The sequence below is a fragment of the Microcaecilia unicolor genome, chromosome 6 (genome assembly GCF_901765095.1).
Source record: "Microcaecilia unicolor chromosome 6, aMicUni1.1, whole genome shotgun sequence".
In the NCBI taxonomy this organism is placed as follows: Eukaryota; Metazoa; Chordata; class Amphibia; order Gymnophiona; family Siphonopidae; genus Microcaecilia; species Microcaecilia unicolor.
In genome coordinates, this window is record NC_044036.1 from 20,353,366 (window position 1) to 20,475,261 (window position 121,896).

General features: G+C 45.8%; 1 protein-coding gene across 2 annotated transcripts; it reads left to right on the plus strand.

Moving 5' to 3' along the window:
- The first annotated feature begins 20,140 nt into the window (after positions 1 to 20,140).
- Positions 20,141 to 121,106, plus strand: SLC5A9 (solute carrier family 5 member 9). Of its 2 annotated transcripts, none has more exons than XM_030206705.1 (15): positions 20,141 to 20,228; positions 50,338 to 50,555; positions 54,342 to 54,413; positions 72,950 to 73,054; positions 76,069 to 76,233; positions 78,184 to 78,289; positions 81,463 to 81,543; positions 86,646 to 86,851; positions 87,314 to 87,449; positions 101,296 to 101,403; positions 103,676 to 103,826; positions 105,548 to 105,716; positions 109,915 to 110,130; positions 115,267 to 115,390; positions 120,355 to 121,106. In XM_030206705.1, exons 2-15 carry the CDS (start codon positions 50,427 to 50,429, stop codon positions 120,561 to 120,563), a joined length of 1,977 nt encoding a protein of 658 aa, XP_030062565.1. In that variant the 5' UTR covers positions 20,141 to 20,228; positions 50,338 to 50,426; the 3' UTR covers positions 120,564 to 121,106. The 2 variants fall into 2 exon arrangements, with proteins under 2 accessions (XP_030062565.1, XP_030062564.1); XM_030206704.1 differs by lacking the exon at positions 20,141 to 20,228 and adding an exon at positions 35,483 to 35,593.
- The last annotated feature ends 790 nt before the right edge of the window (positions 121,107 to 121,896 follow it).

Consider the following 121,896-nt stretch of genomic DNA (forward strand, 5'->3'; position numbering starts at 1 on the left):
GCCTCCCAAAGTGCTTTGAAAATATGCCTCAGAGTAACTTAGGCAGTCAAGTATAGAGAGTTCGGTTTTGTCCAATTCTGGTATGGGTTTTGTTGTCTGGTATTTAGGATGGATCATTGTGGTATGCCTTTTTGAACAGGTTGGTTTTTAGTAGTTTTCCACAAGATACCACTGTATCTGCTCTGACCCAGGGGACAGAGACAGACACCTTAAAAGCCTGACTGCATCCTTCAAACAGAAAGGCTACAACCCCAAAATAATCTCCAAGAATATTGCCTCCTCCCTCAAAACATCCAGGGAGAATCTGCTACAGTACAAGGAGAAAAAAATCCACAGACAGAATCCCCCTTGTAGTGACATATAATCCAGAGCTGGAAAAACTGAGGAAAATCATAAGAGATCTACAACCTATACTCCAGGAGGATGAATTACTGAAAGAGATATTCCCATCCCCACCAGTACTGGCCTTCCGACAGCCACCCAACTTAAACACAAGCTAATCAGAAGTAAACTTCCATCACAGACTGAAAAGGAACAGAAGGGCACACGTCCCTGTAATTTATCCAGTTGCAAACTATGCCAAAATATTTCACAGGACCCCAAAGTCATCCACAAAGGAAAGATATTCAACATAAAGGAATCTTTCACTTGCTCATCTTCCAATGTGGTATATATCATTCAGTGTAAAAAATGTAACGAAGGATGCTATATTGGAGAACCAGGCCAGATGCTTAAGACAAGATTCAATTTACATAGACATCACATGAACAATACAGCCAGTAGGGCCCCCACCCCGGTGGGACACTTCACAGAACCAGGACACTGTACCAGTGATTTCACAGTAAGAATACTGAAAGGTAACTTTAAAACCATACAAGAACGTAAGACCTTTTAAGTCAGAATGATTGAATATTTTAACACCCAACAGAAAGGACTTAACAAGGATCTGGGGTTCCTAGCCCATTATAAACCATAAAGCTGTATGTCTCTGTTGATCACCCTCCCCTCACCTATCCACACCCATCCTGTTAGAATATCAATGATATGCTTTGATGTCCCCATGCATACCTCCCACCCACCCCCATCCTCCCACCCTGTCAGACTGTCAAAGTAATGCTTTGATGTTTTCACTTATATACACTGTCAGCTAGCACATTTGCTTATTTCCGATCTGACGAAGAAGGGCAACCTTCAAAAGCTAATCAAGAAATGTATTAAGTTATGTCCAATAAAAAAGGTATCATCTTATTTTCTTTTCCATGTTTTATTTTGTTTGATTTCTATAGATTCTACATGGAATGTTGCTATTCCACTAGCAACATTCCATGTAGAAGTCGGCCCTTGTAGATCACCAATGTGGCCGCGCAGGCTTCTGCTTCTGTGAGTCTGACGTCCTGCACGTACGTGCAGGACGTCAGACTCACAGAAACAGAAGCCTGCGCAGCCTTCTACATGGAATGTTGCTAGTGGAATAGCAACATTCCATGTAGAATCTCCAATGGTATCTATTTTACTGTCATAGTAATGCTTGAATGTTTTCACTTATATACACTGTCAGCTAGCACATTTGCTTATTTCCGATCTGAGGAAGAAGGGCAACCTTCGAAAGCTAATCAAGAAATGTATTAAGTTATGTCCAATAAAAAAGGTATCATCTTATTTTCTTTTCCATGTTTTATTTTGTTTGATTTCTATTGATAACCTAGTAGTTTTCGGAAATTAGTTATGTCGTGTATTGTTTTTATGGCGTATGGTAGTGCGTTCCATAGTTGCGTGCTTATGTAGGAGAAGTTGGATGCATAGGTTGATTTATATTTTAGTCCTTTGCAGCTGGGGTAGTGGAGGTTCAGGAATGTGTGTTCTGATCTTTTTGTATTTCTGGTTGGTAGGTCTATGAGGTCTGACATGTAGACCGGGGCCTCCCCGTGAATGATTTTGTTAAGTTGTGTTGACCATTTAGGATTAAAACTTGATCGTAGTTGAATCAAAACAGATAAATAATAAAATGAACTTATTCCATGGAGTGTCTTAAAAAGCAAGCATAAGATGTTAAGCTCTGTTTGAGCACAATCAGGATTTTGGCCATCCTTTAACACTGAGACAGTGCTCACCAAAATTTCAGAAAAGAGTTGAGCATGGGCAGAAAAATCATAATTTTACAATTTGATATGTCTGGTGCCTTCGACATGGTTGACCATAATATATTGTTATACTTATTAGACCACTTTGATATTAGTGGAACTGTCTTGAAGTGGTTCCACAGTCTCCTTATATTAAAATCCTATCAAGTAAAACAATCTCACCCTGGGTCTCTGTATGTGGGGTTCCACAAGGCTCTCCTTTGTCACCCTTATTATTCAATATCATGATGGCACCACTGGGTTTCTTACTGGAGGATCACAAATTTAATTCATTCATCTATGCTGATAATGTCATCATTTGTATCCTCTTCAAAAGGGAATTACTAGAAATTATACATGAGATTAAAACCAGTTTAGATCTGATGGAATCTTGGGCATCCAGTTTCAAACTCAAATTAAATCGGGAAAAGACTAAATTCATTAAAAAAAACTTAATTATTGACAACACATCATATGCCTTAGATCAATCGATGAAAATTCTGGGCATCACCATCGACCAGCATTTATCATTCGAAGCTCAGGTCTCAAAGGTGGTCTCAAGCATCTTCCATACACTATGGAAGTTTAAAAAAAAAACCAATGTAGCCCGGCGGTACTTCCTGTATAGCGAGCGGTAACCGCCGCTTCGTAAAAGGAGCCCACAATATCTTACAAATAAAAATTAATAGTTTGAACTCAGTTCTTGCTTTTATTGAGAAGCAGTGAAGTCTGGACAAATATGGAGTAGAATGCTCAGTGGTTGTCCTTGAAATATCAACACATATTGGGGTTCATTTTCAAAACAAAATAAATTGGCAGGCGGACGTTTTTCTTTCAGGAACGTCCAAGTTGCAATTTTCGAAACTCTGATTTTAGACATTTGTCTCCAGAGTTTATCCAAATTTCAAGGGGGCTTGATGGAGGCGTGTTTGTGGTGGGACATGGGTGGCACCAAAAGATAGATGTTTTTCTGCAATAATGGAACAAAATGAAAACGTCTACGGTCAAAATGAAGACGTTTTTGGCTAGACCTGTTTCAATCGTGACTAAGGGGCCCTTTCACAAACCTGCTTATTTTCGAAGGAGAAGGGCGGCCACCTTCCGACACAAATTGGGAGATGGCCGGCCTTCTCCTAAAGCCGGCCAAATCGGTATAATCGAAAGCCAATTTTGGCCGGCTTCAACTGCTTTCCATCGCAGGGCCGGCCAAAGTTCAAGGGGGCGTGTCGTCAGTGTACCGAAGGCGGGACGGGGGTGTGGTTAAGAGATGGCCGGCCTCGGTCGAAAATGGAAAAAAGAAGGCTGGCCCTGACGAGAATTTGGACGGCTTTACGTGGTCCCTTTTTATTCACGGCCAAGCCTTGAAAAAGTGCCCAAACTGACCAGATGACCACTGGAGGGAATCGGGGATCATCTCCCCTTACTCTCCCAGTGGTCATCAACCCCCTCCAACGCCTAATTTACACACACAAAATAATTGAATAACGATCTAATTAGTGCCGATAACTGGCTTTTTAACAAGAAATTATTGGTACTAATTAGAGTTAATTGGAATTTACAAACGGGATTCGCATCTCTCCGTAACTGGTTTATTTTCCCGCACTTCTAAAATGTGGAAATGTACAGTATCTTAAAAATGATAAGATAATATACAGAGATCAGTGCACCACGAGACAATTATATTTACTTAAGCAATATAAAAACAAAACACACAAGAGTTGCATAATAAGATGTTTGTCCCAAAATATATTTTTCATTCTGTAGCAGAGAAGTCTATTAGACATATAGGCTCTTGAGAAAACAGATTTTTGAAGCATGTGATACCTGGGCAATATTCCAGTGTATAAAATCACAATACACAAATGTGCCCTCAAAACATATTACTACAGAGTTGGCAAGCTAGCCAGTTCCAGAAGGCAGATTTTAGGGCAGACCTGGATTTCTATTTTCTACTGTGTGACGCTTACCAGTTTAGGCTAGCTGGCCACTTACCGCCCGGTAAGTGCATGATACCTTACCGCTAAATGAATGGGTGGCAGTAAGGTCTCAGGCCGAAAATGGATGTGCCCTAGTTTTAATTTTGCCGCACGCCCTTTTTTGGCCACAAAAAATTACCGTCTTTTCAGGCGCGCTGAAAAAACTGACCTGCGCGGGTCCAAAACACGCTCCTACACCAGCGCAGGCCACTTTTCGGTGCACCTTAGCAAAATGGCACCTTGATGTGCTAACCCATAGCCACTTAAGTCCTGAATATTGACTTAACCTGCTAAGCATTAGCCAGTTCAGCATAAATCGGTTATTCAATGCCAAAGTCCGGACATGACCTGTTCTGGTCGCCCGCACCTCAAAAAACATATAAAGGAATTAGAGAAGGTGCAGAGAAGGGCAACGAAAATGATAAAGGGAATGGAACGACTTCCCTATGAGGAAAGGCTGAGAAGGTTAGGGCTCTTCAGCTTGGAGAAAAGGCGGCTGAGGGGTGATATGATAGAAGTCTACAAGATAATGAGCGGAGTAGAGCGGACAGATGTGAAGCATTTGTTTACATTTTCAAACAACAACAAAACCAGGGGACACAAGATGAAGCTAGAATATGGTAGATTTAAAACAAATAGGAGAAAGTTTTTCTTTACTCATATTCCGCCAGAACCGATATACTCATATCACCCCTCTCCTCAGGTCACTTCACTGGCTTCCGATCAGATACCGCATTCAATTCAAGCTTCTCCTTCTTACCTACAAATGCACTCAGTCTGCTGCCCCTCACTATCTTTCTACCCTCATCTCCCCTTACGTTCCCGCCCGAAACCTCCACTCACAGGACAAATCCCTCCTCTCAGTACCCTTCTCCACCACCGCCAACTCCAGGCTCCGCTCATTCTGCCTCGCCTCACCCTATGCTTGGAACAACCTTCCTGAACCCTTACGTCAAGCCCCCTCCCTGCCCATCTTCAAGTCTTTGCTTAAAGCCCACCTCTTCAATGCTGCGTTCGGCACCTAACCCTTACCGTTCAGTGAATCCAGACTGCCCCAATTTGACTGCCCCTATCGGACCGACCGTTCACTTGTCTATTAGATTGTAAGCTCTTTGAGCAGGGACTGTCTCTCTTTGTTAAATTGTACAGCGCTGCGTAACCCTAGTAGCGCTCTAGAAATGTTAAGTAGTAGTAGTAGTAGTACTCAGCGTGTAGTTGGACTCTGGAACTCGTTGCCGGAGAATGTAGTGACAGCAGCTGGCCTTATGGAATTTAAAGGGAGTTTGGACAGATTCCTGAGGGAAAAGTCCATTGAACATTATTAAGAATTAAGGGGGGGGGGGTTGCCGGGGGGGGGGGGGGTTGCCGGGTTCTTGAAGCCTGGATTGGCCACTGTCAGAGACAGGATGCTGGGCTTCATGGACCCTTGGTCTTTTCCCAATATGGCGGTGCTTATACTACTACTTAACATTTCTAGAGCGCTACTAGGGGTTACGCAGCGCTGTACAGTTTAACAAAGAAGGACAGTCCCTGCTCAAAGGAGCTTACAATCTAAATATGGAATGTTGCTAGTGGAATAGCAACATTCCATCTAGAATCTCAAATAGTAGCAACATTCCATGTAGAATCTCAAGTAATAGCAACATTCCATGTTCCACTGCACTAACCACTAGGCTACTCCTCCATTACTACTACTACTACTTAACATTTCTAGAGCGCTACTAGGGTTACGCAGCGCTGTACAGTTTAACAAAGAAGGACAGTCCCTGCTCAAAGGAGCTTACAATCTAAATATGGAATGTTGCTAGTGGAATAGCAACATTCCATCTAGAATCTCAAATAGTAGCAACATTCCATATAGAATCTCAAGTAATAGCAACATTCCATGTTCCACTGCACTAACCATTAGGCTACTCCTCCACTACTACTACTACTACTTAACATTTCTAGAGCGCTACTAGGGTTACGCAGCGCTGTACAATTTAATAAAGAAGGACAGTCCCTGCTCAAAGGAGCTTACAATCTAAAGGACGAAATGTCAAGTTGGGAATAACTAGGAAACAAACAGGCAGCTGATCTACAAAATTCAAGATAAGTAGCAGAATAGTAGATGGATGATCATAAATGTCACCACATAAAAGCATAAATACTGCTTTTTTGCTGCTTATCCTAGAATAACGCCAGTAGTGGTCAGCAAAACGCTCACCGTTGCTGGCTGAAAATCCTCGGTGTTACTTTAGACTGTAACCTGACACTAGAGAGCCAAGTGAAATCCACCACAAAGGAAATGTTCCACGCAATGTGGACACTCAAACGCGTGAAACCATTCTTCCCGAGGGAAACGTTCCGCAACCTGATACAATCAATGGTACTAAGTCAGGTAGACTGCTGCAACGGAATTTATGCGGGATGCAAAGAACAAATTATAAAGAAACTTCAGACCGCTCAAAACACAGCAGCCAGGCTTATATTTGGAAAAACGCGATTCGAACGCGCCAAACCCCTCCGAGAAAAACTGTACTGGCTCCCAATCAAAATCAAAATCTACACCCTGGTTCATAAAATCATCTACGGCGATGCCCCGGGATACATGACAGACCTTATAGACCTACCAATCAGAAACATATCCGGATCATCACGAACATATCTAAATCTCCATTACCCAAACTGCAAAGGACTCAAATACAAATCAACTTACGCATTCAGTTTTTCCTACATAAGTACACAACTGTGGAACGCATTACCAAAAACCATGAAAACAATGTACGACCACATAACCTTCCGGAAATCACTAAAAACTTACCTGTTCAAAAAGGAATACCTTGCAGATCCACCTTAAATTGCCTGAACTCTGCTACACAACGAAATCGAAGCACGTAATGGACATAATATAACTCTTCTGCTGTACGATTCCATAATGTGTTGTTACACTTGAACCTTACTCTACCCAACGTCACATTGTATTTGTTCTTACCGGAGTTGGCGATCGCCTCTCCGGTACTATGTAAGCCACATTGAGCCTGCAAATAGGTGGGGAAATGTGAGATACAAATGTAACAAATAAATATTGATCCCTGAGTGAAAAAATATTTTGTCCTATTTGTTTTAAATGCATTACTATAGACTCTTTTTACTAAGTGAGGGTTAGCTCAACGTGGGTTTACCGCTCGCTACACAAGAAGTACCGCCAGGCTACTGCACCAGCCCAGGTGTCATTTCGGGCGCTACAAAAGTTTATTTATTTTTGTAGTGCCGGAGTGTACTTGGCAGTAATCAGGCAGTGCTTTATCCGTGCTTTCCATCTAACCTTTTGGAGTGGAGAAGTAGCCTAGTGGTTAGTGCAGTGGACTTTGATCCTGGGGAACTGAGTTCAATTCTCACTGCAGCTCCTTGGGACTCAGGGCAAGTCACTTAACCCTCCGTTGCCCCTGGTACAAAATAAGTATCTGAATATATGTAAACCGCTTTGAATGTAGTTGCAAAAACCTCAGAAAGGCAGTATATCAAGTCCCATTTCCCTTTCCCTATTTGAGATTCTAGATGGAATGTTGCTACTATTGGAGATTCTAGATGGAATGTTGCTATTCCACTGGCACATTCCATGTAGAAGCCTGCCCTTGCAGATCAGCAATACGGCCGTGCAGGCTTCTGTTTCTGTGAGTCTGACGTCCTACACGTACGTGCAGGACGTCAGACTCATGTAGGACGTCAGACTCACAGAAACAGAAGCCTGCACGGCCGCATTGCTGATCTGCAAGGACAGGCTTCTACATGGACTGTTGCTAGTGGAAGAATAGCCTAGTGGTTAGTGCAGTGGACTTTGATCCTGGGGAACTGGGCTTGATTCCCACTGCAGCTCCTTGTGACTCTGGGCAAAATAAGTACCTGAATATATGTAAACAGCTTTGAATGTAGTTGTAAAAACCCCAGAAAGGCAGTATATCAAGTCCCATTTCCCTTTTCCTATTTTCTTCATTTGGTTCCTTTTTCCATTCTTTGAAAGATACTCTTTTGGCTAGAGTAGCCTCTTCTCACCTCACCTTGTAACCAGGGGCGTAGCCATACTTCGACGGGAGGGGGGTCCAGAGACTGAGGTGAGGGGGCACATTTTAGCCCTCTCCCGGCACCGCTGACCCCCCCTGCCATTGCCGACCCCCCACCACCACCAACGCCGCTGCCACCACCAACAACAACTTTGCCTCCCTGCCGACGACCCTCTCGACCCCCCCTCCCGCCACCAACCCTTCCCCGCCGCCGCCTACCTTTTCTGGCCAGCAAAGGTAGGTGACGGCGGCAGTGGGGGAGGGATGGCGGTGGGAGGGGGGGTCGAGAGGATCATCGGCAAGGGGGTCCAGGGCCAAATCTATGGGGGTCCACCTAGCTACACCAGTGCTTGTAACTATGTCTGCTGTTGTTTGGCCTTCCTTCTAAGTTGCCTGCTTTTTGGGGGGGGGGGGGAGAGGGGAGGGGGAAGGGGGCTCAGATTAGTGGTGAGGTAAGTGAACTTTCTCCCCCTCTTTCCACTTGGCATTGATTAGCTTTCTCCCCCCCCCCCCCCGCCCCCCACTGACACTCTCTCTCTCTCTCTCTCTCTCTCTCTCTGTCTGTCATTCACATGTATGTACTCATACATTCTTGTTTTACTTTTTTTTACATTTCCTCTTCTCTCTTATTTCCAGAAGGTTATTTAAATTATATGGTTCAAGATTGTTTTAACCACAACACATAGTTACATAGTAGATGACAGCAGAAAAAGACCTTCACGGTCCATCCAGTCTGTCCAACAAGATAAACTCGTATGTGCTACTTTTTGTGTATACCTTACCTTGATTTGTACCTGTCCTTTTCAGGGCACAGATCGTATAAGTCTGCCCAACACTATCCCCGCCTCCCAACCACCAGTCCCGCCTCCCACCACCGGCTCTGGCACAGACCGTATAAGTCTGCCCAGCACTATCCCCGCCTCCCAACCACCAGCCCAACCTCCCACCACCGGCTCTGCCACCCAACTTCACTGAAATCAATTGTAGATACTCAACAAAGCCCAACCAGTGAAGAGTGCGTATGATGTGCCTTAATGATATTATATGAGACGGAAAGATTTTATAATGCATGATAAAAAAAATAGAACAAAAAATATTTTTATGGGGTTTTTTGGATCCATGATTACTTTTTGCATTGTGTTCAGAAGAATCACTAAAGAGAACGTTTTGTTCAATTAATTGACTTTTCAAGGAGGAAAAAAAGATCTCGTTCAACTGTGACACTCTTCACTGGTTGGGTTTTGTTAAATTTGTTTTATACAGCTGTGGTTATTGGTTTAATCGTGAATTGATGAGTATGGCTGTTGGGCAGACTGGATGGACTGTTCAGGTCTTTATCTGCTGTCATTTATTATGTTCAGTGGCGTAGGAAGGGCGGGGCGGTGGGGACGGCCCACCCCGGGTGCACGCTGCTGGAGGATGCAGAGAACAGCCGCGCGCCTGTCGGCTCCGCTGGCTCTCTGCTCCCTCTGCCCCGGATCATGTTACTTCCTGTTCCGGGGCAGAGGGAGCAGGGAGCCAGTGGAGCCGACAGGTGCGCGGCTGCTCTCTGCACCCTCCAGCAGCCAAGAATGCACCCGGGGGGGGGGGGGGGTCGTGCTGCACCCTGGGGGGGATGGACACTGCTGAACCCGGGGGGGGGGGGTGTGCAGCGGCGATCCGCCCCGGGTGGCAGCCGACTTAGGATTGCCACTGATTATGTTACTATGGTTCTATACACCTGATCATTTAGGGCTAGCCAATATCTGAATAATGGCGCTGAATATCGCAGTTATTCAGATAATTTGTCACTTTACCTTGTCTCTGCCCCCTTCGTGCTTATCAGGGGCGTAGCTACGGGTTGGGCCTGGGTGGGCCCAGGCCCACCCAATCTCAGCTCAGGCCCACCCATTTGGTTGTCTTTCTCCAATTGATGGACTGGAAGTTCACGCACTGCACGTTTTAGTTCTGCGGACCAGTCGCGTGCATTTAGGGCAGCTGACAGCAAAAACAGCTTTAGAGTGAGCCGGCTGCCTAAATACAGTTACCTGCGGGTCCGGGTTGGGAACGGCCGCGACGCACCGCTGCTGCTGCTCTTCGACGGGCCTATTTTCATGGTTTCTGCCTTGCCCCCCACTGCCCCTGCAACGTGCACACATGCCAGCGCTGCACAGAAATGGCTCCCTCACTGTGCCACAGACTTGCTCCCTGTTCGTTCTGCCTTCCTTGGTTGAGCCCCTCAGGCGTCGGTACTCTAATACTACTACTACTTAACATTTCTAAAGCGCTACTAGGGTTACGCAGCGCTGTACAATTTAACATAGAGGGACAGTCCCTGCTCGAGGAGCTTACAATCTAAAAGACAAGTGAACAGTCAGTTCGAAAGGGGCTGTCAAATTGGGGCAGTCTGGATTTACTGAACGGTAAGAGTTAGGTGCCGAATGCAGCATTGAAGAGGTGGGCTTTAAGCACAGACTTGAAGACGGGCAGGGAGGGGGCTTGGCGTGAGGGCTCAGGAAGGTTGTTCCAAGCATAGGGTGAGGCGAGGCAGAATGAGCGGAGCCTGGAGTTGGCGGTGGTGGAGAAGGGTACTGAGAGGAGGGATTTGTCCTGTGAGTGGAGGTTTCGGGCGGGAACGTAAGGGGAGATGAGGGTAGAAAGATAGTGAGGGGCAGCAGACTGAGTGCATTTGTAGGTAAGAAGGAGAAGCTTGAATTGAATGCGGTATCTGATCGGAAGCCAGTGAAGTGACCTGAGGAGAGGGGTGATATGAGTATATCGTTTCTGGCGGAATATAAGACGTGCAGCAGAGTTCTGAATAGATTGTACTCTTCCACGGTCCCCGATAGGCACAGAGCCAGCACATGGAGCACACTGCAGTGTTCTTTGAGTCTGCAACTGCCGAGGTAAAATGTTTTTTTGGGGTTTTTTTTTAAAGTATCTACAGTATAATACATAGTAGATGACAGCAGAAAAAGACCGGCATGGTCCATCTAGTCTGCCCAAGATAAACTCATATCTTGAATTTGTACCTGTCTTTTTCAGGGCACAGACCGTATAAGTCTGCCCAGCAGTATTTCCCGCCTCCCAACCACCAGTCCCGTCTCCCATCACTGGCTCTGGTACAGACCGTATAAGTCTGCCCTCCCCTATCCTAGCCTCCCAACCACCAACCCCTCTTCTCCCCACCTGCTCCGCCACCCAATTTCAGCTAAGCTTCTGAGGATCCATTCCTGCTGCACAGGATTCCTTTATGCACATCCCACGCATGTTTGAATAATGTTGGTTCTGGGCTTCTGGGTGGGGGTGGACTCTTCAATGCCTAGGGGAAAAGGTATATTTATTTAACGATTAAATATGCCTTTTTCTTTTTTTCCTCTAGGCAGTGAAAAGCCAACCCTCACTCAGAAACCCATCAACCATAAATTTTTTTTTTTTAATTTTTAGAAGTCTTTATTGAACATTATTAATTCTGAACATAGCGTAACTAACACATTCGCAATACAAGTTTGCACATAGCTATGTGCCAGATACATAACAAAGAATACACAGTTAAGTTTGCCATGCTTAATCAAATACAGAATATACTTCAACTTTTTAATTGTGTTTTATAAGTGACCTCCCATTTCCTACCTATCGACCTCCCCTCTTCCCCCCTCCAATTCCACCCCCCCTAAACCCTCCCCCCCTCCCCCTTCCCCCAGTGCTGTCTCTGGTCCTTCACACTCGTAAACTACATTCTCTCTTTTTTTTTTTTTTTCCTAGTTAACTGCATTTACAAAGAACTGCCATGTTGAGTGCCACTGACTTGTCAGGTGTTTTGGTGCGGCTATGAGCTTTTCCATTTCACACACATACTTTAATTTGTTTTGCCATCTTGTAATTGGGGGGACTGTTTTTTGTTTCCAGTGCAACGCTATTGTCACTCTGGCTACTGCTGTCACCTGTCTCAGCAACTGCTGTTGACAAGATGTCAGTCCTCTCACCGGTGCAGAGAAAAGAAACACCTCAGGGACCCAAGGTATCAAACATCCCAGCCAGCTCTGGAGCCTATCTTGCACTGCCTTCCAGAATGCCTTAATTTTAAGGCAACGCTACCATATGTGCCCCATGGTTCCCCTTAGGCCGCATCCCCTCCAGCACAGTCCCGTAGTCATCGGGTATATTCGCTGAAGTCGATCCGGGGTAAGATACCACCTATATAAGACCTTTACTGCATTTTCTTTGAGCGGTACATGTATAGAGACACCCGCCACCCTTTTTTCTATACTCTCCCATTCTACTTCCTTTATGGTCCTACCCAACTCTTTTTCCCACGCCCGATTATGGCTACTATGTCCTGGAGCCTGTGCCGCGACACATCTATATATTTTCCCAATGAGCCCCCGGGATCCAATTAACTTTTCACATATCTCTTCGAGGGGGAGTGATTGCCGCTGGATGACCTTTCTGGTCGCTGCACTGTGTAGGAAATGTGACAACTGACAGTATGCAAACTCTTCACCCTCCACCACCGGGAACTCCACCTTCAGTGCCGCAAAAGTTAGTACAGTGTTATTATTATCATACAATTGACCCCACCGTCGCACTCCCTCCGCATACCATCGGGTGAAGACACCCGTAGTGTTCCATCAACCATAAATTTTAACGATGGGTTTATTGGTGGGGGTAGGATCAGTACCTAGTTTAAAATGAAAAAAAAGAAAGTTGTATATTTGTTCATATTGGTGGGTTTTTTGGATGGGGATGGTCTCTGCAGTGCCTAGGTTAAAATATATATATATTTTAAAACATTTAATGTAGGTGGGATGTTGGTGGAAGACTGGGATGGGCAGAGGAGATGCCAGACTGCGGGAGGATAGGTAGACAGTAGGACAGATGGTAGGGAAGCGAACGCTATAGGGATGGATGGTGAGGAAAGTTAGGGCAGGGCTGATGCCGCGCCACGGGACAATTTCTAATTTTTGGTCCTTTATTCTGTAATTGATGATGGTTGGTCTGTGTTCTGCCTGTGAACGAGCAGCTGAGAGATTCTGCTGGTATGTGGTTTGTGTGGGGATCTGTGAGTTTGACTTGTCTAGCTTTTCCAAATGGGATGCGCATTGCTGTTGTGTATGTTCACTGCCGTCTTTTTAAAGGTAAAGCTATTGGTATTCGTGTTCCGAATTGGTGTTAAGGTTTGCGATACAGGCTCTAAGAAGCTTCTTTTTAGGATTTAGTGTTACTTCACGAAGTACTGTACCTGGCATCTTGTGATGCTATTATTGAGGTGCTACATTTTCCCTATGGAAAGCTGTAAAAGGAAGCATTCTAGCTATGTTCTTTATGCTACAGATTCATACATACAGTGGGGGAAATAAGTATTTGATCCCTTGCTGATTTTGTAAGTTTGCCCACTGACAAAGACATGAGCAGCCCATAATTGAAGGGTAGGTTATTGGTAACAGTGAGAGATAGCACATCACAAATTAAATCCGGAAAATCACATTGTGGAAAGTATATGAATTTATTTGCATTCTGCAGAGGGAAATAAGTATTTGATCCCCCACCAACCAGTAAGAGATCTGGCCCCTACAGACCAGGTAGATGCTCCAAATCAACTCGTTACCTGCATGACAGACAGCTGTCGGCAATGGTCACCTGTATGAAAGACACCTGTCCACAGACTCAGTGAATCAGTCAAACTCTAACCTCTACAAAATGGCCAAGAGCAAGGAGCTGTCTAAGGATGTCAGGGACAAGATCATACACCTGCACAAGGCTGGAATGGGCTACAAAACCATCAGTAAGACGCTGGGCGAGAAGGAGACAACTGTTGGTGCCATAGTAAGAAAATGGAAGAAGTACAAAATGACTGTCAATCGACAAAGATCTGGGGCTCCACGCAAAATCTCACCTCGTGGGGTATCCTTGATCATGAGGAAGGTTAGAAATCAGCCTACAACTACAAGGGGGGAACTTGTCAATGATCTCAAGGCAGCTGGGACCACTGTCACCACGAAAACCATTGGTAACACATTACGACATAACGGATTGCAATCCTGCAGTGCCGCAAGGTCCCCCTGCTCCGGAAGGCACATGTGACGGCCCGTCTGAAGTTTGCCAGTGAACACCTGGATGATGCCGAGAGTGATTGGGAGAAGGTGCTGTGGTCAGATGAGACAAAAATTGAGCTCTTTGGCATGAACTCAACTCGCCGTGTTTGGAGGAAGAGAAATGCTGCCTATGACCCAAAGAACACTGTCCCCACTGTCAAGCATGGAGGTGGAAATGTTATGTTTTGGGGGTGTTTCTCTGCTAAGGGCACAGGACTACTTCACCGCATCAATGGGAGAATGGATGGGGCCATGTACCGTACAATTCTGAGTGACAACCTCCTTCCCTCCGCCAGGGCCTTAAAAATGGGTCGTGGCTGGGTCTTCCAGCACGACAATGACCCAAAACATACAGCCAAGGCAACAAAGGAGTGGCTCAGGAAGAAGCACATTAGGGTCATGGAGTGGCCTAGCCAGTCACCAGACCTTAATCCCATTGAAAACTTATGGAGGGAGCTGAAGCTGCGAGTTGCCAAGCGACAGCCCAGAACTCTTAATGATTTAGAGATGATCTGCAAAGAGGAGTGGACCAAAATTCCTCCTGACATGTGTGCAAACCTCATCATCAACTACAGAAGACGTCTGACCGCTGTGCTTGCCAACAAGGGTTTTGCCACCAAGTATTAGGTCTTGTTTGCCAGAGGGATTAAATACTTATTTCCCTCTGCAGAATGCAAATAAATTCATATACTTTCCACAATGTGATTTTCCGGATTTAATTTGTGATGTGCTATCTCTCACTGTTACCAATAACCTACCCTTCAATTATGGGCTGCTCATGTCTTTGTCAGTGGGCAAACTTACAAAATCAGCAAGGGATCAAATACTTATTTCCCCCACTGTAGTAACATAGTAGATGACGGCAGAAAAAGACCTGCATGGTCCATCCAGTCTGCCCAACAAGATAAACTCATATGTGTATACCTTACCTTGATTTGTACCTGCCTTTTTCAGGGCACAGACCGTACAAGTCTGCCCAGCAGTATTTCCCGCCTCCCAACCACCAGTCCCGCCTCCCATCACCGGCTCTGGCACAGACCGTATTAGTCTGCCCTCCACTATCCTCGCCTCCCAACCACCAACCTCTCTTCCCCCACCTGCTCCGCCACCCAATTTCGGCTAAGCTTCTGAGGATCCATTCCTACTGCACAAGATTCCTTTATGCATATCCCACGCATGTTTGAATTCCGTTACCGTTTTCATCTCCACCACCTCCCGCGGGAGGGCATTCCAAGCATCCACCACCCTCTCCGTGAAAAAATACTTCCTGACATCTTTCCTGAGTCTGCCCCCCTTCAATCTCATTTCATGTCCTCTCGTTCTACCGCCTTCCCATCTCCGGAAAAGATTTTTTCGCGGATTAATACCTTTCAAGTATTTGAACGTCTGTATCATATCACCCCTGTTCCTCCTTTCCTCCAGGGTATACATGTTCAGGTCAGCAAGTCTCTGCTCATACGTCTTGGAACGCAAATCCCATACCATTCTCGTAGCTTTTCTTTGCACCGCTTCCATTTTTTTAAACATCCTTCGCAAGGTACAGCCTCCAAAACTGAACACAATACTCCAGGTGGGGCCTCACAGCAGATGGAAAAATCTTGATGTTGACAGTAGGATTTTTCTTTTCATCAGTGAGAAATCTGGGGCTTTGCTTCATGTGGTTTCTTTTTGATGTGTTGAAGAATAGACAAAGATTAACATTTTTGAAAAATGTAAGGTATTTACCTGTTTTGCTTAATCAGGCGTTTACATTTGTTTTAAAGCAAAGTTTGAAGGATGTATGCCATTGCTGTAATTATATTGCAAGATCCTGTCACATGTGTTGAGATGTTTGCCATTATAGCAGACGTATATGTGGTCATACTAGATGACGGCAGAAAAAGACCTGCACGGTCCATCCAGTCTGCCCAACAAGATAACTCATATTTGCTGCTTTTTGTGTATACCCTACTTTGATTTGTACCTGTGCTCTTCAGGGCACAGACCGTATAAGTCTGCCCAGCACTATCCCCGCCTCCCAACCACCAGCCCCGCTCCCGATCTTGACTAAGCTCCTGAGGATCCATTCCTTTGGCACAGGATTCCTTTATGCTTATCCCACGCATGTTTGAATTCCGTTACCGTTTTCATTTCCACCACCTCTCGCGGGAGGGCATTCCAAGCATCCACTACTCTCTCCGTGAAAAAATACTTCCTGACATTTTTCTTGAGTCTGCCCCCCTTCAATCTCATTTCATGTCCTCTCGTTCTACCACCTTCCCATCTCCGGAAAAGGTTCGTTTGCGGATTAATACCTTTCAAATATTTGAACGTCTGTATCATATCACCCCTGTTTCTCCTTTCCTCCAGAGTATACATGTTTAGTTCAGCAAGTCTCTCCTCATACGTCTTGTAACGCAAATCCCATACCATTCTCGTAGCTTTTCTTTGCACCGCTTCAATTCTTTTTACATCCTTAACAAGATACGGCCTCCAAAACTGAACACAATACTCCAGGTGGGGCCTCAGCAACGACTTATACAGGGGCATCAACACCCCCTTTCTTCTGCTGGTCACACCTCTCTCTATACAGCCTAATAACCTTCTAGCTACGGCCACCGCCTTGTCACACTGTTTCGTCGCCTTCCAATCCTCAGATACTATCATCCCAAGATCCCGCTCTCCGCCCGTACCTATCAGACTCTCCCCGCCTAACACATACGTCTCCCGTGGATTTCTATTCCCTAAGTGCTTCACTTTGCATTTATAATGTAACAATATTTATCATTTTTTCCTTTTAAGTATGTATGTGGTTTATTTTGATGCAGGGCAGCTATTGGGTAGAGAAATATATCATCAAGTTCATTCTAAGGTATTATTTTGTAGTGTCCCACGAAACACTACTCACACCTATATATATATAGTGCCCACCCATATTAGCTCTGGGCCCACCCAAAAATTCAGATCTGGCTACGCCACTGGTGCTTATCCCAGGACTTACTAGGGGGTGGTGCGTGTTTAGTTGTCAGCTTGACTCCTATTGCTAGTACCCCAAAATTACTGTGGCATCAGCTGGTGAACAGTTTGGACTCTGCTCCCGATTGGGGAGGAATAACTTGGGATTACTCCTGCCCTGCCCACTTGAAACCATCAAAAACTCCCTCTAGGTTCAGAGGGGGGCTCTGGGAGGGTAGGGTCTATCACCTAGAAGTGGGTTCTGGGGCTTTCTCCATTGGGGAGTTCTTTACTGGGAGTCCAGAGGTTGTTTTGGGTGGTGGTTTGTTGAGGCGGGGTCCATCTGGACCCTTTAATGTGCCTCTCCCATGAGTAGTGGTCCCGAGAGTAACAAATAATGCATTTTATGAGGCTAATCACAACTTGTGTTACTCGTTTAACTTACTAATCTGGGGCGTAGCTACGGGTGGGCCTGGGTGGGCCCAGGCCCACCCAGTTTTGTCTCAGACCCATCCTCACCTTCTCCCACCCCCGCCGTAGCGCTGCCTCCTCTCCTGCACTTCACGGTCTCTGTCTCCCACCCTCACGGCAGTGCTTTCAATTTGCTATCAGCGCAGCCTGCCTGACAGCTGACAGACACGGTGCGACGTCCTCCTGCTCCGGGGCCTTCCCTCTGCCGAATTGATTCAACTTCCTGTTTACGCAGGGCGGATTGCACGCGGCAGAGGGAAGGTCCTGGAGCAGGACGTCATCGCGCCGCGTCTGTCAGCTGTCAGGCAGGCAGCGCCGATAGAGCGCTGCCGCGGGGGTGGGAGACGAAGACCATGAAGTGCAGGAGAGGAGGCAGCGCCACGGTGGGAGAAGGTGAGTGTAGGCAGCACCGATAACTTGAAATGTGCTGGACTGTGTGTGTGTGTGGGGGGGGGGGGGGGTGTAGTGCCCACCCATCCAACCCGCTGGCCCACCCAAAAATTGTCTTCTGGCTACGCCACTGGTTACCATAGGTTAGTGACTCGTGGTAAATAAAGCTGTGGTTCATCATTGGCCTGAAAACCTCCGTGATAAGATCTGATCTGTGTTATATATATTTAAAGCACTTTCATTCGCTTAACTTCAAATTCACACCTGAATGTACTTAGCTTTGTCCGGTGTGTTTGTCTGGTTTTTCTGGTGTGTTTTATCTTGCGGATACATTCGGGTGTGAATTTGAAGTTAAACAAATGAAAGTGCTTTAAATATATATAACACCGATTAGATCTATCATGGAGGTTTTCAGGCCAATGATGAAGACGTCCAGCCCCTGAAGCTAAGTTAAGCTAGGGGGCTTCTCGAGGCCTTTCCTCTGAAAATATAATATCTTTACCACAGCTTTGTAACTTCCCTCCCCCACTGTCCTTTAATTGGAAAATGTTTAATAAGGAACCTAGAAACAAAAGACACGTCCCCCTTTTTTTAAACTTTGTTTTTATTAGGGTTTTGAAAATATTACAAAGAAAACACACTTTTGTACGAGTGGCCTAGTGGTTAGGGTGGTGGACTTTGGTCCTGGGGAACTGAGCAACTGAGTTTGATTCCCACTTCAGGCACAGGCAGCTCCTTGTGACTCTGAGCAAGTCACTTAACCCTCCATTGCCCCATGTAAGCCGCATTGAGCCTGCCATGAGTGGGAAAGCGCAGGGTACAAATGTAACAAAATAAAATAGATACTATTGGAGATTCTACATGGAATGTTGCTACTATTGGAGATTCTACATGGAATGTTGCTATTCCACTAGCAACATTCCATGTAGAAGGCTGCGCAGGCTTCTGTTTCTGTGAGTCTGACTTCCTGCACATACGTGCAGGACGTCAGACTCGCAGAAGCAGAAGCCTGCGCCGCCACATTGGTGATCTGCAAGGGCCGACTTCTACATGGAATGTTGGAACATTCCATGTAGAATCTCAAATAGTAGCAACAGTGGAGGAGTGGCCTGGTGGCCTAATGGTTAGGGTGGTGGACTTTGGTCCTGGGGAACTGAGGAACTGAATTCAATTCCCACTTCAGGCACAGGCAGCTCCTTGTGACTCTGGGCAAGTCACTTAACCCTCCATTGCCCCATGTAAGCTGCATTGAGCCTGCCATGAGTGGGAAAGCGTAGGGTACAAATGTAACAAAAAAATAATAATAATAACAACAACTCATTACACAGACTGTGATCCAATTTACAATGCTAGCGAGTATTTATCCCCCACCTCCCCCACCGTAGCACAATGAAGGAAAATAATCAGAAATGCATTAACAATTTATTCATCAAAAAGCTTCCAGTTGAGAAGGATTATTATAAGCATACTTAACTTCTTGATAGGTAATAACACACCTACAAGGAAAACTGACAAAAGACTCTTTATTTCAGTTGGCAAACTTCTTCATAATAAAAGTGTAAAGATATCCCAGAACAAAGTTTTGGTTGTTAAGTAGATTTGGACAGTACCACCAGACGGGGTGGGGGAGAGTTGCAGAGGATGGACCTTATAACTATACCCTTTTTTAGTACTACCAAGACGACTGCACTTAATTATTATTTTGTTTTGAACTTTGTTGTCACGTTGCAAGGAACTTTTTGTGCCAATGATTATTTGACACCTGAGCACTGTGAGTGCCGTTGTGGGGTCTGAGGCTTTTCCTCCTTCAGCACTAATTGTGTGTCTGTAGCACTGTGTTTTCTGGAGTCTGTTTGTGTTGTTTATTGGATATGTAATTACTCCAGTCCTCGCATAATTTTGTTGATTACGGTTTGTATCTTCTCCAGATCAGGGGTTGCGGCAACACAGGCTTGTTCTAAGCTAGGCATTGCACAACTAAGCAAACCTAACACCTGTGCCCGATGAGCACAACAGTTCCTTGAGAAAACAATACGCGCTTTTGACGGCTGGGCATCGCTTGCATCATTTTGCCAACGTGCATTCCGAGAGCTGTTGCTTTGAAATGTCAGATCTCAAGTGAAAGCAAACAAGAGCGAACAGAGTAGCAGAGGGACAGAAGCCTGAATCTACAAGAGAATCATAAATATTGCAAACTCTGAAGGAAACGAAGATGAAAAGGTACAGCGGGGGTTTTATTAACAACTGTTTATGGAACAGGTAAACTAGACCTGTTTTCGTTCATTGATGTTAGAACTTCTGTGGCAGGCATATGCTGCGGCCTTGCTGTGTTCACTTCCACTGGGAGGGGAGAGGTAGGCAGCTGCCTGTTTGCATTTCCCTCCTCTCTGACAGCTCCAGAGTAGACATAAAATTAGCTTGTTAAAGTCAGGCACTCTGGAGTTGTGTGTCACCCGGAATGCTCATTAGAATACTAATGAGCTCATTGTCAGTGGCGTAGCTAGCATACATGACACCCCCCCCCCCCCCACCCACTTGAAAAAAAATATTTTTAGCAATAATCATGAGGCTGATGTTATAACAAGGTGCCTATGTGAAAAGTCCAAAAAAAGTTCCTATTTAAAATAATAGTAATCGGAAATGCAATAAAATAAAAATAAAGACAATCAAAACCAGAATTCCATTCAAAATCACCATATAACAGAGATGAAATACTAAAAATATTTTGATGAAAATATCAGTAGCACCTTCATAGATAGATTGCCTGTCTAAGAAGACATACACAGGACCTGAAATCCCCGTCCTTATTTCCTGTGCATAAACCGCAGGAATCTGTTCCTTCCCTTCCCCACTGCTCGGTGCACTGCTCCTCTCACCTGATACTGCTTCTCCCCCCACCCCCGTTCCTTCACTCACCCTGGCCGCCCGGAAAGAGTAGGGATCCTCGAACAGCGCCCAGGTCCGCAGCTGCCAAGAGCGCCAGCAGCCACGAGGCCGTTGTTCCCGCCTCCACGTTGTTCAGCGCCTCCTCGGCCTCGCGGTGCTGCTGGTAGTTCATCCAGCATCAGGGCTCTGTCCACGTCCGTCTCGTCGATGCTCCAAAGGGCCAGCTTCTCCTCCTCGAACAGCGTTGGCTCAACCCGCTGTGAGCGAGGCAGCAAACGGCAGTACGTCACTGAAGGCCGGAAGTGGAAGGTGCACGACGGCCCCACGAGTGTGGAAGGGAACTCAACGGCGACACTGCGACACCCCCCCGACCGGTTGCACCTGGGGCGGACCGCCCCCACCGCCCCGCCCTTGCTACGCCACTGCTCATTGTAATACATTTGCACAGCACATGTTAGAGCCACGGAAAACCACTTCGCGCATTACTCGGTAAATAACGTTTGCCTTAGACTGGTTACGACCAGTCTAAAGCAAATGTTCCCAGCACGGTAAGGCCCTGATATTGCGCAGAACAACAATTACTGTAGATTGTGCTTAAGTCTTCACATGCAGTAGTAGATTAGGGGTGGGGGGAAGCTGAATACTTAAAAAGGTGAACATGCTGTCTTCCTAATTTCTTCTACTCGATTAGCAGATGTCTTACCTGACTTCTGAATTAAAAGGACCATCTGATTACAAGTTGCATTGGAAGGGGACAGAGGGGGGTGGGGAATATAGGCTCTTAACAAAGAACTCGGGAAGACGTATAGTTTCAATTAAAAAATAAAGTTTATTACAAGAGGGGTGGCGGAGCGTCTTTTTGGACGTGTAACTACGAACACGCGCGCTACGTGGTGCACCGCCACCGCTCTTGTGGAAAGAGAGAATTGTGAATTCCTATGTGCATTGTTTTCTGGTGTTTTAACCATCCAAGCAGCTGCTAAACCTTTGGAAGTCTCCTGAAGAAGGCGCTACGGCGCCGAAACACGGCTGTGTTGAGTCAACCTGTTGTAATAAACTTTATTTTTTAATTGAAACTATACGTCTTCCCCATAGTCTGTTAAGAGCCCATCTTCCCCACCCCCCTATGTTCCCTTTTAATTGTTTCGTGGGGATTAAGTGTACCTCCACACTTTGTATGGTACCCCCATACCTAGTGCGATATCTTTTAGGATTACAAATTGCATTGAGCCATACGGCTAAACAACTAAACAAAAGACACAATCTTTTGTGAAGATGCAGGTAATGGCTTCCGTATGAAACTCAGAAAGACGCTTACATTGACCTGAAGAGTATTTCATTTTCTCTGATCTGATTCCTGCTTGTGTTGACTGAGTGTGTGCTCTATATAGATGTCTAAACAAGTGAAAATTCCTCTTGGAGGAAGCCAATAAAATGCAGACGTTGTATTTCATTTTACGTTTAAGTGGAAATGGTGCATCTTGGTTGAGCGAATTGATCTATATTGGCATCACAGAAACTTGGTAATTTGGGGGAATATAGACTTTTAGGGGCCCTTTTACTAAGCTGTGTAAGTGTCTACATGTGCCCAATGCGCGCCAAAATAGAGTTACCGTCTGACTATTGCATGACTCTTGCGGTAATTTCAGTTTTGGCGCTCATCCGATACGCGCATTTGAAAAATATTTTTTTATTTTTGGGCGTGCATAACGGACGTGCACCAGGTGGCATTTGACACGTGTAGGTCATTACCGCTCGGATTCTTTACTGCTTAGTCAATGGCTGCCGGTAAGGCCTCAGACTCAAAATGGATGCGTGGCAATTTTCATTTTGCCACATGGCCATTTTCGGACCAAAAAAAGGGACTTTTTTACAGGAGCGCTAAAAAATGCATCGGCACATGCACAAAACCTCTGCCTACACTACCGCAAGCCATTTTCCAGCGCAGCTTAGTAAAAGGACCCCATAGAGGGGCATAATCAAAAGGGACGCCCAAGTTTTGCTGAGGATGTCCTCGCAAAACGTCCCGACGGAGGGGTGGGGAAACCTGTATTATAGAAGCAAGATGGAGCCCATCTTTCGTTTCGATAATACAGTCGGGGATGCCCAAATCTGGAAATTTAGGTCGACCTTAGAGATGGTGGTCCTTAGGTCATTTTTGAGATGGTCGTCCCCGATTTTCAGTGATAATGGAAACCTAGGACGCCCATCTCAAAAACGACCAAATCCAAGCCATTTGGTCATGGGAGGAGCCAGCATTCATAGTGCACTGGTCCCCCAGACATGCCAGGACACCAACTGGGCACCCTAGGGGGCACTGCAGTGGAATTCAGAAATTGCTTCCAGGTGCATAGCTCCCTTACCTTCAGTGCTGAGCCCCCAAAACCCACTCCCACAACTGTACACCACTACCATAGCCCTAAGGGGTGAAGGGAGGCACCTAGATGTGGGTACAGCAGGACCGCCAAGAGCCGGAGCCAGGCCCGGGACAAGGCCGCCCCCGGGCCCCCCCTACCCGAGTTCACCGCCCACCCGAGATCGCTGGCCCCCCCAGCCCACCCACCCGAGGTCGCCGGGCCCCCCTCCACCCGCTATCGGGCTGGGCCCTCGGAACTAACCTTAAGCCTCCTTTCAGTTCACAGCAAGCAGTGGCAGGGCAGACCTCTCCTCCTTCCTTCCGTGCCCCGCCCTCGCGGACGTTACGTCAGGTGAGGGCGGGACATGGAAGGAAGGAGTGGCCTGCCCTGCTGCTGCTTGCTGCGAAGTGAAAGTAGGCTTAAGGTTAGTTCTGGGAGTGACGGAGGGCGGGCCAGTCGGCGACAGAGGGCAGGCCAGGCGGCGGCACCAGGCCCCCCTGGAGGCCCGGGCTCAGGGAATTTTGTCCCCCCTGTCCCCCCCCTCTCGGCGGCCCTGGGGTACAGTGGGTTTCGGGTGGGTTTTGAAGGGCTCACATTTACCAGCACAAGTGTAACAGGTGTGGGGGGATGGGCCTGGGTCCGCCTACCTGAAGTGCACTGCACCCACTAAAACTGCTCCAGGGACCTGTATACTGCTGTCATGGAGCTGGCTATGACATTTGAGGCTGGCATAGAGGCTGGCAAACAAATTTAATTTTTTTTTTAGGGTTGGAGGGGGTTGGTGACTACTAGGGGAGTAAAGAGAGGTCATCCCTGATTCCCTCTGGTGGTCATCTGGTCAGTGTGGGCACCTTTTTGAGGCTTGGTCGTGAAAAAAATGGACCAAGAAAAGTCGGCCAATTCTTGTCAGAGACGCCCTTCTTTTTTCTGTTATCAGCCGAGGACGCCCATCTCTTAAGCACGCCCTAGTCTTACCTTCGCTACTCCTCCGACACGCACCCGGGAACTTTGGTCATCCTCGCAACGGACTGCAGTTGGGGCCGCCCAAAATTGGGTTTCGATTATGCTGATTTGGACGACCCTGAAAGAAGGAAGCCCATCTCCTGATTTGTGTCGAAAGACGGGAGTCCTTCTCTTTTGAAAATGCCACTGAATGTTTAAAAAAAAAAAACATGGAGAAAATTTTACAACTGGGGCTGAGCCAAGTGTATCCAAAGCCCTAGATCAGTGGCTTCCAAAACTAGTCCTGGAAACGTCCCAGCTAGTCAGGTTTTCAGGATATTTATTTATTTATTTATTAAATTTGTGTCCCACATTTTCCCGCACAGCAGTAGGCTCAATGTGGCTTACAGGTTCCGGAGAGGAGAGTACCAACTCCGGGAATAATTACAGAGTGGAAAATAAAGTAACAGTAGGTGAAAGGAAGCTGATAAGGTTCCGGAAAAGAGAATACAACTCTGGGACGAATATATAGTAGCATATAGAGAAAAGTAATTCCAATGAGGCTGATAATTCTCCGGGGATGAGACTACAGCTTCTAGTGAACAATACAGAGTAGGATAAGGGTAGAAGTAAACTTAATTATAACTGGAGTGGTAAAATTCGTACAGTATGAAGTAATAGGATTATGTGGAAGGGGTATTGTTCATTTCTTAGATCGAAAGATGCGATGCCCCGATTTATGAGAGAGATTTGCATACAGTAGAGGCAGTGTATGCAAATCTGTATCATGAACATTCGTTGTGGATATCCTGAAAACCTGACAGGCTGGGGTACCTCAGGCTTCTAAAATTACCCCAGAGAAGGAAGGATTCAAAATGCCATTTCTCTTTAAGTAGTAGTTAGAACATTCAGGAACTGCAGCCACAATTTAGGAGTCACCACAGCCAGAAATGAACAATTTAAATCAGCAAAGAGCATGGGGTAAAGCAAACAGAGCATGAGCCTTGGGTTTTTTTCAGGCAAATTATAGCCCCAGGGCAAGCAGTCAAGATGACTTCTTATTCTCACAATAAATCTCTGCAGGGATATATGCAAACAACCAGGAACTTAGTGCGTAACAAGTTAGCTCTGAGTAACCACAACAATCAATGACTGTAAATAGTAACATATAGTAACATAGTAGATGACGGCAGAAAAAGACCTGCATGGTCCATCCAGTCTGCCCACGATAAACTCATATGTGTATACCTTACCTTGATTTGTACCTGTCTTTTTCAGGGCACAGACCGTATAAGTCTGTCCAGCAGTATTCCCCGCCTCCCAACCACCAGTCCCGTCTCCCATCACCGGCTCTGGCACAGACCGTATAAGTCTGCCCTCCCCTATCCTCGCCTCCCAACCACCAACCCCTCTTCCCCCCACCTGCTCTGCCACCCAATTGTAGCTAAGGTTCTGAGGATCCATTCCTACTGCACAGGATTCCTTTATGCATATCCCACGCATGTTTGAATTCCGTTACCGTTTTCATCTCCACATCGCCATTTTACTTATACTGGGAACTGTTCTCTTCTCATACGTATGCTTGTTCTATGCTATCATGTCTTCCATATTCTCTATGTAATCACCAAGTATTATTTTCCAAACTGGAATGGCGAATGCCACAACGGTACAATGTAAGCCACATTGAGCCTGCAAAGAGGTGGGAAAATGTGGGATACAAATGTAACAAATAAATAAATAAATAACTAAGGAGGCATGACTGACTTCACTGAAGTTGCTTGTAATTCCTGGGAAAACTGAGGCGCTACTTGTCATACCGTCTGGAGTACTGCCAGCCATTGTAGAGCTGTAGAGTAGAAGTCATTACGGTCAAAGGCTGGTTTAAAAAAAAAAAAAGAGGTGCAGAATATTCTTATAAAAGAAAATAATTTGGGGTCTGCTAATTTTAACCTCTTTACAGTCCCTTCGCCAATCAAGATTTGACTGGAGGCTACACGTAAAAGTGCCTTCAGCTATCAGGTGCTGGTTTGGAGAAGGCCTCTTCCTGATGACTTATAAACCACTGAGATGCCAAGTTACCCAGTTCCAGGCTGGATTTCCGACCACCACATCCTGGTGCATTATGGCACTGTCAGCACTAAAGGATCAGGTACTACAAATCCCACACTGCTTTGGTATTTAAGTTCAAAGCCAAGACTGGCCCTGGAACTGGGTAGCTTGGCAGCTCTGGAACCAATGTAATATACACTGTGTTTAGGGCTCAAATTAAAGCCTGATTGTTTGCAGACTACTGTGTTAGGGTTGCTTGGTGCTTTTTTCTAGGAAAAAAAGAAGTACCAATACTCATCTAGAGCCGACTTTAGGGGAAGGGGGCAACTATCCATGGCTCCACCCCTAGAGTAACCACATCCTACAATAGTTGCATCCCTGCCACCAGTCGTGCAGCATATGAAATGAGATTGAAGGGGGGCAGACTCAAGAAAAATGTCAGGAAGTATTTTTTCACGAAGAGAGTAGTGGATGCTTGGAATGCCCTCCCGCGGGAGGTGGTGGAAATGAAAACGGTAACGGAATTGCTTAAAGGAATCCTGTGCAGAAGGAATGGATCCTCAGGAGCTTAGTCAAGATCGGGTGACAGAGCCGGTGGGGGCAGGTGGGGCTGGTGGTTGGGAGACAGGGATAGTGCTGGGCAGACTTATACGGTCTGTGCCGGAGCCGGTGGCGGGAGGCGGGGACAGTGTTAGGCAGACTTGTACGGTCTGTGCCAGAGCTGGTGGTTGGGAGGCGGGGCTGGTGGTTGGGAGGCGGGGATAGTGCTGGGCAGACTTATACCAGAGCCGGTGGAACAGAAGCAGAAGCCTGCGCGGCCACATTGGTGACTGCAAGGGCCGGCTTCTACATGGAATGTAACAAAAATAAAATAGATACTATTGGAGATTCTACATGGAATGTTGCTATTCTACTAGCAACATTCCATGTAGAAGGCTGTGCAGGCTTCTGTTTCTGTGAGTCTGACGTCCTGCACGTATGTGCAGGATGTCAGACTCGCAGAAGCCTGCGCGGCCACATTGGTGATCTGCAAGGGCCGACTTCTAGTGGAATAGCAACATTCCATGTAGAATCTGAAATAGTAGCAACAGTGGAGGAGTGGCCTAGTGGTTATTGTGGTGGAACTGAGGAACTGAGTTCGATTCCCACTTCAGGCACAGGCAGCTCCTTGTGACGCTGGGCAAGTCACTTAACCCTCCGTTGCCCCATGTAAGCCGCATTGAGCCTGCCATGAGTGGGACAATGCAGTGTACCAATGTAACAAAAATAAAAAAATAAATTTAGAAGCTTATCTGATATTCCATAAATTACTAAAGGCTGTTCTATTAAGTAAATATTTTATCAAAAGCCAATAGACTAATGTTTTCATCTGTCCTATTTGTTTCAGCATAACCAATACTCTAGCCCAGCTTCACGACAAACACACAATTATTCCTAATATGTTATAATTCATTACCTGACTGTATCATATTTGCTTGAATGTAAGCCAAATTGAACCTGAGCTTGTTCGGAATAATGTGGGATACAAATGTTTTGATAATAATAATAATTGCCCCGATGACCTGAAGGTGTCTGTTAGTCATAAGCTTTTCAGATTCGTCCTTTCCACACTGAGCACACCACCCGAACTCTCGTCCACGCTCTCATTACCTCTTGCCTCGACTACTGCAACTTGCTCCTTACTGGCCTCCCACTCAGCCATCTATCCCCCCTTCAATCCATTCAGAACTCTGCCGCACGTCTCATATTCCGCCAGAACCGATGTACTCATATCACCCCTCTCCTCAAGTCACTCCACTGGCTTCCGATCAGATACCGCATCCAATTCAAGCTTCTTCTCCTTACTTACAAGTGCACCCGGTCTGCTGCTCCTCACTACCTCTCTACCCTCATCTCCCCCTACGTTCCTGCCCGTAACCTCCGCTCACATGACAAATCCCTCCTCTCAGTACCCTTCTCCACCATTGCCAACTCCAGGCTCCGCTCATTTTCCCTTGCTTCACCCTATGCCTGGAATAGTCTTCCTGAATCCCTACGCCAAGCCCCCTCCCTAACCATCTTCAAATCCTTGCTTAAAGCTCACCTCTTCAATGCTGCTTTCGGAACCTAACCTTTCGAACATATAGGTTGCCCCAATCTGTCTGACCTTTCAGATTATCTGTACATTTGTCTTTTAGATTGTAAGCTCTTCGAGCAGGGACTGTCCTTCCATGTTAAATTGTACAGCGCTGCGTAACCCTAGTAGCGCTTTAGAAATGTTAAGTAGTAGTAGTAGTAGATTCAAAATCTAGGAGCAGCTACAGCTGAAAGCAAGCAAACTGTTATGGACCGTAGGGTCACCCAGTCCAAATGTAACTGATGAAACCTTCCAAAGGTACACCACAAGTTTTTGTAGCTAATCAAGCAGAGATTGGTAAGTGCTACATTTAAAAACAAAAAAAAATCCCCTGTAACATTTTTAGAAAGTAAAGTAAAGGGTAATATATTTGATACGCCACCTTTCCGTGGTATAACCACAGTGGTTTATATATATTATTATGCAGGTTCTTTCTCTGTCCCTAGGAAGTGTAGTAATGTCTCCATGCAGCAAAGTGAATGACAGTACGGAAAGCAGAGAGGCTGTCAGGGGGGCTGTAAGGTCTAAGTAGGACATCTTAGCATTTTTCCTTCAGATCAGGTCACTGCTTCATAGGATCACTGCAGTATTTCACAGAAGAACATACTGGATCAGACCAATGGTCCATCTAGACCAGTGTCCTGCTTCCAACAGTGGCCAATCCGGGTCACAAGAACCTGGCAAAACCCCAAAGATTAGCAACAATCCCTGCTCCCAAGCCCAGGGCGAGCAGTGGCTTCCCCAATACCTCTCTCAATAGCACATTAGAGACTTTTCCTCCAGGAACTTGTCCAACCTTTTTTTTTTAAATCCAGATACGCTAACTGCTATTACCACATCCTCTGGCAATGTTTCCGAGCTTAACGATTCGATGAGTGAAAAAAATATTTCCTCCGGTTTGTTCTAGAGTATTTCCTTGGAGTTACCATTGATCGAAACCTCACACTCGATGTTCACGTGAAGAACATAACGAAAAAGATGTTCCACTCCATGTGGAAACTCAAAAGAGTAAAACCTTTCTTCCCGAGATATATCTTCCGTACCCTGGTACAGTCAATGGTAATAAGTCATTTGGACTACTGTAACGCCTTGTACGCTGCCTGCAAAGAACAGACTATCAAAAAACTCCAAACAGCCCAGAATACCGCCGCCAGACTCATATTTGGAAAAACTAAATATGAAAGTGCAAAACCCCTAAGAGAGAAACTTCACTGGCTCCCACTCAAGGAACGCGTAGCGTTCAAGATCTGCACGGTTGTACACAAAATCATTCACGCAGACGCCCCAATCTACATGCTAAACCTTGTGGACCTGCCTCCCAGAAACGCCATAAGATCATCCCGCAAATTTCTCAATCTACACTTCCCCAGCTGTAAAGGTCTGAAATACAAGCTGGTACACGCCACCACCTTCTCCTACATGAGCACGCAGTTGTGGAATGCCTTACCTACAGCCCTGAAAGCTATTGACGAAATAACTACATTCCGCAAATCTTTGAAGACACATCTCTTCAACAAGACCTACAAAGAGAACCCTTAGCCTTACTAAACTACCTCACCAATCTACTCAGTTATTAAAGTCCACTTTTTATCCTGCCTAACACCTTCCCTTACTTAACCTTTGTACAATACTAATTGTATCTGATAACATGGAATGATAACCAAACCCTGTAAGCCACAATGAGCCTGCAAATAGGTGGGAAAATGTGGGATACAAATGCAATAAATAAATAAATAATAAATAAATAAATAATTTCATTGAATGTGTCCTAGTTTGTATACTTTTTGAAAGAGTAAAACATTAATTCACTTTTACCCGTTCTACAGCAGTCAGGATTTTGTAAAACTCTATTGTATCCCCCATCAGCTGTCTGTTTTCCTAATAATTCCTAGTATATTGTTTGCTTTTTTGGCCACTGCCGCACACTGAGTAGAAGATTTCAGAGTATTGTCTACATTGACACCTAGATCTTTTTCTTGGTTGGTGATTCCAGTGGCGTTCCTAGGGGGGCTGACACCCGGGGCGGATCACCCCCCCCCCCCCCGGAACAGCGCGACGCCCCCCCCCCCCCCCCCCGGCGAAAGAACCCCTGATTCCCCGGCAAAAGACACCCCCCCCCCCGGTGCACGCCGCTAGGGGGGTGCCGCGCACCTGCCGGCTCTTCGTTTTCATGCTCCCTCTGCCCCAGAACAGGAAGTAACCTGTTCCGGGGCAGAGGGAGCATGAAAACGAAGAGCCGGCAGGCGCACGGCACCCCCCAGCGGCATGCACCCGGGGCGGACCGCCCCCACCTTGGTACGCCACTGGGTGACTCCTATGGTGGACCCTAGCATCAGGTAACTATGATTTGGATTATTCTTCTCAATGTTCATCACTTTGCATTTGTCCACATTAAATCTCATCTTCATAAAAGCAGTTTGGATCAGTGAAGACCCCAGAGACACTGAATCCAGAGCAGAATGAGCCCCCCCCCCCCCCCCCCCAGTGCAAAGAATAGGCTGGTTAGAGACAATCCTTGATATCCCTCAGCCCTAAGTAAAGCTACTCAGCCGGATTTAATTTGCACATCTTAAGACCTAAATCTCTTCTGCTCAGACTGCTGGGCTAAGGCTTCAGGAGGAGAGTGTTTGCACAGATTTCATAGCATTTCAAAACAGCAGAATGCATTGATTATGTAGAGAATCCTGCTAGTGCTTACCACAAGGCTAGTCATTGGTTGAGTTGCATAGCTCTATCTGTAAGTTGGCTGCCTTTCACCCTGAAACAGTAGCGTAGCCAGACCTCAATTTTTGGGTGGGCCTGGGGGTGGACTGGGTGGGCATGACCCACATATTTCCTCTCTGTCCATCCCCCTCCCGTAAAGATAAATACCTGGGCTGGCGGGGATTTCCGGGCCCTGCCAGCTGAAGAATCTTCTGGAGGCCCCCCAAGGCTTGAGAAGTCTCTTCCCTGCGCCAGTCACCAGCGTGGCGGGAAGCAGCGTTCAGCAGCGTTGCCTGCATGCCTTTTTAAAATAATTTGTCTCCCCAGACTCCGCTGCATTTACTTCTTCGCCCGTCGCAAAGTGCTGTCGTTTGCACAGGCAGCTCCACTCCCCTTTGTCGCGTCCATCCGGCCCTCTCTGATCCACTTCCTGTAGTGGATATGTAGAGCCAGATGGACGCGGTAAAGGGGAGCAGAGCTGCCTGTGTGAACGGCAGCGCTTTGCGATGGGCCAAGAAGTAAATGCAGCGGAGCCTGGGGAGACGAATTATTTTAAAAAGGCAGGCAGGCAACGCTGCTGAACGCTGCTTCCCGGACTCGGCGGAGCAGCGGGAGAAAAGGCAGCGACAGCAGCAGGATGTTGGATGGGCGGGCCTGGAGGGAAAGTGGCTGGGCCTGGGCCCGTCCAGGCTCGCCCGTGGCTACGCCCCTGCTGAAAGTCACAGTTTCGTCCAAGGTTGGCTTGTGCAGGACTGGAAAGAAATATACTGAGAAACTTACAGTGAGATGTCTAGTTGGATGGGTAGAACATTTTTGGAAGGCAGGAGAAAAGGTTCCAAGGTATGTGTACCAGGGGCTTAGCTGCTATGGGGCCACGGGGGCCTGGGCCCCCGTAAATTTGGCCCTGGACCCCCCTGCCGACGCCCCTCTCAACCCCCCCCCCCCGCCATCGCCGTCTGTACCTTTGCTGGCGGGGGACCCCAATCCCCGCCAGCCAAAGTCTTCTTCCCGTGTTTGGTTTCTTCCGAGTCTGACGTCCTGCTGCACGTACAACGTGCAGGACGTCAGACTCACAGAAACAGAACGAAGGAAGAAGACTTTGGCTGGCGGGGGTTGGGGTCCCCCGCCAGCAAAGGTACAGATGGCGACGGATGGCGGGTGGGTCGAGGCGGGGGTCAAACTTGTTGGAGGTGGTGCTGGTGGTGGCAGGGGGTGTCGGCGATGGCGGCGGGGGGGGGGGGGGGGTCGGCGGCACAGGGGGGTGTACTGGCTGCGTTTATGCTATTCACTTTGTACCAAAATAAAGAAAAATATCACAGAATAAGTTTAAAGGAATCAGAGAGTTAGAAGTGGTTTTTTATTCTTACCAGCACAGCTTCAGATATCAGTTTGAAAGTCTTGGGAAAATATCACATGTACAGAATCTCAGTTAGAAAAATATCATCACATGTACAGAATCTAATATCAATAGCTTAGGTAATAATAATAAGCAATCAGACTAATTTGATAAGGAACAATTGTAAGGAGAACAAGGAAAATCAGAGAGAGAGAGAGATCAGCACATGTTATCTGGAAGTATGGAGAGAGAGAGAGAAACAGAGAGATCACAGGTGTTTCCTGAGACCAGGCTTTCTTAGAGAGAGAGAGAGAGAGAGAGAGAGAGAGAGAGAGAGGGGTCACATGTTATCTGAAAACATGTAGGGATCAGCACATGTTATCTGGAAGTATGGAGAGAGAGAGAGAAACAGAGAGATCACAGGTGTTTCCTGAGACCAGGCTTTCTTAGAGAGAGAGAGAGAGAGAGAGAGAGGGGTCACATGTTATCTGAAAACATGTAGGGATCAGCACATGTTATCTGGAAGTATGGAGAGAGAGAGAGAAACAGAGAGATCACAGGTGTTTCCTGAGACCAGGCTTTCTTAGAGAGAGAGAGAGATAGAGAGAGAGAGGGGTCACATGTTATCTGAAAACATGTAGGGATCAGCACATGTTATCTGGAAGTATGGAGAGAGAGAGAGAAACAGAGAGATCACAGGTGTTTCCTGAGACCAGGCTTTCTTAGAGAGAGAGAGAGAGAGAGAGAGGGGTCACATGTTATCTGAAAACATGTAGGGATCAGCACATGTTATCTGGAAGTATGGAGAGAGAGAGAGAAACAGAGAGATCACAGGTGTTTCCTGAGACCAGGCTTTCTTAGAGAGAGAGAGAGAGAGAGAGAGAGAGAGAGAGAGAGAGAGGGGGGGGTCACATGTTATCTGAAAACATGTAGGGATCAGCACATGTTATCTGGAAGTATGGAGAGAGAGAGAGAAACAGAGAGATCACAGGTGTTTCCTGAGACCAGGCTTTCTTAGAGAGAGAGAGAGATAGGTCACATGTTATCTGAAAACATGTAGAGATCAGCACAAGTTATCTGAAAGTATGGAGAGAGAGAGAGAGAGAGAGAGCAGGAAATATATCAGTGGTTCTGAGGTGAGATAAAATATAAAGAAAGGAGAGGATAGTTCTCTGTTATAAAGAAATAGTTCTTACCAGAAGCAATGCAGAAATAAAGAAGGGAAATTATATTTCCTGGAGAATAGCCAATTAGCAAGGATGCCCTGAATCAGGACAGAGAAAAGTCTCCTGCAAAATATGGCTAATTCTGAAGATTTCTTTGTGTGCAGGTATTCTTATAGAAAAAGTGATGTCGTCACCTCTCCCCCCTCCTACACCAATCGAAGGTAGCATAGGTGTCCTGCCAACACCCTATTGGTACATTTGACCTTGACCATCTTGTAACTGAAGAAAAGATGTGTATTCCAGATACTGGGCTGCCCCCAATCAAACCTTATCCCTTAGACCTTAGCATCCCACCATCTGCCTAACCATTTCCCATTCTAACCTTCCCTCAGCATTTGCCCTAGGGTCAGCTTTGGTACCCCTTACTGCTGCCTAAGTCAGTGTCATTATCCGAAATGGCACCAATGACCCTTACCAGTAGTCTCAAAACACTATCACTAGGGGTCATCCTTCTATAGTGCCGTGAGACTATCGCTAGTGATCACGAGCACCATTTTGGATGAAGGTTCCAAAGGCAGCAAGTGGGATTGTGGTCACCCGAGAATAGCCTGATACCATGCTGACCCCTGGGTAAGTCCCGGGGGAGAGTCAGGAATTGGGGAAAAGACTGGGCTCTGGAAGGGGAAGATGCTAAAGTCTAAGGGGTGAGGTTTGGGGAAGGGGGCAAGCTGATTATTCTGGCATCCCGTCTGGTCAGGGGTTGGGCCTGTCATTGGAGGTCTGAATGGTATCATGGGGGAGGGGTATGAATTTTGTCAGGGGGGTTGGAGGGCTGTGGATTTTGTCAGGAGGGTTCAGAATGGTGTTAAGGAGTCTGGATTTTGTCGGGAGGAGAATTGGAATGATGTCATGGAGTTCTGGATTTTGTGAGGAGGGCTTTGGGATGGTGTCAAGGGGACTTAGGATGGTATTGGAGGGGTCCAAGTTCCGCATGAGGGGGGCAAGATATGGTTGTTCCATCCTAGCCAGCTGGCATTATGACAGTACCCAGGGTGCTTTACACATGCCTGAGCCCATAATTCGGAAGGCCCTCACTCTTGGCCCAGGCATGTAACATGGTGTGTGTGCCCTGTATGGAAAATGTAGGGTAGCTGAGTAGCATGCCCCCTGCATTCACCACTTAGTTTTGCACCTACCATGTGTTAATTTTTGCAGTAAACATTTGGTAAGTACAAAACTTACCTCACTTTAGTAAAATAGCCCTCAGTTAGCCCAGGCATTGTAGCAATGGTCCCCACCAGTGGCCAGGTATAGCATTTCTTCAGGAACCATGCAATCATGGCCTTAAATCTGGCCACAGTTTGTCAGGATTGCCCAGTTTTTGGTACCCCTTCCTCACGGGTACTTTGATTGCTGCCTTTGCATCATTCCCGCCCCCAATTGGTCCAGAAAGCAGAAATGCTCAAATCCAGGCCCTCCCCATTGAGGTTTGCCACTGAGTTGACATAGGATATCATAGCTACTGTGTTAGTAGGGTGTGTAGTCACATGCATGCTTAATCCTCTGGTGTTCCTCAAGCCATTGTCTTATCCAGTGTTTGAACTGTGTGTACTCTTTGTAGAATGCCTTAGGGCACTGACTGTTATTGCTTAACTCCTCTGAATAAATGGTGAAGGCTGGTCTAGCCACAAATCAAGCACAGTTATTGAAATTCAATGTGTGGAGGGGGGTAGAGGAGGGAAGGTTGCCATCCCCGCCTCCCCACACACACCCTCAGTTCTCATTTGATCTCCAAACAGGTCTGTCTGCTCGGAAGAGTAATGTATGATATCTGAAAAGGGGAGGGCCCTAATTATTACATAAGGAACGTGTATAAAAACTCTTCGAAGGGGTTCATAGCCTTTTAATCTTTCCTTTCTGGTGTCTGGAAGGCTTAAGGAGAGTCTGAGTCTGTTCTGTTGGGCTGCTGCTCTGGTCTGATAAGCTTGTGGGGAGAAGAAGTGTCTAGAAGGTCCCTTCATCCATGGGAGGTATGGAGACGCCTGTTCCCAAATGCACTGCTTTGAAGGTTGGAAGTATGATTTGCAATAATCCACAGGAAAAGAGAGGACTCCACCTTAACCAGGATGGAACTAGGCTGCTGCTGAATGAGGGGGGGGGGGGGGGGGGAATGTGAGCCAACAGTTGCTCAGGAGTGTATTTATTTATGTAGATTTGCTCACACCTTTTTCAGTAGTAGCTCAAGGTGAGTTACATTCAGGTACTCTGGGTATTTCTCTGTGTATGGCTCAGGGGCCCTTCTACTAAGCTGCTAAGCGTCTACGCGTGCCTAACACCCATCAAAGTGGAGTTACCGCCCAGCTACTGCATGGATCTTGTGGTATTTTAATTTTTGGCATGCGTCCGATACGTCCGTCCAAAAAATAATTTTTAATTCCAGACGCATATATTGGATGTGCGCCAAGTGGCGTTTGTAAATAATTGCGTGTTCCCATACTAACTACTCTGACCTCGCATCGCAAGAAGTCATGAGCAAAGATGTTTTGGCTAGTGGAAGATAGCAGTAGGTCAGGTGCAAGTAGGATGAGAACATCCAAAGGGGTGGCTGGAGGAAGGCTTGGGAACACGTGAAGTCATTCTTATCAACTGATAAGGGCCAAAGAGTTCTGGTGAGAAAGTTAGGGTCCATAGGGATAAATAGAGCCAGAAGGGTATAAAAAGGGCAGTCTGAAGGGCATCAGGGCAGAAGGCTGGAGAGAGAGGACAGACTGCACCTGCCGTGTCGTGAAGTGCTATTCCACCATGTTCCAGATATGAATGCCTACTTGCCTGTGCTGCCTTTGGGTAAGATACTGATGCTAATAAACCATATTATTATATCTGCCGACTACTGGGTGTCTTTCTGATTATGAAGCTTATTAGTGCCCAGACTGTGAAGAACAGTCTGAGCAGATGCGAGGTCAGAGTAGTCAGTATCGGAACACGCAATTATTTACACGTTTGAGGCGTATAGGTTACCACGTGAAACTTTACCGCTAGATCAATGGCTGGCGGTAAGGTCTCAGACCCAAAATGGACACGAGGCAATTTTCATTTTGCCGCACATCCATTTTCGACAAAAAGTTTTTAAAAAGGCTTTTTTTTTTGCAGCTGTGCTGAAAAATGATTCTGCGCACACCCAAAACATGCACCTACACTACCGCAGGACATTTTTCAGCGCACCTTAGTAAAAGGACCCCTAAGGGAGGTATCCTTGAAGGATAATATTATAACAGGACATTTAGGGAATCCCAACAGAGAGGTTTCAACAAATGTGAAAGAAAGCCAGGAGTATTTAAGGGTAGAACCAATGGCGTACCAAGGGTGGGGTGGTGGGGGCGGTGGGGGGGGGTGCTCCACTGGTACCCCAGTCCCCACCTGCCTACCAGCTCCGTGTCGCCAGACGACCCTCTTCTCCTGCCACCCGGCACCTGACCCAGCCTTTAAAAAAAATCTCTGATGCAGCGGCGTGGCGCCTCGCGTCTGCTCTGTGTGTAAAGGAAGAAAAATAGCCTCATCGGCCAGCCTTCCCTCACTGTGTCCCGCCCTCACGGAAATAGGAAGTTACATCAGAGGGCGGGACACTGTGAGGGAAGGCTGGCTGACGTGGTGATTTTTTCTCCTTTACACGCAGAGCAGACGCGAGGCGCCACGCCACCACTTCAGAGATTTTTTTTAAGGCTGGGTCAGGTGCCGGGTGATAAGAGAAGAGGGTCGTCTGGCAACACAGAGCTGGTAGGCAGGTGGGGACTGGGTCAGGGAGGGGGGCTCAGATGGGAGGAGGGGGGCTCAGATGGGAGAAGGGGGCTGGAACTGGGGTCTGAAAAGGAGGCAGAATGGGGCTATGCCTGGTACAGGTGGGAGAATGGTTCTGGGGCTGAAAAGGGGGGCCCTAATGCAAAGCATGTGGATGAAGGGGACTGGAACTGTGGGTTGAAAAGGAGGGTAGGTAGGATAAGGGGGCCAGTACTGGAACTGAGGGCTGAGAAGGGGCAGGGGCTGAAACTGAGGGGACTGGGGGCTGAAAAGGGGACAGGGAGAAGTGGCTGGGGCTGAAGCTCGGCACTGGTGGGAGAAAAGGGCTGGGGCTGAAACTGGGGACTGGTGTGGGGACTGGGGGCTAAAAAGGGAGGACAGGGAGAAGTGGCTGGGGCTGAAGCTCGGGACTGGTGGAAGAAAAGGGCTGGGGCTGAAACTGGGGACTGATGGGATAGTGGGGCTGAAACTGGGGGCTGAAAAGGGGGGCAGGTGGGAGATGTGGGCTGGAGCTGGAACTAGGGGCAGGTGGGATAATGGGGCTAGAATTGGGGGCTGAAAAGAGTGGGCAGAGAGAGAGGGGACAGATCCTGGATGGAAGGGGGAGCGAGAGGGAGGGCAGACCCTGGATGGAAGGGGGAGCGAGAGGGAGGGCAGACCCTGGATGGATGGGAGAGGGAGGACAAATGGTAGATTGAAGGGGCAGAGAGAAAGGGCAGACAGTGGATGGAAGGGGGAAAGTGAGAGGGCAGACGGGCAGGTGGTGGATGGAAGGGACAGAGATAGAGGGCAGATGATGGATGGAAGGGGCAGAGATAGAGGGCAGATGATGGATGGAAGGGGCAGAGATAGAGGGCAGATGTGGATGGAAAGGGCAGAGATAGAGGGCAGATGATGGATGGAAGGGACAGAGATAGAGGGCAGATGATGGATGGAAGGGGCAGAGATAGAGGGCAGATGTGGATGGAAAGAGCAGAGATAGAGGGCAGATGATGGATGGAAGGGGCAGAGATAGAGGGCAGATGATGGATGGAAAGGGCAGGGAGAGAGGGCAGACATTGGATGGAGGGGACAGCAGAGAGGGCAGATGGAAGGAAGACAGTGAAAAGAAGATGAGGAAAGCAGAAACCAGAGACAACAAACTGTAAATAAAATATATATATTTATTTTTTTGCTTTAGGATATAGTATTGTAGCTGTGTTAATAAATATTTATATAGAACATGTACATAAGGTAATCTTTTTATTGGACTAATTTTAATACATTTTACTTTCGGAGAACAAACCCCCCTTCCTCAGGTCAGGATAGGATACTGTAACAGCACTATACTGTATTGACCTGAGGAAGGAGGTTTTGGCCTCTGAAAGCTAAATGTATTAGTCCAATAAAATTATATTATTTGTTTTATTTCTATTTGTTAATTCGTAAAGTGGTGATTGGTATTTGTTAGTTTTTTTCAAATTTACATCTACTGTCTTTATATTTTGCATAGTACTAGGAGACATTTTCTGATTCTGTGGTACTGCATTGTATGCAGAGTCTGGCATTGGGGGTTCAGTTTAATTTTTGTCTAAATAGAAAGTTTATGATTACTTATTCTATAGTGGATTAGGGTGTATCTGTGTTTGTGAAAAAGACATGGCTTTCAGTTGGCATTGACTGTGCAGGATTGACGATCTGTACTAATCTGTCTGGTTTCGTTGTACAATAGGTGAATTGATGTTCTGGTGCTCACTGTAGTGTTTAAGATGCTTTCCTTTTCCTTGTGTGACTCATAGAAATTACTGCTTATGGTATGGTAGAATTGCTCTATAGGTCCTGAGTGTTTTGTATTCTCGGTATGCCTAGTACTGGATTTTGGAGGGGGGTGTTAAAAAATGACCAGCCCCGGGTGTCAACTACCCTAGGTATGCCACTGGGTAGAACAGAGCAAAAGTTGCAAATTAACCCTGTTAAGTTCTAAGCATCTTCTAGATGCAAGAAACAAACACACTATGAAGTGGCTGTATACAAATGATAGAAGCATAAAAAATAAGATAGGAAAGTTACAGTATATGGCACTAAATGCAGAGGTAGATATAATAGCTATCTCAGAGATCTGGTACATAAGTACATAAGTAATGCCACACTGGGAAAAGACCAAGGGTCCATCGAGCCCAGCATCCTGTCCACGACAGCGGCCAATCCAGGCCAAGGGCACCTGGCGAGCTTCCCAAACGTACAAACATTCTATACATGTTATTCCTGGAATTGTGAATTTTTCCCAAGTCCATTTAGTAGCGCTTTATGGACTTGTCCTTTAGGAAACCGTCCAACCCCTTTTTAAACTCTGCTAAGCTAACCGCCTTCACCACTTTCTCCGGCAACGAATTCCAGAGTTTAATTATACGTTGGGTGAAGAAAAATTTTCTCCGATTTGTTTTGAATTTACTACACTGTAGTTTCATCGCATGCCCCCTAGTCCTAGTATTTTTGGAAAGCGTGAACAGATGCTTCACATCCACCTGTTCCACTCCACTCATTATTTTATATACCTCTATCATGTCTCCCCTCAGCCGTCTCTTCTCCAAGCTGAATAGCCCTAGCCTCCTTAATCTTTCTTCATAGGGAAGTCGTCCCATCCCCGCTATCATTTTAGTCGCCCTTCGCTGCACCTTTTCCAATTCTACTATATCTTTCTTGAGATGCGGCGACCAGAATTGAACACAATACTCAAGGTGCGGTCGCACCATGGAGCGATACAACGGCATTATAACATCCTCACACCTGTTTTCCATACCTTTCCTAATAATACCCAACATTCTATTCGCTTTCCTAGCCGCAGCAGCACACTGAGCAGAAGGTTTCAGTGTATTATCGACGACGACACCCAGATCCCTTTCTTGGTCCGTAACTCCTAACGTGGAACCTTGCATGACGTAGCTATAATTCGGGTTCTTTTTTCCCACATGCATCACCTTGCACTTGCTCACATTAAACGTCATCTGCCATTTAGCCGCCCAGTCTCCCAGTCTCGTAAGGTCCTCTTGTAATTTTTCACAATCCTGTCGCGATTTAACAACTTTGAATAACTTTGTGTCATCAGCAAATTTAATTACCTCGCTAGTTACTCCCATCTCTAAATCATTTATAAATATATTAAAAAGCAGCGGTCCTAGCACAGACCCCTGAGGAACCCCACTAACTACCCTTCTCCATTGTGAATACTGCCCGTTTAACCCCACTCTCTGTTTCCTATCCTTCAACCAGTTTTTAATCCACAATAGGACATTTCCTCCTATCCCATGACCCTCCAATTTCCTCTGTAGCCTTTCATGAGGTACCTTATCAAACGCCTTTTGAAAATCCAGATACACAATATCAACCGGTTCCCCTTTGTCCACATGTTTGTTTACTCCTTCAAAGAATTGAAGTAAATTGGTCAGGCAATTGGTAGAAAGAGGACAATTAATGGGACACCATCATGCTTATTTTCAAAAGAGAAGGACGCCCATCTTTTGACACAAATGGGGAGATGGGCGTCCTTCTCGCACGGTCGTCCAAATCGGCATAATCGAAAGCCAATTTTTTGACACCTTCGACTGCTTTCCATTGCAGGGACGACCAAAGTTGACGGGGGCATATCAGCAGGGTAGCGAAGACAGGACTGGGGTGTGATTAGGAGATGGTCGTCCTCGGCCGATAATAGGAAAAAGAAGGGTGGCCCTGACGAGCACTTGGCCGACTTTACTTGGTCCATTTTTTTTCACGACCAAGCCTCAAAAAGATGCCCCAACTGACCAGATGATCACCGGAGTGAATCGGGGATGACCTCCACTTACTCCCCCAGTAGTCACTAACCCCCTCCCACAATAAAAAAACAAGTTTAAGAATACTTTTTTGCCAGCCTTTATGCCAGCCTCAAATGCCATACTCAGGTCCATCGCAGCAGTATACAGGTCCCTGCAGCAGTTGTAGTGGGTGCAGTGTACTTCAGTCAGGCGGACCTGGGAGGGCGGTGGGGGGGCTCAACACCCAAGGTAAGGGAGCTATGCACCTGGAAGCAATTTCTGAAGTCCACTGCAGTGCCCCCTAGGGCGCCCGGTTGGTTTCCTGGCATGTGAGGGGGACCAGTGCACTACAAATGCTGGCTCCTCCCACGACCAAAGGGCTTGGATTTGGACGTTTTTAAGATAGACGTCTTTGGTTTCCATTATCGCCAAGATTTGAGCGTCCCCCACCGTATTATCGAAACGAAAGATGGGCATCCATCTTGTTTCAATAATACGCATTGCCCCGCCCCTTCGCGGCACCGTCCTTAGAGTTCGGCACCCTTAGAGATGGTCATCCCCATTCGAAAATGCCCCTCCATGTTACCAGAGTATAAATTATATCACAATGATAGGGTGAATCAAATTGGAGGGGGAGGGGGTTGTGCTATATGTTATTACGCTATCAGTCTTATTTTCGAAAGAGAAGGATGCCCATCTTACATAGTAACATAGTAAATGACAGCAGATAAAGACCTGAATGGTCCATCCAGTCTGCCCTAACAAGATAAACTCATTTTACATGGTATGTAATACTTTATATGTATATCTGATTTGTTCCTGCCTTTCTCAGGGCACAGACCATAGAAGTCCGCCCTGCACCAGTTTAATTCTCCAAATACCGGCGTCGCCACCAAATGTCCACTAAGATTCAATAGATCCATTCCTTCTAAACTGGATTCCTTTGTGTTTATGCCACGCATGTTTGAATTCCATTACCGTTTTCAACTCCACCACCTCCCGCAGGAGGACATTCCACGTATCCACCACCACCCTCTCCGTGAAAAAAATACTTCCTGACATTACTCCTGACTCTGCCCCCCTGCAACCTCAATTCATGTCCTCTAGTTCTACCACCTTCCTGTCTCCGGAAAAGGTTTGTTTGCTGATTAATACCTTTCAAATATTTGAACATCTGTATCATATCACCCGTTTCTCCTTTCCTCCAAGGTATACATGTTCAGGTCGGCAAGTCTCTCCTCGTACGGTTTGCAACGCAAATCCCATACCATTTTCATAGCTTTTCTTTGCACCACTTCCAGTCTTTTTACATCTTTAGCAAGATACGGCCTCCAAAACTGAACACAATACTCCAAGTGGGGCCTCACCAACAACTTGTAGAGAGGCATCAACACCTCCTTTCTTTTGCTGGTTATACCCCTCTCTATGTAGCCTAGCATCCTTCTAGCCACGGCCGTCGCCTTGTCGCATTGTTTCTTCACCTTCACATTGTCTGACACCAACACCCCAAGGTCTCTCTCCTGAGTTGAGCTACTAATCTCTCCCCTCCTATTTGGTATCTCTCTTTTGGGTTTCTACACCCCAAATGCATCACTCTACACTTCTTGGCATTAAATTTTAACTACATGAAAAACCTCTATGCCATATTTGATATTATCCTTAAAAAACCTTCTGGTGCTAAGTACGTGCTATTTTTTCTTTTTTTGTTTGCTATTGTGCTCAGTGATGGGGAAAACCGGCTGAACCTTCTCACAGTATTAAGCTGTGGTTATTCCCGTTGTGACATCATCACACCCCTCCCTCCTCCTTATCTTAATTGTCTAAAATTTGATGCTTTTTTTCCAAATTATTGATGTTAAATGGATATAGCATATAGCACTTATCTCAATGAGGGGTGATCACGATACCAGTGAATTACTGGCGTGGTGCGCTCGGAGTCCCGACTCCAACTAGTGCTGCAGCTCCAGTGGACAGTCTCGCTCATCTTTCCGATTCCCTACATGCCAGCATGTTTTGCACGTTGGCGTCCTCAGGGGAACGGAGTGCTAAAACAGATTTCAATGTAAATTCAATTTCTCATTGGAGTATCACATATACATCTCCACGTTATGTTCAATTATACAACAATATCTTTAAAACTTGTCTGAATAAATGTGCGGAAAAAGACTTTCGGCTGACCTTAAGTGGGAACTGTGCAGTCTCAACCTTCAACCGACGAAAACGCCGGCGCATGCGTGGTGTCTCCCCTTTTGTCATCGCCTGCCTTTTAAATGGTTATCGGGGGGGGGGGGGGGTGTCTAGATCGATTGGTGGGTCTAGACACCTCTCCATTCCCAAATATTCCTACAGCAGCCAACCGCGGTCCTTCACCAGGATTTTCCTCCCTGAAGAGAAGTAATTGTTTAGCAAATTTGCTTTATCATCCTCACTTTCCACATAACCATTCTCACTCATTACCTTTCAGTCTCGCAATTCCATTCCTATCTTTTCTCCTTTCTCCAATATATCTGAAAAAGGTCGTCACCTCTCTTTACATTTTTAGCCATTTTTTCTTCCGCTCGCGCTTTCACTAGCTGTATTTCCCTCTTCACTTCTTTGAGTTTAATCCGATCATCTTTTCCGTGATCCTCTCATTGCGTTCTTTTGTATTTCTTGAGCAAAGCCTTTTTTGCTCTTATTTTTTCAGCTACTTGGTTGGAGAACCATATAGGCTTCCTGTTTCTCTTGGTTTGGTTTACTTTCCTCACGTAAAGATCAGTCGCCGTATTTATAGCAACCTTCAGTTTTGACCACTGATGTTCCACTTCTCCTACGCCTTCCCACTTCAACAGCTCCTTTTTCAGGTATTCCCCCATTTTATCAAAATCAGTAAGTCTGAAATCCAGTACTTTTACTACTACTACTATTTAACATTTCTAGAGCGCTACCATGGTTGCGCAGCGCTGTGCAATTAACAAAGAAGGACAGTCCCTGCTCAAAGGAGCTTACAATCTAAGGGGCAAAAAGTGCAGTCAATCAAGATTGAGGCAGTCTAGATTTCCTGGATAGAGGTACAATGGTTAGGTGCCGAAAGCGGCATTGAAGAGGTGGGCTTTGAGCAAGGATTTGAAGATGGGTAGGGAGGGGGCTTGGCGTATGGGCTCAGGGAGTTTATTCCGAGCATAGGGTGAGGCAGAAAAGGCGGAGTCTGGAGTTGGCGGTGGTGGAGAAGGGTACTGAGAGGAGGGATTTGTCCTGTGAGCCGAGGTTACAGATAGGAGCGTAAGGGGAGATGAGGATAGAGAGGTAGTGAGGGGCTGCAGATTGAGTGCATTTGTAGGTTAGTAGGAGAAGCTTGAACTGTATGTGGTACCTGATCGTAAGCCAGTGAAGTGACTTGAGGAGAGGGGTGATATGAGCATATTGGGCTAGGCGGAAGATAAGATGCGCAGCAGAGTTCTGAACGGATTGAAGGGGGGATAGATGGTTAAGTGGGAGGCCAGTGAGGAGTAGGTTGCAGTAGTCAAGGCGAGAGGTAATGAGAGCATGGATGAGAGTTCGGGTGGTGTGCTCAGAGAGGAAAGGGTGAATTTTGCTGATGTTATAGAAATGTTTTAGTTTTGTGCGTCCACACTGTGCCTTCGCCCTTATATCAAACCATACAGTGTGATGATCACTATTACATAGGTGGGCACCCACCCGGATATTAGAAACACTTCCTCCATTCGTGAGCACTAGATCCAGCATTGACCCTTCCCTCGTGGGGTCCGTCACCATTTGTCTGAGAAAGGCACTTTGACAGGCGTCCACAATCTCCCTACTTCTTTCCAATTCCGCAGACAGGACATTCCAATCTACATCAGACAATCCACATCTTTCAACACAAATCGGAATATGGGCATCCTTCTCACAGGGTCGCCCAAATCGGCATAATCGAAGACCGATTTTGGGTGTCCCCAACTGCTTTCCATCGCGGGGACAACCAAAGTTCACGGGGGCATGTCAGAGGCATAGCGAAGGCAGGACTTGGGCATGCCTAACACATGGGCGTCCTCGACCCATAATCGAAAAAAGAAGGGCATCCCTGATGAGCACTTGAATGACTTTACTTGGTCCTTTTTTTGTTACGACCAAGCCACGAAAATGTGCCCGAAATGACCAGATGACCACCGGAGGGAATCGGAGATGACCACCGGAGGGAATCGGGGAGGATCTCCCCTTACTCCCCCCAGTGGTCACTAATCCCCTCCCACCTTCAAAAAAGTTCTTTCAAAGTATTTTTTTGCCAGCCTCTATGCCAGCCTCAAATGTCATACTCAGGTCCATCGCAGCAGTATGCAGGTCCCTGGAGCAGTTTTAGTGGGTGCAGTGCACTTCAGACAGGCGGACCCAGGCCCATCCCCCCCTACCTGTTACACTTGTGGTGGTAAATGTGAGCCCTCCAAAACCCACCACAAACCCACTGTACCCACATCTAGGTGCCCCCCTTCACCCACAAGGGCTATGGTAGTGGTGTACAGTTGTGGGTAGTGTGTTTTGGGGGCTCAGCACACAAGGTAAGGGAGCTATGCACCTGGGAGCAATTTCTGAAGTCCACTACAGTGCCCCCTAGGGCGCCCGGTTGGTGTCCTGGCATGTGAGAGGAACCAGTGCACTATGAATGCTGGCTCCTCCCATGACCAAAGGGCTTGGATTTGGTCGTTTCTGAGATGGGCATCCTTTGTTTCCATTATCGCTGAAAATCAGAAACAACCAAGTCTAAGGGCGACCATCTCTAAGGTCGACCTAAATTCCAGATTTGGGCGTCCCCGACCGTATTATCGAAAGGAAAAATGGACGTCCATCTTGTTTCGATAATATGGGTTTCCCTGCCCCTTCACGGGGACGTCCTGCTAGGACGTCCTCAGAAAAACTTGGGCATCCCTTTCGATTATACCCCTCTATATGTTAAAGAGGGAATTCAGTCAAACAAAATAAAAGTTCTGCATGAAACAGACAGCAACGTGGAACCCCAATGGATAGAAATTCCATGTGTGAAGGGAAAGAATATACACAGAGGGCCGTACTACCATCTGCTAGGACAGAACGATCAAATATATGAAGATATGTTAACAGAAATTAAGAAAGCCAGCAAATTTGTCAACAGTATAATAATGGGTGATTTCAATTACCAATAATTAATCCTTTTTTTTTTTAAGGAATCAGTAGAATTCAATATCAAAATTTATACAATCAGTTTTCTACTATTATATTCTGTATCTTTAGGAATGTCAATCAAAGAAAATATCAACGACAGTGTCTGAAAAGTGGAGAAAAAAGACTTCAGTGAATATCAGAATTGCTCCTATTTGTAAGAACAGCGCCTTTAGAATTCTAGGAAGCTCAGTTCAATCATGAATGGAGGAGTGGCCTAGTGGTTAGGGTGGTGGACTTTGGTTTTGGAGAACTGAGTTTGATTCCCACTTCAGGCACAGGCAGCTCCTTGTGACTCTGGGCAAGTCACTTAACCCTCCATTGCCCCATGCAAGCCGCATTGAGCCTGCCATGAGTGGGAAAGCGCAAGGTACAAATGGAACAAAAATAAAATAGATACTATTGGAGATTCTACATGGAATGTTGCTACTATTGAGATTCTGTTGCTACTATTGGAGATTCTACACGGAATGTTGCTACTATTGGAGATTCTACATGGAATGTTGCTATTCCACTAGCAACATTCCATGTAGAAGGCTGCGCAGGCTTCTGTTTCTGTGAGTCTGACGTCCTGTGCGGCCAGATTGGTGATCTGCAAGGGCCAATTTCTACATGGAATGTTGCTAGTGGAATAGCAACATTCCATGTAGAATCTCAAATAGTAGCAACAGTGGAGGAGTGGCCTAGTGGTTAGGGTGGTGGATTTTGGTGCTGGGGAACTGAGGAACTGAGTTTGATTCCCACTTCAGGCACAGGCAGGTCCTTGTGGCTCTGGACAAGTCACTTAACCCTCCATTGCCCCATGTAAGCCGCATTGAGCCTGCCATGAGTGGGAAAGCACAGGATACAAATGTAACAAAAAAAAAAAACTCCACTACCCTGTACATAGTTATAAATGACAAATACCTTCTATAGATACAGAATAGACTCAATGAAGTGGTACTTATCTCGGATGTTCACTGTTGCAGCATTTAGACCGTCTGTTGCCTCCAGCGTTCTTTCTGAACTGCAACTTTACAAATCCCAACAGGGGATACCCCGTTTCACCGTTTTAGGCGACATCAGGGGAAAATAATGGTGAATAACTCAATTTCCAAGAGTATGACAGTCCTCCACTTGACCAAATCCTTTTTCACCGTGCTGAAGTTTGTGAAGCAAAAACAGCTGACATATTTTATATACAGGTATGTTTTCTGTCCCCAGTGGACTCACAACCAACTTGTTTTTATTTATTATTTATTAGGATTTATTTACCACCTTTTTGAAGGAATTCATTCAAGGCGGTGTACAGCAAGAATAAACCAAACATGAGCAATAGACAATTACAGCAGTAAAAATATTCAATTAACAATACAAAGTATGGTGTGGAGGGGCATAATCGAACAGAAACGCCTATCTCCATGGGCGTTTATCTCCCAGAACTGGTCCGTGAAGGGGAGGGCCGAACCGTATTTTCGAAAAAATGGACGTTTTTGAGCTGGGCGTTTTTTTTTTTTTAGCGATAATGGAAACTAAAAACGCCCAGCTCAAAAACGTCCTAATCCGAACCATTTGGTCGTGGGAGGGGCCAGGATTGGTAGTACACTGGCCCCCCTGATATGCCAGGACACCAACTGGGCACCCTAGGTCAGTACGGTGGACTTCAGAAAAAGCTCCCACATGCATAGCTCCCTTACCACGGGTACTGAGCTCCCAATCCCCCTCCCCCAAGACCCACTACCCACAAATGTACAACACTACCACAGCTCTTAGGGGTGAAGGGGGCACCTACATGTGGGTACAGTGGGTTTTGGAGGCCTCCCATTTACCAGCACAAGTGTTACAGGTGGGGAGGGATGGGCCTGGGGCCACCTGGCTGAAGTGCACTGCGGTACCCACTAAAAGTGCTCCAGGGACCTGCATACACGCAGGCCTCTAGGACTTGTTGCTGCTGTATAACATTGGTACACCAGTTGACACCTGAAGACTAATCTCTCCGAAAACGTCCTTTATTGCAAGAACCGCCTTTACTCACAGTTAACTGCAGATCAGAGGTTGTGCCCCACTGGCAATGAGTCTCCCTGGTACTGAGATGAGCAGTAGGTCAGAGCTGGCAGAATGCTGTACAATGCCCTCTTTCAGCCACATTCAAGGGAAGAACTAAGTTCTGTAACGTGGCTAACACAGGAAAGGGAACTAAAACTGGCTTACAAAAATGGCCACTACTGCATGGACTACAACAGGAAATCCAACAGGGCACACTCTGACCCAGTAGGCAAGGGGAAAAGCACCATGGGAGAAGAGCCTACCAACTACTAACATTGTGAGACTGTAACACAAGCTAATGAAATCACGGAGCCCAATACCCTACACCCACCACAATGCAATGCTGATGTGACCCTGTACTGCACCCGAGAGCCACATCTGACCCAGGGAAAGGCTGTGACAGGATCAAACACATTCTGCTGTCATGGAGGTGGTTACGGCATTTGAGGCTGGCATACAGGCTGGAAAAAAAGTTTGTAAAGTGGATTTTTTGTGGTGGGAGGAGGTTAGTGACCACTGGGGGAGTCCGGGGAGGTCATCCCCGATTCCCTCCAGTGGTCATCTGGGCAGTTGGGGCACTTTTTTGGGACTTGTTCGTGAAAAAAAAGGGGTCCAAAAAAAGTGACCCAAAATCGCGGTAAAAATGCCTTTTTTTTCCGATTATCAGCGAAAGACGCCCATCTCTCCTCGGCTGATAACCACGCCCAAGTTCCGCCTCCACCATGCCTCTGACACGCCCCCGTCAACTTTATTCGTTTCCGCGACGGAGTGCAGTTGGAAACGCCCAAAATCGGCTTTCAATTATACCGATTTGGGCGCCTTTGTGAGATAAATGTCTATCTCCCGATTTAGGTCGCACTATAGGCGTTTTTCTCTTTTGAAAATAAGCAGGATAGTATACTACTTACAATGTCAACACAATATGTAATAGAGCATTATAATTGATAGTGAAGGGTAAAGCAAAGAAGTAACATATAAATAGGTAAGAAAGTAGGAAGAAAGTAAGGTGATTGATTTAAAAAACACCTGTCAAGCCTCTTAATACTTGTTATCTGTAAAGTCTCAATATCTTGAAGTATAACCTTGGCACACCACCAAACTCCTGAAGTCTCTTTATTTTCTGAAATTTCATTTATTGAATAAATATAGATAATTTACTCACAGTCAGATGTTCAGAAGTGTTGCCCCAGGGCACAGAGACTCCGTAATTCTGAGAGCTGCTTTGTAGCTTCATTGCATGCCCTCTAGTCCTAGTATTTTTGGAAAGAGTAAACAAGCAATTCACATCTACCCCTTCCACTCCACTCAGTATTTTATATATCTCTATCATGTCTCCCCCGGCCATCTTTTCTCCAAGCTCAAGAACCCAAGCTGTTTCAGCCTTTCCTCATGGGGAAGAAGTCATTCCATCCCCTTTATCATTTTCCTCACCCTTCTCTGTACATAGAAATACTTTAAAAATAAATAGGAGGAAATATTTTTTCACTCAATGAATAGTTAAGCTCTGGAACTCCTTGCCAGAGGATATTGTTACAGTAGTTAGCATATCTGGGTTTGAAAAACATTTGGACAAATTCCTGGAGGAAAAATCCATAGTGTGCTATTGAGATAGACATGAGGAAGCTACTGCTTGCCCTGGGATTGGAAGCATGGAACGTTGCTACTCTTTGAGATTCTGAATAGAATGTTGCTACTCTTTGAGATTCTGAATGGACTCTTGCTATTCTTTGGGGTTCCACATGGAATGTTGCTACTTTTTGGGATTCTGCCAGGTACATGTGACCTGGAATGGACACTGTTGGAAGCAGGATACTGGGATAGATGGACCATTGGTTTGAAGCAATATAACTATTTTTAATTTCTTATGGCATTTACACACATTCTCGCTATGCAAAACTAGACAGCTCCTTATTGATCTACCTCTATAATGTGTTTTTTCTGTCTACTGCAATTACTTCAATTAAAACAAAGAGCTGACTGGTCTTCTTGTCAACCTTTATCTGCTTCAATAGGTTAACTATTAAGAATAAGGCATGAAGACAGGGTGCACCAAAGTCCATTCTGCACGGGATGCACTTCACATTCTGTTCACACTGTAGCCATGAACAATGCCACGGAAATCCCGACTCAGCCTCCAAGCAGCTATGTTCCGAGTCACGAGAAGTTTGGAACGCCTGACATCGTTGTCGTGGTTCTTTATTTTGTCTTTGTTCTTGCTGTTGGAATATGGGTAAGTCGGGCACTTTTTAATGCACAGTTTTTACAGTAGGTGGGTAAATGAATGAGTACTTGAGATTTCAAGGATTGCTTTGTCCCCCTTTTCCTCCTCCAGTAAAAGATCAGGGAGGGAAAGTACACAGGATGATTGCATTTCCAAATCATTTTGTGCATACATTCTGTCTTTGTACCTGCTGCCATGTAGGTAGATGGTACACAGGAGGAAAAGTGCCTCTATTGTGCATCAAAAACCCTAAATGACCTTGGGATCGTATAACCGTTGCATGTTTTACTACCTTAAGTGCTGTTAATTATAAAAATAAAGTGGGAAAAGACCTAGATGCCCTATTCAATGCTAGCACAAGATGCCTGTGGCTGGAGCTGTACTTTCAAATCATCAGTCAGCATTTAAACATTTAGGACTAAATCGGGGTGGAAACAAAATACTCCTTGGAGTATTCTATAAACTACGTCCAAAGTTTGGCGCAGTTTATACAACACGCCTAGCGCCCATCCACATCACTAAATGTAGTCATGGTATTTATGTCAAGTAAAACGGGGTAAATGCTGGCGCCTATGTTAGACGCGGAGCGGGTGCATTCTATAACAATGCGCATAGTTTTCAGGAACGCCCACGACCTGCCCGTTCCACGATCGTGGCCACGCCCCCTTTCCCAATCTACATCTTAGAATTTATGCGCGTCACTTTACAGAATACGCTTAGCAGGTTGCGCGCGTAAATTCTAATTAAAGCCAATTCGTATCAATAATGGCTTGTTAATTGGCAATTATTGGCGCTGATTGGCTTTTTGAGACAAGTAAGTTGCACACGCAAATACAGATATGACCTGATTTCCACGTGCAACTCAAGTTGCGCTATGTAGGATCTGGGGGTTATGGTGATAAAATTGACTTCAACCATATGACGCCAAGCTCGAATTTTCGATTATGACGTTTCACATATTTGGAGAGCTTTGGATTTTTCTTTGATTTTGTTGCTTGTATGCCTCTATCGTGCATTCCAGCCAAAAGGGAGACTCGGATTTCCCCTCCCTATTTTTATTCTTTTTAAAGTTATTGCCGACTATTGAGCTATTTAAATCCAACACACCCTTTCTTGGCTGGTCACTGAAGATGCCATTCAATTAAGAAAATATTTCTCACCATATGGGGATAAGAAACCATTTGGATGCTGGTTCGGTAGCTTCCAGGTGGAATCTTAATCCATGGTGATCGAAAGAAAAGATCAGGAGCAAATACTGAGAGCAGGCTGTTATCTGTTGCCCAGAAATCTCTAATGGGCAGATGATCAAAAGCCCCGGGCTGTTCCAAACAGCGCTGTAAAATAGCGCTGGAACAGCGCGGGGCTTTACCGCACCGATGATCAGAGATGATGCATGCAAATTTAAGCAGCGCAATTATCTCTGATCATGAGGTAGAAGTGCGGGCGAATTGTGCCTGAGCATGCACTCAGCACAATCCTCCCGCACTTGTTTGACAGGTCCTGGGCTGTCAAAAGGCCAAACCTGTCAAACACAGGGGCTGGAGGTCCATGGGACCACCAGGCCCTGACTACCCCTGCCCCAAGCAACGGGGGCTGGAGGTCCGGTGGACCTCCGGTCCCGTCCCCCCGACGATCCCACCCCCCCCCCCAGATTCAGGGAGAGCTGGAGATCCGGTGGGTCTCCACTCCCCCCCCCCCAAACCCCCAGAAAAATTCTGTAAGCCAGGTTTAGATTCTTTACTTTTAAAGCTTCGCTGTAGTTCCTTTTTAAAATTACCTTATCAAACTTTTACTTCTATTTACTAAGCTGTGCCGTGTTAATCTACGTTAAAGCGCGTGAACATGCCCTTTTACTAAGCTGCGATAGAAAAAGGGGGCCCTGCGCTAGCAGTAGCGGCTGTTTGTGCCACACGCCAGGGCCTCTTTTACCACCGTGGGTAAAAATGGCCAAAAATGAAATGGCCGCGCAGTAAGTTCGGACTTGCCGTGCTGCCATTTTGCGGGGGAACACTTACCGCTACCCATTGAGGTGGCGATAAGGGCTCCCATGCTAACCCCACGGTAACCCCCTGCGCAAATATTTTTCAAATATTTCTGTTAGCACCGGAAATGCCTCCTGCTGGAGCTAGAACCACAGCTGGTAGCAGCCTTGAGCCTGGGGCGTAGCCAGACACCCAATTTTGGGTGGGCCTGGGCCCAAGATGGGTGGGCAGAAGAACTCCGCCTTGTCCCACATGTGGTTTCGTCTCTTTCTCTCTTGTCTGCATGCCATATGGTCTCTCAAACACCCCCCACCCCCCCCCCCCCGGCATACCTTTTAAATGAGTGGAGGAGTAGCCTAGTGGTTAGGGTGGTGGACTTTGGTCCTGCGGAACTGAGGAACTGAGTTCGATTCCCACCACAGGCAGCTCCTTGTGACTCTGGGCAAGTCACTTAAACCTCCATTGCCTGCTGCATTGAGCCTGCCATGAGTGGGAAAGCGCGGGGTGCAAATGTAATTAAAAAAATAGCAGATTTTCACTGGCAATGAGCAGCAACTAATACACGGTGCTCATGTTGGCCCCACAGCCTTCCCTCGGATGCAACCTCCTGTTTCTGCATAAGCAGGAATACATCACAGGGAAGGCTGCAGGGCCGGTGCGAACAGTATATATCATTCGCTACTTGTAGCAGGCAAAGATCTGCTATTTAAAAGGTATGCTAACCTTTCTACTAACCTATAAATGTACTCGCTCTGCTGCTCCCCAGTATCTCTCCACACTCGTTCTTCCCTACACCCCTTCCCGTGCACTCCGCTCCATGGATAAATCCTTCTTATCTGTTCCCTTCTCCACTACTGCCAACTCCAGACTTCGTGCCTTCTGTCTCGCTGCACCCTACGCCTGGAATAAACTTCCTGAGCCCCTACGTCTTGCCCCATCCTTGGCCACCTTTAAATCTAGACTGAAAGCCCACCTCTTTAACATTGCTTTTGACTTGTAACCACTCGCCTCCACCTACCCTCCTCTCCTCCTTCCTGTACACATTAATTGATTTGATTTGCTTACTTTATTTATTTTTTTGTCTATTAGATTGTAAGCTCTTTGAGCAGGGACTGTCTTTCTTCTATGTTTGTGCAGCGCTGCGTATGCCTTGTAGCGCTATAGAAATGCTAAATAGTAGTAGTAGTAGTCTCTTGTAACCAGAGCTAATATTGTGATGTCATAATGCCTCAGGCCACCAATAAGAGCCAACCTCATCAGTGATGTCACAATGGCTTGATTGTCCTATACTTGTCTCACTTTTATTACATAGCTCTTTGAGCAGGGACTGTCTTTCTTCTATGTTTGTGCAGCGCTGCGTACGCCTTGTAGCGCTATAGAAATGCTAAATAGTAGTAGTAGTAGTAGTAGTATGCAGGAGGGACAGTTGGGAGTTTTGGGCTGGTGGGGCTTGGGACTCCCTGCCAGCCACATTAGAGATATACTGCTATTGGGTGGGTCTGAACCAAAAGTGGATGGGCCTGGGCCCACCCTTGGCTATGCCACTGAGCAGCAGGCTATCTTCTTTTTCTAATGGTAGAGATCTGGGGAAATCCTAATATTCATCAGCTAAGTGTGTTTTAGGCCAAAATTGCTGGTCTGAATCATTTTGCCCGTATGTAATTTTCTGTACCGTGCTCTGCTTAAAATATGAGCTGGTTGTAGGTGATGCACAATGCAATTTTGTAACAGCAGTCTGATGTCTTTCAGTTTTGCAACTTGCCATTACATAAACCAGTTCCTAATAATGTGAATAACATGACCTGTATTGCAGTCCTCACATCGGGCAAGTCGTGGAACCGTAGGAGGGTACTTCCTTGCTGGAAGATCAATGACATGGTTTCCGGTAAGTCTCCAACATACTGCAAGAGCCAATCAAGTCTTCTTCATTTCTTCTTTCTATGAACACAAAGGCTCAAAATTATGCTGGTTCAGTTCTGTTTGATAGCCTGATCTCTAGTAATAATACCGCAAGACTTCTGCTAGCGGTAAACTAGCTCCATTTTGAACCTGGATCCTAAGAGGGTAATGGTGATTGGGAATTGCTCCAGTTCCAGCAGCTAGACATTAGTGACTGACCCCGGTAGATTCCTGTCATGGTCTTCAACAGTAGAATAGTCAACAGTCCATTTTGGAGGGGGGGGGGGGGGGGGGAGCCCAGAGGTGGAATGAGGAGGGGCATGATGTTTCCTCTCTGCTTTTCCATCCCCCTCCCCATCACATTAAAAATCATATCTTTACTGGGGGAATGCCCAAGCCCTGCCCATTGAGGAAGTCCACTGTTCGAGCCCCCTCCCCCTGTGCTGCCTCGCTGCTGAGGCAGCACAGGGAGGGGGGGTGCTTAGGCAGTGGACTTCTTCAGCTGGTGGGGCTTCAGCATCCCTGCCAGCCATTCATTGGATGCTGCTATTTGGGGGGGGGAGCTTTGAGGGTGGGGTAGGGGATCCAGGAGATGACCTTGGTGAGTGATGGTCTGCTCAGGGGGGGGGGGTGATGGTCTGCTCTAGGAGGGGACCTTCTTGTGGAGGGGGAGGGGACACAGCTATACATATACACTGACCCCTTTAAGATAGAATCACTGACCCACTCGTTAGCAGTCTGATGCTCTAGGGATAGAAAATTAACAGCAACTCAGATTGTCATTTTTCCACAGAAATTCAGTGCAAGCTGCATTATTTGATTTCAATAATGATAAAATGTTTTTCATCTATTTGTATACTTTGTATCTCATTGTGTATCACGTTATGACAAACTAATGTGTTACAGTAAAATAACCCATGGCTTTTTGCCATTTAACACATGTTAGTAGACAAATATAATTCATTATTACCTTAACACAGTGTTTCCCAAACTTTGCGCCACGGCAAACTCACAGGGGTGCCACGGGGTAGATGGGAGGTTCACAGACAAGTGTGGGGACATCACTTAATATCAACATATTTAAACAAAGTTGTATGGAGTTCCAGGAAATCTACATGGCTGGGGCAAGCTACCAATCACAGCTCACCTGTGACTGGCCATGGAGTCTGTCTGGGTGATCCTGATTGGGAATCTGATTGAGACCTATTTATTTATTTATATTTTGCTCACACCTTTTTCAGTAGTAGTTCAAGGTGAGTTATATTCAGGTACTCTGGATACTTCTCTGTCCCAGGAGGGCTCACAATCTAAGTTTGTACCTGAGGCAATGGAGGGTTAAGTGACTTGCCCAAGATCACAAGGAGCAGCAGCAGGATTTGAACCGGCCAACTCTGGATTGCAAGACCAGTGCTCTAACCACTAAGCCACTCCTCCACTAGCAACATTCCGTGTAGAATCTCAAATAGTAGCAACATTCCATGTTCCACTGCACTAACCACTAAGCTACTCCTCCACTAGCAACTTTCCATGCAGAAGCCTGCCCTTGCAGAGCAGCAATGCGGCCACATAGGCTTCTGTTTCTGTGAGTCTGACGTCCTGCACGTACGTGCAGGACGTCAGACTCACAGAAACAGAAGCCTGCGCGGCCGCGTTGCTGATCTGCAAGGGCAGGCTTCTACATGGAATGTTGCTAGTGGAATAGCAACATTAACATTCCATGTAGAATCTCAAGGTGAGTTACATTCAGGTACTCTGGATATTTCTCTGTCCCAGGAGGGCTCACAATCTAAGTTTGTACCTGAGGCAATGGAGGGTTAAGTGACTTGCCCAAGATCACAAGGAGCAGCGGTGGGATTTGAACTGGCCACCTCTGGATTGCAAGACCAGTGCTCTAACCACTAGGCCACTCCTCCACTAGCAATATTCCATCTAGAATCTCAAATAGTAGCAACGTTCCAGAATCTCAAAAAGTGGGAACATTCCATGTAGAATCTTCAATAGTAGCAACATTCCATATATTTATTTATTTAGATTTTGCTCACACCTTTTTCAGTAGTAGTTCAAGGTGAGTTATATTCAGGTACTCTGGATATTTCTCTGTCCCAGGAGGGCTCACAATCTAAGTTTGTACCTGAGGCAATGGAGGGTTAAGTGACTTGCCCAAGATCACAAGGAGCAGCAGTGGGATTTGAACCGGCCACCTCTGGAGTGCAAGAGTGGTGCTCTAACCACTAGGCCACGCCTCCACACACAGCAACCTAACTCACCTTAACCTGCCTGGTAAACAGGATCTGGGAATGGGCGGTTCCAACAGAATGGGCTTTGAATTAGTACCTCCATGTCTTTCCCATCTTCCTGTATTTTATTTTATTTTATTTATTTATTTATTTATTTATTTATTGCATTTGTATCCCACATTTCCCCACCTATTTGCAGGCTCAATGTGGCTTACAGAGATCTGTTATGGCATTGTCATTTCAGCATATCATATACATTTATTGATGAGAGCAGGTTAAGTAAAGGGAGAAGAAAGATTTAAGAGAATAGTAAAGAGGGTAAACAATCAAGTCTACGATGGGTTGGTGAAGTGATTCAGTAGAGCTATGGGTTTTCTTTGTAGGCCTTGTTGAAGAGATGTGTCTTCAGAGATTTACGAAAGTTGGTTATTTCGTCAATTGTTTTCAAGGCAGTCGGTAGTGCATTCCACAGCTGCGTGCTAGTGTAAGAGAAGGTAGTAGCATGTACCAGCTTGTATTTTAGTCCTTTACAGCTGGGGTAGTGTAGATTGAGAAATTTGCGTGATGATCTTTTGGCATTTCTGGGAGGCAAGTCCACGAGGTTTAACATGTAAGTTGGGGCGTCGGCATGGATAATTTTGTGTACAATTGTGCAGATCTTGAACGCGATGCGTTCCTTTAGTGGAAGCCAATGAAGTTTCTCTCTTAGGGGTTTTGCACTTTCGTATTTAGTTTTTCCAAATATGAGTCTGGCTGTGGTGTTCTGAGCTGTTTGGAGCTTTTTGATAGTCTGTTCTTTGCAGCCAGCGTACAGTGCGTTGCAGTAGTCCAGGTGACTTATTACCACTGACTGTACCAAGTCCCAACACAATATTAGGCAGTAGGTCTATGAATTTTACAGTGGGTGAAACTTCTAAGAATGGTCAGTGTGACTGGTTATCAAGATTGCAAAATGGAATGCTGCAGAATCAGTAGAATCCAGCGGGAAGTAACATTCAACAAGGGTCAACACCCTATGTGGTAGGGTGTGGGGGGAGGGGGTGCCGCAAAAAGTTCTCGGACACTAAGGTGGAGAGGAAAACGGTAACGGAATTCAAACATGCGTGGGATAAACATAAAGGAATCCTGTTCAGAAGGAAAGGATCCTCAGGAGCTTAACCGAGATTGGATAGCAGAGCCAGTGGTGGGAGGCAGGACTGGAGGTTGGGAGGCAGGGATAGCGCTGGGCAGACTTATACGGTCTGTGCCAGAGCCGGTGGTGGGAGGCGGGGCTAGTGCTGGGCAGACTGATACGGTCTGTGCCCTGAAGAGCACAGGTACAAATCAAAGTAGGGTATACACAAAAGTAGCACACATGAGTTGTCTTGTTGGGCAGACTGGATGGACCGTGCAGGTCTTTTTCTGCCGTCATCTACTATGTTACTATGTTGAACTGAAAAAGTTTGGGAACCACTGCCTTAACACATGTTAATAGCCTATAGGCTTTTAGGAAGCAGCACTAAAAATTATCTTCCGTGCACCCTTCCACGGATCTTTCCAGCATGCTAAGGCCTTTTTACCATGGGCGTAGTTTGACTGTTTCATTTGGGGGTGCAAAGGATGGGGCGGAGCATATTAGCATATTCATTTGCATATACATATATATATATATATATATATATATATATATATATATATATATATGCAAATGAATATGCTAATATGTTTCTATCCATCCCCTTCCCCATTCTATCCAGCATCTCCCCCTCCCCCTTCCCAACATCTGTCTCCCATAAAGAACACGTGGATGCAGCAGCTCACAGGTTTGAGTGAACGGCGACGGCTGCGCGGGGGAGTGGAAGCAGAGATTTACCAAATGGCTTCCTACCTTCCAGTGGACTAGACAGGAGCGAGGAGCCAGCGTTTCCCAGCGGCGAACAGGCGGGTCGGCGAGCGAGCGGAGGTTGTAAAAGCAGCAAGCAGGCACGTTCGTCTCCGTCCGCTTCCCTGCCCTCTCTGAGTCTGTGTCCCGCCTTCCTCTGAGGTCATTTCCTTTCGGGCGGGACGCTGAGAGGGCAGGGAAGCGGACAGAGACGAGTGTGCCTGCTTGTTGCTTTTACTCAGTGGTGCCCCGCCCGCCAGTTCGCTGAAGTGACGTCGGGTAAGTCGCTCGTCGTTTGGGGGGGCACTGCCCCCCCTCGCCCCCCCAGTCTATGCCCATTTACCACAGTGGTAAAAGGCCTTTTTTCTATTATTTTCATTAATGTCCATGCGCTAGTATAGCGCACATTCATTTTCAAAAATTACTGTGTGAGCAGTCGCCGCCAGCTACATTGTAAGTGGTAACTGTGCACTAACCAGTTGGCACGCTGTAATGTAGGTGTGTTAATTGGTTGGCACAGGCATACCCATTTTCTGCCTCTGACGTGCCCCCCCTGAAAAAAAATATTTTCCATGCAGTTACCGCTTGCAAATTGAGGGGCCCTTTTACTAAGGCGTGCAGGCGCCTATGCGCTCCAACACGCGTCAGTTAGGAAATACTGCCCGGCTACCGCATGCCCCGGGCGGCAATTCCATTTATTACGCGCATCCAATACCCACGGCAGAAAGCATTTTTTATTTTCTACCATGTGGCGCTGACCGGGTGGTAGTCGGCAGTGTACAAGCACTGACGATTACTGCCTGGTTAATGTGTGAGACCTTACCGCTAAATCAATGGGTGGTGTGGTAAGGTATCAGGCCCAAAATGGACGTGCGCCAATTTTTACATAAGTAATGCCACACTGGGAAAAGACCAAGGGTCCATCGAGCCCAGCATCCTGTCCACAACAGCAGCCAAGCCAGGCCAAGGGCACCCGGCGAGCTTCCCAAACGTACAAACATTCTATACATGTTATTCCTGGACTTGTGGATTTTTCCCAAGTCCATTTAGTAGTGGTTTATGGACTTGTCCTTTAGGAAACCGTCTAACCCCTTTTTAAACTCTGCCAAGCTAACCGCCTTCACCACGTTCTCCGGCAACAAATTCCAGAGTTTAATTATGCGTTGGGTGAAGAAAGCTTTTCTCTTATTTCTTTTAAATTTACTACACTGTAGTTTCATCGCATGCCCCCTAGTCCTAGTATTTTTGGAAAGCGTGAACAGACGCTTTACATCCACCTGTTCCACTCCACTCATTATTTTATATACCTCTATCATGTTTCCCCTCAGCCGTCTCTTCTCCAAGCTGAAAAGCCCTAGCCTCCTTCGTCTTTCTTCTTAGGGAAGCCGTCCCATCCCCGCTATCATTTTAGTCGCCCTTCGCTGCACCTTTTCCAATTCCACTATATCTTTCTTGAGATGCGGCGACCAGAATTGAACAATTGGCCAAAAAAGACCTTTTTTGGCTGGTGCGCTGAAAAATGGACCTGTGCGCGTCCAATACACGTGCCTACAACAGTGCAGGCCATTTTTCGGTGCACCTTAGTGAAAGGACCCCTGGAAACCTATTGCATGATGTTGTAGCGTATTAGGCCATTTTTGCTGTTCTAGGTGTGTTTTAAGTGCTAAACGTCTGCTTAGTAAAAGGCCTCTACATTCCTTAGCCAAATAGGCAACTGAATAGCCAGTATGTTTCATCTGAATATCAGACTCAACAGAACTGCATAAAAGGTCTCCTATTACAATGTAACTTTACAAAAGTTACTTGCTTTTAAATTGAAACAATTGTCTCTGTTACCTTCTTATGTTTTGTGAGATCATTTCAGAATTATTGTTTCACCTTTCCATTCTGACTCTATGAGATTATCAACATTTCTTTTGTATTTGGGCATAACCTCTCAGTTGCTTTCTAAAATTCAATTAATTCAATATTCAGCTGCAAGGTTATTTTTTTTTTTCCACTAAATCTCGAATAGATCATGTGACTTCCTTTATTGAAGGAGATATATTGGCCACCGATACTGACTCGGATTCATTTTAAAGTGTTATGGTTAGCTTTTAAGACCTTAATGGGTGCTTGTGCAGAAGGTTCATCTCAATTGGTGAGAATGCTCAATTTTAATGCAACCCTCTAGAAGGGTGCCGTCAATGACTTTTGGCCTTTCTTACGTTCAAGAATGTGAGATTTAAGGCTTTATTTTCCCAATTCTTTTCTATTCTTAGCTGCTCAATTATGGAATGAACTCCCGGTGGAATTGCGCTCAAATGAGTTGCTATTACTCTTTTCGTAAATATATTTGTTTGCGTAGAATATCATGTTATGCTTTTTAAAACAATTTTATTCCTGTTATACTTTGCAATTCCTGATGTGTATATCAGCCTCTTTTGATATTGTACTCTCGCCTTGAATCTGAGAGAGCTGGCGTGTAATAAGTCTCATATAACATAACGTACTTCGTATAAAAATGCCTAGAAATATGTAAAAACACCAAGGGGTCAATATTCAAAGTGATTTAGCTGGACAGAAGGATCCCCTGGTCACATTCAGCAGCATTCAGAGCAGTTCTGGAGACCGCACCTACGGAAACATATAAACAGGATGGAGCTGGTCCAGAGGGCGGCTACGAAATTAGTAAGCGGTCTTGAATGCAAAAATTATAGGGACAGGCTTATGAATCTCAACATGTATACGCTGGAAGAGAGGAGAGAGAGAGGAGACATGATAGAAACATTTAAATATCTCAAGGGCATTTATGTACAGAAAGAGAGCCTTTTTCAAATGAAGGAGAGCTCTGCAATGAGGGGGCATAAGAGGGAAAAGGCTTAGGAGTAACCTAAGGAAGTATTATTTCACAGAAAGGGTGGTGGAGGCATGGAATGGCCTCCCGGTGGAGGTGGTGGAGTCGAGGACTGTGGGATAAGCATGTGAGATCGCTTAGGAACAGGAAGAATTAGGGGTTACAGAGGATGAGCAGACTTGATGGGTCATATGACCTTTATCTGCCGTCATGTTTCTATGTTTCTATTTAGGGGTCGTTTTACTAAGCCACGGTAAAAAATGGCCTGCGGTAGTGTGGGCACCTGTTTTGGGCGCCCGCTGGGCCATTTTTTTTTTACTGCAGCTGGGGAAAAGGGCTTTTTTAAAACGGGACTGGAAGTGGGCACGCACTGAAATCAAACCTAGCTTGCACCTATTTACACCCACTGATTTAGCGGTAAGGGCTCACGCGCTACCCGCACGGTAACCATGCAGTGCGTGCCAACCTGCTGATTACCGCCGGGAACATACCGTGTGGTAGAAAGTAGAAAATGATTTTCTATGGTGGGATTTGGCAAGCTCCAAACTCAGAATTACCGCTGGGCGCACGTGCTAGCCTGGCAGTCGTGCCGATTAGGCAGGCGCTACCCACGCCTTAGCCCTCTCGTGCCTTAGTGAAAGGGCCCCTTAATTTCCAAACATGAAGTCGGTAATTTTGTTGGCGATTTTGGGGGGGGGGGGAGTGAAGTTGACATTTATGCTGTTAAGCACTTCACTGCCTAAGTTAACCACATAAAACTCAGTCCTATCTTTGTCTGGTTTAACTTAGGTGGATGAGGGGGCCGTTTTATAAAAGTGCGGAAGGGCCTACGCGTGTAGAGCGCACGGCAAATTGGCACTAAAGCACCGGCTAGCACATCAGCCGGGCAATAATTCCAAATTCAGCGTGTGCCAAATCCCACGGTAGAAAATCATTTTCTATTTTCTACCGCGGGCCGATTATCCGGCGGTAAACAGCAGTTGGCGCACTCTGCATGCTTACTGTGCGGCGTAGCGCATGAGACCTTACCTCTATGTCAACGGGTGACAGTAAGGCCTCAGACCGAAAAGATGTGCACTGGTTTCAGTTTTAGTGTACGCCCATTTTCCAGCGCCTTAAAAAGGGCCCTTTTTCCTAGATGTGGAAAAAAATGGCCCAGCGTGTGCCCAAAAAGAGGCGCTCGCACTACCGTAAGCCACTTTTGACCGCGGTTTAGTAAAAGGACCTTTAAGTGCAAAATATCACACGTACCTGGTGCAAGGGGTTTGAGAGGAGTCTACTTCAAGGAGGGCGAAGGCAGAGGCAGATGGAAAGTGTGCTCTTCAGGAAGAGCAAATTTCGTTCACAGATCTCTCTATATAAAAAGCAACACAACGTTCTATGAAGCCTCCAGCCAGAAGTGTGAAGGGGGCGAGATATCCGGTTTCCCTATGAGTGTCTGCCCCGCCCTCTCTGTAACACAGTCAGTGAAGGAAAACAGCAGAGCACGAAATCAAATCGCTGGCTCTGTAACAGTGAAGGACTCAGAGGGGGGAGGGGAGAGAGGCCAGAGGGCAGGGACACACACACTCCCACATGCACACAGAAGAAAACATTGCTAGCCCCCGTTTCATTTGCATCAGAAACGGGGCTTTTTTACTAGTTCCTTATAAACCTGGAATTCGCCCCCTAGTGGCCAAAAGACTGACCAGAATGCTAACTAGGGGTAAGAACTACCATCTCCAGAATCCACCTGACCCTAGGCAGGACTCTCAGGAGATAGAGGGGGAGGGGCATGACTGGGAGGTGGTTTCTGATCAGGGAGATGGGGAGCAGCTGGGAGAACTAAGGTGGGGAGGAGGCTGTGGAATGTGATAAAAATGGGGTCGGTGGAGGAGATGGAGGAGGAGAGCATGGAGGTTTCGGCTCTAGCACAGACTCTAGATGGCAAGGCGAAAGGTTTCCTGGCTGCAGTACTACCTGAATCGTTTAAGATTGGGGAAGCAAAGCTGGTGCAGTTTGGGAGGAACCTGTGGAGGAGATTAGCCCAGCATACTACACAACGACAGAAGGCAGTGCCTGGAAAGGCTGAATTGTGATTAAAGTTCTTTAGTGGAAGGAGACTGAGAATGTGTCAATGAAGTGAACTGATTGTGAAAAAGTGCAAGTAGCCAGTAAACAGGGCCGTGCCAACACGGTAAGCGAGGTAAGCATGGCAGGATGGCGCCCCTCCGCACCATGCTTACCTCGCCCTCTTCTCCCCAGATCCTTTTCCTTTTTTTTTTTTGTTTAAATTTACCTCTGTCCGGCGGCAGCGTAGCGTTAGTGAGAAGGAGGCGGCGCTCCCCCACCCCGACGTGTCAGTCTTCCCTTCGCTCAGCTCCGCCTTCTTAAGGCGGGAACTGAGCGAAGGGAAGACTGACACGTCGGGGCGGGGGAGCGCCGCCTCCTTCTCACTAACGCTACGCTGCCGCCGGACAGAGGTAAATTTAAACAAAAAGAAAAGGATCTGGGGAGAAGAGGGCGGGTAGTGTAGCGATCGGTTTCGGGGGGGGGGGGGGCGCCAGAGACCCTAGGCACGGCCCTGCCAGTAAACTACCAAAGGACAGAAGATAGTGCTGAGGAAAACTGGACTGTGGTTAAAATTGATGCAAGGTGCCGAGCAATGGACCTTGCCTTCATCTGGTGCTGGATTTAATGAACCGTGTAGGTACCTTCTGAAGTAATTGCTCAGTAAATAAGTTACTTCACAGAGTAGATCAAAGGACCGTGCAAGCAAGTTTCTTCTACGATGTCTATGCTTAAATCTGCGCTCAGAAGGTAAACGTCAGGCACTGAGCATTCAGTCCATATAGAGCAATAAAGGACAGGCACGCTGCGCTCTTAAACCTCGTCAAAAACTGTAATTAGAACGTAATTCTACAAATGGCTGCAGGCAGTTGCGTGTTGCCTTTCACACGTAAGTACTGCCTTAGTTGGTATATACGCTCTGGCCGATATTCAGCCTGCAGGAGGCAGGCCGGCTAAGTGCCGCAGTAGGCTCTAAGCCCTGCATATTCAATGCCGGGTCGTTACCGGTGACCGGCATTGATTCTCCATGGTTTCTTTGGTCAACTTAAAGTTAACGGGCCAAGTCAATATACAGCGATGGCCGGTTAAGAGTTTTAGCGGCCAAAGGTAGGCTTGCTATTTGGGTGGTCTGATTTGGCAACCAAACTTAGCCGGCCAAGCTCTGAATATTTGCAGTTATATGGCTATATTGCGCCATATAACCGGTTAGCTACTATGCCCGGATTCTACTGCCAACTCCAGACTTCGCGCCTTCTGTCTTGCTGCACCCTACGCCTGGAATAAACTTCCTGAGCCCCTACGTCTTGCCCCATCCTTGGCCACCTTTAAATCTAGACTGAAAGCCCACCTCTTTAACATTGCTTTTGACTCGTAACCACTTGTAACCACTCGCCTCCACCTACCCTCCTCTCTTCCTTCCCGTTCACATTAATTGATTTGATTTGCTTACTTTATTTTTTGTCTAATAGATTGTAAGCTCTTTGAGCAGGGACTGTCTTTTCATGTATGGTGTACAGCGCTGCGTATGCCTTGTAGTGCTATAGAAGTGATAAATAGTAGTAGTAGTAGTCTCTTGTAACCAGAGCTAATATTGTGATGTCATAATGCCTCAGGCCACCAATAAGAGCCAACCTCATCAGTGATGTCACAATGGCTTGATTGTCCTGTACTTGGCTTACTTTTATTACATAGCTCTTTGAGCAGGGACTGTCTTTCTTCTATGTTTGTGCAGCGCTGCGTACGCCTTGTAGCGCTATAGAAATGCTAAATAGTAGTAGTAGTAGTAATCCCCGGATTCTATATAGTTCTCCTAGAGATCTGTGCCAAAATTGGTGTGGATTCTATAACAATGCACGTAACTTAACAAGCTTAGGGGTCCTTTTACTAAGGTGCACCGAAAAATGACTATGCTAGTGTAGACGTGTGTTTTGAGCGTGCGCAGATCCATTTCTCTGCGCGCCTGTAAAAAAGGCCTTTCTTTATTTTTGCTGAAAATGGACGTGCGGCAAAATAAAAAATTGGTGCGCGTCCGTTTTGGGTCTGAGATCTTACCGCCAGCCGTTGACATAGCGGTGAGGTCTCATAGGGTAACCGTGCAGTAATCGTCTACACATGTAGAATGACAATTACTGCCCGGTTTCCGCCGCACGCAGGAAAATAAAAATGTATTACCTGGCACGTGTAGCAGACACACGTAAAAAATGAAATTACCGCCCGGGCCTCACGGTAGCCAGGCAGTAACTCTAAATTTACATACGTTGGGTGCATGTAGGTGCCTAAGCGGCTTAGTAAAAGGGCCCCTTAACAAGCTAATGAGCGCTGATAACAGCACTTAACAAGCAATAACCAGCATTAATTGGCACTGATTAGAATTTAGGCGCAGAACTCACTAAGCGTATTCTGTAATGATGTGCGCTGAACTTCTAACACACACAGGCACAAAAGGGACATGGTTATGGGTGGGGAAATGGGCATTTTGTGGGCGTTCTAAAATTTAGGTGCCTAGTTATGGAATTTGGCCTAGTGCGCCTAAATCTACGTGCAGGGATTTACAGCAAGTTTTCATTGGTGTAAATGGATGTGTGTAGATTGTAAATCTCACAGCCATGGGGCAGCGTGATAAGGTCACCATAGCCTGTGCCCCTCCCTGCTCAATCTCTGCTCTTTCACAGTCCAGAAGGTTTTCTTTTACCCTCAGAGTTCAGTGCCTTGGAATTTCACAAGGTCCTTTGTAATCCACCAGCCCACGGGACGAGCTATATTGTAATCCACAGCCAGGGTAACCTCTCTCAGCCCCTTAGCGTTTACAGTCTGGAGAGTTATCCCTCTTAGCTTACCTGTTCCCCCCCCCCCCCCCCCCCCCCCCCCCAGGCGAGCATTGTCCCTCAGTGTTTCCCAGATTCCACCACCCCTCAGCCTTAAACTCCCTCTGAACAATCCCTCCCTTCCCCTTCCCCCCCCCCCCCTCGAAAGGGAAGGGGAGTAGTGGGGCTCTCCCATCTTCCCCTTCTCTCTGGTTTCTTCAGTTTCCTGATGAGGGAGAATGTTGCAACCCCCCCCCCCCCCCCCCCCCCCAATTCAAACAGTTCACTTTTTCCAAAGCACAACCCCTAAGATCCCCTCTTCCACTTGTGGGGGTTTACTGAGAGGACGGTCACAAGGAAAGCGACAGCGACCCAAGAAAGAGCGGAGGAGGCAAGCACATGACCCATATGAGCAGAAAGCTCGCCCCCTGGTGAGTAAAAGAGTAGGGGAAGGAAGGGATAAGGCTAGGAACTACCGACCCCCATAATGCATCTGACCCAAAACAGTACGAGCAAGCAGTGGGGGAGGAGGAGCAGGATTGGGAGATGAGTTCCAATCAGGGTAATGATGAACAGCTGGGGGAGGAGGTGATGGAATGGGATAAAGTGGAAGAGTCAGGGGAGAGGGAGGAGGAAGGAATGGAGGTGTCTGCTTGGGCTCAGTCTAGAGGAGCCAAGGCGAGAGGTTTGCTGGCTGCTGTCTTCCCTAAACTGAGTGGTATTGGAAGAGATGAATTGAGACAGTTGGGGAAGAGGCTGTGGCAGAAAGTAACCCAGGGACTGAGGCAGAAGAGAGAGTGAAACTGCCGGCTGGGTGGAGAAAAGGAAGATAACATTGAATTGCTGTGAGCTTTATGTTGCAAGTCAAGGAAGGAATCCTTGGGGTAACCCGGTGGATATTAACAAGGGTTGATGATTGAAATGTGACCTTTATGCTGCAATTCAAAGAAGGAGTCCTTGTGTAACCCTGTGAATATTAACAAGGGTTAATGTTGAAGGAGGAAATAGAATCACGTATTGCAAGAAAGATGAACTGTGTTGTGTGAAAATAAAAGAGGAATTCTTTTAAGATATGACTGAAGTCTTTGGTCATCCCTTGAGAAAATACTATTCATAAAAACCACCTTGAGGTATGACTGAATGAAAGGAGGATACGGAGGTGGACATCAGAACAGAGAGTTGCCCGGGGCAGACGGAGCAGGAGTCGTAGTTGGAACAACCTGGCTAAGCAGCGTCGGCTATGGCCCAGGAGTGGAAGGGGACCGGCTGACACACTTCAACCTTCTCTTCCCCTACCCACCTACCAACAGGCCAGGGGACCCAGGTTGGAACATTCATTCCTCCATCCCTCCTAAGATGCAGCCACCTTTTCCCACCCTGCATTAAGCCAGAGAACCAGACTGCAATCTGCCCTTTTAATTCTCTACGTTTAGCTTTAGCCAAAGCAGAGATATCCATGGGCTCCTCTTCCAGGCTCTCCTTTCCTCTCCTCTCCTCTTCTCTCTCTCTCTCTCTCTATCCACACCCTCCTGATTGCCAATCCTTGGCTTCTTCTACACTCCTCCCTCCCAGCTGCTCTTCATTCCCCTGATTGAACCTGCTCAGAGCCTCCTCCCACCTCTTAGCCTTCTGGGACCGGTAGTGTGAGCCACTCTTACCTGCTCTACCCTGTGTCTCCCACAGGGGCTGCTGGGAATTGTAGTCCCTGGCTCTACTTTGTTTATCTCTCAGGGGCTGCTGGGAATTGTAGTCTTTGGCTTTCCCTATTGCATCTGGGGAAGGTGGCCAGCTGCTTTCCCTAGCATGCTGGATCCTTGGGGACCGGAATTTACGGCGCACACCCCTTGTAAACCTCATGTCCTCGTACTCTTCACAAGATTTAGGCGCTGAAATATGAATTAAGTGTATTCTTTAATCAGCACCAAAATCTAGGCACAGATTATATAATACTAGTAAAAAAGGCCCGTTTCTGACACAAATGAAACAGGCACTAGCAAGGTTTTCCTCGGAGTGTGTATGTTTGAGAGAGTGTATGTGAGAGTGACTGTGTGAGAGAGAGTGAATATGCGAGTGTGTGTGTGTGTGTGAGAGAGAGAGAGAGTGAGTCTGGGTGCAAGTGTGTCAGTGAGAGAGAGTGTGAGTGTGAGAATGAGAGTGTGCGCAAGTGCATATGTGAGACACAGTGTGAGAGAGAGAGTGTGTTTCACACAGATACAGTGTGTGCGAGAGAGAGAGTGTGTGTGAGACACAGATTCTCTGTGAGACTGAGTGTATGAGACCAAGAGAGTGTGTAAGTGACTGTGTGACACATAGATAGTGAATGTGATACAGTGTGAGACACAGAGTGTGTGAGAGTGAGAGAGAGAAAGACATTGACTGTGAGAGAGAGTATGTGAGAGAGAGAGTGTGTGTGACAGAGATACCTCCCCCCCCCCTCTCTGGTGTCAGGCCCCCCCTCCCTCCCTCTCTCTGGTGTCAGCAGCCCCCCCCCCCCCCCCCCTCTGGTGTCTGAGCGTTACTGTGCAGGTCGCTGAGCTCTGGCTGTGCTTCAAGGAACTGACCAATCCTATTTAATAGAATGCACCTCCAACATTCTGAAGCTTTGAAACCTCGTGTGGTTGGTCACTTCTGCTTGTGACAAACCTGGAAGTACGTGTCGTCAATTCAGGAGATGGATACAGACAGCAGGAATGCCTCAGCCATGCAGTCAGCTTCAGAATGTTGCAGGTGCGTTTTATTATATAGGATACTTAGGGTCCTTTTACTAAGGTGCCGCTGAAAAATGGCCTGCGCTGGTGTAGACGCATGTATTGGGCACACGCAGATCTATTTTTCAGCGCATCTGCAAAAAAGGCCCTTTTTTTTAGCCGAAAATAGACGTGCAGCAAAATAAAAATTGGTGCACGTCCATTCTGGGCCTGAGACCTTAACGCAACCCATTGACCTAGCAGTAAAGTCTCATGCGTTAACCAGGCGGTAATCGTCAGTGCATGTACAATTCCGATTACCGCCCGGTTAGCGCCACGTGGCAGAACTTTTCTGGGTTGCGTGGTGGACGCACGTAGAAAATGAAATTACTGCCCAGGCCATGCGGTAGCCAGGCAGTAATTCAAAATTGATGCATGTAGGCTGCCCATATGTGCCTGCGCAGCTTAGTAAAAGGGCCCCTTAGGCACCCTATATAGAATCCCCTCCTATGCGATAAGTGGGAATATTCAGCCAAGATAACTGGCTATCTCACGCTGAACAGGCCGCCAAAAGACAAGGCCAGGCCCGGGACAAGGTCGCCCCGCCTCCGCCCCCCGTCACTCCCCCTGCCGCTGCCACCCCCCCCCCCCCCCTTCGCTCCCCCCGCCACTGCATTCCACGGTCTCACCTGCCTGCCTCCATGGCTCCGGGCCCCCTGCATTCAAAGCAGCAGTTGCAGATCGCCTCTCTTCTGGCCTTCCCTTCCTGTGTCTCGCCCTCATCTGATGTAACTTCCGGTTTCCGCAAGGGCGGGACACAGGGAGGGAAGGCCCAAAAGGAGGCAATCTGTGACTGCCGCTTCGAATGCAGGGGGCCCGGAGCCGAGGAGGCAGGCGGGTGAGACCAGGAACTGCAGCGCCGGCAGCCTGACCCCGGCGCCAGGCCCCCCTTGGAGGCCTGGGCCCGGGGAATTTTGCCCCCCCTTCCCCCCCTCTCAGCGGCCCTGGCACTGAATATTACCACTTAGCTGGCTTAGTGTTATTTAACCAGTCAGGAGCTGTTCTTAGCTGCTTAAATAGCGCTGAATATTGGCCAGGCTGTATTCTATAAAGTATGGCACGTAATTGTGAGAGAGGTGGACCCGTGGGTGGAGCCTGGGTGGGTGGCTCCAAGTGATGCCCCCAATGTGTAGTAAGCTCTCATTTACACCAACGTGCGTTTCTAAACAGATCTACGATAGTATTCTGCAACATCTTAAGGGACCCGAAGTGCCATGATTGAATTGGTGCTCATTGTGCCTCACTGTAGTGCTCTCGTAACCAAATTTAAACAACTAATTGCAACTGGAAACAATGTGCTACTCTTACAATTTGATATGTCCAGCGCGTTCGACATGGTCAACCACCAAATACTCTCAAACATCCTAGACTATTTCAGGATCAGAGGAAACGTACTAAGATGGTTTAAAGGCTTCCTAACAGCAAGATCTTATCAAGTGATTTCAAACTCAAAAATGTCAACTCCATGGAAACCTGAATGCGGAGTACCACAAGGTTCACCACTCTCACCAACCCTTTTTAACCTAATGATGACACCTTTAGCCAAATCGCTATCCAACCAAGGACTCAACCCATACATCTATGCAGACGATGTCACGATATACATCCCGTTCAAGCAAGACATAACCGAAATCACAAATGAAATCACACACAGCCTCCAAATAATGAACTCATGGGCGGACGCATTCCAACTAAAGCTAACCGCAGAAAAAACACAATGTCTCATCCTGTCCTCACAATACAAAACAAACAAACCCAATACCATAAACACCCCAGACTACACCCTTCCAGTCTCAGACAGCCTGAAAATTCTGGGAGTCACAATTGACCGGAATCTCACACTCGAAGACCATGCGAAAAATACAGCAAAGAAAATGTTCTATGCAATGTGGAAACTTAAAAGAATCAGGCCTTTCTTCCCAAGGGAAGTATTCCGCAGCCTAGTACAATCAATGGTGCTAAGTCATCTAGACTACTGCAATGCCATCTATGCCGGATGCAAAGAACAAATCATTAAGAAGCTTCAGACCGCTCAGAACACAGCAGCCAGACTCATATTTGGGAAAGCGAAATACGAAAGCGCCAAACCCCTAAGAGAAAAATTGCACTGGCTCCCACTAAAAGAACGAATTGCGAAATACGAAAGCGCCAAAGTCCTAAGAGAAAAATTGCACTGGCTCCCACTAAAAGAACGAATTGCGAAATACGAAAGCGCCAAAGTCCTAAGAGAAAAATTGCACTGGCTCCCACTAAAAGAACGAATTGCGTTCAAAGTGTGCACTCTGGTCCACAAAATCGTTCACGGGAAAGCCCCGACCTATATGTCAGACCTTATAGACCTGCCTATTAGGAATGCAAAAAGATCACGCTCATTCCTTAATCTCCATTATCCTAACTGTAAAGGGCTAAAATATAAATCCACATACGCGACCAGTTTCTCATACATCTGCACGCAGCTATGGAACGCACTACTGAAGGCCATAAAAACAACGCAGGACCTAACCATCTTCTGAAGACTACTGAAAACAGATCTTTTTCAAAAAGGCATACCATAAACATCCATCTTAAAATCTAAATAATAACACAATACACGATCTATATATTACCGAACTTTTACCACATGATTGATTAACCGCTTTGATACTTAAGATCAAGCATTACCACTTCAACCTTATGCTGAATAAGAACTCTCTATAATCAATGACCTAATGTATGTTAAATCCCAATTTATTCTCAGGAACCTTCTTGCAATACCATAATTTATTCTTCTTTAACATGTATGTATTCACTTGGTACATATATATCTATATCATGATCTGTTTGATATATGCTATGTTCCATGTATGTTACCATGTATGTAATCACCTTAACACAATAACATCTGTAATTCTGGTACCCGGAAATGGCAACCGCCATTACGGCAAATGTAAGCCACATTAAGCCTGCAAATTGGTGGGAAAATGTGGGATACAAATGCTACAAATAATCTATATATATAAAAGGCAATCCCAACGTTCTGAAGCCTCCACGGAAGTTGAGGCGCCCGAGATATCCGGTGTGCCCTGGAGTGTCTGCACCGCCCTCGCGTCAAAACGTCATGACGTCGAGGGCGGAGCTATTGACACTCGAGGGCCGAAACGAAATAGCTTCGAGGGACGGAGGGAGGGGGCCCCTTGCTAGCGCCCGTTTCATTCCGCTCAGAAACGGGCATTTTTTCCTAGTAATAATAATAATTTAAGATGGCAAGTTATAGAATTACCTCCATAATGTCTTTTGTAAAATTACAAATAAAAAAGCATTCACTTGATATCTACGTCTACTAATCATTTCTATAGTGCTACTAGATGTACACATCAGGGGCGTAGCTACAGGGGGCCAAAATCGGCTTTCCATTATACCGATTTGGCCGGGTTTAGGAGATGGAATGCCCCTAAAATATTTGTTTTGGCTTAGGTGCTAAACGAGCATTTTCAGCGGCACTCTCTGGTGAAGTCACTTGTTCAGTACCTGTATTGTATCATTCCTACATTAGTAATTCCCTTATCTCTTATTTGTCCTGTTTGTCTGTCCTAATTAGATTGTAAGCTCTGTCGAGCAGGGACTGTCTCTTCATGTTCAAGTGTACAGCTCTGCGTACGTCTAGTAGCACTATAGAAATGATAAGTAGTAGTAGTAAGTGCTACTGAAAATACCTAGTTAACCCCCTGACAGGCGATTAACAGACTTATCGATTCCTTGACTACTTCCTCATATTTGTGCTTGAAACTAATTACAATATTAACAGTACAGTGAGGTTTAGCTGGCACCACCTCTAACTACACTATCCACTTACCAACACCGTCAATCACCAAGTATGTTTCAGAAGCAATAACACGTTTACTACAATTTCTTTTCAGTTAATAAGTCTGCTCTATCGTTATTCCTAGAACCCACTGTTGGCCATCCGGGGGGGAGATTCACATTGTGCTTCTCGTGTTATGTATTACAGATCGGAGCATCGCTGATGTCCAGCAATGTCGGCAGTGGCCTGTTCATTGGGATGGCAGGGTCTGGAGCAGCAGGAGGCCTGGCCGTCGGTGGTTTTGAGTGGAATGTAAGAATCATTAACCACGTGTTAGCTATGATCTTAAATTGAGACTCTACACTTTGTCAAGCTAAGGTTAATCAGTAATATATGGCACTTTCGTTCTGAAATGAATGACCAAAGAGTGGAATATCATGGATTAGCTGTGAGATTCTGCAGGTGTCACTTTGTCGGCAGGTGTTCCCAAAACTGTGCCTCATAATACTTTTTAAATACTGATGGTTTAAAAACTATGGGAGTCAGCCCGGCAAACTCCAGCACTCAGAGGCAAACCCAAATATTCAGTGCCAGGCCATTTCCGTTGATCGGCATTGAATCTCTCTTTAATTTTTGGCCAGTTTGAACATAACCAGCTAAGCTGATATTTAAGTACATAAGTGTTGCCATACTGGGACAAACCAAGGGTCCATCAAGCCTAGCATCCTGTTTCCAACAGTGGTCAATCCAGGTCACAAGTACCTGGCAAGATCCCCAAAAAGTACAGTACATTTTATACTGCCTAGTCTAGAAATAAGCAGTGGATTTTCCCCAAGTCCATTTTAATAATAGTAACATAGTAAATGACGGCAGAAAAAGACCTACTACTACTACTACTATTTAGCATTTCTATAGCGCTACAAGGCATACGCAGCGCTGCACAAACATAGAAGAAAGACAGTCCCTGCTCAAAGAGCTTACAATCTAATAGACAAAAAATAAATAAAGTAAGCAAATCAAAAACCTGCACGTCCATCCAGTCTGCCCAACAAGATAAACTCATATGTGCTACTTTTTGTGTATACCCTACTTTGATTTGTACCTGTCCTCTTCAGGGCACAGACCGTATAAGTCTGCCCAGCACTATCCTCGCCTTCCAACCACCAGCCCCGCCTCCCACCACCAGCTCTGGCACAGACCGTATAAGTCTGCCCAGCACTATCCCCGCCTCCCGCCACCGGCTCTGCCACCCGATCTCGGCTAAGCTCCTTAGGATCCATTCCTTCTGAACAGGATTCCTTTATGTTTAGCCTGAGGAATTTTCCTTTAGGAAGCCATCCAAACCTTTTTAAAACCCCGCTAAGGTAACCACTTTTACTACATTCTCTGACTACTTAGCCAGTTATGTTCAAACTGGTCAAATATATCCAATGTATTCACCAGGCCAAATATAACCGCTAAAGTGGGGCTGAAAATCAGCAGATAGCCAGTTCTATTGCCTTATATTACCAGCTATCCACTAGCCGCTATCCAGTGGTATTCAGCGGGAGATATCCGGCTATCCCCTGCTGAATATCACAGGATAGCCAATTATGAGGCATTTATCTGGCCAGGTGCAGATCCTAACAGGTTAAATGCTTTTGAATATTGGGAGGAGGTGAGAACTGATGTAATAAAATCCTCTAGGAGGCATTATGAAGAATATATATATTTTTTAAAGGTTTCCAGAGATGATCTTATAGTCTGGTGAGACTGATGTTGGTGCCGGGCAATTGATTCAGAATGCTGCAGCAAGACTAATAGAAGGTTGCAAGCGACGTGACCACATCACACCATTTTTGCAAAAACTTCACTGGCTACCAGTACAATATAGTGCTAAATTTAAAACTCTGTCTGATCTTCAAGGCCCTTAAAGGAAATGGCCCCGAGTACTTGAACAACAGGACGAGCCTCTACACACCTCCAAGGACACTAAGGTCCTCCCAAGGACTTCCACTAACCACACCCTCTCCAAAAGACATTACAGGATTTGATACCCGCAAGCGAGCGGAATGCACTGCCTGAAAGGCTGCGCTTAACACGAGACTATCTCTACTTCAGGAAGCAGGTGAAAGCTTGGCTCTTCAACCAGGCTTTTAATGGAAGAAGTAACTTAACTTCTTAGTCCCATACACATAGTAACATAGTAACATAGTAGATGACGGCAGAAAAAGACCTGCACGGTCCATCCAGTCTGCCCAAGAAATGTGTCACTTTTTTGTGTATACCTTACCATGATTTGTACCTGTTTTTCTCAGGGCATAGACCGTACAAGTCTGCCCAGCACTATCCCCGCCTCCCAATCACCAGCCCCGCCTCCCACTACCGGCTCTGTTATCCAATCTCGGCTAAGCTCCTGAGGATCCATTTCTTCTGAACAGGATTCCTTTATGTTTATCCCACGCATGTTTGAATTCCATTACCGTTTTCATCTCTACCACCTCCCGCGGGAGGGCATTCCAAGTATCCACCACTCTCTCCGTGAAAAAATACTTCCTGACATTTTTCCTGAGTCTGCCCCCCTTCAATCTCATTTCATGTCCTCTCGTTCTACGGCCTTCATATCCCCGGAAAAGGTTCGTTTGCGGAATAATACCTTTCAAATATTTGAACGTCTGTATCATACACACATACGCAAGGAGTGACACGGGCTGCACACACTGCAGCAGGACACATTTATCCGCTCCTACCCTAGCTGAATATTTTACCATCTCTCTGACCTCATGTGTACCTTTCTTTAAATTAGTCACCTTACTTTCTAACTCTTCTCACTCTCTTACCTAACTATACATTCCATCTTTGCCCTTCATCGTCAATTAAAATGTTCTATTACATATTGCGTTAACATTGTAAGTAGTATACTATGCCATACTTTGTATTATTATTTGAATATTTTTACTTCTGCAATTGTCTATAGCTCATGCTTGATTTATTCTTCACTGTACACCGTCTTGAGTGAATTCCTTCAAAAAGGCGGTAAATAAATCCTAATAAATACATAAAATCAATTTCATTGAGTGTCCCCTGGTGTTTGTACTTTTTGCAAGGGTGAAAAATCGATTCACCTCTATAAGCTCCACACCACTCAAGATATCTTCCCTGCTGGAGACTGAGGATCCCCACCCCCCACTTAACTCAGGAGCAGAAGTCTTGATTCAGATTGAAAGAGAGGCCTTCCACATAGCAGTGCCATCGAATCGGTGGACTGGCTGGCATATTTCTATAATGGCTATCATATAATCTTGTGGCTGGACATAAGGCTGTGTTTTCTTTTTATTTCCTGGCAGGCATCATGGGTGCTGATTGCCCTAGGCTGGATTTTTGTACCCGTATATATCGCAGCTGGAGTTCTCACCTTGCCTGAATACCTGGAAAAGCGATTTGGAGGGCATAGGATTCGAATCTACATGTCTGTCATGTCCCTAATTCTCTATATATTCACCAAAATATCAGTAGGTATTCTCTAACCCAAGAAAGGTTAATTACTACTGTTCAAGTTGAATTGTTTTGTGCAGAATTGAGCTGAACTGAGCTTCCACTTTGAAAGAGACATGCCTCAAACCGTGTTCTGTTTATATTTTTATATTTGTGTTATACTGCCATCTAGTGGTTGCTTTAAGTAACTCTGCCAAGTTTATCAAAACCACTAGCAAGGCATAAGAATTGTATTTTGCATAATCTGCAGCTGTGTGATTGGATATTCGTCCATTTTCATTTCCTGTCTCAGGATATGATCTCTATTCTGATTAGCTCCCTTGAAACTGAGTATCATGGGGAGGGGGTATTCTTTTCTCTAGCAGTGAAATCTCTATTCTTAGCTAAAGGACTCTGAACTGAGCTTGCAAATTCCATTAGTCTCTGAGAGCCCCTTCCCTCCCCCGCCCCCCCCCAAAAAAAGGAAAAAATTGTCTTTTTACACAGAATTTGACTTCTGTGTTCTAAGAAATACAGAGAGTAGCTGTATCAATTCAAGAGATCTATACAGGTTTTTTTAAGTTCCATTTCCAGGCATGCTCCTCCCCCATGCACAGAGCGCATATAATTTGCATGCTGTTAACATTGAACATTGGGAATTTTATTTTTGTGCACCGGTTCTGCAGTGTTTTCCAGCGCTGTGTCTACATTTTAATGCACGTTGGCAAAAAGGGGCGTGGTTATGGGTGGGGAAACGGCTGCTTCGTGGGTGTTCCAAACTTTACATACACTGTTATAGGATATAGGCCCTCTGCACCTAAATCTGTGCACCAGGATTTACACCACGTTTCCATCGGCGTAAATGGAGGTGCGTAGTTTTAGGTGCTGGGATATCAGCTAAGTGTATTCTATTTGCAGCCCCTAAATCTAAATGCCACATATAGAATATTCTTAGGCAGAAATCGTTTCTGCGTCGCTGTATTAGGTGCCATATACTACTACTACTACTTAACATTTCTAAAGCGCTACTAGGGTTACGCAGCGCTGTACAATTTAACATAGAAGGACAGTCCCTGCTCAAAGAGCTTACAATCTAATAGATAAGAGTGAGACAAATATAGGACAATCAAGCCATTGTGACATCACTGATGAGGTTGGCTCTTAGGCATTGGTGGAATGAGGCATTATGACATCACAATATCAGCTCTGGTTACCAGAGACTGAAACACACTAAGGGGGGAAAGTAAGGCAATAATAGGACAATTGAGCCATTGTGACATCACTGATGAGGTTGGCTCTTAGGCATTGGTGGAATGAGGCATTATGACATCACAATCTCAGCTATGGTTAAATCACTGCTATATGTAATACTACTACTACTACTTAACATTTCTAGAGCGCTACTAGGGTTACGCAGCGCTGTACAATTTAACAAAGAGAGACAGTCCCTGCTCAAAGAGCTTACAATCTAAAGGACACGTGAACAGTCAGTCTGATAGGGGCAGTCAAGTTGGGGCAGTCTGGATTTCCTGAAAGGTAAGAGTTAGGTGCTGATTCATATATAGAATCTGGCCCTCTCTGCCTACATCTTTGTACTGTTATTTAATTGCCCTCGTAAGCATCCAGTACCTGGTAAGCTCTATTGAGCAGGGACTGTCTCTCCATGTTCAAGTGTGAAGCGCTGCGTACGTCCGGTAGCGCTATAGAAATGATAAGTAGTAGTAGTAGTTTATAGTTTCCTTAGCAGCCTAGAAAATATTTCTGAACACAAATATATACCTTGAAATGTGCCATATTAATCATGGCATGGACATTTCCATCTAAATAAGGTTGGGATCCCTACATTTTTTAACTTACATGTTATTAATTTCTGTATTGACATTTTCTCTAATTTCTTTCTTCCTGGCCTGTACCTCACCTTATTTAAGGTTTTCTTTTTTTTTTTTTTAGCTGAATAAGGGAATTAATATGGTTTTCCTCTGTTCCAGACAGATATCTTTTCGGGAGCGCTGTTTATCCAACTTTCTTTGGGTTGGGACATTTACCTAGCCACAGTGATACTGTTGCTGGTAACCGGGGTCTACACCATTGCTGGTAATTCTTCTGGTTTAAACACTCAATTTTTTCATCTAATGATTTCCAAAAATCTATGTGGCAATGATCAAAAAGGCTTCCATTGATATATGAGTTAAAGACTTAGTTAAATAGAAGGACCAGACCATGATATGGATGCACTAAGGTTCAGAGCCATCTTTACGTTGGCGTGGGATCTGATGTAATAGTGGGGTCTTGGTTTTCATTACGGATGGGCTGTCGTTTGCAATGACATAGGAAATGTCGACATGCAACGGAGAGGGGCAAAGGTTTCCTGATTCGCATCTGCGGGCTTTTTAATTGCCGGTTTCGACGCGCAAGGTCTGGCGATGCATCAAGCAGAACATTTTTTTTTAAAGTGGACACACAAACAATTGGGCAGTTTTAAATGAATTTCCATTGTGTTGAATCATTGCATGATGAGCAACAACTTTAGTACTTAGTGTTGATTGGCCGATTTACCCCTGAGGCAGGCGTTGGTTTATGCTGAAACAAGGCCCATGTCGGGTCATTAATAAAGTGTATTTGTTCCATTCTTGAAAGCCCTTTATGGTTTTTTTTCCTGGATTATTGGAAATATCGACAACATATCCTATTTCATTGCATGTCGTTACCAAATGAAAACAAGCAGAAAAAAAAAACATATTTCATATTTTCTTGCTGTCCGATATTAGTGTACAACATGGGGGTAATTCTCAAAAGACTGCCTAAAAGTGGGCGGTGGGATGCTGCATGCCAACCTCCAAACCCTATACAAGTTGCTAAAACTTGTGAGTGAAAATGTAGGCATGTGCACAATTTGCGTACGCAAATTAAGTGAACGAGCCAATTAGTGCCGATAATTGGAGTGTGAACAAGCCATTATTGCCACTAATTAAATTTAATTGGTATTTACACAAATAAATTTAGGCGCAGGCTCTGCGCCTAAATTCTATGCGTGGCCTGAAAAAGGGGACTTGGAAATGGGAGAGTCATGGGCATTTCAGGGCTAAGCGTGGGCATGGTTTTGAGTTATGCACGCAATTGGGGCAATGTGCCAAAATTTAGATGAGAGCATTTGCACCACGTTTTAATTGGTGCAAATGACGCTGCCTAAATTTATGTATGACCCCTGCATTTAAATGGTGTTCTATAAACCATGCCTAACTTTAAGTATGGCTTCTAGAATAGCCATATATAGAATTCACCCCTTAGGGCCAGATTCTATATATAGTGCCTGAAAAATCAACATGAAACTAAGCGTATTCTGTAAGATTTAGGTGCGGTGTATAGAATACAGTTAGTCGATACCCTAGTGCCTCAATCTACGCATGTCCATTTACACCAATAAAAAACCTGGTGTAAATCCCTGTGTGTAGATATAGGCGCCCTGACCCGTATTCTGTAATTACGTGTAGAAATTTTGGAACACCCATGAAATGCCCAGAAACACACCCCTTTTCAGCTGTGCGCATTTATTTTGAACTGCTGTAAGCCCGCAGGGGTGCTCTCAGGTGTGCAGCAGCCCTCCCTGAGCCCATTTACTGGGGAACACCTGGGTCTCAGGGTATAACAGCCACCACCCCTGGATAGGACCTTCTTTACTCACATTAACCTTATGGTCCTATCCTCCACCCCACGGCTGTTTATTCATTTTCAACACTTCACAGTTCCAACATTAGTACTGGGGACCCACAGTCCTGGACACACAGTCCTTCCCCTTGAACACCCAGTTCTTTCCCAGTACTGAGGACACACAGTTCAACCCTAATACTTCAGGGACTTCTTACCCCAGGATTTTCAGCCTGCTTTTCTTCCTTGAACACACAGTTTCCCCTCCTCCATAGGGTTAGCCCGTCTCTTCCAGGGGATCTCTCTCCTTCGAGCAAAACTCCCTCCTCTACTGAGAGGAAGCTATTTATGAGGTGTCCAATAAACCTCCCCACCTCTTGAGACCTCGCCCCTCTGGTTCCAGAAAGATCTGGGTCTAGAAGTCTCTTCTCACTCCCCCAGCTATCTCCCTGGAGCTCCCTCTACTGGCCCATGCAAGTCAATACTCAGCTAGATCACTGGCTCCCTCTAGTGACCAGAATGGGCATTTTCCCATTTTCAGGAAGAGAGCACCCTCTGGTGGCCTCCTCAAGTAAGGGCAGACACTGTGTTTATCACACTGCACGCTTTGCAATTTAAGCGCAGTTCTTTATGGAATGCACTTAGCGATTTCCACGCATAAATTGGAATTATTGCCAATTAGTGCTCGCTATTGCTTGTTAAGTGCTGTTAAAAATGCTGATTACAAAACCAGAACACTGTACCAGTGATTTCATAGTAAGAATCCTGAAAGGTAACTTTAAAACAATACAGGAACGTAAGACCTTTGAAGTCAGAATGATTGAATATTTTGACACCCAACAGACAGGACTTAACAAAGATCTGGGTTTTCTAGCCCATTATAAAGTTGTATTTCTCTGTTTATCACCCTCCTCTCACCTATCCACCCCCCACCCTGTTAGACTGTCAATGAAATGCTTTGATGTTCCCATGCATACCTCCTACCCACCCCCACCCTGTTAGACTGTCAATGAAATGCTTGGATGTTTCACTTACATATACTGTCATCTACCACATTTGCTTATTTCCGATCTGACGAAGAAGGGCAACCTTTGAATGCTAATCAAGAAATGTATTAAGTTATGTCCAATAAAAAAGGTATCATCTTATTTTCTTTTCCATGTTTTATTTTGTTTGATTTCTATTGATTAACTTTTTCTCCTGGAAATGGCACATGCTTGGGGCAGGACTACCGTCAGTGGGCACATTAGGCCAGCAGTAGTCCCGGAAGAGCGAGCAGTAAGCCCGCGTTGGGCTTACTGCCGTTCTGTTAAAGGGCCCCTATATAATCTATGCAAGTACTCGTGTTCTGTGCCGAAACTTCGCCCATGTGCATACTTAACCAGCAAAGTACGTGCTACCAACTCTGCATGTGTACTTCTAAAATTGTACCCGGGGAGAACAGCCCATTTGCACACATATGTGACCACACACGCGTGGAAACGACTAAATTGCCATTTGCACATGTTCTTAGCTCCCAAAACTTACCCACTAGAGCGCTGGAGATTTAAAGGAGGTATTGCAGATGATGGAAATGTGTGACTAAAAACCTCTGGTGAATTTTGTTTGCTTTCCGTCTGCAGGGGGTCTAACGGCAGTGATATACACGGACACGCTGCAGACTCTGATTATGGTGGCGGGAGCCTTTACTCTGATGTTCATAAGTAAGAATGCAAGCGATTTGTTTTGAAACCATTAGGTTTCTCTTTCCTCCTTCTAAAAAATGTACTTAAAATAATGAAGGGGCCCTTTCACTAAACTGTGGTCAAATTTGTAGTTACCACGACTCATCGCTGGACTTTACCCCATAGTAGCTGCAAATTTAAGGGTCTTTTTTACCAAGCTGCAGTAAAAGGGGCCCTGAGCTAGCAGCGGGGACCATTTATGCCGTTTGCTGAGGCCCTTTTTACCGCAGCTTGTAAGAAGGCTGAAAAAGAAACGGCTATGTGGTAAGATTTCACTTACCACGTAGCCATGTGGGGGGAGCACTTACCCCACCCCCTGAGGTGACGGTGAGGGTTTCCACGCTAATCCGGTGGTAACTGGGTAGTGTGTGGCACTAGCGCCTGCGGAGTGGAATGCTGGGGATGGAACTACCGCCGGTGCCCATGTTGGACCTGCAGTAGCTCCAGATTGCCGCCAAATTTGTGAAAAGGGTCACTCCATCTACTGGAGGTGTTCCCGGTATGTTGTGTTGATGTTTACTTTAATGCGCAGTACTTGCTCGCAGTTAATGCAAAAGCACTTAGGGGTCCTTTTACTAAGGTGTGCTGAAAAAATGGCCTGCGGTAGTGTAGGCGCGTGTTTTGTACGCACGCAGAATCATTTTTTAGCGCACCTGAAAAAAAAATGCTTTTTAAAAATTTTTTGCCAAAAAATGGACGTGCGGCAAAATGAAAATTGCCATGCCTCCGTTTTGGGTCCGAGAGCTTACCGCCAGCCATTGACCTAGCAGTGAAGTCTCTCACACGGTAACTGGGCGGTAATGACCTACGTGCGTCAAATGCCACTTGGCGCACATCCGATACGTGCATCCAAAAATAAAAATTATTTTTCAGACACACGTATCGGATGCGCGCCAAAAATGAAATTACCGCAAGAGCCAGGCAGTAGCTGGGCGGTAACTCCGTTTTGGCAGACATTGGGCAGGCGTAGATGCTTACGCGGCTTAATAAAAGGGCCCCTTAATGTCTCCAATGTAGGAGTTGGTAAGGGATCCCACATTAACTCTGCATTAGTCACTTAGCTCATGGTGAATTGCAACACATTGACTCCCAAATGCCTTCCATGCCCACTCTCCACCCTTACACAAAAAGCACATAGGAGTGAATTCTAGAAATGGCGACAACCCCCCCTCTCCCCACTTTAGTGGTATTCTAGAAGCCGCGCCTAAAGCTCAGCACGGTTTATGGAATTAATGCTTAAGTGGAGAAATCGTGCATAATCTAGGCACCACCGTTTGCACCAATGAAAGCGTGATGCAATACCCGCGCCTAAATTTACGCGTGGAGCACTGATATTCTATAATTACACATTAGCTGAAAACCAGGCCTCCCCGGTCCAGCCCGAAACGCTCATGATTCTCTCATTTCCGCATTCCCTGTTTCGGGCCATGCATAATAAATGTTTGTGTGAATCCACTGCCTAAATTTATGTGCGTAAGCCCCAATGAAATCTAATTAGTGCCAAGAAATGCTTGTTAAAAAAAGCCAATTACTGGCACTAATTGGCTCATTATTCTATCGCATTGAGTGCGTGAAACTTTTGGTGACTTTTATAGAATCAGGGGGTAAATGCGCAATTTACCACACGGCAACTGCTACATTACTGCAAAACCCTTAACGCAGCTCTGTGCTAGCAGTTACTGCGCGAGAAACCACTCATCAACCCCGTAATTATATATAGTGTGCCACAATTTAGATGCCAATGCTATCTTTGGGCACTCAAGTGGAAATTAGGCAGCCGAATAGAGGTAAATGGCAGTTAGGCATCTAATTCTGCTTAGGCGCTATTCTAGATTTGCTTGAAGTCATTGTGTTTAGAAGATTTTAATTGGCTACGCCCAATTTTGGATCAATGAAAATGGTGTTTCTTTTGTAACTGATCCCTTAGTTGGATCATCGGCTTTTGGACAAGACAATACTGGACTTGTTTCTTAAGATTGTTTACTTTGATAGAGAGTTGAGTGAGTTGCATGAATGAGGCTAGAATGATATTATCTTTATGTTATATATTTAATTAGTGATTGAAATAAATATTTTCATTTCGCAAGAACAGTGCTCTGGAGCATATTTGTATAGTAGAGTTTGTGATATATTAGCTCCAGTTTATCTTTAAATATCCCCAATTGCTGTAATAATGTGTAAATGCCGTTGCCTAATTAATCGCAGAAGGGGTGATCCACCTGAGTGGATGAACGCTAACTCCCACGAAAACACAAACTGTCAAGAGGAAGTGGGAAGTGGACCAATGACTCCAGAGAAACGAGAATTGGAATGCACTGAGAGATTATTGGTGCACCAGAATGAGGATTGGAATGCACTGAGAGACTATCCACCTTATAATTGAAAGAGAAAAACGCCTAGATTTCGACCCAAATCGGGAGATAGACGTTTATCTCACAAAAACGAATAAATCGGTATAATGGAAAGCCGATTTTGGACGTTTTCAACTGCACTCTATCGCGGAAGCATACAAAGTTGACGGGGGCGTGTCAGAGGCGTGGTGAAGGTGGAACTGGGGCGTGGTTATCGGCCGAGGAGAGATGGGCGCCTTTCGCCGATAATGGACAAAAAGTATGCGTTTGTAGCTAGAATTTAGGGCACTTTTCCTGGACCCTGTTTTTTCACGAATAAGGCCCCAAAAAGTGCCCTAAATGACCAGATTACCACCAGAGGGAATCGGGGATGACCTCCCCTGACTCCCCCAGTGGTCACTAACCCCCTCCCACCACAAAAAATGATGTTTCACAACTTTTTATTTTCACCCTCAAATGTCATACCCACCTCCCTGGCAGCAGTATGCAGGTCCCTGGAGCAGTTGTTAGGGGGTGCAGTGGACTTCAGGCAGGTGGACCCAGGCCCATCCCCCCCTACCTGTTACAATTGTGCTGCTTCTTGCTTAGTCGTCCAACCCCCCCCCCCCAAACCCACTGTACCCACATGTAGGTGGCCCCCTTCACCCCTTAGGGCTATAGTAATGGTGTAGACTTGTGGGCATTGGGTTTTGAGGGGAATTTGGGGGGCTCAACACACAAGGGAAGGGTGCTATGCACCTGGGAGCTCTTTTACCTTTTTTTTTGTTTTTGTAAAAGTGCCCCCTAGGGTGCCCGGTTGGTGTCCTGGCATGTGAGGGGGACCAGTGCACTACGAATCCTGGCCCCTCCCACGAACAAATGCCTTGGATTTATTCGTTTTTGAGCTGGGCGCTTTCATTTTCCATTATCGCTGAAAAACAAAAACGCCCAGCTCACAAATTGTCGAATAAAACATGGACGTCTATTTTTTTCGAAAATACGGTTCGGTCCGCCCCTTCACGGACCCGTTCTCGGAGATAAACGCCCATGGAGATAGACGTTTTCGTTCAATTATGCCCCTCCACCTATTCTACCGGAGCACCAGAATAAAGGCTTGGAAGAAGCACTGGTTCCCTGATGCTCAGAACTCCCGCAATAGCATAAGCCAACAGCGCAGAAACCATACCGTCGGAACAGTGCAGAAAATTAACTCGCCAATGCTCAAAGGATACGACTCCTGAGGCAGGCCTGTGGGCCGAAACACAGTACTGTGTCGAGTCTGTGAATAAAGTGCTACCTTTTATACCGGTATCCCGTTTCTCTGGAGTCATTGGTCCACTTCCCACTTCCCTTTGACAGTTGCCTAATTAATAGAACATCATGCCTAAATCCTGGAAATGCCCCCGACCACCCCATGCCCCTCCCATGCCCACACCCCCTTGGAATTGTGCACCGTAAACTTTCAACGCATATGTTGTAGAATAGAATGTAGAGAAGATCCATGCGTAACTCCGAATGACTGCCAATTAACACCAAGACTGTTAGTGGTCAATTAACTAATTAGTTCATGCGTGGATCTGTGATTTCCACCCAAATCTATGTGACCAACTTTGGATGACCTGCACAGAGTCCGGCGGTTGGTTTCCTCATTTTGCTCTGTTGAGTAACGTCAATGGCAAAAGTCAAAGCAGGTTGTGAATACAAATGTTTTGGGCTCAACTCGGGCATTCGGCACACACTCAGACTTATCAACCCCCACCCCCTTCAATACCACACTATAAGCCGTATCTTCGATAGAATTGGATTTATTTTGGCCGCAGCCAGGAACATCAAAATTGTTACAACTTAAACAAATTACATTACATCTTCTAATAATCATTATGCCAGCATTTGCATTTCTACCTGGGAACACAGCTTCTACACGTAGTTGCATATTCTGGGCCACAGGCCAAGCCGTACCAAGCCCCTGTGGCCCCCTGTGCTGTTTTCCAAGCACCCAACATCACTTGGTGTCTCCTGTTGAAGGAGGCACCTACCACATTTACAAAATGACGTTGTAGGCCTCCCGGCCGCCCAAGCCAGGAGACAAGCTGTATACACGTTGTTTCCCATTGAAGGAGGCACCTACCACATTTACAAAATGACGTTCTAGGCCTCCCGGCCGCCAAAGCCAGGAGACAAGCTGTATACACGTTGTTTCCCGTTGAAGGAGGCACCTACCACATTTACAAAATGACGTTCTAGGCCTCCCGGCTGCCGAAGCCAGGAGACAAGCTGTATACACGTTGTTTCCTTATAACAAGGCTGCTCACATGCAAGCCTACCATTTGCATCAACTTGATAACTTTCCACACAACTCTTTCTGCAGCAGTAGTTACCCCAAACTTGTAACTGTTTTGTGTCAAGCTGCTGTGTACCCATTGCTGGCTGTGCGTAAACATTGTAGTCTAACGCCTTGCTGCGACAAACCTTGCCTCTCAAGTGGGTGGGCAGGTGGGTGTTGCTCGTCTCCTGCCTCCAAATTCAAAAGGACTTCTTCCTGTGCAGTTCGAATTCCTCTTTCCTCCTCCCTTGCTCCTCCCCTTCTTTCCTGCCCCCTCCCTTGCTACCCCTTGTTTCCCTCCCACTACTACCTCTGCTCTCTAGCTGGCCCTCCCTGTACCCTCCCCCACACTTCTGTCTTCGCTGGTCTTCAGCCCGGTTGTGGTCGGCCCCCCCCTTTAACGGGTGTGCCTGGTTCTCTCCTTTCAGGCTTCGATAAAATCGGCTGGTATCCAGGAATTGAAGAGAAGTACATGAAAGCAATCCCTAATGTCACGGTGCCAAACACAACCTGCCATCTACCTCGTGCAGATTCTTTCCACATGCTCCGAGATCCCATCACCGGTGACCTTCCATGGCCTGGGCTAATATTTGGCCTCACTGTGATTGCTATGTGGGTTTGGTGCACCGATCAGGTAAAGATGTGGTTTTGGAATTCATTTCTTGTATTCCTTTTTAGCTACATGACTTACTTGGAAGAATGAAAATTAATCATATTTCTTTTTGACATAATTTTTTTCCTTTTGTTGTGTTAAGGAATAAGCTTGCTTTGCAAAGGTGCATTTCCAACTGTTTCAAAATGATGGCCTTTATTCACAATTCCAGGTTCCCATTTCAATATTGGGAAAGCATACTCTTGTGTTCCAAAGCAACCAATGTCAAAAGCTGTATTATTGTCTCCTAAACTTCACTCTGTGCCCTTGTGTCACTGTTCCGGGTCAATCCTAAACTTAATCAAGTCTGTACAAAAATACCCAGCTCTCTTGAAGTGAAATTGTACTTTCTATAATAATATTGGCATTTATTCTAGGAAGACTCAGGCCAACATATCTGATCTTACAATTATTTTTTTTTTACTTTGTGTCGATGTATTTCAGGTGATAGTTCAGAGGTCTCTTGCAGCCAAGAACATGTCCCATGCCAAAGGGGGTTCTGTGTTAGGAGGTTATTTGAAAATACTGCCCATGTTTTTTGTTGTCCTGCCTGGTATGATTAGCAGAGCACTTTTTACAGGTAGGTTCTCTTTCTACTTGACTTACATAAGAGCATAGGTAGCCAATCTGGGTCAAACCAATGATCCATCTAGCCCAGTATCCTGCTTTGCAAACAGTGGCCAAGCCAGGTCACAAGTACTTGGCAGAAACCTAAATCATGGCAACGCTCCATACTACAAATCCCAGGGCAAGCAGTTGCTTCCCATGTCGGCCTCAATAGCAGACTATGGACTTTTCCTCGATAGGGTTACCACCTTATTCGGCAAAGAGTTCCAGAGCTTAACTATTCATTGAGTGAAATATTCCTCTTATTTGTTTTTAAAGTATTTCCATGTAACTTCCTCAAGTGTCCTCTAGTCTTTGTACTTTTGGAACGAGTGAAAAATCGATTTACTTCTACTCGTTCTACTCCACTCAGGATTTTGTAGTCCTCTATCATATCTCCCCTCAGCCATCTCTTTTTCAAGCTGAAGAGCCCCAACATCTTTAGCCTTTCCTCATACGAAAGGAGTTCCATCCCCTTTATCATTTTGGTCGCTCTTCTTTGAACCTTTTCTAATTCCGCTATATCTTTTTTTGAGATGCGGCGACCAGAACTGAACGCTGACTTTCTTTTTCTGTTCAATCATTTTTATTAATTTGGATATAACAATAAAAAAGGAAATTAAGTACCATTGACTTAATAACAGTTTAACAAGTTAGAGAGGTAAAATCTGCTATAAAGTCCATGGCTAAAAAAAAAGCTCCCAGCCCAGATGGATTTACATTAGAATTTTATCTTACTTTCCAAGATATACTCGCCCCTCTATTAAGCTCCTTCTTTAATTATTTAATCTCATCAGGGGAAGTTTCTGGATCGTTTACCGAAGCTACAACTATAGTTCTCCCAAAACATGGCAAGGATCCCCAAAGAATACAAAACTATCGCCCTTTATCTCTTATAAATATTGATGCCAAAATTTATGCTAAAATCATAGCAGAAAGACTACAAACTATCTTACCCTGAACGCTGACTTTCTGACATATCTATATTAGTGGAATTGTTCCTTCTTGAGGGCAATTTTAAAAGCTGTTACTGTATGTAAAACAATGCTTTCCTTAGTGGGGGAGTAGCCTAGTGGTTAGTGCAGTAGACCTTCATCCTGGGGAACTGAGTTCAATTCCCACTGCAGCTCCTTGTGACTCCGGGCAAGTCACTTAACCCTCCATTGCCCCTGGTACAAAATAAATACCTGAATATATGTAAGTTGCTTTGAATGTAGTTGCAAAAACCTGAGAAAGGCAGTATATCAAGTCCCCTATCCCCTTATCCTTTATCTACTGTTTCTTATAACGTGAGGAAGAACTGTGAGTTTAACTAATAGGTAAATGATTCTTATACTCGGTCCTCTATGATAAAAGCTCAGGAGCTATTGCTTCCATTGAGAGAACTCCATGTTTCCTATCTCCACTAATTCTGCAGTGGCTTCTCTGCAATCATTTTATGTTTGCAACTTTTATGGCAGAGCTGGTGGTGGGAGGCAGGGCTGGTGGTTGGGAGGCGAGGATAGTGCTGAGCAGACTTATATGGTCTGTCCCAGAGCCGGTGGTTGGGAGGCAGGGATGGTGCTGGGCAGTCTTATACGGTCTGTGCCAGAGCCGGTGGTGGGAGGCGGGGCTGGTGGTTGGGAGGCGGAGATAGTGCTGGGCAGACTTATATGGTCTGTGCCAGAGCCGGTGGTGGGAGGCGGGGCTGGGGGTTGGGAGGCGGGGATAGTGCTGGGCAGACTTCTATGGTCTGTGCCCTGAAAAGGACAGGTACAAATCAAGGTAAGGTATACACAAAAATTAGCACATATGAGTTTATCTTGTTGGGCAGACTGGATGGACCATGCAGGTCTTTTTCTGCCGTCATCTACTATGTTACTATGTTATTAAGGTTCACCTAACTAGCCTCACGGTAACAGTTGCACCCTATGGGCTGCCTGGCTAAGATCCTTTCTTATGCAACTACAGTTTATATAGGTGAATAGGTTTCTGTGTGCTTCATCTGTCTGTGTTGATCTCACATAGCGGAACGCCTGCAAATCAGGGGACTTGAGGGGGAAAAAAAGAAACAAGGAAAAGAACCATCAAAGAACGGTATGATAGCGTCTCTTTTCAGCTAGACAAGCTCAGATTGATTATGAGCAGCAGCATCAGGCAGATTTCTTTCAGGATCATGAGGAAATACTGTTCAGTTAAAGAAAAGAAAGAAAGGAACATTCAATGTGCTTGCCTTCCTTTGGAGAACTGATGCAGGTTTATCTCCACTGGCTTCTCCCAATGTATCTTTTGTAGCTAAGCCCTTTACCCTTTGCCAGGGGAATTTTACCCTGCAGCTCTGTACATAATATCCTCTGGGTATTATGGGCTGTTTTTTGACAGGAGGCCTTTTCGGGAGGTTAGTACATCAGAAGGCAGAACTATCGCTTCAGACTGTAATTGTTTGAAGGCATCAGTTTGAGAGTTCAACAGCAATTGCTTTTGTCTGGTCAGGGTCTATTCTTGCTCCTTGGGGAGTTTACCTTTAGATTTCATTGGTAAATCTGTTCTTCCCGTTCAGAGTAGGGTTTTTCAGCCCAGCTTCCTCTATCTGGATACAGCAGTCTACTAGAACACACACTGTCTCTTCTGCCATTGATGTCATAACACAGCTTCAAAGAATCTATTCTCCCCTTATTGTGTCCTCTACTACTACTATTTAGCATTTCTATAGCGCTACAAGGTGTACACAGCACTGCACAAACCTAGAAGAAAGACCTGGCAAACAGTCTACAGTCCCATCACTCTGAAGTGTTTATTGATTCCAATAGATTATATAAACACTTTGGAATTATTGCTCAGTGACCTGGAAAAAGCCACATCAATCAGAGAGTGTCTCATAATTCATCACCGAGATGCTCTGTCAAGTAGGATTAGTGGAGCAAAACTGTTCCCCCCCCCCCCTCCAAAATGATTTGTGCCTCTCACTTCTCACAATTACCCCTTCCATCTCCCTCCCGCCATCTTCCTTCCTTTCGTAGAGGGCAGTTAAACTAGTGATATAAAGACAACTCAGGAAAATAATTCAGACTCTATAATCAGAAATGAGCCATATCCTGTAGCACTCAGATGAACGTCCAGGCAGCCGCTGAGACAGGGCCCTGATTCTAGGATTCTTTGTGTGCCTTAAAGCAAAGAAAGGATATAATCTATGAAGGGTAAATTACAGGCATAAGAATGCCGAATTGACCAGTAGGATTGATGAATTCTAGTTTCTTGCACTCAAATTGCTCTCTTTTTAGACCTACATTTATGTCTTGCTCAAATCCAAAGAAGGTGCATAAAGTGAAACCTGTTTTCTATTGATTTTCTTCAAATACTGAACATTTTCTGCCAGTGCATTTCTGAAGATTTGCTCCATGCTCTGCTACTCTTTGTGACGTGGAGGGGCATAATCGAACGGGGGCGCCCATCTCTAACAGCGGCCCCATAAAGGGGCGTCCCTACTACTACTACTACTACTATTTAGCATTTCTATAGCGCTACAAGGCATACGCAGCGCTGCACAAACATAGAAGAAAGACAGTCCCTGCTCAAAGAGCTTACAATCTAATAGACAAAAAATAAAGTAAGGAAATCAAATCAATTAAGGTGTACAGGAAGGAGGAGAGGAGGGTAGGTGGAGGCGAGTGGTTACAAGTGGTTACGAGTCAAAAGCAATGTTAAAGAGGTGGGCTTTCAGTCTAGATTTAAAGGTGGCCAAGGATGGGGCAAGATGTAGGGGCTCAGGAAGTTTATTCCAGGCGTAGGGTGCAGCGAGACAGAAGGCGCAAAGTCTGGAGTTGGCAGTAGTGGAGAAGGGAACAGATAAGAAGGATTTGTCCATGGAGCGAAGTGCACGGGGAGGGGTGTAGGGAAGGACGAGTGTGGAGAGATACTGGGGAGCAGCAGAGTGAGTACATTTATAGGTTAGTAGAATAAGTTTGAACAGGATGCGAAAAAGGATAGGGAGCCAGTGAAGGGTCTTGAGGAGAGGGGTAGTATGAGTAAAGCGACCCTGGCGGAAGATGAGACGGGCAGCAGTTTTGAACCGACTGGAGAGGGGAGAGGTGACTAAGTAGGAGGCCAGCAAGAAGCAGATTGCAGTAGTCTAAACGAGAGGTGACAAGGGTGTGGATGAGGGTTTTGGTAGAGTGCTCGGAAAGAAAGGGGCGGATTTTACGGATGTTGTAAAGAAAGAAACGACAGGTCTTGGCGATCTGCTGGATATGAGCAAAGAAGGAGAGAGAAGAGTCAAAGATGACCCCATGATTTTGAGCTGAGGAGACAGGGAGAATGAGAGAGCCATCAGCAGAAATAGAGAACGGGGGGAGCGGGGAGGTGGGTTTGGGGGGGAAAATGAGAAGCTCGGTTTTGGTCATATTTAATTTCAGGTGGCGTTGAGACATCCAGGCAGCAATGTCAGACAAGCACGCTGAAACTTTGGTTTGGATGCAAGGTGAGATATCAGGGGAAGAAAGGTAGATTTGGGAGTCATCAGCATAGAGATGGTAGGAAAAGCCATGGGATGAGATTAATGAACCAAGGGAAGAAGTGTAGATAGAAAAGAGGAGGGGACCAAGAACAGAACCCTGAGGTACGCCGACAGGCAGAGGGATAGAAGTAGAAGAGGATCCACCTCTCTGGTGGATTCACTGCACTATTGTCTTCTGACAGTTGCTAATTCCTTATTTCTGGCTTCTAGTTAATCTTATACCAGAACAAGTTGTTGGGAGCCATAATTCTATCTAGAGTGGCTATGAAGTTCTCTAGTCAGGATCCTCTGGACCTGGAACTGCTTCTCTGGGACATTCCAAACATTCTTGTGACCCATACGCACAGGGTAGTCTGTTTTCATGGTTAAGGAGCTAAGTGGCCTACTAATACTCTTCCCCTCACCTAATTTGATTTTAATCCTTGAACTCAGATCCCTGTTCCCTTACTCCCTTGTGGTTCCAGTGCTCATTGCTGACAGAGAATCAAAATGGCAGATAAAGGCCAGATGGCCCATCCAGTCTGCCCATCCTATGCAACCCCCAATCCCTCCTCTTCCTAAGGGTTCCCACGTGCTTATCCCACGCTTTCTTTGGTTTATTTCCTTTTCCATTTCTGGATATGGAAGATTGGGCGGATAGCTTCAGATTTAAGTGCAGCAGTATGATAATATATTTTATTTGGGCAGGCACTGTTATCTGACGCAAAACTATTCAAAGTTGTTAAAGCATGTGCAGATTGTGAAATATTGCAGGAAGATCTTAGGAAATTGGAAGACTGGGTATCCAAATGGCAGATGAAATTTAATGTGGACAAATGCAAGGTGATGCACATTGGAAAGAATAATTCGAATCATAGTTGCCTGATGCTAGGGTCCACCTTGGGGGATCAGCACTCAAGAAAAAGATCTAGGTGTCACTGGAGATAATACGCTGAAATCTTCTGCTCAATGTGCGGCGGCGTTCAAAAGAGCAAACAGGATCGTTGTTTATCGTTTATTCATTTTACTATACCGTTTCAAATTGTAGTTACAAAACAGAACTGATAAAAATCATAATAAAAACAAACATAAAAGAACTCCATCAAATTGATAGGAAAGCAAGCTAAGACAACCATTCTAAAAAGAAAAAAAAACACCAGTTCTTTCTAAGTAGCCATTCATAACAAGTACATGACTAACATATAATTCCGATTATAGCATTTTATCACAGACTTTTTTCAAACGTATTCTGAAATAAATGTGTTTTCAGAAATTTTCGAAATTGAATATAGGACTCTTCCAATCTAAGATGTTTTGGGAGACAATTCCAGAGAGAAGGGGCCAAAAAAACCAAGGTTGAATTTCTGGTGAGTTCCCATCTGGCCTTCAGTGGAGACGGGATGATCAATCTATGGTCTGTAAGTGCTAGGAATTATTAGGAAACGGATGGTAAATAAGACCGACAATACTATAATGCCTCTGTAATGCTCCATGGTGCGACCCACCTTGAGTACTATAGCGAAATTAGAAAAGTTTCAAAGAAGAATGACCAAAATGAGAAAGGGGATGAAACTCCTCTCGTATGAGGAAACGCTAAAGAGGTTAGGGCTCTTCAGCTTGGAAAAGAGAGGGATGAGGAGAGATATGATTGAGGTCTACAAAATCCTGAGTGGAGTAGAACGCGTAGAAGTAAATCAACGCTAAAGACGCCCATAGGAATTGGCATCTTTAGCGTTTAGTGTGCGCCTATTTTTAATGTGCGCTAAAAACGCCAGTGCGACTAAGTAAAAGACCTCCTAGATGGACCAGTGATCTGACCCAGTATGGCTACTCTTATGTTCTTAAGTATGTATATCGACACCTGCTGTTTGCCATGTACAAATTTTCTGGCTTAAATTATATAATATACTTATATGTTTTGGAAAGTATATGTGCGAGATAATTTTGTAAAGCTTTGTCCATGTGTAAAGCCTGGTTTGCATGTGGAAAAGTACTTCTAGAAAATTGTGTGACCACATACATATCTAAAACTCTACAATCTTCCTAAAGTCATTTCCAAGGTGCAGTTTGGATACAGCAGAGGCGGAATTGGTACATATGTACATATTTATAAAAAAACAAGTAGTGTGGGCATTTATATGCTATTGGTGCTGGTTCTGAGAGCCTGTTTTATAAAACCACATAGGTGTTGCCATAATTGGACAAACCAAGGGTCCATATGGTGGAATTAGAACAGGTACGGAGAAGGGCGATGAAAATGATAAAAGGGAATGGGATGACTTCCCTAGGAGGAAAGGCTAAAGCAGCTAAGGCTCTTCAGCTTGGATAAAAGACGGCTGAGGGAAGATATGATGGAGGTCTAGAAAATAATGAGTGGAGTGGAACGGGTAGACGTGAATCGCTTGTTTACTCTTTACAAAAATACTAGGACTAGGGAGCACCCAATGAAGCTACAAAGTAGTAAATTTAAAACGAATCAGAGAAAATATTTCTTCACTCAACATGTAATGAAACTCTGGAGTTCGTTGCTAGAGAATGTAGTAAAAGCGGTTAGCTTAGCGAGGTTTAAAAAAGGTTTGGATGGCTTCCTAAAGGAAAAGTCCATAGAACATTATTAAAATGGATTTGGGGAAAATCCACTGCTTATTTCTAGGATAAGCAGCATAAAATTTATTGTACTGTTTTGGGATCTTGGCAGGTACTTGTAACTTGGATTGGCCACTGTTGGAAACAGGATGCTGGGCTTGATGGTCCTTCGGTCTTTACCAGAATGGCAATACTTATGTATCTAGTCCAGTTTCCAAAGTGGCCAGTCCAGATTACAAGTACCTTTCAGAGTCCCAAAAATAGCAGGATTTCAAGCTTCCTACTCCAGAGATAAGCAGTGGTTTCCCCCAGGTCTACCTTAGTAAAGGTTATGGCCTTTTTCTCCAGAAATGTATTGAAATCTTATTTAGACCCATTGTTTTAAAACGTTGAGGTCAATATTCAAAGCAATTTAACTGGCCAGAAACAGCTCCTGGTCCGTTAACTCTCTCGTTCAGGGCCATATTCAGTTGCACTTGATAGTGCCGCTGAAAATGTCCTCTTAATGTCCAACGTGGAATTAGCTATTTTGGGGGTGTTCCGGGGGCAGAGTCAGCACTTGGCAGATTAAGTCCAATAGTCAGCACTTAACTGACCGAAATAACTGCATGAATAGAACCCACATAAAAGTCAGTCCTGTCTTTATGTGGTTGACCATAACCTGTTAAGTGGTGAAAATCGCACTTCTCCGGCTATATTTTTGCCAGCTCCGTATATTTATTTATTTATTTATTTGTTGCATTTGTATCCCACATTTTCCCACCTCTTTGCAGGCTCAATGTGGCTTACATTATGCCGTAAAGGTGATCGCCATTTACGGAATGAGAAATACAAAGTAGTGTTACAATAAAGTTCATAGATGTTGAAGTACAATATAAAGTAAATTAGATAAACAGTTCATTTCAGCGTAAGAGATAAGGGGATAAATCGTTAATGCTCATTGGTGGCAAATTGATTGAAACAATCAGGTGAAGGGAATACAGTTTCATCTGGTTCTGATGGAGTTATTTATTTATTTATGGTTCATTTGTATCCCACATTTTCCCACACATGCAGGCACAATGTGGCTTACAGAAAATTAGGAAAATCACAAATTAAGAAAAGATAGTTAAAGTTGACAAAGGAAAGACCAGGGAAGCAGTAGCTAACAATGGGGAACTAAGCAGGGTGGGAGAGTATGAAGGGTATATTAATCAGCAGAGTAACTAGGGGAGTACGTTTTAACAAAGAAGTAAGTCTTTAGCAATTGTTTGAAGAGGATGTGGTCCGTTTGCATTTTGAGGTGTTGCGGAAGAGCATTCCAGTATTTGGGACTCCAGTAGCGAAAAGAAGAGGTGAAAATCAGCTTGTATTTGACACCCTTGCAGTTCGGGAAGTGTAGTTAGAGATATGACCGCGCTGCAAGACGTGGCATTCCTTGGCGGAAGATCAGTCAAGTTGAGCATATAGTCCGGAGCATAGCCATAGATGATTTTGTGGGTTAAAGAGCAGATTTAGATGTTAGGTCATTGATGATGGGTCATTATGGTATGTCTTCATGAACAGGTTGGTCTTTAGCAGGGCTTTTTTGGGGGGTACTGAGTACCGGCACCTTTTCCGTTGTCTGCTACAATTGACCCACGGACCCCAAGTTTTAATGAAAGAACTCGGGCTCTACACACAAATTGTGCCTTGTCATAGATTCTGTGACTGGATGCGGGGGGGGGGGGGGGGGGGCTGGCTATTGTGAGGTGGGTCCCTCAGTGATCACCCCCACCCCTGAAGAGTGGCCTAGCATTTGAGCACCGACACCTTTTTTGCTAGAAAAAATGCACTGGTCTTTAGTAACTTCCGGAATGCTTTTAAGTCGTGCATTGCTTTTAAGGCCTTTGGTAGTATATTCCACAGTTGCGTGCTGATGTAGGAGAAGCTAGATGCATATATTAATTTGTATTTAATTCCTAAAAATTATCTAAAAATTCAATGCCAGAGCCCAGACATGACCCAGCACTGAATTTCTGGGGATCACGCCAGCGGTAGTCCTCAAAACGCTGGTCACCACCAGCTGAATATCAGGCCCAATACCTTTATAAAGTAGGCATCTTTTTGATACCGGATTCCTTTCAAGTTGAACATTTTGTCCCACCAGATTTGATCTTCTTAGCTAGTCTCCTGCTTCCTGATCCTCCCACGAGATCTCTTTGGTCTGCACAAAAGGGCCTATAACCTCTTCCATCAGGTCTTTTGAGATGTGACCAGGAAGTCCTGTTTTAGGGTCCCTTTTACTAAGGTGCGTAGGCGCCTACGCGTGTCCAATGCACGTCAATTTGGAACTACCACCCGGCTACCCCGTGCCCCAGGTGGTAATTCCATTTTTTACACTCGTCCGATACGTGCGTCGGACAATATTTTTTATTTTGTTCTACCACGTGGTGTTAACTGGACAGTAATCGGCAGTGTACACATGTTGACACTTACCACCCAGTTAACGCGTGAGACCTTACCACCAAGTCAATGGGTTTCGGTAAGGTCTCAGGCCCAAAATGGACACACGCCAATTTCTATTTTGCCACACGTCCATTTTCAGCCACAAAAAAAAAGACTTATTATTTTTCCCTAGCCCTTCCCAATGTCTGATTCTGGAGTTTCTTGCCCCTGTGTTTTGTTTTCAGTAGGTATCTCAGATAGCGCCTCACCTTCTTTTGTCTTTTGCGTTCCCCGTTCTTCCCTCTTGTCGGCTTGTAAACTTTCCTTTTCCCATTTTCCTCTTGCGTTTCGTTTGTACAATATGAGTTTGCGAAGTCTCCCCTTTCTCCCGATTAGTTATACATTGTACACCGCTTAGATTTCTTGTTGAAAGTTTGCAGTGTAAACAAAGAAATTGAAATTGACTTCTCACATAGGCACCCTGAAGTATATCAAATACATGTTAAGGAAAATAATTGGTCTATGCAGACCTCTACAGATTCTCCTAGAAATGCTAAATCATCTGGAAAGAGAAAATAGCAATAAATACATCACATTGGAGTAACTTAATTTTATTTTTGTTACATTTGTACCCTGCGCTTTCCCACTCATGGCAGGCTCAATGCAGCTTACATGGGGCAATGGAGGGTTAAGCAACATTCCATGTAGAAGTCGGCCTTGCAGATCACCAATGTGGCCGCGCAGGCTTCTGCGAGTCTGACGTCCTGCACGTACGTGCAGGACGTCAGACTCACAGAAACAGAAGCCTGCGCAGCCTTCTACATGGAATGTTGCTAGTGGAATAGCAACATTCCATGTAGAATCTCCAATAGTAGCAACATTCCATGTAGAATCTCCAATAGTATCTATTTTATTTTTGTTACATTTGTACCCTGCGCTTTCCCACTCATGGCAGGCTCAATGCGGCTTACATGGGGCAATGGAGGGTTAAGTGACTTGCCCAGAGTCACAAGGAGCTGCCTGTGCCTGAAGTGGGAATTGAACTCAGTTCCTCAGTTCCCCAGGACCAAAGTCCACCACCCTAACCACTAGGCCACTCCTCCACTGTTGCTACTATTTGAGATTCTACATGGAATGTTGCTATTCCACTAGCAACATTCCATGTAGAAGTCGGCCTTTGCAGATCACCAATGTGGCCGCGCAGGCTTCTGCTTCTGTGAGTCTGACGTCCTGCACGTACGTGCAGGACGTCAGACTCACAGAAACAGAAGCCTGCGCAGCCTTCTACATGGAATGTTGCTAGTGGAATAGCAACATTCCATGTAGAATCTCCAATAGTAGCAACATTCCATGTAGAATCTCCAATAGTATCTATTTTATTTTTGTTACATTTGAACCCTGCGCTTTCTCACTCATGGCAGGCTCAATGCGGCTTACATGGGGCAATGGAGGGTTAAGTGACTTGCCCAGAGTCACAAGGAGCTGCCTGTGCCTGAAGTAGGAATCAAACTCAGTTCCTGAAGAGCGAAGTCCAGCACCCTAACTACTAGGCCACGCCATACATTGCTTGATGAGCTTTTGGGAGCTAAAATCTCTTAAGTCAGAACACAATAATTAAAAATGGTAATACTAGAAAATGCATTAGAAAGTCCACCTTTGTTAAGAACTTTCTTGTTAGCATCAAAGTATCTGATCATTTTAACTTCAAAAGCGTAACATTTCTGGATTATTCTTAAAGTTTCCTTGGAGTATCCTGATCATAAAGTCATGCATGCAATGTTCCAGTCCCCAAAGCGTCACCTCAGTCTGCGTATTGGCATCTGATCTTATATCTATGCAAACTTATTCTTGTCTTTAAGATCTGACCTGTCTCTCCAGAAAAGGATCCTCACATTTCCTGCATTTATTTTTGTTACATTTGTACCCCGCGCTTTCCCACTCATGGCAGGCTCAATGCAGCAGGCAATGGAGGGTTAAGTGACTTGCCCAGAGTCACAAGGAGCTGTCTGTGCCTGGAATTGAACTCAGTTCCTCAGGACCAAAGTCCACCACCCTAACCACTAGGCCACTCCTCCACTATTGAGTAATATTCATTGAATTAGAGGAGAAACATATCTTCTTCAGTGTAACGTATAATCAGCAGAAGAAAGGAGGCATTGATGCCCCTCTACAAGTCGTTGGTGAGGCCCCACTTGGAGTATTGTCTTCAGTTTTGGAGGCCGTATCTTGATAAAGATGTAAAAAGACTGGAAGCGATGCAAAGAAACGCTACAAAAATGGTATGTGATTTGCATTGCAAACCGTATGAGGAGAGACTTGCCGACCTAAACATGTATACCCTGGAGGAAAGGAGAAACAGACGTTCAAATATTTGAAAAGTGTTAATCCGCAAACAAACTTTTTCCAGAGACGGGAAGGCGGTAGAACTAGAGGACATGAATTGAGGTTGAAGGGGGGCAGACTCAGGAGTAATGTCAGGAAGTATTTTTTCACAGAGAGGGTGGTGGATACGTGGAATGCCCTCCCGCGGGAGGTGGTGGAGATGAAAACGGTAATGGAATTCAAACATGCGTGGGATAAACACAAAGGAATCCTGTTTAGAAGGAATGGATCCATGGAATCTTAGTGGAGATTGGGTGGCGACACCGGTAATTGGAAAGCGAAACCAGTGCTGGGCAGACTTCTACGGTCTACGCCCTGATCTTGACTGAATAGATATGGATGAGTTTGAGTGTAAATTTTAAAGGGCTTCAACGTTAGCTTCAGAACTTTTAGTACAAGAAGAGTGCTGGGCAGACTTCTACGGTCTGTGCCCTGAGAAAGGCAGGGACAAATCAAACAGGTATACATATAAAGTATCACATACCATGGAAAATGAGTTTATCTGATTGGGCAGCCTGGATGGACCATTCAGGTCTTTAGCTGCTGTCGTTTACTATGTTACAATGTTACTCTTTGGGGTTCTACATGGAATGTTGCTACTAATTGGGATTCTGGAATCTTGTAACTCTAGGATTCCAGAATCTTCAGAACTTAGTACAACAACAGTGCTGGGCAGACTTTTACGGTCTGTGCCCTGAGAAAGGCAAGGACAAATCAAACTCAGGTATACATATAAAGTATCACATACCATGTAAAATGAGTTTATCTTGTTGGGCAGACTGGATGGACCGTTCAGGTCTTTATCTGCTGTCATTTACTATGTTACTATGTAGCAGCTGATTTAATTTTTAATCTCCATAAATATGTTAGAATTACTCCCATCACTTGTTAGGCTTCACTGGCCTCCAACTGAAGCCAGAATCATGTTTAAACTCTACTTTTTGAAATAAAGGACCTTTAAGGGAACATTCCTAAGCTACATGTTCAGATTGATTTGCCTGTCATGTTCTAACAAAAGATATTTAGGGGCCCTTTTACTAAGCCGCGTAGGTGCCTATGTGCGCCCAGCATGCATCAATTTGGAATTACCACCTGGCTACCGTGTGACCCGGGCAGTAATTTATTTATTTGTTACATTTGTATCCCACAATTTCCTACCTATTTGTAGGCTCAATGTGGCTTACATAGTACCGGAGAATTTCATTTTTTACGCATGTCCACCACGAGTGCTAGAAAATATTTTTTATTTTCCGGCGCACAGCGCTAACCAGGCAGTAAAAGGCATTGTACGTGTAGACCATTACTGCCAGGTTAACGCGTGAGACCTTGCTGCTAAGTCAATGGGTGGCAGTAAGGTCTCAGACCCAAAATGGATGAGCGCCAGTTTTCATTTTGCCGCATGTCCATTTCCGCCCAAAAATAGGCATTTTTTACGTGTGCGCTGAAAAATGGATCTGCGCACCTCTTAACACATGCGCCTACACTAGCTCAGGCCATTTTTCAGCGCACCTTAGTAAAAGGACCCCTTCTGGCTTAACTTTTCCTAATTCTATCAAGCGGCAAAAGCATGGAACTTATTTGCCCAGTTTTAATATGTTTAAACGAGCTATAAAAACGACTTTGTTTAGTGAATATATCATATCTCAAGAATAGTAAGTTACTATTTATTTTATTAGTTATTAGCTGAGAAATTGTACTTCCTAGATAAAATGTTCTAGCTCTTAAGACGTAGTCCACCTTGAACTTTGCAATACAGGTGGAATAGAAGAGATGGGTAGAATGTAGAATGCAGGTTCCCCGTCCCTTATTATTATTGAAACTGTGATTGTGAAACAGCGCCCCACTCTGGCAGGACTACAGGTGGAGGACTCCTCAGCTTAGAGGGAACAGCGCTGGGGGCATGCTTGCTTTTGGAATAAGCCCTCCGGTGTTTATCAGGAGTAATCGATTCTCTTTGCATTGTCATTTTCTGCAGATGAAGTGGCTTGTGTAGATCCTGAGATCTGTGAGAGAGTCTGTGGCATTAAAGTGGGTTGTACCAATATTGCTTACCCGAAACTGGTAATTGAACTCATGCCTGTAGGTGAGGACCCTCTGCATACTTTGTGGGAATATTGGGTTTAAGTTGTAATAAATGTGGCTGCTCAGAACTAGATATTTAAAAAAAAGAGAAATGGGTGTTTGAATACTGAGATGACAGCACAAATTATATTTCTTGACATATCTCATGATGATCCTCTAATAAATCTGAGTTGTAATTTTACGTGTATACCTGCTGTTAAAATACATTTTCCTCTTGAATTTCTTGAAAGCAAGGGTTCCTAACCAGTGGTACCCACACCTCCAGGCAGGGGTGTGCTGGTAAATTTTTAACAACAGGCTCTTTCTCCAGACGTAGCCAGCTCTGCAGTTGGAAGGGCCAGGGGTGGCCGGGTGGGGTGGGGTCGGGGAGCAACACTTGCCTCTCTCTCCTCCCTCCCTTCGTGCGGGCATGCTAGGCATACCTTTGCTGGCAGCCAATAAATGGACTGCCACCATTCCCAACGTCTTGCTCTGAGCAGCATGCTGGAACTTCTCTCACATGCTCGAGAAGTCCCAGCCTGCTGCCCGGAGCTGGAAACAAGGAGCGGGGAGCAGCAGTAGTCTATTTACTTGGCTGGCAGGGCTCAGCATCCCCACCAGCAAAGTAAAAGATAATTCAGCAGGGAGCCCAAGCCCACATTTTGGGAGCCAGTTGTCAAAGTAGCCATGGAGGGCCCTACTTTAACAACCGGCTCCCAAAATTCTTAAAAACTTAACAACCGGCTCTTGCGAGCCTGTGAGAGCCTGCTCCAGCACATCACTGCCTCCAGGGGTGCAGGAAGAGGTCAAATGGGATGAAGAGACAAATTTGAAAGTTGAGACAATTTATGGCAACTTTCTAGATAGAGTGAAGGCGGTTATTAGGACAGTTTTCCAAGGAATTTACCCAGGTAACTTCTTGAAAACTGAAAACCTTGCTTAGAATTCATACAGGTACATTTTTGACATACCATTTGTAAATTAGAAGGGGTGAATTAGTGTAGCTTCATCTCGTTTTTGACAGCTGAGGCGGTTTTGAGGCAAGCCTGTTACATTAGATTGTAAGCTCTTTGAGCAGGGACTGTCTTTCTTCTATGTTTGTGCAGCGCTGCGTACGCCTTGTAGCGCTATAGAAATGCTAAATAGTAGTAGATGGCAGGTAGCAAGCTTAAACTCATACTATCAACAGGTGCATGTAAATGAAAGGCAGATACTAGCACAGCCCTTGCATTTATCACACATTTTAACACTCACCACACCAGTGGCGTAGCCAAGGGTGGGCCTGGGTGGGCCCAGACCCACCCACTTTGGGCTCAGGCACACCCAGTAGCAACACACCTATGATGTGACTGGCAGGGATTCCCAAGCCCCACCAGCTGAAAACTCCCAACAACTGTCCGTCCCGCATACCTTTTAAATAGCAGATCTTCGCCTGCAGCAAGCAGTGACTGATACATACTACTCACACCGGCCTCACAGCCTTCCCTCTGACATATTCCTGCCTATGCAGAAACAGGAATTTGCATCAGTGAGGCCAACATTAACAGTGTGTATTACTTGCTGCTCGCTGCTGGTGAAAATCTGCTATTTAAAAGGTATACGGGAGAGGGGGGGTGTTTGAGAGACCATATGGCATGCAGATGAGAGAAGGAGAGACCAAATCACATGTGGAATGGAGTGGGGTTCTTCTGCCCACCCATCTTGGGCCCAGGCCCACCCAAAATTGGGTGTCTGGCTACGACCCTGTACCACACATTAACTTTTGCAGTTACCACATTTTAGTAAAAGGCTCCCCTAATGCCTGACCTTCTAAGCTCACAAGTTTCCTTTTCTACCACCGATTCATCACACTCAGGGGCTTAGCCAGACAACAGATTTGGGGTGGGCCTAGGCAAGAAGTGGGTGGGCACCAAGTGTTCTTCCCCCCACACACCACCACCAAGAAAATATCCCAGCTGGCGGGAAAACGCTTCTTTCTACCTTGGCAGTCCGCAGCAGGCATGCGCTGAAAACTGAGCATGCGCAGGTGCTGGTATCGTGGAGAGTAGCGTTTTCGTTACCGTCTTCAGCTGGCGGAGCTTGGGATCCCCACCAGCTACCGCTAAATGTGCACTACTGTTGGGTGGGCCTGAGCCCTAAGTGGGTGGGCCCTGGCCCACCCAGGCCCACCCGTGGCTACGCCACTGAGCTCAAAAGGGGAACTGGAACCTCATGTGCCTCAATGCTTTAAGCCTTTTGTTTTAATTCTTTATGTGATCTTCACGTGTCCTTTCATATCCTCCTCTGCATTGCAGGTTTAAAAGGCTTAATGATAGCTGTGATCATGGCTGCCCTTATGAGTTCCCTGACCTCAATCTTCAATAGCAGCAGCACTCTCTTTACCCTGGACATCTGGCTGAAGATACGCAAGAATGCAACGGAGGTGGAACTCATGATTGTGGGCAGGTTCTCTCGCTTTTTTTTTCCCCCACCTTGTTTTGCTGTGGGACTGCATCATTTTCCTAAGTCTGCAAAAGTCCTGCCTCTTTTCAAGAACTGCTTCTCTGTCCATCTTGGGATAGGGGTCTCCTTGAAAGGGTCAGTGGTGGGGGAACGTTGCTCTCATTTTTGCAGCTGATATTCAAAATGAAAAGTCTACTTCTCCAGGATTTTAGCCTAGAGAAGGTCATTGGTTAATGGAGCAGAAAGATGGCTATTTTGAACGACATTTATTAAAACGCACGGGACTGAACCCTGGTGTCAATCCTTGCACCTGCGTTAGGTGCAGATTCCCCGAATTCCATAATACTGCGTGCATCTATAGCGAATGCCCCTGACCGGCCCATGTCCCTGCCATGGCCAAGCCCCCTTTACACGCACATCTTTCTAGAATAGCACCTAGCAAGATGCATGCGCAAATCCAAATTGTTGCCAATTAGCGCCAATAGTTCATTGTTAGTGCCCAATTATTGGCGCTAACTGGCTTGTGGAGGAGTAGCCTAGTGGTTAGTGCAGCGGACTTTGATCCCGGGGAACTGAGTTTGATTCCCACTGCAGCTCCTTGTGACTCTGGGCAAGTCACTTAACCCTCCATTGCCCCTGGTACAAAATAAGTACCTGCATATATGTAAACCACTTTGAATGTAGTTGCAAAAACCTCAGAAATGCGGTATGTCAAGTCTCAGTTCCCTTTCCCTATTTGAGATTCTACATGGAATGTTGCTATTCCACTAGCAACATTCCACGTAGAAGCCTGCCCTTGCAGATCAGCAGCACGGCCGTGCAGGACGTCAGACTCACAGAAACAGAAGCCTGCGCGGCCGCATTGCTGATCTGCAAGGGTAGGCTTCTACGTGGAATGTTGCTAGTGGAATAGCAACATTCCATGTAGAATCTCAAATAGTAGCAACAGAATCTCAATAGTAGCAACATTCCATGTAGAATCTCAAATAGTAGCAACAGAATCTCAAAGAGTAGCCAACATTCCATGTAGAATCTTAGATAGTAGCAACATTCCATGGGAAAGGGAAATGGGACATGTCACCTTTCTGAGGTTTTTGCAACTACTGTCAAAGCGGTTTACATATATTCAGGTACTTACTTTGTACCAGGGGCAACAGAGGGTTAAGTGACTTGCCCAGGGTCACAAGGAGCTGCAGTGGGAATTGAACTCAGTTCCCCAGGATCAAGGTCTGCTCCACTAACCACTAGGCTACTCCTCCACAAGCACATGCAAAAATCTATAAATAAGTTTAACATTCGAAACAAGTGTGAAGGTACAATAATGAACATAAAGACTAGAAAAAAGGGAAAAATCCCCAAATTAAAAAAAAAAACCCAGTTCAAGCTGGCATGCAACTGTCTCCAAATGAAGAAAAAAGGCATCCTTTTACTCCATTTTCTGACCAATGATATTACTGGACTCCCATGTTTGATAGTGGCATATTTATAACTTTATGTGTTGGTCCTATTGGGAGATTTGAGGTCGTGCTTAATTAATAACTCATTTAAGGCTAGTTTCCTTGTGAATTAGGTGCTAGCACTGTAAACATTATTTTCAAATTTCATAAATTATACACGTAAATCACAACTCACCCCGCCCCTGAGCATGCCTTCTGCACCCGTATGCATCAGTTTGCATAATGTAGAAACCTAGTAATTTTCCTTCATGTTGTGCTCTCTTTCAGAGTTTTTGTTGCCATCTTGGTGGTGATCAGTATTCTCTGGATTCCTATAATTCAGGCTGCTAACAGCGGCCAGCTGTTTGACTACATGCAGTCGGTAACCAGTTATCTGTCTCCACCCGTTACTGCACTTTTTATTTTGGCAATCTTCTGCAAGAGGATCAATGAACCTGTAAGTGATTGAATGAATGAGTCTTATATAAGGAAAGGCTAAAGAGGTTGGGGCTCTTCAGCTTGAAAAAGAGACGGCTGAAGGGAGATATGATAGAGGTCTGTCTGTAAAATAGTGAACAGGTAACTGCAGATCAATTTATTCTTTCAAAATGTACGAAGGCTAGAGGACACATCGTGAAGTTACTCAACATATAGTTATACTCTGGAACTCATTGCCGGAGCAAGTGGTAAAAGCAGTTAATGCAATTGGGTTTAAAAGAGGTTTGGCTAAGTTTCTGGAGGAAAAGTCTATAAACTGTTATTAAGGTAGATCTGGAGAAAGTCACTGCTTATCCCTGGTGTCAAGTATCATGGATCTCCTCTTTCTCTCCCTAACCTTCCATCCAGTATCATTCCTCTTTCTCATTCCATCCTTCCACCCATTACCCTCTCCCAATCCTTCCATCCATTGTCTCCCTCTCCTTCCATCCATTGTCTCCCTCTATCTCCCCTTCCTTCTAGACAGTTCTTTCTCTCTCGACCCTTTTCCATTCAGCATGTCATCTCTCTCCCCATCCTTCCAGTGTCTTTCCTCTTTCCCTCCCTACCCTTCCATCCAGCATCTTCCCTCTTTCTGCCCCCTCCTTCCAGCATTTTTCCCTCTTTCTACCTCCTTTCATCCAGCATTTCTCCATCTGACAGCTGGGGTCTCCCCCAGTTTCTCCCCAGCAGCTTCTCTCTCTCTCCTGCCCATGTCCCCTCTTTCTCTCCCCATCTTTCCACTCATCTCTCTCACTCTCTCTCTCTCTGTACCCCTCTTCCATCCAGCATCTTCTCTCTGGCTCTCCCCTGCTCTTTTCCATGTCCCTGGCTCTCCCCTGCTCTTTTCCACTCTCTCTCTCTCTCTCCTCCAGCGTCCTCACTCCCCTACCCTTTCCAGCCATGTTTCTCTCTCCCTCGCAGCGCTGACACAAGAACAAAAAGAAGCGCGGGGCCGCAGCAGCCTTCAAGCATGCACTGTCGGCTCTGCCGGTCCTCTGCCCCCAGAACGGGAAATTGACGTCAGCGGGGGCAGAGGACAGCAGAGCCGACAGCGCATGCCTGAAGGCTGCTGCGGCCCCGCGCTTCTTTTTGTTATTATGCCGGCTGTGGAGAGAAGCAGCGTGGCGCTTGCTGCTGCTCAACAGAAGCGGCAGAAGCGGCGGCAGCAGAAGAATTCAGCGGGAGATGTTCCCACTTTGGCGGGAGTGCGGGTGATGACCCGCACTCTTGCTGAATGCGAGAGACTTGGCAGGTATGTAAGATGAAGGTGAAAGGGGACAGACTCAGGAGTAACCAGAGGAAAATACTCCTTCATGGAAAAGGTGGTAAATTCGTGGAAGGGCCTCCTGATGGAGCTGGCGGAGATGAATACTGTTTGTGAATTCAAGAAAGATTGGGACAAGCACATAGGATCTCTAAGGGAGAGGAAGGATTAGGAGATGGTATAGATGGGCAAACTGGATAGTTATTATGGTCTTTATCTGCCTTCCTTATCTATGGTTTCTAACATTTTATTTTGTCCTTCGTCCCACAGTTACGAGGTTTTAAACAATGCATGCACCTCAGTGTCCCTTACATCAGCGGCATGGTGACACAGTGGCCTTACTGCTGCTGCTGTACTATGATGCAGTGGCGTAGGAAGGGGGGGGGGCGGGAGGGGCGGTCCGCCCCGGGTGCACGCGCTCGGGGGTGCCGGCCCCGCTGGTTCCCTGCTCCCTCTGCCCCAGAACAGGTTACTTCCTGTTCTGGGGCAAAGAGAGCAGGGAAACAGCGGGGCCGACGCAGCTCTGAGTAACGTGCACTCGGGGCGGATCGCCCTCCCGCAGGTAAGAATGCGGTCTTGGGGGGGGGGTTCGCTCCGGAGGGGGGTGCGCCGCAGAGGGGGGGTCGTGCCGTGCTGCACCCGAGGGGGGGGGGTGCGCAGCGGCGACCCGCCCCGGGTGTCATTAGCCCTTGCTACGGCACTGCTGTGTTGTTAATAGGTATTAGGGATAAGCACAGTAAAACATGTTTTTTTTTTCTCCTTTTCTGCTGTTTCATTCATTTTCTTATTTTTACTTTATGAATCGTCTATTGTGTTTCAATGGGTACAGTTATGTGATATGTGGAGGGGCATAATCGAACAGGGACGCCCATCTCTAAGGATGCCCATCTCTAAGGACGTCCCGGCGAAGGGGTGGGGAAACTCGTATTATCGAAACAAGATGGGCATCCATCTTTCGTTTGATATTACGGTTGGGGACACCCAAATCTCAACATGTAGGTCACCCTTAGAGATGGTTGACCTAAATGTTGAGATGGTCAACCTTAGGGATGGTCGTCCCCGGTTTTCGGCCATAATGGAAACCGAGGACGCCCATCTCAAAAACGACCAAATCTAAGGCATTTGGTCGTGGGAGGAGCCAGTATTCATAGTGCACTCGTCCCCCTGACATGCCAGGACACCAACCAGTACCCTAGGGGGCACTGCAGTGGACTTCACAAATTGCTCCTAAGTACATAGCTCCCTTACCTTGTGTGCTGAGCCCCCCAAACCCCCCCAAACACCCACTACCCACAACCGTACACCACTACCCTAGCCCTAAGGGGTGAAGGGGGACACCTACATGTGGGTACAGTGGGTTTCGGGTGGGTTTTGAAGGGCTCACATTTACCACCACAAGTGTAACAGTTGGGGGGTTGGGCCTGGGTCCACCTGGCTGAAGTGCCCCACACCCACTAAAACTGCTCCAGAGACCTGTATACTGCTGTTCTGGAGCTGGGTATGATATTTGAGGCTGGGAAAAAAATTAAGTTTTTTTTTAGTGTGGGAGGGGGTTGGTGACCACTGGGGGACTAAGGGGAGGTCATCCCTGATTCCCTCTGGTGGTCATCTGGTCAGTTTGGGCACCTTTTTGATGCTTTGTCGTGAAAAAAAAATGGACCAAGTAAAGTCGACCAAATGCTTGTCAGGGACGCCCTTCTTTTTTCCATTATCGGCCGAGGACGCCCATCTCTTAAGCATGCCCCAGTCCCGCCTTCACTACGCCTCCGACACGCCCCCGTGAACTTTGGTCATCCCCGCGATGGACTGTAGTTGAGGGCACCCAAAATCGGCTTTCGGTTATGACGATTTGGGCGACCCTGAGAGAAGGACGCCCATCTCCTGATTTGTGTCGGAAGATGGCCGCCTTTCTCTTTCGAAAATGCCCCTGTTAGTGTTGTAACTGTAAATTGTTCATGTCCAATTTACTTCTCCTGTACACCGCCTTCAGTAAATTTGTTTAAAAAGGAAAGACAGAAAGATTCAGCAGCACCCAGAATACATTTTGAATGGTCCTACGTGCTTGATTAGCTATGCAAATACTGACTCTGTTCTGGGAGCAGCCCAGAATGAACCAGCAAATGCCACGGCAGTCGGAGCCCATACTCAGCAGCGCTCTACAATTAAGTGTTACTGGTTATTGGCTCCTGGCCACCCAGCATGATTTCAGTGGGGAGGAGCCTTTCCTGGGGGAAGGTGGGAAATGTTCAGACACCCAATTTACTAAGGTAAATCATGTACAGCTTCTGAAATTTGTCCTGAACAGGGCCGCCGAGAGGAGGGGACAGAGGAGGGCAAAATTCCCCGGGCCCGGGCCTCCAAGGGGGCTCGGCGCCGGGGCCTCTCTCTCTCCTACTCCTGACGGGTCCCGGTGATCGCGTCCCGACAGGAGCAAGAGATAGAAAACTGTGGTGGTGCCCCCCCCCCCCCCCCCCATTGGAGGCTGGGGAGGACCCGGAGGAGCAAACATAGCAGACTGACAGGGAGGACCCGAGCATGCGCGACGTGAGAGAAAAAGCAGCCGCAGGGCCAGGCCATGTGGCAGAGTGAAAAAGAGCAGCATTGGAGGAAGACGCTTCTGTTGGCGGAGCCTTGGGATCCCCACCAGACAAGGTATTTACAGTTGTGGCGGGCAGGGGGCGGCGGCAATGATCCTGGGGGGGGAGGTCAACGGCAGCGGCAGCAACAATCCTTGTGGGGGGGGGGGCGGCAGCCCAGCCTCCTCAGGTCCGGCGGTGGCTCTGACCAGGGCTCAGCTCTGTCTCTTGGCGGCCCTGGTCCTGAATGTAATTTTTCCAAATTGCATCTTCTCTGTTACGTTTGACTCTTCAAGCCTGTTCTTTAATGTGTGTGTTTTTTTTTCTCCCTCCAGGGGGCTTTCTGGGGTCTCATAGTGGGGCTTGTGGTAGGCTTCATTCGCATGGTCATGGACTTCGTTTATCGGGCGCCTTATTGCGGCGAAGAGGATACCAGACCCTCTGTACTGAAGGATGTCCATTACCTTTACTTTGCTCTGATCCTGTTTGGACTGACAACCCTCGTCTGCATTGTGGTTAGCCTCTGTACCCCATCGATCCCCGACGAGAACGTAAGCAAACCGTTCTGTAGCCACTATTTCAATCTTTTTGTATACGCGTTTTGAAAGCAACACTGTGTTTTTTATCCGGTTCTTCCGCCCTCTTTCTGTTTCCTGTTTACTGTGCACAGACTGTCACTGAAATGCTTTGATGTTTCGCTCATATATACTGTCATCTACCAACATTTGCTTATTTCCGATCTGACGACGAAGGGCAACCTTCGAAAGCTAATCAAGAAATGTATTAAGTTATGTCCAATAAAAAAGGTATCATGTTATTTTCTTTTCCATGTTTTATTTTATTTCTATTGATTACCTTTAAAAATGGACTTACAAGGCTACCACACCTCTCTACAACACACGACATAAATAATTTCCGTAAATTATTGAAAACTAACCTATTCAACAAAGCATACTGCAGTAATCCATCCTAAATACCAGGTAGTCAAAATTACACCGAACCTTCACTAAACATAATTCTGTACTTCCTGATTAATTATATTAATCAACAAGATTGAAGTTTAACATTCCTGATTGTCCAAATTAATCTATCATGATTGAAGTTAATCCAACACCTTTTATTTTCTGATTATGAAAATGCACTTTCTATAACTGTATACCTAATCCTCAATGTCTCGGTCACCTTAAATATGTATTTCTCTTCCGGAATTGATGATCACCATTATGGAAAATGTAAGCCACATTGAGCCTGCAAATAGGTGTGAAAATGTGGGATACAAATGCTACAAATAAATAAATAAATATGGCTGTCTCTAGCATTAGCACGCACTAAACGCACGCACTAAAACCATTTAACCCTAGTTTCTGTTTTAACCAGTTTTTAATCCACAATAGGACACTACCTCCTATATTACTACTACTACTTATCATTTCTATAGCGCTACAAGGCATACACAGCGCTGCTGAGGGACTATCCTTAAGGGTGAAGGGCAGTGTTCTGTATGCCTCCTCACAATTATGATATTTTTTTAATCTTTTGTGGGAGGCGGGGATAGTGCTGGGCAGACTTACACGGTCTGTGCCAGAGCTGGTGGTGGGAGGCGGGGCTGGTGGTTGGGGGGCGGCGATAGTGCTGGGTAGACTTATACGGTCTGTGCCCTGAAAAAGACAGGTACAAATCAAGGTAAGGTATACACAAAAAGTAGCACATATGAGTTTATTTTGTTGGGCAGACTGGATGGACCGTGCAGGTCTTTTTCTGCCGTCATCTACTATGTTACTATGTTACTCAAATGTAGGGTGAAAACTACTGTTCTAAATTTGCTTTCTGACAGCACCCACAAGTTGATTATACTGAGGTATGGGCCTTGCCTGGCCAGGTTTTACTAAATAATAGGGGTGAGCAGCCAGCAAATTTTTGTTCTGTGTTGTTTTCTGTGTCGTTTCTGGGACTGTTTGTTTTATTTGTGTTTTCTTTTTTAACGTTGTCGTGGGAGCAATTTTGTTACGAGCACTTAGAGCCGGCTACTGCATGGCTCTTGCGGTAATTTCGTTTTTGCTGCACCTCCGATACGCGCAACTGAAAATTTTTGGACGTGCATAATGGGCGCACCCCAAGTGGCATTTTACGTGCGTAGACCGTTACCGCCCAGTTACCGCTTTCATTTTGCCGCACGTCCATTTTTGGCAAAAAAATGTTTTTTAAAAAGGCATTTTTTTTGCAGGTGCGCTGAAAAATGATCCTGCGCACGCCCACAACACACGTCTACGCTACCGCAGGCCATTTTTCAGCGTACCTTAGTAAAAAGGACCCCCTTGTTTACAGCAGATGTTCAAGGGTCAAGTGATGTGGTAGCCGTGTTAGTCTACTTTTAAAGGTGATAAATAGAAATAAAACAGAACAGAGAAAAGAAAATAAGATGATATCTTTTTTATTGGACTAACAACACATTTTCAGATCAGAAATTTGTTCATTTGTCACAACATCTGTTCATTTCTGAGCTGAAGAAGATGGTATTACCTTGAAAACCTAATAAAAAATGTATTAACTTTGTCCAATAAAAAGGGTATCCTATGTTCTTTTGTCTGTTTTGTTTTATTTCTTTGTATTACCTTTAAGTGCATAAGTACATAAGTACATAAGTAGTGCCATACTGGGAAAGACCAAAGGTCCATCTAGCCCAGCATCCTGTCACCAACAGTGGCCAATCCAGGTCAAGGGCACCTGGCACGCTCCCCAAACGTAAAAACATTCCAGACAAGTTATACCTAAAAATGCGGAATTTTTCCAAGTCCATTTAATAGCGGTCTATGGACTTGTCCTTTAGGAATCTATCTAACCCCTTTTTAAACTCCGTCAAGCTAACCGCCCGTACCACGTTCTCCGGCAACGAATTCCAGAGTCTAATTACACGTTGGGTGAAGAAAAATTTTCTCCGATTCGTTTTAAATTTACCACACTGTAGCTTCAACTCATGCCCTCTAGTCCTAGTATTTTTGGATAGCGTGAACAGTCGCTTCACATCCACCCGATCCATTCCACTCATTATTTTATACACTTCTATCATATCTCCCCTCAGCCGTCTCTTCTCCAAGCTGAAAAGCCCTAGCCTTCTCAGCCTCTCTTCATAGGAAAGTCGTCCCATCCCCACTATCATTTTCGTCGCCCTTCGCTGTACCTTTTCCAATTCTACTATATCTCTAGGAAAGCAAAGACATCTCGCTGTACCTTGTTTTATGTCTAGTAGTGGGGGCAGAAGAGATAACAGAAGTTTGCAGGGATCCAGCATGTATTCTGCTAGCTGGGAATCTACGTTTTTGTAAAAAAAAAAAACCTCTTAGCTAAAATAGAAACATAAGGAGTTTTATATGTGGCTTAAAGAGACGGTTTCTAACAATTAGGTAAGCCTCAGGGCATGATTCTCACCCCAAATATATGGCAGAAAAATTCTAGACTGCATTATTCTCTATGGATCCCTTTTACTAAGCTGCGGGAGCGTTTTCGTGCGCCCAACGCATGGCAAAATGGAATTACCGCCCGGCTACCGCCTGCCTCTTGTGGTATTTTCATTTTTGGTGCGTGTACGATACTAGTGTCTGAAAAATAATTTTTATTTTCGGACGCTCATATTGGACACGCGCCAAGTGGCATTTGATGTGCCTAGGTCATTACCGCCCGGTTACCGTGTGAGACTTTACCGCTAGGTCAATGGCTGTTGGTAAGGTCTCAGACCCAAAATGGATGTGCGGCAATTTTTATTTTGCCGCACATCCATTTTCGGCAACGATTTTAAAAAAAGGCATTTTTTTGCAGCTGCGCTGAAAATGATTCTGCGTGCACCCAAAACATGCGCTTACACTACCGCAGACCATTTTTCAGCATGCCTTGGTTAAAGGACCCCTTTGTCCATAGATCCTTTTCTAAGTTACTACCGGAAATTTTGATTTGATTTGCTTACTTTATTTATTTTTTGTCTATTAGATTGTAAGCTCTTTGAGCAGGGACTGTCTTTCTTCTATGTTTGTGCAGCGCTGCGTATGCCTTGTAGCGCTATAGAAATGCTAAATAGTAGTAGTAGTAGTAGTAGACTGTATAAGTCTGCCCAGCACTATCCCCGCCTCCCAACCACCAGCCCCGCCTCCCACCACTGGCTCTGGCACAGACCGTGTAAGTCTGCCCAGCACTATCCCCGCCTCCCAACCACCAGCCCCGCCTCCCAACACCGGCTCTGGCACAGACCGTATAAGTCTGCCCAGCACTATCCCCGCCTCCAAACCACCAGTCCCGCCTCCCACCACCGGCTCTGGCACAGACCGTATAAGTCTGCCCCGCACTATCCCCGCCTCCCAACCACCAGTCCCGCCTCCCACCACCGGCTCTAGCACAGACCGTATAAGTCTGCCCAGCACTATCCCCGCCTCCCAACCACCAGTCCCGCCTCCCACCACCGGCTCTGGCACAGACCGTATAAGTCTGCCCAGCACTATCCCCGCCTCCCAATCACCAGTCCCGCCTCCCACTACCGGCTCTAGCACAGACCGTATAAGTCTGCCCAGCACTATCCCCGCCTCCAAATCACCAGCCCCGCCTCCCACCACCGGCTCTGGCACAGACCGTATAAGTCTGCCCAGCACTATCCCCGCCTCCCAACCACCAGCCCCGCCTCCCACCACCGGCTCTGGCACAGACCGTGTAAGTCTGCCCAGCACTATCCCCGCCTCCCAACCACCAGCCCCGCCTCCCACCACCGGCTCTGGCACAGACCGTATAAGTCTGCCCAGCACTATCCCCGCCTCCCAACCACCAGCCCCGCCTCCCACCACCGGCTCTGGCACAGACCGTGTAAGTCTGCCCAGCACTATCCCCGCCTCCCAACCACCAGCCCCGCCTCCCACCACCGGCTCTGGCACAGACCGTATAAGTCTGCCCAGCACTATCCCCGCCTCCCAACCACCAGTCCCGCCTCCCACCACCGGCTCTAGCACAGACCGTATAAGTCTGCCCAGCAGTATCCCCGCCTCCCAACCACCAGTCCCGCCTCCCACCACCGGCTCTAGTACAGACCGTATAAGTCTGCCCAGCACTATCCCCGCCTCCCAACCACCAGTCCCGCCTCCCACCACCGGATCTAGCACAGACCGTATAAGTCTGCCCAGCACTATCCCCGCCTCGCAAGCACCAGCCCCGCCTCCCACCACCAGCTCTGCCACCCAATCTCAACTGAAATAACATCAAATATAATTTTAGTTAGGGAGGATAATGTTGCCACGTTTGGAATCTTATATGATACATAATCTTCTCTATTCTTTCACGCCCTCTATATATGATTTAGTGGTCTGAGAAAGCGAAAATTGTTTAAACTTAATGCATATGTAAATTGTTTTTCCTGGGATGAAAGTTTATTAACAATTTGTAATTTTCTTTTTTTCTGGTATTAAGTATTTGTAAGTGAATATCAACAAATGATTTATTGGCTGTATTTCATGACAAGTATACACTTGTTAAAATATTGAAATAAATAAATAAGAAAAAAAATGACTGAAAAGGATTTAGTCAATTTACAGTTCTTTAACCTTCTATTTAGCCCGATGTCTAATTTAACAGCATATCCAAAACTGGTAAAGCAATATCTGTTCCCAAACTGAGTATCTTATTTCTCTCATTTCAATTCTTTTTTTTTTCTCTAGCTCGTTCGTTTAACGTGGTGGAGTCGGCACAGCAGGGCTCAAAGAGTTGATCTAGTCGACCCTTGGGACCAGTCAAAAAAGATGGAAAGTCCAAGCGAAGAACCCATTTTAGATCCCCAGACAGGTATATCAGCACTGTCACGTTAAAATACTACATATACCCTGTGGTGTGCTGGAGGGGGCTCTCACGGGCTCGCGAGAGCCGTTTGTTAAGTTTTTAAGAATTTTGGGAGCCGGTTGTTAAAGTAAGTAGGCCTCCCCATGGCTACTTTAACAACTGACTCCCAAAATGTGGGTTTGGGCCCCCTCCTGAATTCATTTTTACGTTGCTGGCAGTAATGCTGGCCCCACCAGCCAAGTAAACAGACTGGTGCTGCTGCTCCCTGCTCCTTGTTTCTGACTCTGAGCACCAGGCTGAGACTTTTCTTGCAAGCGCAAGAAGGTTCCATCATGCTGCTCAGAGCCAGAAACAAGCAGCAGAGAATGGTGGCAGTCCATTTATTGGCTGGTGGGGCTCAGCAAAGGTATGCCTAGCGAGCCCACAAAAAGGAGGGGAGTGAGAGGCATGTATTCCCCCCCCCCCCCCAAAAAAAAAATTTCAGGGCTGGCTATGCCCGGAGAGAGAGCCCGTTGTTAAAAATTTACCAGCACACCCCTGCATATACCCCCGGATTCTATAAACGGCGACTAAAGTTGCGTGCGCAAATCAATACGAAAAGCTGATTTGCATGCACAATTTAATTGATCAATAAACTAATCAGCGCTGATAATTGGCCACTAACAAGCAATTATCGGCATTAATTGGCACTAATTAGAATTTACGTGTGCAACTTTCTAAGCGTATTCTGTAAAGTGGTGCGTGTAAATTCTAATATGTGGATCTCAAAAAGGGGTGTGTCCATGGGAGGGGCATGAGTGGGTCATGGGTGTTCCTAAAAATTACACACACTGGGGTCCTTTTACAAAGCTGCGGCAAAAGGCTGCATTGGCGCCAGCGTGTGTTTTTGAGGCGTGCTGAGGCCCCCTTTTACCACAGCAGGCAAAAGACAGGTTTCACTTTTATTAAAGAAATGGTGCGCAGCCATTTCAGGGCGGAGCACTTACCACCACCCATTGAGTTCATTTATTTGTTACATTTGTATCCCACATTTTCCCACCTATTTGTAGGCTCAATGTGGCTTACATAATACCGGAGAGGCATTCGCCAACTCCGGTATGAACAAATACAGGGTGATATTGTGGTAAGATCAAGTTCATGTGGCACAGCCACATTAGGGAATCGGAGAACGGAAGAGTTGTGTGATGTCCATTACGTGCTTTAGTTTGGTTGTGTTGCAGAGATCAGGCATTTATGTTGGATCGGTAAAGTATGCCTTTTTAAACAGGTTGGTTTTTAGTGATTTCCGGAAGTTTATGTGGTCGTACGTCGTTGTCAAGGCTTTTGGTAATGCGTTCCACAGTTGTGTGCTTATGTGGGACAAACTGAATGCGTAAGTTATTTTGTATTTAAGTTCTTTGCAGCTTGGGTAGTGCAGATTTAGATAAAATCGTGTTGATTCGGATGTAGTTCTAATTGGTAATTCAATCAAGTCTATCATGTAACTTGGGGCTTCTCCGTAGATGATTTTGTGAACCAGGGTGCAGATTTTGAAGGTGATGCGTTCTTTGATTGGGAGCCAGTGTAGGTTTTGCAGAGGAGTTTTGCGCTTTCAAATCGTGTTTTACCAAATATAAGCCTAGCTGCCGTGTTTTGAGCGGTCTGAAGTTTCGTTAAGGTTTGTTCTTTACATCCCGCATAAATTCCATTGCAGTAATCTAAGTGGCTTAGTACCATTGATTGTATCAGGTTGCGAAATGTTTCCCTTGGGAAGAATTGCTTTACGCGTTTGAGTTTCCACATTGAGTGGAACATTTTCTTTGTTGTGGATGCCACTTGGCTCTCTAGTGTTAAGTTACGGTCCATTTTCAAGCTGTCTGAGATAGGAAGGGTGTGATCTGGGGTGTTGATACTTGTGGGGATGTCCGCACTGTGTTGGGATGAGAGGATGAGACAATGTGTTTTTTATTTATTGAGTTTTAGTTGAAATGCGTTTTTGGTGGTAAGGACTCCTGCGCTAACATGGTGGTAACCAGGCAACACTCGGCGGTGCCCAATTATCGCTGGGTACACACTGGCACTACAAAAATTGAAATAGTTTTATAGTGCCAGAAATGGCGTGCGCTGGGGGACGGAAGTAGTGCCAGGCTGCTGCAGTAGCCTATCGGTACTTCCCTTTAGCAGGCGGTAAGCCCGCGTTGGACTTACTGCCGCTTTGTAAAAGAGCCCCTCTGTTATATAATATATTTGATCCGCGCTTAAATTAGGTGCGGGCATTTACACCAGGTTTTAGTTGGCGTAACTGGCTGCACTTATTGTGCCTCTGTTTATGCACATATCTCATTTATTATAATAAAAAGCACCTCCGACGTTCTGAAGCTGACTCCTTGGCTTCAGTGAAGGGTTCGTAACGTTCGTAAGTCTGTCACATCTGTCTCTGCCCCCCCTCGCGTCAAAACGTGAGGACATCGAGGGCGGAGCAGTGAGAGTGAAGGGGTACGCTACGTCACATGCATGACGGACACAGACAAGACCAGGAGGAGAAGTTTATCCTGGTGAGTGCCCATGGCTGCGTAAGCCCCCAGCCGTTGTCTGTCAGCTGGTGTATGGGAGAAGCTGTGTGTCGTTAGGTTGACAGCAATTAGCACCTCCCCCCAGGCACCTCGGCAGAGACCTGTCTGAATTTTAAAATTCATACAGAGGGGGCGTGGAACTGGAAGGGAAGGATGACTACCGTGGAACTGGGAGGGAGGAGGGGGGACCCTGGAACTGGGTGGGAGGGAGAGAGGGAGGAGGGGGGACCCTGGAAGGGGGGGACTCTGGAACTGGGTGGGAGGGAGGTAGGTAGGGGGGAACCTGAAACTCTGAAGGAGGGGGGAATGACCCTGGAACTCGGAGGAAGGGGACGACCCTGGAACTCGGAGGGAGAGAAGGAGGACCCTGGAACTCGGAGGGAGGGAGGGGGGACGACCCTGAAACTCAGAGGGAGGGAGGAAGGGAGGGATGGGGGAAGACCCTGGAACTCAGAGGGAGGGAGGGGGAAGACCCTGGAAGAGGGAGGGAGGAAGGGAGGGGGACGACCCTAGCACTCGGAGGGAGGGGGACGATCCTGGCACTTGGACAGAGGGGGGAACCCTGGCACACACTCTCATTCTCACACATGCACTCTCTCACAGACACAGTCGCACCCAGTCTCACTCTCTCTCTGTCACACACACACACTCACACATTCACTCTCTCTCTCTCACACACAGTCACTCTCTCAAACATACACACTTCGAGGAAAACCTTGTTAGCGCCCGTTTCATTTTTTCGAGAAACGGGCCTTTTTTACTAGTCTATTATATATACTAAAGTTCTCTAAAGGAAAGAAGGTGCCACTGTTCCCTCTAAGCTGAGCGGGAGTCCTCCTATCGCATTACTACCAGCAGGGGGTTGTGCTTAAATATTATCATTTCATCACGAGGAACAGGCAACTTCCCTGGAGTCCTGCAGAGCTTGCTTGTCTTTCACTATTGAAAATGTGATTGTGAAAGAGCACCTCCTACTGGCAGGATTGTAGGTGGAGGAGTCCCGCTCAGCTAAGAGAGAACAATGGTGGGCGTCTATGTTCCTTCATAGAATAGGTTCCTATCAGGTGTCCAATGGTAGGATTGCTCCTTAGTGACTGTAGCTAAACATATAACACCTTCAGTTTCTACCCCTCTTTTCCGAACAAATCAGACACTTTTTGAAATATATTACAATGTGATGTCCGAGCATTGGCTCACAATGCGTTTATAAGGTTGACCACCAATATTCATTAAGATTTATGCAGCTTTTACAGTGCTAAAAAGTAGGGGTGGACCAAGAAATCTGATCAATCGAAGGTCAGTACAGCAACTTTATTCAGCACCTCATGTGTATATGACCCGACATGGGGCTGTGTTTTGACGGAGCAACCTTCTGCTTCAGGGGTCAAACACTTACATATTGAAATCACAAAGTACAGAGTGATATACCTTATAATGATAAAATCGCTGTGAAACACTGAAAACTACATGGATGCTGTAAAGCCCAACAAATGATTCTTGGTCCAGCTCTATTATTTTTATTTTATTTTTTATTTTTTGCATTTGTATCCCACATTTTCCCACCTATTTGCAGGCTCAATGTGGCTTACAGAGTTTGGTTATGACATAATTATTCCATGATAACAGATACAATTAGTAATGTACAAAGATTAAGTGAGGGGGAAAGAAGGAAGGTGTTAGGCAGGATAGAAGGTGGACTTTAATAACTGGGTGGGTTGGTGAGGGAATTTTGTAAGGCTATGGGTTCTCTTTGTAGGCCTTGTTGAAGAGATGTGTCTTCAAAGCTTTGCGGAAGTTGGTTATATCATCAGTAGCTTTCAGGGCTGTAGGTAATGCATTCCACAACTGCGTGCTCATGTAAGAGAAGGTGGTGGCGTGTACCAGCTTGTATTTTAGTCCTTTACAGCTGGGGAAGTGCAGATTGAGAAATTTGCGGGATGATCTTATGGTGTTTCTGGGAGGCAAGTCCCCGAGGCTTAGCATGTAGATTGGGGCGTCTGCGTGGATGATTTTGTGTACAATTGTGCATATCTTGAACGCCACGCGTTCCTTGAGTGGGAGCCAGTGAAGTTTCTCTCTACTCTTTTGTACTGGTTTTTTGGACTATACTTGGGAGGGGGTGGTTTCTTACCTTCACATTTTGGTGCTGTTTTGGTGGACTTTTACAGTGCTAACATTGTAGTCACCATCAGATGAGACCCTCTAAACTCAGATACTCTATTTAGCTCCCCCTACAACCTATATCATTTCAGATGGTCTCCACCTCTTTCCTTTGCCTTCATCATTGCCCTCTTTATCTGGCTAGTGTGCCGATCCTGTCTGATTAAATGCTTTTGAATATTGGGGGGATGGCCTTTATCTGCCTACATTGTTCTGTGTTTCTATGTAGAACATTTCCGTTTCTTTGTTTTTCTCCAGTTCCTGAGTTTCCTTGGTGGAAGAACATTTACTACTGGTTTTGTGGAATATCCAGGACCCCTGCACCGAAATTAACCAAGGAACAAAGAGAGATTTTGGAAAGAAAACTTACCAGCATTGAAGAAAAACCAAAATGGAGGAGAATTTGTGATATCAATGCCATAATCCTTCTCACCATTAATATTTTTCTCTGGGGATACTTCGGATGAAGATGATGCTCATACTGGATTTTGTGCAACTAATAAACTGATCAGATAGAAATAACCAAAACCACATTCCCATCTTGGCTTTATTTTTAAAAGTTCAGGTGGTAACAGAACATGGCAAAATGTAGACAATCAGGGTCCAACTTGACCTACTATCAGAGAAAAAATATATCTAAGGCGTTGGGTGTGCAAAGGATATTCTGGGAGTTTACATATCTTACAGAGTTCCCATCCCAAAGGGAGAGTGGAGAACACACTTCAGAGGCTGCAGCCCATATAACTTTTGAGCAGAGAGTGGCAGGATCCAGGGATCTGGGAAAATGAGACCAGCATTTCAGGAAGTTCTTTAACCAGATGATCACACCCTTCTCTGATACTCTTACCCTCCTGATTGAGAAACATTCCATACCACACAATGCTGTAGGAAACTCACACCAACATTTTATTTCTTCAGGGTGGTCTTTTGTAAAATAAGGCCAGGTCCCAGAACTTCAACTTCATTGCATAAAATAATCATTCACATACTTAACGGTCCATCTAGCCCAGTATCCTCTTTTCCAAACAGTGGCCAAGCCATGTCACAAGGACCTGGCAGAAACCCAAATCGTGGCAACATTCCATGTAGAACCCCAAAGAATAGCAAGATTCCGAAATCCTAATCAGTGACAAGAGTCCATGCAGAATCTCAGAGTAGCAACATTCCATGTAGAACCCCAAAGAATAAAAAGATTCTGGAATCCTAAAGAGTGACAAGATTCCATGCAGAATAGTCCAACTTGGACAAAAGGGAAATGGGACTTGATATACCGCCTTTCTGAGGTTTTTGCAACTACATTCAAAGCGGTTTACATATATTTAGGTACTTATTTTACCAGGGGCAATGGAGGGTTAAGTGACTTGCCCAGAGTCACAAGGAGCTGCAGTGGGAATGAAACTCAGTTCCCCAGAATCAGAGTCCGCTGCACTAACCACTAGGCTACTCCTCCACTAGCAACATTCCATGTAGAAGCCTGCCCTTGCAGATTAGCAATGCAGCCGCGCAGGCTTGTTTCTGTGAGTCTGACGTCCTGCATGTACGTGCAGGACGTCAGTCTCACAGAAACAGAGGCCTGTGCGGCCGCATTGCTGATCTGCAAGGGCAGGCTTCTACATGGAATGTTGCTAGTGGAATAGCAACATTCCATGTAGAATCTCAAATAGGGAAAGGGAACTGGGACTTGATATACCGCCTTTCTGAGGTTTTTGCAACTACATTCAAAGCGGTTTACATATATTCAGGTACTTACTTTGTACCAGGGGCAATGGAGGGTTAAGTGACTTGCCCAGAGTCACAAGG

Coding starts and splice junctions, on each gene's coding strand:
- SLC5A9 (XM_030206705.1), top strand. CDS start 50,427: ATGAACAATGCCACGGAAATCCCGACTCAGCCTCCAAGCAGCTATGTT. Junction 76,234..78,183: donor ATATATTCACCAAAATATCA/GTAGGTATTCTC, acceptor CCTCTGTTCCAG/ACAGATATCTTTTCGGGAGC. Junction 115,391..120,354: donor CATTTTAGATCCCCAGACAG/GTATATCAGCAC, acceptor GTTTTTCTCCAG/TTCCTGAGTTTCCTTGGTGG.